Source organism: Zootoca vivipara, chromosome 6 (assembly GCF_965207765.1).
Source record: "Zootoca vivipara chromosome 6, rZooViv2.hap1.1, whole genome shotgun sequence".
Classification (NCBI taxonomy): domain Eukaryota; kingdom Metazoa; phylum Chordata; class Lepidosauria; order Squamata; family Lacertidae; genus Zootoca; species Zootoca vivipara.
Window position 1 is genome coordinate 58,778,985 of NC_142589.1, and position 121,896 is coordinate 58,900,880.

The 121,896-nt window shown below is 44.2% G+C and overlaps 2 protein-coding genes across 2 annotated transcripts; one reads left to right on the top strand and one right to left on the bottom strand.

The window, feature by feature from the left end:
* Window positions 1-16,334: 16,334 nt before the first annotated feature.
* Window positions 16,335-43,371, top strand: PSMB2 (proteasome 20S subunit beta 2). Its single transcript, XM_035120031.3, has 6 exons — window positions 16,335-16,509; window positions 21,286-21,408; window positions 22,802-22,872; window positions 39,077-39,239; window positions 42,032-42,081; window positions 43,152-43,371. Exons 1-6 carry the CDS (start codon window positions 16,419-16,421, stop codon window positions 43,257-43,259), a joined length of 606 nt encoding a protein of 201 aa, XP_034975922.1. The 5' UTR covers window positions 16,335-16,418; the 3' UTR covers window positions 43,260-43,371.
* A 12,664-nt stretch (window positions 43,372-56,035) lies between these two features.
* On the bottom strand, window positions 56,036-121,331 carry TFAP2E (transcription factor AP-2 epsilon). The gene is made up of 7 exons (XM_035118584.3): window positions 121,020-121,331; window positions 119,465-119,920; window positions 115,767-115,818; window positions 67,623-67,851; window positions 66,299-66,417; window positions 59,751-59,892; window positions 56,036-57,573 (listed from the first exon to the last, which is right to left on the bottom strand). The coding sequence occupies exons 1-7, from the start codon at window positions 121,044-121,046 to the stop codon at window positions 57,285-57,287; spliced, it is 1,314 nt and encodes a 437-aa protein (XP_034974475.1). The 5' UTR covers window positions 121,047-121,331; the 3' UTR covers window positions 56,036-57,284.
* Window positions 121,332-121,896: the final 565 nt, after the last annotated feature.

Genomic DNA, 121,896 nt, shown 5'->3' on the forward strand with positions numbered 1-121,896 from the left:
CAAGATCTAGTAATGGATACAGATGAGCATTTATGCCCCACCTTTCCAGTTATTTACTTTTATTATTTTATGAATAGATTTTGTTTATTGTATTTATTATTTATTTATAGCCTTTTCCACCCTGCTCTGTAGACAAAAAGGCTCTCAGAGCAGCTTACAAAAAGTGTTTCTAATGTAATACCTGCCCTTAGGCTAAGGACACAAAAGGAAAAGGGAATGCAAAGGGAAGGGTGGGGGGAGTTCTTAAAGTTGCACGTTCAGAAGCCTAAATTAGCTAACATCAAAAAATGTTAAACCTTCGACTTTAAAGCTAAATGTGGAATAGCAAAAGAAGCAGCAGATAAAACCAGTAACAAATACTGGGAACCATGCATAAAAGCATTCAAACACCAGACAGCTCAAAGGGCTGCTCAGACAAAAAGGCCTTCAGCCAATGTGGAAACACCATGAAGGAGGGAGTCTGAATCATAGATTTATGGGGCAGGGCTGTAATGTTTGTGACAGATCCATTCCTTAGTCCAGGCCAGCATTTCAGAATGCCCTGGGTTAATCACCAAATAGTTCACCCCAAGACTTGCTGGCAGGGCAAGGCCAGTTGTGGAAGAAAGAATAGCAGTCTGCTTGAGGCTGTACATATATAAGAATTCCTGGATACCAAGATACAAGTTTGGAGCAAGTACTCTTTGGTGAGAGAACCCCAGCAGAGTTTTAAAGTCACAGAATATGCCAGCAAAGCATGGATATATAGGCTGTAAGAACTTTAAAATATGTCCTTCCAAGTGAATTCCAAAATTTTCCTCTTCCCCAAGCATGGGAAAAGACCACATGTTTGGCAAGTTAAAATTTGTTTATTTACAAACTCATCAAAGGTCAGGTTCATGTGCTTTCCCATACACCAGTCAGAAAAATTGCACAGGCAGTAAAACTTAGCTTAGTTACAAAGTGGTTACAAAGTAGTTACAAAGTTTCTAAATTATTGGTATTGGAACTCAAGAGTGGCTAGTGAGAGCCATGTGGCTAAGCTGGTGCAGCCAGTCCAACCTCTTCACACACAGAGCATCTCAGGTATACTACCTGTAGGTACAACAATAGGCTTGATTACCTATTTTCTTCTAAGGTGAGGGGATGTGACATAGTTAAGCATAGCAGGACAGCTCACTTTATGGCAGGGTCCCCAAACTACGGCCCCCGGGCCGGATGCGGCCCAATCGGCCTCCCAATCCGGCCCGCGACGACCCCCGCCGCCCGCTGCCGCCGCCTGCCCTTACGGCGCGCGGCGCGGCGACGATCTTAAAAATCGGCAAAAAATCGCCGAAAATCCTTTGTGCGCATGCGTATGGGCCTCTCCCGACCCAGAAGAGGTCATTTCCGATGCACTTCCGGGTCGGAGGAGGCCCATACGCATGCGCACAAGCGATTTTCGGCGATTTTTCCCCGACCGTGTGCGTGTGCGCATGCGCACGGGCGCGCACTCCCCCGCCCTCCGGCCCGCTGCGTGCGCACTCCCCTACCCTCCGGCCCGCCGCGCGGTAAGTCTGGGGACCCCTGCTTTATGGTATTAACACCTTCCTATATGAATTAGACTTAAGCAAATTAAGTTATATGAGGCTGGATATCCCACAGTTTTTTCATCATGTGGTTTATAAATCATTTATTATATAAAGTATATATTTTGGAAGTGTTTGTTTGCTATGCATTGGGACACCTCTTAGGATACCGTAAGTACATGTTGCATGATCGTTGATTTCAAAGAGCAGAGTTTTGTCTATGTTTGGATACAATCAAATGCTATCTTGAATCAAGATGGCAGGCTCAACCTTTCAAAACTGCACTGGTTTTAACCACTGATTTCCAAACAGGGTTTCTTAAAATTCCAAAGCAATGCCAGGTACATGGCTGCTAAGCTGGTCCTTTAAACATATTGGTCCCAAGGTTTGGGGGGATTTAAAGGCAAGAACAAGCAAAGGAAAATGAGAAACTGTCTTATACTGAGTCAGGTTATTGACCCATCTAGCCCAGTTTTGTCTGCACTGACTGGCAGCAGCTCTCAAGGAGTTCAGATGGGGTTCTTCCCCAGCCCTGCCTGGAGATGCCAGGGATTGAACCTGGAACCTTTTGCATGCAAAGCAGGTGTTCTACCACTCATAGTCTGGCTCTGTAACTTATGACCTTCCCCAGTACTTCAAACTGAGGAGTCATGTGCTCCAGAAACAATGTCCTTTCTGGTCAAAGCACATTTTGTACCAGATGAAGCTTTTTTAGACACTTTTTGAAGGCAGTCCCATATAATTCAACCTTGCTGTAAAGGTAATCCAGCTATGTCCCACAGTATATTTAGAGGAGAGAGATGAAGGAATACCTACAAATTGGGTACTTGTTAATCATGCATTTAGCCTGTGTGTCACCACCTGGCATTCAGGTAAAATATTCAGGTGGACACACCCACATGTAGCTTTTTGGATACCAACTATGGTTCATGGGGAAATTCTACCCAATAAAAAGCTTGCCCAGTTGTTGCTGAGTATCAGTATGATAGCAATATGGAGTAACTTTTGCTACAAAAGGCTAGCCTCCCTGGCCCTTCTTAGACATCACTCCAGATTACACTGAGAGTGATATGATCAGTCGTAATAATACTGCTGCTTTGTCCCTAATTAGCTCCTCTCTAGTTACATACCCCGGAGAAATCTTTTAAATAGTGAAGCCTCGTCTGCTATTTAATCTGAGGGATTCATTTGTGCTTCTGAATGTTAGGGAGTTTTTGTTGCCAGATTCTTTCTAGCCACTTACTTTGGAGAAGGAAAAAGAGGGGTGGACTTTTCTCTAAGCAAACATGTCTCTTTGTAGCTAATGTAAGGCAGGAAAAACTAGGAAACTTCGCTGAGAAGCAAAAACGATGTTTCATTTCTTTTCAGTTCTCAGATACTTATCAATGGTGTATAACGTTGCTGCGGTGCTTTTTGGCGATGTGAAGGAAAAATAGATATATATCTGTCAAAGATGCTAGAAAGCTTTCGAAAAGCAATTATATGGCATTACTGTTTTAAAAACTCATTTTCAAGTCAAAACAACAGAAAGAAAGCTATTTAAACTATTCATTTATTTCAACAGTTTATATACGGCTTAATTATGGTACAAAAATCTCTAATAGGTGGGAAAAGAGCCTTTTCTTGTAGGCCACAGAAACATACTCACTTGCTTCTTGACACGCTGCTCAAAAGTAATCCGTTTCAATGCCCTTATGAGAAAAGTCGGTGTGGTGCAGTGGTTAGAGTATTGGACTAGCACTAGGGTAGGGGTGGGCAAAGTTCAAGTCCCAACTCAGCCATGAAATTCACTTGGCCCAGTCATTGTGTCTCAGCCTAAACCTACCTTACAGAGTTGTTGTGAGGCTAAATTGGGGAGCAGGGGAACAATGGAGTTCATTGGAAGAAAGGTGGGGTGTGAATGTAATAAAATAAATAAATAAATAAATGCTCCTAAGAAACCAGCCCAAAACCACAAAACTAAACACTTGCAACCAGATCCAGGAGTTTTAACTTTGCAAAGAATAAGGGAAAAGAGGAGGGATGCCTGGTTCAAAGTGTAAACAGGAGCTGCATAGTTTCCGTATCCTCTTAGAGAATAATGTCTCATCTCCAGGTGCTATAAGATAGTTTTCATCCACGTTAGGATCCCACTGGCTGCAAATGGCCAAACTTGCAAAAATGGCAAGCCTTAAAGAAAGGAGACAGAAAACAGAGGCTTTATAAGTTTTCTCATAAAACGTTCCGTAAAGTAGCATTTTAAGCAAGATTCTCTGGAGGCTGGCTAATTCCCCAATGAGTTCCCAGAGTTACTTCCTAGTCCGGAAGTCTGTTCCTTACATTCCTTACAATTAGGAATGCGGGAGAAATTCAATTCGGTTTGCATTTAAAAGGGAAGCTACTCAATTCAAACTTTCCAAAACAAGAACCGAAACATGGCCCTCCTTCAAAACTCGCACTTCGTTTAATTTTACAATGCAGTTCTCCAGTGTTTACAAACATGTGTGTGTGTGTGTGTGTGTGTGTCAATGAATATATTGCTGAAAATAATGTACAAAAATGTGTTATAGTAAGGGACATTGCTTGCAAAATAGGTACATTCATTACAACTACATACAAAAATAATTTTTAAGGGATATTCACACTAAGACGCTGGTTAATTTTCAAGAGGATTTTTTTTTTAAAAAAATTGCAAATCGCTGCAGAAATGTGGAGAACTGAATTTAAGAATGACAAAGAGAGAACCGGAGAGGTCCATCCATCCCTCCCTACTCACAATGTAGGAATCAGATCTTTAATGTGGAGGCATCTTTCTTTCAAGGATGGGCAACTGTTTTAGGGACTTGGGCCAGGCAGCCCTTCAAACAGAAGACTCCTGCAGAAAGTGAGCCATCCTCTGGCAACCTCCAGCCAACCTGAGATCTCAATAAGGATGGGTGAATCTGCACCAATTGCAGCTTCTCAGCTTCCCAATTTTAAATTCAATTCTCTACATTTCCACATCGGTCTGGGGGTTGTCTTAATGGAAATTCATCAGCATTTTAGTACAACCTTCTTTTAGTATTTATGTAGTCCATAAAACTGATACACAGCTTGATTGTAAAATAAAAACCCCTCAAAGCAGCTTGCAAAAAACTACCGGTATGTACATGTTTATATGCAATTTTGCCTAAAATGCACATTTTTTCCAAACCAGTATCCCCTAATATGGCTCTTCTTTCTTGTTTTCACAAATGTTTGTGTTTTTATGCACAATTTACCCTAAAATATGCGTATTTGTACACAGCTCTTGGTTGGAGAACTGCACCGAAAAATTAAGAGAAGTGCAAATTTCAAAACATGGCTGTGTTATGGTTCATGTATTGTTTTGGAGAGAGCAAATTATATAGATCTGTCTTTAAATGAACAGTGAATTTAATTTCTACCTCATCCCTACAGAGACACACAAGGTAAGAAGTAAGTCCCACGGTATTAAATGGGGCATATTCACTAGAGTTTAGGATTCCAACCTTAAATATGTTATTAGTGCTGATTGCAAAAATGCACTGTGCCCCTGCAAAATGGAGTCTACAGGAAACAACATTCACCACCATTGTAATCATTGGATGGTTGTGGTGGAATATATAACCCATTGATGGAAGAACGGCTAGTATTTGACTTCATATTTTGGATACTTTGAAGTGAGTCTAGATTTCTACCCTCCCTCCCTTGCCCATTAAGCTCACCCATTTTATTTGCTAATACAAAAAAAGGAAAACAAAATGGGGAAACCCACAATGAAACTCAATGCATCAAAAGGTTTGGAAATCCAACACAATTTCCCAACATTGCAGCAAGTTGATTAGCTGAAATAGTTAATGTGAAATTATATCAGCCTCTGCTCCCAGCCCCCTACCCGGACTGCCATCTCAGGGAGGGGTAAAAAAAAAACCCCTAGAATAATAATTAAAAGATGCCTAGAAACGCTCTTCGAAGAGCATAAATTCTAAAGATGAAAGTAAATGATTAAAATAATTAAATACTTCAAGTTGACAAGCAGAAGCAGAATCTTGCCAACGGACATTTGTCGGTAATTAGTTAATTAATCCTAACACAAATTATAAGCCATAACAAACCAGTCAGGCTGAACGCAGCCGGCTGTTCAGAATTAAACTTAGGGGGTGGAGGGGTGGGAGTAAAGGAAGTGTGGAAGAGAGGGAAAAAGAAAGGAGGGGAAAGTTTTCAACTTTGAATGGAAATTGAAATTCGAAAAAGAAAGAAAGAAAGAAAGAAAGAAAGAAAGAAAGAAAGAAAGAAAGAAAGAAAGAAAGGGAAAGTTTAAAGCAGGAGATGGAGAAAAGATCCATGATCAGCAGGATTCCCAGTTAAAACTCCCCTTTGCTTCCAAGGTTACTAGTCCGTAGAGTTTTGTTTCCTTGGGTCTAAACATGTGTGATGGAAGCTCAATGGCCTGTTTAAGCGAGAAGTAGCCTGTTTTGCATGGGAGCAATAGGTAAAACTGAGGACATGCATCTCTCCCCACCCCACAGAAAGGACACAGCTGGAAGACACCCCTGCCTGAGACCCAGGAGAGCTGCTGGCAGACAATGTTGTTTGGCAGACAATGCTAGGCAACACTGGACTTGAACCTAAGAGAACCCTACTCAATCAGATCAAGGTTATCTGGTCCAGCATCAATGTCCAGCATCTAGTCCACCTTCAAAGCATCGTGGCCATGCTTCACTTCCACTGCGAGAGGCAATCGGCTTCTGAACGCCAGTTGCTGGGAATCACACCTGACGGGGACCACTGATACACTCAGGTCCTTCTTGCGGGCTTCTCATGTGATAGACCACTGCGAAAACACGATGGCCTGATCCAGGAGACTCTTTGAACAAGCCATTTCCTAAAATACATAATATGAGATGCACACTTATTGATTTCAGGAACTACCATGCAAAATCTGGTAAAAATCTGTGCAATTTTGAAAGGTTCAGACGGCCCTCTCGATCGAAAAATGTGTCCAGTTGTATCCAAACATAAATGAAAACCTCACCCTTGATCTAAGGAACCATCAAGCAAAACTTGGATAAGATATCTTAAGAAAGGGTTGCCATATTTTGAAGGGCTAAAAAGAGGACATTAGATAGATAGATGATAGATGATAGATAGATAGATAGATAGATAGATAGATAGATAGATAGATAGATAGATAGATGTCCTCAATGGGGATGCAGGGGGAGCACCGAGGCTGGAGTCTTCCTGCTCCCCAGCTGAGCCGCACAAAGGTTCCCGCCGCTCGCCTGCTACCAAATAAAAAAACCAGGACAATTTGCCAAGTTTTAAAAATCCCCCCCAGGACCCAAATTTTACCCCCCCCCCAAAAGAGGACATGTACGGGGAAATCCAGACACAAGGCACCCCTATCTGAAGAGGATAATGCAACATAGTGATCCAGCAACCAAAGAACTGCCTCTCCCCATACGGCCTGGACCCTGAAATCATCATCTAAGGCTCTTCTTCATGTGCCTCCTCTATGAGAAGTGCAGGGGGTGGCAATGTGAGAATAGGCCTTTTCTGTGGTGGCTCCCCCCCTTGTGGAATACCTTCCCCAGGTAAGCTGCCTGGCACCTTCGTTGTATATCTTTAGGCATCAGGCAAAAATATTTCTCTTCTCCCAGGCCTTCCTTTGGCCTTTCAAACTTGGTGGGGGGTATTGTTTTTGTTTGTTGCTACATTATGTATTGTGTTTTTATATTTATATTTTTGTGTTTTTATATTGTAAACGGGGACACAGGTGGCGCTGTGGGTTAAACCACAGAGCCTAGGGCATGCCGATCAGAAGGTCGGCGGTTCGAATCCCCGCGACAGGGTGAGCTCCCGTTGCTCGGTCCCTGCTCCTACCAACCTAGCAGTTCGAAAGCACATCAAAGTGCAAGTAGATAAATAGGTACCGCTACAGCGGGAAGGTAAACGATGTTTCCTTGTGCTGCTCTGGTTCGCCAGAAGTGGCTTTGTCATGCTGGCCACATGACCTGGAAGCTGTACGCCGGCTCCCTCAGCCAATAACGTGAAATGAGCGCTGCAACCCCAGAGTCGGTCACGACTGGACCTAATGGTCAGGGGCCCCTTTACCTTTTTATATTGTAAACAGCCCTGTGGTCCTCAAATGAAGGGCAGTGTAGAATATTTCTTTTGAAGCCTTTCCATAATATATTTTTTCAGGTGCCTTTTCTATTTCAAAACAATACATAACAACAGAACCCAAGGTAGATGTGGTTCAGCTAGGAGAATATCCTCTGCCCCTGGGTCCCAGTGTTGGCCTGAAGGGGACTGATTCAGTGGATGTGTAAGTCACCCCGCTACATTGATTGTATTGCATGTGTCTGTCTGTGAAGGCAGCCCAGATCTCCAGATGTGAGTCGTCCTGCCATCTTGCCAGAATACTGCGAGTTCAAAAAGGGACAGTGTAGTTCCTTAGCCCATTGTTGGATGGAGAGTGTGGACTTCTCTTTTCCAGTGCTGCAGTGATTTGCCATTTCCCCACCATAGTAAAGCCACAGTATGTGGCCAGGTGGGCAATTCCAAAATTGTAAAGGGGGAAATGCCAATGACTCACTATACCAAGAGAGAATGAGGGATATCTGGAAATGGCTTGGGAGACAGCATTCACGAAAAGTGCATGACTCTTTTGTCAACATCTTGAGATTGGTTCTCACGTTTTTGCATTGTGCAAAAAATGTATTTACAGTGGTACCTCCAGTTGCAGACGGGATCCGTTCTGGAGCTCCGGTTGGATCCTGAGGTTTCTGCAACTGGAGGGACTGCTTCTGTGTACGTACACACAACAAAAACCCAAAAATAGGTTTGCCGCTTACATATTCTGAAGTTTACGTGAGTAGAGGTATGACTGTATTAGACAAAATTGTATATGAATATGTATATTAGGAGAAAGACACTAAAATGCTGATTAATTTTCATGAGTATTTTTAAGTGTCCATAAAAATACATATATCTGTGAAAATAACATACAAGCGTGCATTATTTTAGAGGGAATTGCTTTGCAAAAATATGTATATGAGACAAAACTGCCTTCCCCACCCCAAAGAGTGTACTTATATTAAAAGAAATTCACACTAAAATGTGGATGAATTTCTGAGAGCACTTAAAAAACAAACAAATCTGCAAGCTGATATGAAAATGTAGAGACCTGAACTCAAGATTGGGAAAATGAGAAACTGAAATGGACAGATTTGCCCATCCTGAGTTGGAGGGGAAGAGATTGGGTGGATGGATGAGTGAGTGAGTGAGTGTGGGTGAGGTAGATAGATGGACAGAGAAGCCTGAAGTAAGAAGAAAGGACATTATATATTGGGTAGGGGGGGGAACAGCCCCTAAAAATAAATCAGGGAATAGAATCCCATTGATAGAATGATTTGCTAAATATTAAATAAATCCCTTGCTTCTTAAAATAAATAAATAAATCTAAGCCTGTCCGCAGTGAAGAAGTTTTGGCCCTGCATGTATAAGTGCATGCATGAGTGTGCCTGTGCGTGTGTGTTTTTAAGTGTTTTGCATGATGTGAGCTCTGACCTTCAGAGAGGAACAGAAGGAATATTTTCTCGCCTGGGGCTAGCGTTGTCAGTGAAATGTCTGTCTTCCTTAATAATTTCAATCTGGGTGACAGGGGACAGGGCATTTTTGCTCTGAACGAACGTACTGTAAAAACTGTCAGATAGGATTTGTTTCAAGACGTGGCGTTTCCATCCACTCAGGGTCATGATTACAGGCATCCCATGACCTGTGGAGCACAGCATTTCTTTTTTCCGCATGGACTGACGTGTGCCGCCACCAGTTCTAAAAATACCCCATTAACTCCTCCCCCCCCCCCAGTTTATCTCCTTCCCGTCTAAGGCAGGGGTGGAGGACCTGATGTTTAACTCCAACTCCCATTAGCTCCAGCCAGCATGGTCAATGGTCAGGGAAGGTGGGAGTTGAGGGCCACAGGTTCCCCATTTCTGGTCTAGGGATAAGCCACTGGAAGTTGGGAGCAAAGCCAGCCCCCAATGTCCCCCCCCCCCCGGTTAGGGCTGCTTCTACACAGAGCATAGCTGAACTATGGCGCTCACTCCTACAGAAGGCAGTGACAGCTGTCAAATTGGATGACAAGAGTCAAATTGGATGACAAGATTCATGGAGAATAAGGCTATCGGTAGCTACTAGCCATGATGGCTACACTCGGCCTCCATTGTCAAAGGCAGTAATGCTTCTGAATGCCAGTTGCTGGAAACCGCAGGAAGGGGCCGTGCTCTTCTGCTTGGGTCCTGCCTTCAGATTTCCCATTGGTATCTGGTTGGCCACTGTCAGAACAAGACGTTGGACTAGACGGGTCTATGGCCTGATCTGGCAAGCTGTGATATGTTCTTATGCTTCATTCAGTCACTTTCATGGGGGCATCTACATACAATCATCTTCACCCAAGTGTTGTCATCCTATGTTTTCTCTGTGGCTCTTCTATCTTTTCTCAGACCACAGAAAATCCACCTCCTTTTCTTTCTTTCTTTCTTTCAATATACAGAAGCAGCACAATCTTTGGAGGTGTAGAAAGTATTTACGCTACTCTTCCACCTTTTTCAAAGGGCCTGGGGCTCATCCAGACGATCTCCTTATTGGGGATTCATCCTGATTTCTTTTCACACAAAAAACGTATGGAGATTTATTAAGCATACATTCTGATTTGTTTGCATTCAACTTTCCAGTGCATTCTTCTGTCACTTTCTTTCCCCCCAAAAGGTGGGGGGACACGCTTATTGCGCAAGAGCACCAAAATCCACTTTGAACTACGCAACCTAAATTTGTTGGTATATGATTGATTCATTCCTGCAAAGTAGTGGCAGCCTAGAAGCCGTCATGGATTTGACATGTACAGTGAAGTCCTGGGCAGAAGACTCTGTCTGTCACTCAGCCTACTTTCCCTATTATCATTCTGATCGTGCTACTTTGTTGACATTTCCTTTTCAGTTTAATGATCTTTTAATTAGGGCAAATACACTTTTGGGGCAGTATTTTTAAATAAATAGGAAAATGTTCATACAGTAACTGTTCTAGTGAAAAAAGTGTTAGATTGCTAATTTAATAAAGGACTGAAAGCCCCATCCAATTGCACTCTGCAGCTTTCCCAGAAGCTATGTTATCAAAATGTTTATCTCCCCACACCCCAGTTTGCTCTAACACTCCTACTGTTTAAAACTGTTTTTAGTAATAAGGCAATAGAGCCTTGGTGCAAATTAAACTACAGATTATCAACAAGAAAAAGGCCAAAGATGAAGAACATGTGGCCATCCAGATGTTGCTGGATCACAACCCCTATCATCCCTGACCACTGGGCTACAGTTGATGGGAGCTGGAGTCCCAACAATATCTGGAGGGTCACAGGCTCCCCACCTCTGCAGTAGACACACCTCCCTACCAGTATTATGTAGACCACACCTACTTTATCCCAAGGTCAGCAAAGGGTTTTAAACCTTTCTCTCCCAGTGTGGACAGCAGAAGAGGCTTTGGCTGAGCCACATCTATTATCAGGCACTAAAGCAGGGGCATAGGAACTTGGCTCATGAGCTAAGTTTGGCCCACCAGAAGTAAAATTTGCCCCATTAGATTATTTTCCCCAAACCACGCTTGCCTGCCAGTCACCTTACATCACTCCACGTGACTCTAGAGCTCCTATCTCCTGAACACAAGCCAAGACCTGGAGGAACTGTAGTGAGCAGAGGACGTGTCCAAAGCAGGAGGGGGGAATCTGTGGTTCACCAGATGTTGCTGGGACTTCAACTCCCATCTGGCACAGCCAGATCAGGGTTGATGGGGGTTGTAGTCTAGCACTAGGTTCTTTTGTTGATGGAACTGCACTGGCCTTTTTAGCTACACTACTGAACACACGTGGCAATGGTTCCACCACTAGCATGCTGTTCTAGGACTTCTAACCCCGCTGGGCCAATTTCAGGAGCTGTAGGGGGTGCATCGGGGTAGAAGAGAGAGTAAGCCCTATTGTGCTAGAGGTAGATCTTCCATTGGCTTCCAGTAGATGGAATCAGCTGAATCCTACCCTTCATCTACCAAAGCCTCAAGGTTTTTTCATATGTAGTCCAGGAATCTGAAAAGTCTTAACTTCATCTATTCAGAGTTATTTCACAGCTAATTATTTATTAGCTGAAGTACTTTCTTTGGTCTCTCTGAACTGAACTTACTGTGCCCAGACTTCTGACTGTCCCGAGCATCTTTGAATTCAGGCAAAGTGCCTGTCTTCTTCCAACATGTCCTCATCCATATTGACAGCTGACACGGACTCTCCGCCAAGTGAGGGGGCACGATGATGTGGTCCTGGCTGACCTTGCAGTGATTCTCACCTACACTATCAATCAGCTGGAAATGGACACAAGTGCTAATCACCTCCATTGACACTACTGGACAAGTGGGCTGCAATCCATTTTCACCTGTGCACATCAATCGATTCCCCCATCTCAGGTGGAGAGTAAACACCATTTCTGATGATTGGTGAGAGGCAAAAGGCAACCATTCCCAGGAAAGAAGCTGGCTCCATTAACCCGTTGGGTGCCACTGTGGAAGGTGTTAAGACGTAGAAGCCATGGATATGTCTGTCCCCATACTACCTTCCAAAGGAAGGAACTAAAATACTATCTGGTCTAATCCCTGCTTTTTTAGAAGCTCACTGCAATGTTGTTGGGTAAATTTTGCCTAACATACCCATTTTTGAAAGCATTTTTTCCTTATCATTGTGTGTGTTATTTTCAGTGATATATGTATTTATGCACACTTTACCCTAGTATAGAAATTTTGGTACACATTACTTGGCTGGAGAACAGCATTGCAAAATATTGAGAAGTGTGGCACTGGGTCTGAGCTTTGCACAAAGCTGACAAAATAAGGCAACTCCCCATTTCCGTTCCAGGCATTCGTGCATGCCGGTGGAGCACACATAAGCCCATTCTGCCCCATTCCACGCTCTTCCAGGTCCAAAACAACCCGTGCATTGGCAGCTGCACATCAATTGAATGACCACAAAGCAGTTGCTGCCTGTAGTTCAAATTCCCAGGTGCACTAATATCATATCCTAAAGGCACCAGGTCAAATTGGCGCCTCAGAATTTCCCAGTCCTGTTTGGTAATACATAATCAGCTTTGGACTGAGCTTCCTGATATACAGGGCTTAGTACGTATAAATCTTTATTTTTCTTCCTTCCTTTTGAAAATTCAGTCTATATGTTTTCCCTACCTTCTTTCCGATTCTCCTCTCTTTTGAAAATTCAATCTGTCAAGACAATTCAATAACAACCTTAGCATTTAATTGTACCCTAGGGCACAAAAAAAAATCGGCAAAGATGATAGCTGCTGGTTGGTGTGTCCCCCCCCCCTCGGTTTTGGTTAACTTCTTTTGGAAATAAAATAATGCAAATCCCTAAGTTAGGCAGCCTGGGTTTGTGTGCAGAGAGCACTACGCTTCACAATCTACAGGGAAAACCTATTTTAAAAATCCAAATTGGATCCACACACTTAAAAAACTGGCATGGGGCTCTGCCATTGTTCAGTAAAGGAAAACATCCTGTTTTGATTTACACATGCGGTGCTCAATTTAACAAGTGTAGCTGTGGGCGATTGGAAAACAGTCAAAATGGTGAATACGCGCCTTACTCTCATTTATACAGTTTCTTAAAGACAATTTGTTGCTGTTGTGGGCCCCCCACCTCCCACCCCCATCACTCATTCTCCTGGCATGTTTTTAAAGCTACAGGCCTGCCTGCCTCTTGCCTGGTGTATTTTGCAGGCCTAGACATATATGTAATCCAAGTGCAATCCACTAACAAGTAACACAAGGCAGGTAGGTTATATCAGAGGTCACCAGTCTTTTTAGATCTGTGGGCACACTTGGATTTTTGAACGACTGTTGCGGGCGTGCCACCCCCTCTGGTCACTTCCCTCTCCCGGGTGAGCTACCCTTCTCCGAGACATGAAGAGAGTGTGTGTGTACCCATTCACATACATTTTACTTTTTCCAAAGGACCTGGGTAAAAGTTGTATCCCATAGAATTAATTCGACCCTTGAGAAGCTCATTAAGCTGAAATAGGAAGTGGGGGAAAGCGCCATTCTTCCAACTTCCTCCTTCAACTCTAAACCGACTTCATGACAGCTGGAGCAGCACGCAGTGACTTTGCAGACACCAGGGAAAGACCTCAAGCGGGTCCCCATGGGTGCCAGGATTGTCTCCCCTGGGTTATTATAATCCCGGGGGGTGGGGAACAGGTGAGATGAAAACACAATAGAGCAGTGGGTGCTAGAGAAGGGATGAAGAGGGAACAAGAAATTAAGGGGGCCATCAGGGTAGGTCAGAGGACAGCATTTTCAGATTATCTTTATTATATATTTTTATTTATTACATTTATATTCCACCCTTCCCCCAAGAAACTCAGATCTCCTCCACTATTTTATTATTTATTTATATATTGCATATATGCCAAAATGGCTTCTAAGTAGTTTGCAACTATAAAATCAATGGTAAAATCCACATTAAATTAAAATAAACAATAGCAATTCCACTAGGGCATTCAAAGTTGTTAATTAAAATATGCAATAAAACAAGCTAGTGAAGAAGCATAACAACTAAACCAAAAAAAATAATAATAATAAAAATAAATGTCCAGTAGCACCTTATAGACTAACTAAATGTGTTCTGGTATAAGCTTTCGTGTGCATGCACTTCTTCAGATTTGTGTGCATGCACAGGAAAGCTTATACCAGAACAAACTTAGTTGGTCTATAAGGTGCTATTGGACAATTTTTTATTCATTATTATTTTGATTTCAACTGCGTCAGACCAGCACAGCTACCTACCTGAATCTGACAACTAAACCAGTTCAACAACAGCTAAAACCATAAGATCAAAAGTTCAGTTCAGCAACCTTATTCTCACAACAGCCCTGTGAGGTAGGTTAGGCTGGCTTGTCATGCTACCAAAAGAGAATTTCACTCACCATGGTGAGTAGTTGGTGCAATTGCAGACTCCTGCCTACAGATCTGCTTAGGCTACAGGTAGAAACCACTCTCATTTCTGAGAATCCTGAAACTCTCCAGGATAGAGGTGGAGAAAGCAGGAGACTAAGTAAACACACAGGGAAGTGGGAGCCACTGGTCCCTCTTCTGATATCCTTGTGTGGGTTTTTGTGTGGGTTTGCCAAAGGTGAGTCAATTACAGTTCATGAGAGGTGTCCAAGAGACAGTGGCTGTTATGTATTGTAGTTTTCCCTCAGGTCCCAGGATGCTTTAAAGGAGGCAGAAGTACTGGAACATGGGTAGGCAAACTAAGGCCTGGGGGACGAATCGGGCCCAATCATCTTCTAAATCCGGCTCATGGACGGTCTGGGAATCAGCGTGTTTTTACATGAGTAGAATGTGTCCTTTTTTAAAAAAAATGCATCTCTGGGCTATTTGTGGGGTGTAGGAATTCGTTCATTCTCCCCCCCCCCAAAAAATAGTCCGGCCCCCCACAAGGTCTGAGGGATACTGGACCGGCCCCCTGCTGAAAAAGTTTAATGACCCTGTACTAGAATATGGAAGTGGAATGCCCAAAATACATACTGTACAGAGACACTTGAAGATGCAAAAAGGGATCAAAGATGGGCATTGGTTTTTCTTTGGCATCTCTGGAACTAACTAGATACCTGTTGGAATGGTAGCCAGTTTAAGAACCACAGGAAAGGCTTTGCTAGTGATATTCTATTTACATTATTTATAATCCACACCTTCAGCATACATTTGCGTTCCCAGTGTAGCTAACAGCGTAGTAGGAAACAAAAATGAAAAGATGCAATTTAAGAGTATTAGTAACAAAATAATTGAGCCAGGTGGACCCAGGTGGCGCTGTGGTTAAACCACTGAGCCTAGGGCTTGCTGATCAGAAGGTCGGCGGTTCGAATCCCTGTGACAGGGTGAGCTCCCGTTGCTTGGTCCCAGCTCCTGCCAACCTAACAGTTCGAAAGCACGTCAAAATGCAAGTAGATAAATAGGAACCGCTACAGCGGGAAGGTAAACGGTGTTTCCATGTGCTGCTCTGGTTTGCCAGAAGCGGCTTTGTCATGCTGGCCACATGACCTGGAAGCTGTATGCCGGCTCCCTCGGCCAATAATGCGAGATGAGCGCGCAACCCCAGAGTCGGTCACGACTGGACCTAATGGTCAGGGGTCCCTTTACCTTTAGTAACAAAATAATTGAGTACTTGCACCTAGTAGTCTGGGACTCTGTTTCCCACAGAGCAAGATACCTCTAGGAAGCCCACAAAGCACAGAAACGAAGTAACGCCCCTTTACCCACCTACCCGGTTTGTCCTCGGTATCAGGTATACTGTTCCTGCAAGTGGAGGCTCTATTCGGCCCTTAAGACTACTAAACAGCTGCTTATAAAGTGATCTCCCTCCCTTGTGGCTTTCTCCGACATCTACAAAAACCAGCGCGTTTTAATAAACTGGACCGTTTTGAAAGCGCTTTGCAGGACAGGTGTTCCCTGAGCCGCCGCCCACTAGAACGCTAAAGCGGACAGGCGGATCAAGGGAAAGGAGCGCGGCAGACGTCACGTGGGCTCGAAGGGGACTCCGTGGGCGGGGCCCGTCTGCGCGCGTCAGAGAGAGGGAGAAAGATGAGCGAGCAGGAACCATAGAGTCTTAAATGCCTAGAGGCACCCGTTTATCGCGAGAAGCTTAAAAACCACCCCGTGGACGTCATTTCCCTGCGCCGCGGCGTGCCGGCTCTTTTTCCGTCGTCTCGCTGTGTCACTGTTCCGCGCTCTCCCTTCGGCAGCCTAAGTTCAGTTGCCCGCTCCTGCTTTAGTCGCTGCCGGCCAGGCCCGATGGAGTACCTCATTGGCATTCAAGGGCCCGACTTCGTGCTGGTGGCTGCTGACACCATCGCCGCCTCCAGCGTCGTCCAGATGAAGCGCGGTCAGTCCCTGGGCTTCGGCTTGGAAGTGGGGGGCGACTGGGGCGGGCGGTGGGGTGGGAGAAAAGGGAGGGCAGGGGCCCGTCAGAGCGGTCGCACGCGTAGTGTTGGTGAGATCTATCTCTGAATAAAACGAGTTACAAGTAGGTAGCCGTGTTGGTCTGAGTCTGAGTCGAAGCAAAATAAAAAAAAATTCCTTCAGTAGCACCTTAAAGACCAACTAAGTTTATATTTTGGTATGAGCTTTCGTGTGCATGCACACTTCTTCAGATACTTCTACAGATATCTGAAGAAGTGTGCATGCACACGAAAGCTCATACCAAAATATAAACTTAGTTGGTCTTTAAGGTGCTACTGAAGGAATTTTTTTATTTTGAATAAAACGATAAATTGCAAGAACTCAGGCCAAAAGAAGATGGATTTCAAATAAATCTTAACAAGGTTTTATTGATGTAATGCGGAGATTAAATGGGAATCAATCCCAATGTTGAAGGCAAATTCCAGTAAAAATCAGGACAAGGCCCTGTTTCGACTATTCTTCGTCAGCAAAGATTCACAGGTCAAAGTGTACCAGATATGTTTGCCTGGCATCTCCGCTTCTATCACATCTATCCCTGGCATTTCCGCTTCTTCGAAAACGAAACTGAATCTAGGCTAAGTTAGTCTCATTCGTGTTCCCGTTGGTGGAATCGGTGGGATTTGGCCTAGTAGTACAGTAGTTAACTTTCCACGCAGGACCACGCATTCGGTTTCCTTCGCCATAAGGCCCCAAAGCGGGTTACAGCATTGCAAATAGTTTGAAACAGATGATAGTTGCAATAATAGAGTGGGCACCCCAAGGTGAAGAGGTGCGGCTTCTCGAAAGATGTGTAATGAAGATCCCAGGCGCACTTCGGTGTGGAGGTGATTCCACAACTTAGGGCAGCTCAGTACCAGAGCATGTGCTTTCTGTGCAGGGAGTACCAGGTTCGGGTTTTTGCCATCTTCACTTTAAGGAGAAAGATGATGCAAAACCATCTCTGTAGAATATAGATGGGTATGCAGGAGGGGTCTGGGAAATCCCGGAAAGTCACAACTGGCCATACAGTTGTGCTTGTGGGTCTAGGTATAAAGCAGCTCCCTTTCTTCCTGTATTATTTCATGGGAATGGGTATAGCTCAGTGGAAGAGCACATGCTTTGCATGCAGAAGTTCTGAGGTTCAATATTCAGTTAAAAGGTCCATGTAGCGAGTGATGGGAAAGTTCCTTTATCTTGGAGACCTCCTGTCAGACAGTACTGGGTTAGAAAGGCAACTTGGCTGATCTTGCTTCCTATATTCCTAGCAGTTAGATTGGGGTGGACTTCCAGGATCCGCTTTTTTATTCACCAGCCATAAGCTTGTGCAAAACACATGCAAGGCCTTTAGCTCAGTGGCAGAGTATGGGCTCTGCATGTAGACGTTTGCAGGCTCTGTCTCATATCCTGGTGAGTTCCTGGTAGACAGTGCTGGGCCCGATGGCCCAATGGTCAAACTCGGCATAAGGCAGCTTCCTATATTTCCACTTAAAATGAATGGATTTTGAGTTGAATAATATTTGTTGAGCACCAGAGTTGAGCTGTCTTGCTACAGAAAAATCCACTGACACTTGTGCCAAACTTTAACTGTATGGTACAACATGAGATCCATTTCTTATTTAAATGCCCATAGGCTGTCCATGTCCAAAGTGGGGTTAAGTGGGCTCTGTTAACTTGAACTGTTGCATAGAAGTGTTGATGGAACAGTTTGTAATGGTGAGGATGAGCAAACATGCATTTATCAGAATTCCTTCTTCACAACTACCGTATTAAAAGACGTGGGAGCCATGACCTCCTTTGCATTTGGTCATTCTCTTTCTATAAACGAGCCCTGAATAAAATAGAAAACAAGTGATGACATTGCTGTATATCACCTTCAATTAGAGCTAGTTATGTGGAGTAGAAAAAATTCTAATGCCTTATTTTCCTGTATATTTTATTTAGAAATGCATAGTTTCATAAAATGAGAGGGCAGTCCAAATGCCTGGCCTGCAGTGGCAGGGCTTGATGGAGTGGGATGACCACCACTACTACATCCACAGCCCTAGTGTTCATGTTGAAAGGGGAGAGGGCATTAAAAATGCCTCTTTACTGTGCCAGCTCCAAGGCTGGTGCAACAAAGAGGCCCAGCAGCTCAGGATCCAGCTATTTCTATGCTGCCCCCAAAACATGCCACTTTGGGGTTGTCCACTGACTACAGCTGCTTCACAGGTGCACTGTGGTGCTTCTCAGCAGAGCAGCAGAGTGGAGGCCAGGAAGGCTGGGCGGAGGGACACTGTCCGTCCGCAGTGTAATTAATGTGATGCAAGTTAAATTGAGCAACAGGAATGAATACAATACTAACGTATAATCCAAGCTGTAATTAACTTTGTCCAGTGACTCGCTACAAAGCACAAGTATTTGTACGTGCAGCAATTCAAGTGTGGTAAAATAGGTATGTTAATAGCTTGTAGGACTTTCATTTCCCTCACCCCAAAGTTTAAATAATGTAAGGGATGTTGCTGGACTTATCATCTCTAACCATTAGCCATGCTGGCTGGCACGGTTGGGAGTTGACCTAGAGCACTGGTATCCAACTTTAGGGTCGAGACTTACAAGTGATGAGTTTTCCAATAAAGAATAAATTTAAAAAAACACCAATTGCCATAAAGGTATAGTGCTCTGATTGTAAGTAGTATGTTACATGAGAGTCCATGAGAAGAGAAGACTCCCTGGAAAAGACCCTGATGTTGGGAAAGATTGAAGGCACTAGGAGAAGGGGACGACAGAGGATGAGATGGTTGGACAGTGTTCTCGAAGCTACAAACATGAGTTTGACCAAACTGCGGGAGGCAGTGGAAGACAGGAGTGCCTGGCGTGCTATGGTCCATGGGGTGACGAAGAGTCGGACACGACTAAATGACTAAACAACAACATGTTACATTAGTTTTATATGCTATATAGCTCTCAAAAAAGTTTTTCCAATAGCTAAATGTAGCTGGAAGTACTGAAATAATGTGGAAAAAATGAAAAAGTGCACTTACCGTAGTACGGTTTAAAATGGTGCATTAAAACAAATTCAAGACTTTACTGGAAGGGAACTCAGGGTCCCTTCCAGCTCTACAATTCTATGGTTCTATGGAAGTGTGTGCTATTGAGTTGCTGTTCCAAGTAAAGTCTCAACCCAAAAGTTGGATACCAGTGCTCTAGTCAACTCCCAACCACCCCAGCCAGCATGGCCAATGGTTAGAGATGATAAGTCCAGCAACATCTGGAGTTTTGCACTTTCGCACTCTTCTATAGATTACGTTTATTGTTGCAGGTGGAATCTGCCACCAAATGTTGCATTGTGTAGTGCTTCTGTTCAAGATTTCAGCTTCCCATATACAGTACTACATTCCTTTTCAATTATACCCCATCCTTAAAAAAACAAAACCCTGTCAGCCAGCATTCAATAGCCACTGAGCATGCTCAGAAGTCAAAGGTTTTTCCAGGAGGTCCACCCTCCTTGGACCCAGTGAATTTCGAATGCTGGAGTGATTTGTTTGTACCTCAGTAGCCCGATGGGCAACTTTCTTTGTTAGCATTATGCAGAGCAGCCTTCGCCAACCTGGCACTCTTCAGATGTGTTGAACCACAACTCCTATCAGGCCAGCTGTACTGGCTGAGGATGATGGAGCTCATAGCCCAACACATCAGGAGGGCACCACACATTGAGCCTTTGCCACCTTTCACTTTTGAGAACTGGTGACAAAGACTCTCTTGGCATTTTGTTAGCTTTCCTTCCCATCCCATTCAGATCCCAGGGGAAATTCTGCAGTTAGTGTTCCTAAACTCCCATGTGCAGAAGTCAGTCTCTCTCTCTCTCTCTCTCTCTCTCTCTCTCTGTATAAACTACCTATTTTAACAACTGCAAAATACTCTGCTAATCCTGTTAAAGGATGGAACATATCAGAAACTCTTAAACATGTCCTCCAGTGAAGATTATTCAGCAGTAAACAGCAAATGATGGAGAGGTTCTGATACGGAGATTTAGACTGTTCTGTGGAGGGGATCCTAAATACTGTACATAGAATGTTGCTTTTCCCAACGACACAAGGGGCTTCTGGGGAAATGAGTTTAATACATTTATCTATCATCTAGTTAATGCAGGCTGAGGGTAAGATGAGATTGCAGAACCATTAGTGGCATAAGAAAGCATTCTTCCTCTGATTGGTTGTAGTAATAGTAAAGTCTTTTTCTTTTTTTAAAAAAAACCCACTTATTTTTTCAAAATTTTATTTCCAGAGGAAAACGCATCTCAATGATTTTCATGACTTTCTACCCCTCTCCCTCCCCATGACTTTTAGCACTTCCTAAACTCTACCTAGTGCTTTCAGACTTCTTTTCCTTATCATTTTTTTACTGCTGCCAACAAATAAATCATCTGTCTGTCACTGATTGATCTAGTAATTGTAAACATTTATATTATGAAAATGTTGGTATGGATGGCTGTTTAAAGATTAAAAAAAACTTATTTAAGTTCTTCAGATCTGATTCTGTAATTAACCCACAAGTGTGCAAGTCTTGTTTATTCAATAAGTTACTAATGTTTTAACTTTGCCCATGAAGGGGGAAATAGCCCTTTTATTAATCAGAAGACTCTGCTCATTTTTCTCTCACTCTGTCTCTCAAAATGAAACACTTCACTGTAGCTTGCCCTTGTTTCTGACTGGTGTGTTTTTCCTCCATCCTCTTGATTTAGATCATGACAAGATGTTCAAGATGAGTGAGAAAATCTTGCTTCTATGTGTTGGGGAGGCTGGGGATACTGTCCAGTTTGCAGAGTATATCCAGAAAAATGTTCAGCTCTACAAGATGAGGAATGGTGAGTACTGTGTGGTGCTGTGCCACTGCATGTATAGAGTAGAATAAAGAAGTCTAGGATCTGCACTGGTAAGCTGTATGCTTTCTAAACACTGCAGACAAAACCACAAGACATATGATTATGTTAGATCCAGGCTGATAATTCTCTCTCACCCCAGATTTGGCATGCACCTTGATTTGGCTCAGTTGCAGAGAATGAATCTGTGCCCCCCTCCCCTCCATGTCTTAAATCTGTAACTCTAGCAGTCTTCTTTCCCCACTTCTCATGAATGACACTGCTGAGAGTACAGAGCATTTCTGCCAGCTTTGGGGAAAATTTACATGCTTGTAGTTCTTTTGGACTCTTAAGAGTCAGTCTGCACATCCGGAACAACAGCATAACTGGGGTGTATTACTTCAAGGTCAAGGGTTGGGGTGGGATCCCATAGTTAATTCCTCCATCTGTATTCAAAGAGCAAGCAAACTCTCTGTCCTTAGGAGACTAGTACTTCAAGAATAGAAAAGAGTAGGATGAATACACACATTTTCTAAGGGGAGGGAGTTTTTTTGCTTGAAGATTCATTCAAAATATTCATTTCCTATCCACCCACCCACAGTTTGGGGTGGGATTGTCCTAACAGAGTGGTACTAGATAATTCTGAATCCTTGGATTAACTCATAAGTCTTTCATATACCCTTGGTTCCCATGCTCCCTCACTTCTATCTGTGATCACAGACCTCCTAATCAACTACAATTGCACAAAAGTGGAATTTGCTGTTATATAATTGAATTTCACCTGAATCCAGCAACTGTCTATAAGTTGCTGCATGCAAGCTGTGATTCCTGCATTGCAGGGGGTTGGACTCGACGACCCTTTGGGTCCCTTCTATCTACAATTCTAGCTGTTCTCTCCCTTCATAGACCTGGAAAGGAAGTAACATGAGATGCCCAAGTGACAAGGCTGATGACATTCTCCGCCCCAACTCATCTGTTGAGAAAGGCTTCCGGCCTGACTTAAAAGAGGTTGGAGCATCATTGCTCCACTTTAATACTTGTTCAATGATTTTTTTAAAAACAAATATTGTTCTTTTCTTTGCAAACCAGCTGAAGATGTTGCTGCACAAATGTTAGGTATTCTCCTAGAATGAATTTCCGCTCACCTTCTGTTTACTAGCAGCCTTGTACCTGGCACTCAGGAATTCCAAGAAATCAAAATATCAGTGCAGCTTTGAAATCAGTGGTTAAAATCAATGTAGTTTTGAAAAGTTCAGTTTGCCATCTTGATTCAAAATGCCTTCCACTTGTATCCAAACAGCTGAAAGCCTCTGTGATATCTCAAGAGGTGTCCAAATGAACAGCAAACAAATTGCCCAAATACTGTATATAGTAGATGATTATTTCCTTTTCTTAACAGGGTATGAATTGTCTCCGACTGCAGCTGCCAATTTCACACGCCGAAATCTGGCTGACTATCTGCGGAGTAGAGTAAGTAAGGCAGCTTTCAGAAGTTGTGCTATCTCTCTGTTCAGGAGGTCCCTTGACCTTTCAGTGTGCGATGGGGTCATGGGGGCTTATGGAATAGGGGAGAATTGTCCACGGCAAGGTTGGGTAGCACTCCTCTCCACCAGCAGCCCCTGCCCCATGTTCAGAGTGGTGAAGGGGAGAGCAGGAGATTGGGGTTTTTCCTTCTGCAGACATAAGCTCTAGTCTAGTCCATTGATTTCATTAAATAATGATTACAAAGTAGCAAACATAGTTGCCTCAATTCTATTGGCGGTGCCAGATTTTGTTGAATGCTGCTCATGTATTACTTGTAGGGCAGTCACATGTCAGCTATCAGGGTGGATAAAAGTCAATGATTAAAATAAATAAAAAATAAATCAGTTTTTTATTTAAATTGATTTTTTTAAAACGGATTTTTAAAATAAAATGCTTTTGGAGGAAAAATATTTCTAAATATAGTTTTCTATTTAAGTTACATTATAGTCCAATATAGGCTATTCATTAGGTAATAATGATTTGTTTAAAGTTTTTCATGTGAGCTAAAACTCAGTCTAAGGTGTGTGTGTTTTTAATCGTTTAACCATATCAGTTAACAAACATACGCTATAATGTTATTGTTATTGTTAAGGAAATGATAATTTTTCTCCTTCCAATAAAGTACAGCAGAAAAGTTTTCCAAATATAAACAGTTAACTTATTAAACCTCACAACAATTTCACAATTATCTGTCATTGTATTTCTAATAATATAACCAAATCAGTAATTTTTGATATAACTGTAAAAACTACTCTGAAAATTTATTATTCCAAAAATGAAACCTTCATCTAGTTGTAAATATTAAGATGATACCAGCAAGAATGAGTCTTTCTGTAAAAAATGATTTAAATAAAGTCTTACTGACTAGTGATTTAAATCGATTTGATTAAATCAAATCCACCCTGTCAGCTATGCCGTGGGACCACGCTTGCATCTTGACTTTCCCTTACAGACAATGGCACATAGTACATACAGTTGCTCTGGGAAAAGCAGGTGCAAAGTTGGGAGCCAATCTAATAGCACGGCCCTGAACATGCCACTGCCATACAGGCAATGAACCAGGGAATAAGGCGAATATAATCAGGATATTAGAATGTTGTTGTTGTTTTTAATAAAAAAAATCAACTAACTTCTACTGATGTTTTTGTAATGACTATTAATAGGAATTCCTAAGAGGAACTTTTGAGTGCCGCGTTTACCTTTTAGTGAAGGTGGCGGTTGGGAACGGATAGCAGGCATTGCTGAGTCTGTGTTGCTTCACAGGGATGGGAAAGCATGAGCAATTTCAAGTTGTTCTTAAATGGTTACAGTACTGAGTGATATATTTTAATTGAAAATAGCCTTTCTCCTCATTTATGTGCTATGACCCACTTGTTAACCAAATACTGTATGCATTTGAGGATCCCTATCTTAATCCTTTGCCTTTTATATGCATGGTGGTAGTGGTCCTGCTGTGACCCACCTTGGATCAGGCCTCAACCCACTAGTAGGTGCCAGCCTGCCAGCTGAAGACCAGTGTGCTACCTATTTGCAAACACAAGTGCCAAAATGTTTATTTGGTGTCATATGTGAAAGCTTCCCAAAGGGAGGCTGTTTGGACCCCTATCTAAATTTGAAACCCTATGCCAAGGGTAATAGAGGAAGGGCTGTACCCCAGAGACAGCTCACATGAAACTGCATTATACTTAGTATTTATACAATGCTTTTGAATTTTCAAAGCTCTTAACATGCAGTGAGCTACATCCAAATGTATCAACAAGCCATGCTCCAAACAAGGGAAACTTGATTTGTTCCTAACTATGAACAGAAACTTGTACTTTCCTTCCCTTGTGCTCAGTTTGTTGTGACATCTGCTTGGTATCTATATTACATTTGAATTGATTTTACGTGTGTGCTGCTGTACTTTCAAACTGTTTTATATATGCAGTGTTTAAAACTGTTTATATATGCAACCTTCTTACACTGTTGTAATAGTATAGGACACAATTCATAAATGAAATTCATCATCATCACCTTGTACATTTTCACAACAGCCCTGTAAGGTAGGACAGTAGTATACTCATAATGCAGATGATTATCTTATGCCTGCCTAGTGAGATGATAGCAGAGGCATGATTCAGACCTGCATATCCTGACTTGTAGCTACTACTCTACACCTGCTGTGAGCCAATGAGCATTAAGGTTACTCAGGTCTCCTCAGAAAAGCAAAGAAATCATTTCTGTTTTTCCTTTTTCTTCTGTTGCAGCTCTTTATCATTGCAGTATTTATTTTCCAGGTCTTTCTAATATGACATTTGTTCTTTGCTTTAAAAAAAAAGTAAAATTGCAGGCATGTGCCTACTCATGACTGAGTGCTGCAGGGCAGAATGTGCACCACATAAAAATGGAGATTGCATGTGACCAGCCTCTTCTTTAGAAACAGGCAGCTGCTTTTTTCAGCATGGTTGTTGGGGTAGCAGCAAGCAGTTAATAACTGAGTGTTCTGCAAACTGGCTTTGGTATCTTTTTGCTAGGGGGAAAGGCATTTCACAAAAAGGTGTCTTACAAGAGCTGAAACCATATCTGTGACCGTAGTAATGCAGATAACAGAATTACATCTACCTCGAACATTATTTATTCAACAAAAATTATATATCACTTGGGGGAAAACTTTAAAATATATAAAATAAAATATTAAGACTCTTCATAAAATACAGTTATAAACAGGTATTTTAAAACATCTGAAAGAATTTTAGAATCAACAGTAGCTAAAAACCCAGTCAGATAGGTGGGGTACAAATAAAATGGTTGCTGTTGTTAAAAAATAAGGTAGGTGTACTACAACTTGTCAGTATAGACTTGCCTAAACAAAAATGTTTTTAAACAGGTGCCAAAAAGAATGCAGCGAAGGCAGAGAGTTCCAAAGTGTAGGTGCTGTCATGATAAAAGATTTATTTCTTACTGCGGTGTGAGTATTTTCTGGAACTGTAACAGCGCCAGTTCCACAGATCACAGCGGTCTAGTGGGCACAAATGGGGTAAGGCAATCTGCAAGTAAACTGGTTCTAAGCTGTTAAGGGCTTTATATATTAATTGTAACACCTTGAACATCAACTAGTAAGTAGGAACACTGTTGCTGGATCTGACTGTACTCTGTTTATTCTAGCATTTTGTTCTAACTCAGGCATCCCCAAACTGCAGCCCTCCAGGTGTTTTGGCCTACAACTCCCATGATCCCTAGCTAAGAGGACCAGTGGTCAGGGAATATGGGAATTGTAGTCCCAAATATCTGGAGGGCAGAAGTTTGGGGATGCCTGTTCTAACTGCAACCATCCAGATACCACTTGATACCTGGATACTCACAAGTGAGGCAGACACCTTTGCCTGCACTTATTCCAGTTATTGCACCAAATCTGAAAGTACATTTTCACGGAAGTCTGAGCTCAGAGTTGAGAGAGAGCGAGAGCGCCTTTTAGTGACAAAAGATATAAGTAGGAAGGTTGTTGAGACGTCCTGCATTGAATTTTTGGGAAAATGTGTGACTTAGTGCAGTAGACATCTTCAGAAGTAAAATTGGCTTACTGTACTAGAAGTCATGTAGCTTTAGTGGGTTGTGCATTTCCCACTCAGAGTAGACCCATTTCAATTAATGGGCCTGAGTTACCCATGTCCATTAATTTCAATGGATCTACTCCAAGTAGGACTAACATTGGCTACATACAGCCCAATGTGCCTGAGATCCCTTGATTTCATTCCTCAACTAGAGGGTTTGTAGCACCCGGATGCTATTGGTTTAGCTGGGGTGTTCTCAGTGTAAACTATGGAATGGCACGAACCTTTCCTTTCAGAACTTGGGACTCAGATGCTGGATCAAACTAAGTATTATACCATAAGGCTTACCTGGGGGCCACATACCAGTGGTGGGCAGAGCCAGAAGCAAAAGTGGGTGGAGCAATAAATGTTGCTTTTATCTTTGTTCGTTCAGTAGGCGATGTTCAGACATGGCAAAATCAGTTTCTACATCAGGCATCCCCAAACTTCGGCCCTCCAGATGTTTTGGACTACAATTCCCATCTTCCCTGACCACTGGTCCTTTTAGCTAGGGATCATGGGAGTTGTAGGCCGAAACATCTGGAGGGCCGCAGTTTGGGGATGCCTGTTCTACATGTACAAACACCCCATGCAAGGCTCCACCTTCCATCCTGACAAGCAAGAGGCTTGGCCCAGATTGAGTTGAAGAGATTGACAGACTATAACAAAATACTGATTAATAGGCCAGGTCTGCACAATTTGTAATCTAGTGAGCCAAATGTAACACAAACGCATAAATTATGAATTGTCTCCTGCCAAGTGCCTTCCCATCCTCCAGTCCTACTTAAGAAGCAAACTCCAGGAGACTTAGTGCATTTGGCTTTGAGAATTGCAAGTTGGACAGACTTGTGATAGGCAGTTCTTTGCAACGGTCGTGGTGTTAACTTTTTCAGCTTCCAGAGTGAAGAATTGTTTTTCTCTCAAGCAGCCACAGACAGCAGAAAGGAATTAAGCCCTTTAAAAATTAAACAACCTACTGATAAGGACTTCACTTCTCATGCAAATGCACAGATTCTGTTTAAATTGTTTTGAGAGAAAGATTAATGGAGCAAAGCTGTTTGATGTGCTGAGCCAAACAAGTGCTGTTTGTCAAAACTGAACATGAAGCTTTTAGCAAATATCATATGAAGCTGAACTGTGTGTGCACATGTGCACATTCTCTCTCTCTCTCCCTCTAATTCCATTACTGAGCTTTTCATGGTCCTTTTGCAAGAAACTGAAGAAGGTTCTCCTTCCTCAGCTGTCGTTTTCAGCACAGGAACATGAACACAGTTCCCTCCTCCTATCGCTTCTGCTTGTTATCTCCTTCTTCTGTTTCCTGGCCATCAGAGAAAACATGTTGCTATCCTAATGCCATTATACCAATCTATGGTGCGGCTGCAATTGGAATACTGTGTACAATTCTGGTCTGACCTGAAAAATGATATTGTAGAGTTGGAAAGGGTTCAGAAAAAGGACAACCAGAATGATGATTGGGATGGAGGAAAGGTTGCAGCATTGGGGGCTTTTTAGTTTAGATAAAAGGCTACAAAGAGGGGACATGATGGAAAAGACTAGGCATGGTATGGAGAAAGTAGCCAGAGAATTTTTTCATACCACTAGAACAGAACTCATGGACTCCCGATGAAGCTGAACGTTGAAAGGTTCATGAAAGACAGAAGACACGGTTCATAGTTAAGCTATGGAATTCACTCCACAAGAGGTAACGATGGCCACCAACTTGGATGGCTTTAAAGGAGGACTAGAAAATTCATGGAGGAGAAGGCTATCAATAGCTACTAGCCCTGACGGCTATGTTATTCCTCGTTGTACACCTCTAAATACCATTTGCTGGAAACGGCAGGAGGAGAGCGGTGTTCTTGATTTTAGGTTCTGCTCATGGGCTTCACAGGGGCATCTGGTTGGCCATTATGAGAACAGGACACAGGGCTAGATGGACAACTGAAATCATCCAGCAGGCTTTTCTTATGTTCTTAGGGCCCTGGTGGGACACCTTGTGAATTGGTTGTATAATATTGTGACTATGGTGAGATATTTTTAGGAAGGTAAGAATGACATTCTTAGGTGGGAGGCAGCCTTTTCTTGTGTCTCTACTCACAAAGGAAACAGTGGGGCCTTCTTGCTTCCCAGCACTCCAGGCTCCTGGGCACTGCCCTGAACCATCACCTGACTCATACCACCTGGGGAAACCATGGTCTGGCTGTCTGCACTGTGTCAGGGTCATGCACTTTCTCAGGTTTAGGCCATCCAGATTAGAACTCCATTTCTGGTTTTGAGACAGCTCGCTCAAACCTGGGGAGGTGGAGTGCATGTGGTGAGAAGGGAGCATGTGAATGCAAAGACCATTTGTGACTGCCATTCCATGGCTTCACTAGTATGTCAGAACTGGGCCTTGGGATGGGTGCAACTTTCACTGCTGTCTCCCTTCAATTAGATGTGTTGTTTTGGGGGTTCTTAATAAAAGCCCCCAAAGCCACCCAGTCTCTTGAATATTGTTGATGTGTATTTAAATGTACATAGCATTGATGGTTTATAATAGTGTTTTATTTCATTGTTTCATCGCTATTTTTGTCCATTGTATAAATCTTCCTGTGTTACACTACTAGGTAGATCTTTCTGTCTGTGTTACAGTTTTACAGAGTTAATACTTGAATTAATGCATGACCTTTATTTTGACAGTATTTGGCTGGTCAGCTGACTAGACTTTCTCCCATCCTTCCCCACCATCCTGGGCAACCTCCTGGCTCTTGAATGAGCAGTTAACCCTGGTTAATGTGGAGTGATATTGTCTGCACAAGCATGTAGAAAACCAGTTTGCAAAATAATAGCATTATTTGGATATTGAGTATAGGGGGGTGAAATAGGGAATGTTTGTGGGCCAGTTCCCGTGTGTGTGTGTGTGTGTGTACACACACACACACACACACACACACACACAAATAAATATATACACATCACATATACATACCTCGGGTTACAAATCTTTTGGGTTACAAACTCCGCTACCCCGGAAGTAGTACCTCGGGTTGAGAACTTTGCCCCAGGATGAGAACGGAAATCGCATGGTGGCAGCGGGAGACCCCATTAGCGAAAGCGTGCCTCAGGTTAACAACGGGTTCAGGTTAAGAACGGACCACCAGAACGAATTAAGTTCGTAACCCGAGGTACCACTGTATATGGATTTCTAGCTTTCCCGTACCAGCCTGTAGAGGACTCCTTGAGAGAAAGAAACATACACCGCAATTACTGGATTTTCTTTCCCAAACTGTCCTGGTTACTGAGTGTTCCCTTATTGCATTGCTCTGCAAGGTCATGTGACCTTTGGAACAGATGGCCCAGGTGACACTGGCTTGGAGCATCCTCACTAACGAGGGCAATTTAACATGCCACTTGGCGAAGAGGCGGTAGCAGGATGCGACAGGGTGGGACTCTGCCTCCTTCCTCTGCGTGCCAGGTCCCTTGAGGCCTGATCCTGCCTGTTCCTCTCCCTCTGTGCCCACGCTTGCCTCCCAGCTTACCTGCTCCAGATGGGCCACACAGCAGGGAGGACACTGGCAGAAGCAGATGTGTTTATTTACCGGAGATGAAATGTTGCGCTCTTGCAGATGGCAGTGCCTTCCAGCAAACAGTGCACTTTGACACCGCGGTTGTGCCACTTCGGGCAGGGGGGTAAGGGGGGGTGACTCCTTGCTTTCTGAATTATTTCCCTACCCTTCTTTTGCATGAAAGGCAAGCAGTCTTTCAATGGGACTCTGCAGCTCTTGGCATCAGAGCGAGAACTCCTGGTCACTTTGAGGAACATGCTTTCATTTCTGGGCCGCTTTTCTTATTCTGCTCTTTCAGTATGGGGTGGCAAACAGTTTTTCTAGCCATTTCCTCTTGTACTTTAGGAAGTGCTTGCTTGCGTGCTTCAAAATACGTACATCCACCATTCCATCTTATCATTGGTAGTGGCGCCCGCCCAGTGGAACGCCCTCCCATCAGATGTCAAGGAAACAAACAGCTATCTGACTTTTAGAAGACATCTGAAGGCAACCCTGTTTAGGGAAGTTTTTAATGTTTGGTGGTTTGTTGTGTTTTTAATTCTGTTGAGAGCCGCCCAGAGTGGCTGGGGAAACCCAGCCAGATGGGCGGGGTATTAATAATAATAATAATAATAATAATAATAATAAATGTAAGGGTGACTCCCTACAGGGAGCCAGCCCCCATCATCCTAACGTCTACCTCACCAAGCGCAGGGAGCAGCAGTGGGTCTGAAGCAGCCAGGGGGGAGGGGGGAGACTCGGAGGGAGAGAGAAACCAGCATGCAGAAAGATGGGAAAGCTCAGAGGTGGAGAGATGTAGGCAAGAGCTCCAGGATGCTGGAGAGCCATTCCACCGCCTTGAGCAGCAGGAGGCTGAGAGGGCATCGCTCCTTCCGGCGCAAGAGTTAAGGAGAGCACCGCGACGCAGGTCAAGGGGGAGGTGTTTTGGGGTGCCCCGACTACTTTGCTGGCGTAGGAACAGACGTACGTCATTGCCGGATTCTGATTCGGACTGAGAGGCCATATTTTAAGCTATCTCTGCACTGTAAATACTTTGCACAATAAAAGTCTTTAAAGGCAAACTGGACTCAAGCGGAGTTACTCTAGAGTAGCCACGACGACCCTCTGACAATAATAATAATAATATACACCAGTTGCAAATGGATAAAACAAAGTTTTAATCAAACAAATATGGCCCCCAAAGCAGAAAATTGCTGCAAGAAAGGATATTCCGACTAAATATTCCAAAAGTAAGAGCTGTTCGACAGTAGAACAAACTCCCACAAGAGGTGGTGGACTCTCCTTCCTTGGAGGTTTTAAGCAGTGGTTGGATGGCTACCTGTCATGTATGATCTAGTTGTGATTCCTGCATTGCAGGGGATTGGGCTAGATGACCCTCGGGGTCCCTTCCATCTCAACAATTCTTGAGCCAGATAATCATATAGTGACTATGTGTGCCAAAAGCTCTCTGAAACAACAGTGCCTGGGAAAGGTTTGTATAAATGCTGTTATAGTGTGCACACACACGCCGAGTTTGCACACATCTGACTCTCTAGGATGAAAGAGCAGTGGCTAGTGTTCTGGGTGGGCAGGCCTATCCCATCCAGTGGCATTGCTGGCTCTGCTAGCTGCCATGGATCAATGACACCCTGTTCTCCCCTTCCCCCCTTTTTCCTGCTGCTGATCAGACCCCTCTCTAATCGTGTGATTCAAATCAGAAGACATTTTAAAATGGGCTCACAAACGTTTGCCCTCAGGGCTCAGCAGTCAGAAGGGCAATGTCCTATTTTCTTCCTTTGTGCACAAGTCGAAAGAGATGGGCCCCACAAGATATGGGGTCTCTGATGACATGGGGCTGCATAAACCCTAGCAGTGTTTGCCTCTTGGGGAGGGGGAGGCACATGTTACGCTTCAATTCCTGCAGGCATAAAATCGCCAAATTTGGGGGCTGGGTTAGAATTTGTCTCCTAAGTTGGGCTCAGTTGATCGCTCCTTTAAAAAACACGCACTAATATTTTAAAATATGAACACAGCTGCTTTTGTTCTGTGAAACCTGGAGCCATTTTGGCCCTGCAGGGTTGAGTTTGCCAAAGAAGCAAAGCTGCACGCAGAGGTTGGGAAATGGGGAGGGGCCGCAGCTCAGTGGTAAAACAGCTGCTTTGCCGGCAGGCGTCCCAGGATCAGGTACGACTGGAAAGACTCCTGTCTGAAACCCTGAAGAACTGCTGCCTTTCAGTGTAGATGGAGAAGGGTGGGGAAACGTGGAGCCCTCCAGATGTTGGATTCCAATGCCTGTTGGCCCCAGAGAGCATGATGGGAGTTGTAGTCTAGCAACGTCTGGAGGACCACAGATTTCCCACCCTTGATTGTAGACCAGTGGTTCTCACACCTTTTTCTCTGAATAAAAATTTGCTTGTGCCACACCATTTTTTAAAATTGGTAAGAAATACCTTGGGAACAAACAACAACTAGCAGTGCTTGATTTATAACATAGAACTCAACTACTGTGAGGAGGTTTGTCTGGTACCTTCAATATAAATCTCTGGGGGCCAGGTGAAAACGTTTCTCTTCAACCAGACCTTTGGCTGATTAACATTCTACGGCTTTTTAAATGTGTTTGTGAGGGGGGTTATTATTTTGTTGTTTCTGTTTTAACCATTCGTTTGTGCTTTTTACCTTGTATTTTTATCTTGTGAACTTCCCTGATATCTTGTGATGAAGGCTGGTATATAATTCAAATACTTTATAATATGCTCACCGGACATCCAGAAAATATAAAGCAATGCAGTTACATGCAAACATGAATTGTTCCCAAAATATCCATATTCTGCAAATAATATATATATATATATATTGATACTATACTCTACCACACTGAAATGTTTTAATGTTTCTTTGACTGTCCTTGAATCTTCCTGCCACACTTGCCATCCTCTCCTACCACACCATTGTAGTGTGCCACACCCTTTGAGAACCACGGGTGTAGACAATACTGAGCCAGGATTAATGATATGACTCTGTATGTGGCAGCTTCCCATGTTCCTGCTGCTGAATAATATGAAGCTGTTGAATAGAACATTAAGCTTTGGGAGTAGGAGCCTATTTAAAAAAACCACCACCACCTGACCAAGGCTGCACTGCGATGAGCCTGCCATTATAACACAACCCACGGTGCTGCTGGGTCCTGTGGTCCTGTGGCTGTGTTACTGCACTGTGAACATTACATTGGCTGCCCACCAGCAAGCAAGGGGGCACACAGGTGTTTGTGATAACCCATTAGGGAAAAGTTTGAGGTACCCTTAAACCTGGACTTAATTGCCTCCTCTTTAGATCGTAATGTGTATTACTTCAAAATGTGGTAAGCCAGCCCTGCTGCATTTGGGGAACCCTCCTGCTCATTCTACCTAGGGGGGGGGGCTGGACATCTGTCCCAAAGTCCTGCCCTGACGGCACCACTGCGTGCCCCCTTGCAGCACCTTGATTATAAGGTAGTGGCAATGTTTTAGATTAGCAAGTGAAATTGGCTGGGAAAATGAATACTGTGTTAACTATCTGGTATAATAAGGCATCTGTGTCATGTTGCCGCTTAAGTCATTAAATTTGGAAGTGGTTTTAATTACAGCGGGCAACTGCTGCTCTAATGAGAAGAACAGAGAGCAATCTGGAGCTGATGCCAGGGAGTGGGAACGTTCGGCAGATTGGAGCGCATTCCCAACGAGGAAAATCCAAAGTGTTTGTGGCTTTTTTTTTTTTAGCTTGAAAAAAAGAGAGAGAGATGATTAAAAGGAAGGGCATGAGAGAGGCTTACCAGGCAATGTGTGCTATGGACAGAGAATGGTTTCACCCTCTCTCATTCTACAATTTTGGGTCATCCAGTGACATTGGTCAGATGCAGCAAGGGAATGGGACTTCCGGCCTTGGGGCCAAATGCAGCCCTCTAGGCCTCTTTGCCTGCTGCCTGCAACTGTCCCAGGCCCTGCATTGCACCCTTTCTTTCTTCTTGCCTAGCTGGAATGTGTCCTTGAACCCTGATAACACCTGTTGCTTGTCTAAATGGAAGATAGAGAGGGGTGTGTTGGCTACTATACAAAGATAGCATTTACACTTGTTACTCTGCTGACTTTTGCCTCTGGTCCCATCCACCACTGGGTGGCCCTCAGGAGGTTGCCCAGGAGGAAATGTGACCTCAGGCTGTGAAAGGTTCTCCATACCCTGGGCTTAAAGGTTCTGGCATGACAAAAGGAGGTAGTTTTCCACAGCTCTTCCTTACAGTCCAGAATTCACTGCCACAGGATGTGATTGCACATTTAAAAGGGAGTTAAACAAATTTGTGGAGGGTAGGTCTGTCAATGATGAGAAACAAAGAGGTCTAAATCTTCTTATACCAGTCGCTGGGACAGATGATGTAAGATTTGACTTACGAGCTTCCAGGGATATTTCTTTATGATCTCATCCAGCAAGGCATTTCTATAGCTGAAATGTCAGAGCAAGTGGGTTGTCTCTTTCACAAGTTGTGCAAAAGATTAAGAGAATGAAACCTACATCAGCCTTCCCCAACCTGGTGCCCTCCGGATGTTTTGGGCAACTGCTTCATTCCATACAGCCGGTCTAAACATCTGGAGGGTGCTGGGTTGGGGAAGGCTGATCTACACCACATTATGGCTTCCCTCAAAGTGAAACGAAGGCTCACATTTGTGCACGTAGCTTGCTTCATAATCCACAGGTTTAGCATGCCAAATTCTCTCCCCCTGCCCGCCCCCCCCCCCAAAAAAATAATAATTCCAGGGACAAGGAATGAAACTCTATACTTGACATGACAAGGTAAAGGCAAATAGCTTTCTGAGGAAGAGAGAGAGAGATGTGAAGAAATGTAGCTCTCTTTTATAAGCAAAGAAAAATGTGACATTCAAATTAAAGGACTGACACTTCGTATTTTCTGTTGAGCTATCCAAATCAGTTTTCAGATTAGTTGCTAGTTTAAACCCTGTCAGTGTTTATATATGTGAAATTGGGAACTTTTGCTGCAGTGTGCATCATGTTACACTTCATTACCCTACTGTAACTAGCATCTCATGACAAACCATAATCAGTAAGCCAAGAATAAGCCTTGGCTACAAATCAGTTTGTTGGTAGTGAAACAAACCACAGTTGTTTCTTCCCACTACGAGCTCAGAGGAGTGAAGTGCACAATACGCTTGGGCATAGTAAGTGATGGTTTATGGCAGGGGTAAGGAACTGTTTTCAGCCTGCTGTTTACCTTGCCATTGGCGGGGGGGGGGGGGGCAGAGGCAAAAGTGAGTGGAGCAACAAACATAAATTTTATACAGTAGGCTAGTTTCTATACAAGCTCACACAGTCCGCCCTAAACTCCATCCAGGCAAGCAAGAGGCCTCAAAATTTCAAGGACCCATTTCCTGTCAAGCAGGGACTAATGGAGGATGCAAAGCAGAATGGTTGAGGGGTGTGACCCTGAGAGGGTCTCAAGAACCAGACAGAGAAACTAATCTCTACTGGATTTGATCAGTCTCCCGCAGCAGAGGAAACCCATTGACATTAACAGACCTATCTTAGTAATGTCCATTAGCTTCATCAGGTCTACTCTGAGTAAAGCTAGCATAAGATACAACTCCATGAATCCCGAGGGATGCATTTGACCCTGTGCTTGTCCCATGACAGCTTATCTGCAACTCCAGATAGGAGGCTGTGTTGCTCCGAATGCCAGTTGGCTGGAGGGCAGGTCAAAGGGAAAGGTTCTTGCCTCTAGAGGCTCCCAGAACATGGAGGTGCCTGGCTGGCTGCCGTTGGTCACAGGACACTGTTGCCTTCTTCAGCGTGTGCAGTCACTTGATGCTTTTGCATGTACCAGTGGGCCACCACCAAGCGAACACTTCACCTCACCTCATCTCAAAATGCAGGGTTCTTCAACTGAGTCCAGTTCCCGCTTTGAGCATAGGGAAACTAAAGGCCACAGCTTTGTGCACCAGGCTGCTGCGGGGCGTCTGGCCTCAAACCAGAAGGGTGCTTCCAAGGGCCAAGGGAGCTCTAGGACATAATGCTGCCATTTTACATGATAACGGAACAAGGTTTCTTGATCCTTTCTTTGCCACCCCCCTCCCCTTCACCTTCTGGGAATGCAAAGACTGCTTGCTATGTTTGTGCACAGAATGAAAGCCTCTCTCCCTCCACCCGCAGGCAGGCATTTATACACTTCCCCGTTAAAGTGCTGCTCCGTACGATGATACATTTAATTATAGGTGGCACTGCCTGGCCTGGGTCCAAAGAGAGGCTGTCAGTTCCTCTCTCGTTGTCCACGCTTAGTAGGATGCCTTCCTCGCGCCCACTGCGTCTCCCTCCCTTCCACGGTGACTTTGGCTTCCGCCAGATGTCACACCGCCACTCCCGCCCCAACCTCTCATTGCTGATTTTGTGTTGTGTGTGCGTGCGTGTTTTGGTGTGGTTGTCACCACTGTTCCCTTCAGCTGTAAATTCTGAAGGATTTCACGCTCTTCCTAATCACTGCAGTTATTTTAAATCGAGCAGTAGAGAGGCAAAAATCCCACTCCTCCAAGTTGGCATTGTTGTTGCTTTTTTTGCACTCTTGTTTGACTCTTAACCAGCCTTCCTTTAAGCTGAAGTTTCTGAAGTGTACTTTTAAGAAAAGAAGCAAAAAAAGGCAATGTTTTATTGGAGGGGGGAGTCTGCAACGGGGGTAGCTGATGTGATGATGGGAGTTGTCCTCCACAACAGGTTGACTACCTTGAATCTAAAATCCACGTGAGCCTTGGAATGTTTTGTGCGAGGTGCCCATGTTCAAATTCATGCTCTGTCACAACACTTGCTGAAACAGCTGTGGTCTTGCCCATCTCACAGGGCCATTGTGTGTACCAAATGAGTCAAAGATCATACCACAGTTCCTGCTCCACACCCAGGAAAGGGAGGCCTGGCTGTGGTGTCAAATCATACAGAGATGTCGCAGGTTGCCCTGTCTCAATGTCTCAGTACTTTGTGCTTGTTGGATCCTTGATGAAGCTGCTTCTATTTATCTGCACTTTGTTTCTGGGTAAATGCAGTGGTGTGTTTCCTTCCCATTTTATAAAGACAGCATGCTGATTTTGCTCTTTGAAAGCCTTTGGGTTTTAAAAGAGGATGAGGCAAATTCATGGAGGATAAGGCTATCAGTGTCTGCTACCGTAGCCATAATTGCTGTGTATTGTACTCCACCTACTATTTGAGGCAGTCTACCTCTGAACACCAGTTGCTGGGGGACAATGTTGTGCTCAGGTCATGCTTGCAGGCTTCCCACAGGCATCCGGTTAACCCCTGTGAGAACCGGATGCTGGACTAGATGGGCCATGTGCCTCATCCATCAAGGCTGCTCTTGTGTCCATAGCAACTAACTTTACCTAGCAGCAGGCTACGTTTCCTTGCAAGTGTTGTTAGTGTGCCCCAGCACATCATTCAGGAGTGACTCGCACATTTGTGCCTTAACAGTGGGTGCGTGGAAAGGCAGACAGCATAATAGCAGGACCTTGGGTAAATTGAGCTTGTATTTGGAGTGTGATGCCACTACATTCAGTGACTGATCTCTCCCTTGCAGTGTGTAGTTCCCCTGCATACACTCACAGCTCTCCCCCCCCCCCAACAAAAGTAAGGGAAGAGAGAATATGACTTTTTAAGGCAAGGGGCTTGAAATGTCTTCTGCAGTTGCCTGTGTCAAAAAAGCATTCCCCAGAAAAGTGCTGCACAGCTGTCCGGGTCTAATTAGTTTGCACATCATTTATGTATGTATGCTTTGACATCTGACACAGACTCTGGTAGAAGTCGGTGTTTAAAAGCCACGTTTGTGGCCCGGAACCCGACTCTCCAATTATGAGGTAGCTTTGATTTGCCAGCTTCTGCATGTGCAACATGCTTAGGCGTAAATAAAGGGTGTTAACATGGGCTAATTAAATCAATGTTGCTGGAGCTGGGGAGCAACTTGCAATCTCGGAAACCCTTCTGACATTCTTCCATATTCTTCTTTTAAAAAATTCCTTTGCTTATTTGGAGGTTTCTTGCCTGATACTTTTATAAGTGTCCATCTGCTAGTGTGCAGGCTGGGAACGGGAAGTAGAACAGAACAATCAAAAGCTGTGATTTGCCATCTTGGAAGGGAATCCCAGTCATTCTTTTCCTCAACTTTATTTATTTATTTGAATATTTATAAAACATGCTTTCATATATATCGCAAGGTTGAACACACAATAAAAACACAGTTTCAATAGGAAAAGCCTGAATCATTATTACTTGCCTGCTCTGTTCCTGAATTCTAAAGCAATTAAATTGATCCCTTTTATTTTATATATCTCTGTCTACTGTTCCAACTTTGTCTTAAGACAGTATTTAAGAACTGACTTGGACAATTTGTGGTGGGTGGGGCCCACAAACTTTCTCTGTGACAGCTCAACAGCAGTTTGTGGTTGTCGGTGAAGGTCTTGTCCTTGATTTTATATGTTTGATTTAATAGTTTTGTATTACTTAATGCCTTAGTTTCTAAATCGCGTACAACAGAAAATATTATGGTTGCATTCCGGGGGGGGGGGGTAGTGAATAAGACGCTATGGTGTTTGCAGCTCTTTTGCCTGTGATGTTACTCTTGACACAGCCTACTTAGCTAATGTATTCATCCTTATACATTGTTGTTGTTGTCGTTGTTTGTTGTTTTTAAAAAACTAAAACCAATGACTAGTGCACATTCATAAATGTTTGGTCTGATGACTGCAGAGAGTTGAATAACATCATAAACACAGTTTGGTCACAATATAGTTAGCCCTTTGTGGCACTCTCTTTCATGCTTTGAAAAAATGGGGTATATTGGGAAGTCATTCTATGATAACCAGTTACAGGTAGGTAGCTGTGTTGGTCTGACGTAGTCGGGGGGGGGGGGAATAAAATCCTTCCAGTAGCATCTTAGAGACCAACTAAGTTTGTCATAGGTATAAGCTTTTGTGTGCATGCACACTTCTTCAGATGATAACCAGATCTTTGTTCTAACAGCTTCTTTTGCTTCTTTTACAGACTCCTTATCATGTCAACCTCCTGCTGGCAGGCTTTGATGAGCAAGATGGGCCTGCCCTATACTACATGGATTACCTTGCCTCTTTGGCTAAAGCTCCCTTTGCAGCCCACGGTTATGGGGCCTTCTTGACACTCAGCATTCTTGATCGCTACTATAGACCAGGTAAGCACATCAAAATCGTAAATTATTGGGGTTGGTAGTATACCCACCCATGGTTGTATTTCTAGGCTGCCTTTTAGGGTGTAGCTTTCACAAAACTGTGTACCCAATATAAGATGCAGCAAGTTACGTACCATATAATCAAACACGGATTGACCATATCATGAAATACCATTGTAGACAATGCCTTTATAATCAATACAGTCAATATGAAAAACTAGCTATGACAAACCTAAGTCCCTTCAGATACCAATGGGAGTAAGGAACAACCCCCGAACACTATACAGTAATAGGAACCTCATCACTCGCAGTGTGGCCATCCTTGGTGGTACAAGCAAATGAGGCAGCCTGCCTTAGCTAGGGAAGCACCATGAGGAAAGAGAGATTTATTTGCTTTTTCAGCTCATAGCTCAAATGAAGATTGTAACCCAAGTTCAGATTTCTGGTGTCCAAGAATCTGGGGAATGATGTGTTGTTGTTGCTGCTGCTGCTGCTGCTGTTGCTGAAATATTACCCTTCATATGGGTGTCACAGAGCAGTTTACAGTATTAAAATAATAATAATATGGCCACAATATGATAGGAACAGCTGGTGCAGTAGAGTGGTAGTGCAGAGCTGTCCTCCTAGCACCAGCATTGCTCCCAATAACAGTGAAGATGCAGGGCAGTAGCAAGGTCAGCCCAGTGCTGGAGCTTTGGAGGAGCCAATCTAGTGCTCCTGCCAGTGTGCCCACACAGTCCTGACTTTGCCACCCCCCCAGTGCCATCCCAGTAAGTTGTGGCAGCACTGGTGTTGCAAGGGCACCTTTGCAGCATCACCCCAGCAACAACGTACAGAAATTTTACAAATCTTCTGTTGACTCTTGATTATCAGGCATGCAATGAGATTTGTTTGGGTAGGTAGTGGCAAAATTTGAATTTGCCTGGAACACCAAAAATCTTTGGATCAGTCTTTATAAGGAGGCAGGAAGAGATGCAATGGTCAGATCTTCCTAACAGCCAAAACCCTTTCCTAGCTCCCTCCCTGGCTTTTCAGTCTTCTACGGACTCTACCAGTGTTTATTTCCAAACTGCATGAGGGCTAGAAGCTCAGATTTTCTAATATCCAGATATCAGGTACTTCTGTGATGAGTGTGCAGATGCACAAACACATACAATCTTTTGATGAGGGTTTCAGTATCTCCTCCTTGGCAGTTAATAGAATTTGAGTAGTTCTGATAATAATCTGCTCCCCCAATTTAACACCACTTTACTACAACTTTTGATGTTGAATATTTGTTATTTCCACTTGATATCTTAAGATGTTTGCTTTTAGTATTTGATAGTGTTTGATTGTTGACATGCAGTGGTATTTAGTATCTGACTTTATTTATTTATTTATTTATTTCATTTAAAGCATTTGTACTCTTGAGCCTTTCCTCCCAAAAAGCTCAAGGCAACCTAACAAAATCAAGCTCTCATTTCAAACGAACAAAAAAACCCAATTGCACAGCGCTGAAGACCAACAGATTGCCCTGGAGATCATTGTCACTGATCTCTGCAACATCTGAAATGGGAAAGAGAATGGCCATTTAACTAGTGGTTTACCTGCAGTAGCGCGGAATGTGTGTGAGAGTTGACACATAGCTGATGCCTGTAAAGGCAGCAAGTTTAATGCACTCTTAATTCCAAAGTTTTGAGTTAGAATTTTGCATTCATGCTATAGTTTGAAGATAAGAAGAGTCCTGCGGGATCAAGCCCAAAGGCCTATCTGCTCCAGCATCCGATCCTTACAACGGCCAGCCAGATGCCTTTATGGGAAGTTTGCAAGCGGGATGTGATTGCAGCAGCAACTCTCCCCTCTGCAGTTCCCAGCAACTGACAATTACTTACTTCCTCTGACAGCAGAGGCAGCTTTGTCTTCAAACTTTAGAGGGCAAAATAGAAATTCTGACAAACTTTTAAAATGTTTGCTAATATTTTTATATTTTATATATTTTTAAATATGTTTTTTATTGTATTTTAAATTGCCTTGGCTTAATATGTTGATGTTTGCCACCTTGGGCTCCTTTGGGAAGAAGGGTGGGATACAAATTTAATAAATAATATTTGTTGATTGGAGACCAACCTTGAAGAAGCAGGTAGTGTGCAAATTCTGCCTTTTGATTCTCTGCTTCCTTAAAATTTCATTTTAAACGGGTCTCCTCCCACTTACCCCCCCATGATTGGTGGCAGCAGAATTATGTCCCCCAGCCTAATATTTTGACAATTTGCTGCCTGCACACCCCACCCAAAAGCATGGGTAAACCTTTTCTTCTAATGTGTGAGTAGAGCTGGGGCACTTCTCACACGCGCCATTTCCATTGTTAAAAATCAGTACCCAACAGGGAACGTAGTACTTAAAGCCCAGCCCTCCCGACCACCACCCCCCCCTTACACATACACACACACTCCTTTGAGTGATTTGCAACCGGCTGTGGACAGATGGAGCTGATTTAATGTGGTAATAAGCTCAAGAAGGCTGAGGTGGCCCAGCTCTTCCAGCGCCTGAGCCCCTGGCCGTGGGAGGCAGGATTCTGCCCGGCTTCCCGTTAGGGTGGAACAAATTGATTTTTGACGGCTCGTTGGGCAAGGGAGCTGGGCCACAGGTGATCCTTCATACATGTGGAACGAGTTTTCTCAGAGCTGGGAAAGAGCCTTTCGTTCCTTTGTGCACAACTGAAAAGCTGTTCGGACTTCATCAGAGAGATTTTTAGGAGGCCAGGAGTCTTGGTGGCTAATTAAAGCTGTCTGTGGTGCTCTCTTTTCCTCCCGCAGGTATCACCCGTGAAGAAGCATTGGAGATTCTCAAGAAATGTCTTGAGGAGGTGAGTGACCTGCCTTGCCCAGGAGACTAATGTTTGGTTGCCTTTGTTTGGCCAGTGATTTCCCCCCTTACTTCTCCTGCTACATCTCCCCCGCTAAAAAAAAATTATTCTTGCCACAAGGGGAAATAAATACAGAGCAGCCAGATGTGAAATTGGTTACTGGAGAATAAGCATTCCTTGCTCTCCCCACCCCAACCATCTTAGTTTACTTCATGTTTAGGTAGTAAAGTTTAGAATTGTTGACATTTTAAATTTCTGGTTCTTCCACAATTAATATTGATAACCCATCCTTCTGCCCCCCCTTTTTTGGGGGGGTTAGCTCTTTGTCCAATTCATACATTTAATGGTATCATCATTAGAGGAAGGAAACTTTTATTAGCCTGAGGGCCACATTTCCTTCTGAACAACCTTCCAGGGGCGACAGATCTGCATTAGAGTTACTATATAGATCATTGATTCTAACATGCAACTCTTGATGTAAAAGATGCACAAAGGCAGGCAACTAGTACCCATATTTTACAGGTGAGGAACACTGAAGATAAGTGATTAGTGTAAGGTGAACAATGTCACGGATCCCTCCCTCCCCCTCCCCCAGCAAAATAAAATTCGTTTGGGTGACATTCATGTAAGGGTTGGGAATGGACAATTTTGATACCTGTTGTTTGCCTGAGTGGCTGAGGGAGAAGAGAGAAGATGGGGACAGGAGCCAATGTTAATGGCTCTAAATACAAATTTGTTGTAATAAAATTTCTATTTATTTACTTGTTAATGCTTTAACTCTTGTAAGTCAGAAACCCTTGCAGTCTACTGCAAATCACATGGTGATCTAACAGTAGATCTCTGCCTGCCTTCTGCCTCTCCCCGCAATAGATGATAGCTCCCTGAGAATAGGGGTAAACTTTCACAGGGAACATTTTGCTCAAACCTCTTGGATTTCGTAGTTGGGTGCTTGGTTATTGCCAGCTGCTCACAGAGGAAATGAGACAGTGCCGGGCTGCTGAGAGTTCTTGCAAACATTCAGGTGACTTTCTAAAAACATTTAACGTAAACATGACTCTTGTTTCCCACAGCTTCAGAAACGCTTCATCCTGAACTTGCCTTCATTCAATGCTCGATTCATCGATAAAGATGGCATCCACGATGTAACTAATATACCACTCTTGACAGCAGAGGCCTAAATGCCCAAACTTTCCTCTTCCTGCCTCCATTTGGCTTTTTTTTTTACTTGTTTGAAATCCAGAGTTCATTTACTGCACTTTTGCAAATACAAATAAAGATCTTCTGTTATAATTCTCTCTTCATTCTCCGAAACCAACAAATTGAGGGGCAAGATACCTCTTCAGTGAATACTACCTTTTTATCTCCTCCTCCCATCACCGGTCTTGGCTGTGCTGTCTGCCCACGGCTTGAGCCACAGGTTGCGGATTTTACCTGGCAGCAGATGAGTTTCATTCAGGCATGCCATTCAAATGGCTCTTTTGCAAGGTTCCATGGTACAGTTTCCCTTCTCCACCCACTATAGAAGGTTGTATCTGGAGTGAGTGAGTGAGAGAGAGAGAGAGAGTTCACAGGCTTGGCTTGCTTGCTTGCTTTTTGGAAAAAAATATTTTCCAAAACTTTATTTTATTCAGTGCAAACCGAAGTGTTGATGGTGCTCCATGTTACGCAAAAGGCAGATACATGTTCATACACACAAAATGGGCAGCATCAGGTGAAAAATACAAAACGAGGGGGACGGACCAATCTCAAGATGCCAAAGAAAGGAATATTGTGACTTTTTATTAATTCCCAACTTGTTTTGGCCAGAACAGACATTCCTTTTAGGTTTCCTAAAACATCATTTTTTAAAACACTGTAGGCAAAAATGCTCCTCAGTTGCTCCCTTACATCAGCCTTCCCCAACCTAGTGCCCTCCATAGTTTTTTGACTACAACTCCCATCAGGCCCAGCCAGCATGCTGAGGTCCCAAACCTCTGGAGGATGCCAGTTTGGGGAAGGCTGGCTTGCAGTGTTTTCAAAATGGATATTATTGAGAGCTTGGTTCTCCCTTTTCCCGTCTTCGGAGAATAGGAACAAGAAGAATCTGCCTTGCGCCACATCAGACCATTGATCCATCTAAGTCAGTATTGGACTCAAGTAGTCATGAACTGGCAGGAAAACGGGGAGGGGGAAGAGGATCGTGGTGAGGGGTGTAGCCAGCACTTGGACACACTGGGACAAGTTGGGGATGGGGAAGGAGAGGTTGGTGTAGGAAGTACTCATGGAGGGATGGAGGATGATGAGAAGATGGGGGTCAGTGCGCAGGACCCAGAGCCAGAGGCCCCTGTATCCATGAACTGAACACGGTGGGCTATGAGGTGTAGAGAACAGTGCTCTAGGAGGCTGAGGCAGGCAAGGGCCCACAGCCCAACTCCCTAGCTGGCCAGGTGGGGCTCTCTAGCTCTGGGAGAAGGGCTGTTATTTCTCAGCTGGAGTAGGAACAGGTGAGGGTCAGCTGCCTCATCAAGCCCAGGTGCTACAATCAGCAGGCAAAGTACAAAAGGGAAACAGAGCTGAGGTGCTGTTTCTGCTCAACTGTCCATGTTGATGGACCTCTGTGGGACAGTGCTTCAGGTTTGACTCTGGACTGTATCATGACTGCGGGACTTTGGGCTACTTGGATTGACCCTAAACCTCGTTTCCAGACCTTTGGGCTTGGTGGACTGACTTGCTGCCAGGTAGGCCAGGGGTTCAGGAAACAAACTCTCCTTATCCCGGATGAACTGGCCTGGTTGGGCTGTAGGGCCACAAGTTTCCCACCCCTCCTATATGTAGTATGTACCAGCAGCTTCAGGGAAAAGTCTTTGTTCTAGATTTTCTGCATGCAGAGATAACTTCATTAGTTTTCTAAGAGGGAGCATTCAAACATACAGCTCCCCAACCTGAGGTGGTGCTCCTGGAAGACTTTATCACAATGAAGGGTAAAATCTAGGAAGGTGGATGGCAAAGGGTCCCATTCAGTGTTGTTTAAGCCCAAGAATAATAGAAGCCACCACACCAGGTGGATGGTGTGTTGCAAGATTTCAGCAGTTACTGGTTTGTTTTTTTAGATCCACCCCAGTGCTGGTTCAAATTAGTGTTGGAAAACTGGGGAAATGTGAAATCTCGAGGTAGGGCAGGGTAAGAGCAACATCCAGACATTGGAAGCAATACTAGAGTAGGTGGGCTCAGTGGTCTTAACTAAAAGGCAGCTTCCTATGATACTGCTTGGGCTCAAGTTCATTTTAAAAAACTTTATTTCCCACTTTTAAAAATCATTTTATTGCAGTTTGTTGGGGTTTTTGTTTGTTTGCTTAAATCAGTACAACAAATACAACCTTAGCAACACATAAAACCAGGATGGAGAGGGAAGGGAGAGAGTGGACTGGGTTGGTTGGGTGTCTTGGCAATTTTATGGAGTGCTGCCCCCTGAAGGCTGGCCAAAGCATGTTACCAGATCAGCCGCTGGGAGTATTTGAAGTGTTTATTGGGGCAAGCAGGTAGGCAGAAAAGACATCGGTCTGAAAGTGTGGGAAGCTGCTTCCAATCTGAGTGGGCAAATACAGGGCTGAAAGGGGCAGTGACCTGGTTCCTTATGAATCTGGGGCATATGTTCAATTAGTTCCTTAGGACTAGCTGTGATGGGCTCTTTTGTGGTGCTTGGGTTGCATTGAGTGCAGCCAAAGTCATCTCACCTCTTGATTGAGAGATGTACCAGTGGCTTCAGCGTTAATGAGAACTCTCTGCCCATAGAGCAGAAGACCAGCATGGCTGATAGAATGTGACAGGAGCCAAGGACACTTGGCCAAAGACAGGGTGGAGCCAACCTGAGAGCTAAGAGCCACATGGGAATTTGAGATGTGTAAACAGAACCTTTTCATTGGCGAAAGGCAAGCAGAAAGTCACAGGCATCTCTAGGTAAGAGCTAGTGATGTCTGATATCCTGGTGAGCTGCTGTCAGTCACTACTGACAATCCTGGGCTAGATGGATCAATGATCTGATTTAGTATAAGGTTTGATGTGCTTATGAGTAGACAGCAGGACGCCTGTCTGATCAGAACTGCCTTTCCTTTGTGAAATCTGTAGGATATCTACAGATGGAGACCCTGAACTGTGAAGATGCTGGCTGACGTTGGAACCCTAAGGTATCCTTAACTTCCCTAGGCCACCTACTCACCTGTACATCTCCCCCATGTCGGGTACCAAGTGAGCGAGATACTTTAGTACTGCATATGCATTTTGTATTTTTAGTGTCTTGCATAAGAAAGTGCAAACCTGAACAAACCAAAGTCCAACCTGGTCCAATTTCTCAGAACTTGAGAGTCTCTCTCCATGAATTTGTCTAGTTCTGTTTTAAAGACATCTGAGCTAGTGGTAGCCAGCTCTACATCCATAGGTTAGCTATGAACTGTGCGAAGAGAGATGTCTTTCGCCTTTCTTGAATTTACTGCCTATCATTGTAAAGTGCTGTGTCCTGCCTGAAAGTTGCATCAGACAAGGAAACAGTCCAAACAGGACAGGGCAGAAAGTGGACACTGGTGGTCCATAACACATGGGACAGGTCTGGCCCTGATTTGGCAACTGCCCATCTCTGGTTTCTGGTCAGGACTCGATTCCCAGAGGAGCCTATGTGCTCAAATGGAGCCCTCGTCTTAGGGGAGGACCCACAGTGTGCTTGAGGTCCCTGGCTCTGTTCCTGCCACCTGCAGCTTGGGGGAGCTGGGCCTTGACCCCAAATTTGATTCCGTTTGCATTTAGAGGTGAACCTCCCTAATTCGCACTTTCTGAGACAACACGTGCATCAAATCACAGCCACCCTTTGAAATTCACACTTCTCTGAATGTTGCGATGCAGTTCTCTAGCCTAGAAATGTGAACAAAATTGTATATACCAGGATTAAGTGTGCATAAAACTGCATGTTATGTAAAAACACAATTCAAAAATGTATTATGTAAGGGGAAATTGCATTGCAAAAATGTGCATAGACAAAATTGCATACCGGTACCTGTACTAAGAAATCTGCACTAAAATGCTGCTTGATTATTACGAGGACTTCCTTTTTAAAAAATTGCAAACATGGATAACTTAAGAGTTTAAAAAGGAGAAACTGAAATTGACAGATTCAGTCATCCCTACCACATACTGTACATATAAATGAAAACCCTAGGATGGTTTTTACACTGGAAACTATCACCAGCAGAATGGATGTGCGTGGAATACATATATGTTTTTGATGCTTAGCCCTCCTCCACAGGCAGGTGATAGTTGTATGTTTATTAATGATTCCGCCCCCAAACAGACTGGTTGGAGTTGGGTTAGAAGGGAGCATATGTTGTGCCTCGGGGCACAGGAACAAGCACTGAATCCCCCACTGGCAGGGGAGATAGGAGAGGCTGTGTTGGAAGAGGGCAGAGTGGCAGCCTCTCGGAATAAAATGAAAAGGGGTCCCACTTTAAGCCTCAGAACAAAAGAGTTTGCTGAGGGGGTGGGGCTCTCAAAACAGAGTCAGTGGGACACTTCATTTTTTCTAGGAGCTTATTCATTTGTTGTTTTATATTTGTATTTTTAGGAAGAATTCAAATGAAGTACAGTACCTGGGTTTTCTCATCCATTCCGCCCCACCCCAGACTGATTAGCTTTCAGTGGTGGTGGTGTTTTTATAAACAACTAGCTGACCCGGCCATGCGTTGCTGTGGTTCTTTCCTGTGATTCCCCCCACTCTGTCCGGACAGATGACTTCTCCTGTCCTCTCCCCCCCACCCCCGGCACATCCATGTGACTGGCCCCACCCTGTCCTGACCCATGAGCTATCGAGCCCCCTCCTCGCCCCACCCCCCATCTGAGTCCTCTGTTGTCCCAGGGGAGTGTTGTCCCCTCCCCCCTGTATCTCCATACCTTGGCCCCCGTGCACTCATCGTGTACATTTTTATATATTTGGATTGAAATATGTTGAAATATGATCATGAAAAGGAGAAGTTATTATTGTTTAATTTTAATTTTGGGGTTGTCATTTATTTTGGTGGGTAGTGTATGATTTGGGCGTTGTGTGTTTTGTGTTTTTTTTTGTTATCTGGATTATCTAATTTTGGTGGTGGTGTTTGGAATGTTGGATTTTATTTTTTATTGTGGTGGTTGTGAGTTTTTTTTTACTGGCAGGGTTAGTATGATGGTGGTGGGGTCTGTTTTGTTTTGACGTTGGCGGCGGAGGCAGAGATTGGCGTGTCCTGTGGTGTTTCTGGTTTCATGTCACTGGAGAAATGCAGAGTTTTAAACAAACTTTTTTAAAATAATTGAGTAAGGGATATTATTGTTTGTTTAAGGCAGGGGACAAATTGGTTGGGGGGGTTGGTGAAGGAATGAATTCCTGTATGCTTTTTGTATTTTTGGGGTGTGTGTTTTGGGTGTTATTGTGGTGGTGCCTTTGGGGTTTCGCCTGCCTCGTGGGGCTGTTGGTGAGGCAACAAGGTTCGGCTTTTGGCGGCAGCGGGGGCAGCACTGGGAGCGTGTCCTGGCCTGCCGCGGGGTTGGTGGCTTGGCGGGGAGGTCCAGCTTATGGCAGCGGCGGGTGCGGGTCATGGCCTGCCTTGGGATTGCTGCTTTGGAGGCGAGGTCCTGCTTCAAGCAGCGGTGGGGGTGGCGGTAGCGGCGGTAGCGGCGGTAGCGGGTCCTGCCCCTGACTGACATTCTTTTTTAGGCGGTGGCGAGGTAGTTTTTTTGGTGGTGTCGGCAAGCGGCGCTGGGTTGGTTTGTAGGGGGTGGGGTCTGAGCCGTGTTGGCAGCGACAGCGGGGGCCGTGGGGTCTGGCCTGCCTTGAGGAATTTTTGTTTGGACGGCGAGGTGCAGGTTGTGGGGTTGGCTAGGGGGGTTGTTTAGTGGGGTGTGGGGTGGAGGTCAGGTTTGTGGGGTTGGCGGCAGGGGTGTGGGTTGGCTAGTGTGTTTGTGGCATTTGTTGTACTCGGCGTATCTACCGACGTCTGGCTTTGAGGGGTAACGACCATTTTGGCGGTTATAGCATTCCCTTCGGCTTGGTCGCTGATCCCTTATTTTCAAATCCGAAAGTTGACAGCTATGATGCCTACATTTATATATATATAGATAAGTTTATAAACCCCCTCAATAAACAATAAGTTTATAAAAGGGGGAAGAAAATGAAAAATAAAGACCATAGGTTGATTTTATTGATAAAATAAATGACATGTAAAATAGTCCTGTCCCTGTCCCTCCCATTCTTGGAAAAGACCTTGATGTTGGGAAAGATGGAGGGCACTAGGAGAAGGGGACGACAGAGGACGAGATGGTTGGACAGTGTTCTCGAAGCTAGGGAACATGAGTTTGACCAAACTGCGGGAGGCAGTGCAAGACAGGAGTGCCTGGCATGCTCTGGTCCATGGGGTCACGAAGAGTCGGACACGACTAAACGACTAAACAACAACAAAATAGTCCTGTGGAACCTGTGCCCCCCCCTCAATATTGTTGGACTCCCAACTCCCATCAGCTCCAGCTAGCGGGGCCTTGAGGCCTTTTCTAGCAGCCCTTGGCACCATTTTACATCCCTCCCAGCCCTTATAAAAGCCTGGGGTAAGTGAGGTGCTGGACTTTGGGAAGGAGGCATGAGGACTCTGACAGGGTGACAGAGACTTCCTACCTGCTTCTCAAAGCCTAGTTAGCACTTTCCCAGCTTTGGGATGGAGATGGAAGGGCTCTAGGACCCTGTCAGGGCCCTCACGCCTCCTTCCCATAGCCTGATGCGCCTCTTAGCTGGCTTTGGGAAGGCAGTAGGAGGGCTGGGAGGGGCATCAAAGTTTGGCCTCGCTTCCCTCCTTGACAAGGCAGTTTGCGGCCTGCAGGCTCCATGTCCAAGTACTCTAGCAACCCACTTTGGATGAAAAGTTGGGTTACCCTGATCTAGAGGACCACAGCTTCCCCTGGTGTATAATTTCAATATGTAGCTTGGCAGCAGTGGAGTCCTAGGACTGAGGGGTGGGTGCAGCCCTATAAGCCCCAAAACTATAGCTCAACTCCTTCCTGTTCCCCCTTGCCCAGATCCTTCTACTTCCACTTGTTGAGAAGCCTGAGCATGAGATTTAGTGTTGGGTTCAGCATTCAGCATCTGAAAACCAGCTGTTTTTGTTTTCTAAAAATAGTTTCTAGTCCTTATGGCCATAGGCACGAGCTTGAAAGTGTGTGATGAAAGCTCAGAAGTCAGAGGGACTGTATATCCCCTCCTCTGGCAAGGCGGGGGCTGTGCTTTGTGCCCCAAACATAATTCAAACAACCACAATATATGGGGCTAGGTGACGGGGGCTGCATACCTTAGTGCAAATGGTGGCTCCGTGGCCTGCAGCTGTGCTGGCTGAAGCGTATGGGAGTTGTAGTTCAAACCATATGGAGGTCACCAGACCAATGGAGGCTGGAGTAGAACATTTGCATGCTTTCCCTTAAGTTTCCACAAGTAAAAGGCTTAGAAGGATCTTTATTAATGAAACCAGATCTTTCCAGGAGGGGGTCTGATTTCCCCTGGGGGCTTCAAGCCCCCATCAGCCCCCTGTGGCTGCAGCCTTCCTGCCTGGATTTGCATGGGTCAAAAAGGTTTTTGATTTGCATCATGAACAACGGTCCTGTCTTGTCCAGATTTCTGTTAAGAAAAGTGGTTGCTTGGGAAGTAGCAAATACCCGTAATTTCAGTATAGGTTTCTGCTTTGTTTTTGTGTTGTTTTTACTTTTTAAAACGAGCAAGGAAAAAATAAATAAATAAAGCTAGCACGTTCAAGAGTTTCCTCTGCTCCACAGACAGCTGGCTCGAGTTAAGCGACATGAATGCACTTATTGGATAACTACCTAATGGCACATTAGCACCGAACCAAATGCCTTAAAATGTCAGTTCCCATTTTGGAAGACGGCTACATTTGTTTTAATGGTTAACAGTGGTCCAATTGTGTGGGCAGCACTCAGAACCAGGAGCTAGATCTCAACAAATTAAAATAATGGACTGCTCCACTTCATGTTTTAAACAGAGTATAGGGATGTGAATGAAGTTTGTGTCTTTCAAAGTTGCTTACAAAATATCACGTAATTTGCTATTTCATGCCCTCGTTGAGGTGAGTGCACATGGATTGAGATTCCATGAGTGGTCTCAGGATTATGATGCTCTGGGCCATATTAATTATGAAATAATAATTTTTTGGGGGGAATTGTAATAAATCCTATGTTAGCTTCAGTTATGCAAGTAATCCGCTTTCCACATACACAAATATTTTTGCAGTAAAATTCTGTAAACCAAAATGTGTCATCACTTACATGGCTGGAACTCGTGTTGCAAATTTTGGCATTGCATGGTGTGCTGCCAAATTTGAGACCCTAAAGTCACCACTGAGAAGGCTTAGGTCCCAGGTCCAATCCTTGGCATCTCCAGGCAGAGCTGAAATCCTGGAGAGCCACTTCTGGTCAGTGCAGACAATACTGAGCTAGATGGACCAAAGTTATGACTCTCTATACGGCAGCTTCTGATGTCTCTGTGTCCTGCCCATTGATTTTAGTAGGTTTACTCTTAGTAAGTTGCAAGAGTCTTGGATGGATGCACCCATCCTTCCCAGAGATATTGAAATGGAACCAGGATTAGCTTTGCTCTCACTATTCAAAGGGTGCAGCAAGCATCTCTTGTAATAATCTGATAAATCAAATTCTTGTGGCAGCTGCGAAAGACCCAGGCAGATACACTATCTGCAAATGGAATGATATGGCTTTGACTAACAAGACTTACAAAAATATACTTGCAGTGCTGATTCGTTTGTATTTATTTCCTTTATTAACACTTGCTTGAAGAAACTTGGACCTCCTGTAACTCAGACACATTTTTGGCTTGGTTATTTAATTTAAGATGCTGTTGTGGAGATGGGGAGTGGCCTGGGGGGGGAGAGTTTTGAGGGCCAGATACTGAGGACTGGGGAGCTGCTATCTTTTATGCTGTGGAGGAGGGAATCTCGGCCCTGTGTCATCTCGCATTGCGGCTGGGAAAGCAAACCCCTCTTCTGCATCAGTAATAAAAACTTCGTAGCAGGGGTGAGAAGTTGGGGCCTGGTGCAGTCTGTGCAACTGAGGCTGCTTGGATTCCTCTCCCTCCTGTTGTGTAAAAGATCCCTTAATAAGGCTCAGTCTGTTTTCCAGACAGGTGCCTCATACCAGGGGAGAAGCAGGTAAATAAGCCAAGCTAATTGCTAAATAGCTACTTGCCGGCTCTGACAGGAGCGCAGCAGCAGGAGCAGCTGAGGTAAGGAACTTACAGGAAGGGGAGGGAAGCCCTCAGATTCTGGCAAACTTAATATAGGCAGACATCTGTAGGTCTTCCCTCCCCACCGATACGCGCACACATTTAAATCGGCGCTCCTGCCACACTGGGGCAACGCTCAGGGTGCCCAATTGTGAACGTAAACACATAAAAGCAAACACGATGGTGCTGAACACGTGGCTCCCAATAGCACAAGACTGCTTCTTTTAGGCCCCATCTGCTCTACACATTTTAAGCAGTATCACACCACTTTAAACAGTCCTGGCTTCTCCCGAAGAATCCTGGAACTGCAGGTTGACAGAATCCAACAACGTCTGCAGGACCACAGGCAAGCCACCACTGCTTTAAAAGGGTATGCCCTGCATTGTGAAGCAATGGTAGTCAAAGCAAATGGGTAGTCGACGCAAATGTTTCAAAGCAGGTGTTGGATGGGAAAATCCACTTGAGCTGCTGAGATAATGTCTAGCTCAGCCCTTAATCATTCTTTATATGCCTCTGAAATAATGTCCCCCTCCCCCCCAAAAAAAGTATGACATTTCTGTTTTGACTAAAATATCTCTACCCTTTTCTCACATGATTTTAGACATGCTTTTGCCACCACCACTATTTGAGAGGAGGTGGTACAACTCTCTGAAAGGAAAATGGGCAAACCAATTTAGGTTTGGGGTAGCTATTACCAAATTAAGGAGGGGAAAATGCATGGTGGAAACAAAAATATTTCTAGTTTATATGGCCATGCGTTTGAAATTTTTAGTGGTTACAAATGCTGCAAATTTCTAACAAGGTGTTTAATGTTGCTTTCCAATTAATGAGAGGATTCAATGGTATTAGGGGGGGGCTCCCTTAAAGGCCAATTAGACCTGTTTTCTTTACAAAGTACAAAACCTGTTTTTACAGGTAAAAGAAAAATGTAGGCCCCCACCTACCCCAGCTTAGTTTCTTTGTATTTGAGTATATATGATATTCCTGCATTTGAGCATTCATATTTACCTCAGTGTTTCCTTTCCTTTGAGGGAACAGCAGGCAAATTGGCTGTGAAAATGTGACTGGGATGAATCACTGAATGGATAAATGCCCTAAATATTTGCTTCAGCTGGCTAAAGATTTGAGGTTAACCACTGCCAATGGTTTTAGTAAGGCAGCTGCGCCCCTAGTCGCCTTCCATATCTCATTTGCTTCCAAAAAATATTAAGACAATTAAACCAAGAGGTATTTTATGTGGTGTGTGTGTGTGTGTGTGTGTGTGTGAACAAAACAAAAGGCTGCCAATTTTATGCTCATGACCTGGGAAGACAATAAGTTGTTCTTTCAAGTGTGTTCAACTGATGTCTTCAAATTCAATCTTGTGGACACCATAATGAACTAGTCTTGCAAGGTGTGATTACCTCAACACAAGAGCTGTGGTGGTTGTACACATAGATGTCATGCATGAGAAGATAGCACTCAATGACAGCTGATACAGTTCCCCTTCCCTTAAGTGGTTCCCTCCAGACATATCTAAACTATTGTGAGACCACTTGAGAGCCCACAGTAATGGCAGACATAAGGCTCCTCTAGGCGAGAGCCTGCTATACCCCTGGTGGAGTTCTTTGATGTTAACTGTCAGAGGGTTGTTGCGGCTACTCCTGAGTAAGACGCTCCAGCCCGTTCTGTCTTTAAAGGTTTTATTGTGCATGCTATTTACAGTGCAGAGATAGCAGAAAACATGACCTCCTAGTCACTCTCAGAACCCGGCAATGGTGTCCGCCGGCTTTGGGGCCAACATAATAACCTGGGCACCCTGAAATGCCGTCCCTTTGCCCTGCTTTTGGGCGCGTGCCTCAATTTGGGCACCGGAAGGAGCTGTGCCCCTTCTTCCCCTGGCCAGCTGGGGGGGGCAGTGCCTGGGCTCAGACTACTCCCTGAGCCGTCCCTCCTCCACTTGTTGGTCAGAGTGGTGCAGGGGCTCTGATGCCTCGCTGAGCCTTCCCTCCTCCATTCCGCTTCCCCCTGACCCGCTGCTAGCGCTGTCGCTGGGCGAAGTGCTGGTAAGGATGAATGGGGGGAGGCTCCCTGTAGGGAAGTCCCCCTGACATTAACAATTGAGCCTCAGAAGCAAACCACTGGTTCGTCTTTTGGAGCAGAGTGATGTTCTGTACTTGATTATTCCATTTTTGAAGTGGTATCTTACCACCTGTTTAGTCTCAGTTACCTAATGATGTTGGCTTATTTGTCTTGCTTTATACATTTAGTTTGAGCTGTTAAATTAGGTTAGCTTATTTGTATTGGGAGGGATTCCACGGTGCTTTCTTCCAATTGTTTCATCAGTGCAAGCATTTACATTTGCCTGGTGGAACAATTTCCCCTCTTCCCCACCCCCCATGCTCTGTTGTGGGGGGATTATCCAACCCTCACAAGGAACTGGGGGATGGGGGCACAGGGAAAAGAGAAGGGAGGAAGTCCCATTGCACTAGCAGGACTGGTTGCACTGGTCCCTGCTGGTATGGCAACTTGGTTGAATCTGGCCCATAGTTTGCAACAATGTTGTGTGGATTGATATTTTTTTTTACTGGTACAGTATTATGATTATAACTGTTTCAATATGTTTTGAATTGTTATGCTTACTGTTTATTTCATATGTTGTGAGCCATTTTGGGCGTAATTTTCTGGGGAAATGACATACAGTTAGATTGAAGATGGTATCTGTGAAAATGGAAAGGAATAGATTATTTCACAATAAAGGGCTGAAGTTGTTAACTTACCACTCCACGTTGCTTCTCTATGGTTTTGTAACCATAGCAGTATTAATGCCCATGTACTGGCTGTGTTGCTAGTGGGAGATCCACTAAATGGTAGAAATTTTGAATTCAGAAGCAAGATATTGCAGCGTTTTAGACCATGCAAACCAGGCAAGGACAGAGTGAGAGGATTCCTGATGTCAATTGTGGCTTCTCTGTATCCTATTATTCCAGTCTTAAAGTCACTTCTTCACATTTCCACAGCAATTTGTAACTATATATATTAAAAAATCCTCATGAAAATTTACCAGCATTTTAGTGCAAATTTCTCCTAATAAAACATTTGTTTGCAGTTCTGACTAATTCACACAAGTAATTCCCCCTCAAAATAATGGATTTTTTTATGTTTTGCCCAAAATTGTATGCACAATTTCCCTATTATATGCATCTTTGTACATGCAAGTTGATTAGAGAACTGCATCACAAAATTTGGATAAATATGAATTTCGGTTTGCGAAGTGTGAATTAGGTAGTTTCTCATTTAATTGCAGTCGAAATCACATTTCTTCCCCATCACTGCTGATGTGACAGCAGCTCCTTAACACACTGCATTGAGAAAGCCTTTTCTTTACTGCTGTTTGTAACAGGATTGGGCTATCCCTCTTTTCCTCCCTTTCCTGTGGGCTCCAATGGAACTGTTCAGCAGAAGGATGAGGTGGATGGATAACTCGGGTATCACCATAGAGATTTGGGCCCAGAGAATATATATATATAATCTTTTACAATGATGATGAAATCAATACAGTAAACATTTTCCCCAAATATGTCAACTCATCCCAGTGTGCTTGCTTTTGGGCTTTTCATTTTTGTTCTCATAGATCCAACTCTGACTATTCCATTGTCAACAGTACAAACACAGGGATGGAGGGGCTTGTTTCCAAATAAAAAGAGGTTTTATTAAGATAATGACTGACATTTTTTTGTTTGTTGTGGTGGTGGCATTGTACATCTATTGCAGCTTTTTAAGAGAAACAACAGCAAGTACAAAAGAAAAAGAAAAAACCAAACCGGGCTAAATGTCTCTAATCATTAGCGTCACAGGCTATTGTCCATGCTACCAGGTTCTGTATCCAAAACTTCATTCCAGAAAATTCCAAAGACTGACTTAGTTTTCAAAAAGTTTTTTTTAAAATAAGTCCCAACTTAATTGGATATAAATAACGTGCACTGGACATTTTAAAACTTTGATTTAATTACACATAAATAAATATATACAGATTTCAAAACAGTTCGGTTTGGCCTCCTTCAAGTTCTTTCTTGTGCTTTAATCGTTTATTAATTTATTATAAGTATCATTTATTCATTATTTAATATTACTAAAAAATTTGAAAACTCGAGTGGAGGCTGGTGGTGTAATCTTGCTCATCCTGGGTCCAGGTCAGCTGAATGACAACTCGACAGAACAGAGCGTTTGCAGGGGACTCTGTTCCTTTTACGGGGGAAACTGCTGAAATGAGTATATTGGTGCGTCTGGTCTAAATCAGACAAACCCCACTGTGATTTCCAATTGGTCGAAATGTGCAAATGAAGTCGCAGAGCTGCTCAGTGGCAGTGGAACAGGTGAGGTTCCTTCTTCCTTGACCCATAAGTCTGCATCAGAGGTGAACATCAGCAGTCACCTCGCTTGCTCTTTCTGCCTCATCTCTCTGGGCCTGTCCCACGAGGCAAATTAAAAACATCCCCCTGCCCTTCTTGATCCCACTAAGACCTCTTCATTTTACATTGCTCACTTCTCTCTTGGAACAGCTCAACATTTCATGATTATGGCCTTTTCAAAGTCAATGTTTGTTTGTTTTTTAAGAAAAAGTAATTGCACATGTAACCTGGCTTTTGGTATCCACTACTGAATACCAAAAGTGTCAACAGCAACCACCCACTGCTCTTGATTTACTTCCATCTCTGTGAGGCCCATGTGGATGTTCCTCCTCCAGTCACTTTTTGTTGAATTGGTTTCAGAGATGCATCTGTCACAGTTCAGAAAACATGGAAGAGAAAAGGAGGGGGGGGGTATCTTCGCTGTTGCTGCCTTTCTTTTCCCAACATTGATAAGACCCAAGCCTCTTATCTCATGAACTGGGAAAGGGGAAGAACCCTCTTACTGGGCAGGCTGGGGAACTGTGGCGTCATTTCCGATGTTTCACTTCCTTTTCTGATGTTTTGGAGTCGCCGACCGGGTGGCCGTTGCCTGTGCTGTTCATGAACATTTTATCGAGCCCTTTGAGCGACTCTACCAAGTAGTTTTGGAACGCTGTAAGTGCCGCGCAGATTGCCGGCCCCCCAAAACCATGAGTTATTAAACTGAAGTGGGTCAAGCAACTCTGAACTCCAGGTTCCAGAATGAGGGATGGGCGGCTGTTTCCAAGTGGAGAGCGATCTTGGGCCATCAAATCAGCAAACTCTTTGCAGATTTGCCTAGAATGAGAGAAGGGGAGACATAGCCTTAAACAAAACAAGACAAAAAATGACACAAGCAGACGTAGCTTGGCAGCTCCGTTGCCATGGGCTGGGGATTGCTTCCCCTCTGTAGCAGGAGGAGGCGCCATGCCCCAGGCTCACACGGCAGCATCACATCTACACATTGCAACATGTTTACATTTTAGCTCAATTGTGCCTTAAGAACAGAGGTGAGTAGAAGGCTCTACAGATAGAAACTGCAGGAGCAGAAATTGCTCGGGTCCTGCTTACCGGTTTCCCACAGCTATCTGGTCGGCCACTGTGAAAACAGGAAACTGGACCAGATGGGCCATTGGCCTGACCCAGCAATATTCTTCCTATGTTTTTAGGGATTGTAGCAAATTAACAAGTGTTTCTGATTCCCAGTGGTTCATTGATAGCAATTCCAAAAAGCCCCACTGAAATGAGGCTGCTGAAATCAATAAACCTTAGGGCAGGGGTGGGGTACCAAAGGCTGAATGTGGCCCTCCAGACCTCTCTGTTTGGCCCCTCAAAACACTCTCCTGGCCCTGCTTCACAGCCAATAACTTTTGCCTAGCTGGAATTTGCCCAGCTCTGATAACTCCTCTGCCTTCAGTTGGCGGATGTTGGGGTACCAGTGAAAAACAAATTAGATCCCACAAGGCTAAAGTCTGCCCCCCCTGCCTTTGAGAACCAACAGCTTGGACTCTTCACAGAGTATTTTTGTGTGTGTGTACTGGCCACATGACCTGGAAGCTGTACGCCAGCTCCCTCGGCCAATAACACGAGATGAGCGCCGCAACCCCAGAGTTGGTCACGACTGGACCTAATGGTCAGGGGTCCCTTTACCTTTTACTTGTAACCAATATAATTCATAGCTGGTAATCTGACCTCTCCAATAGGAGATTCTGCAAATTTATAATTTGCAGCCTACAATTCATTTGGTGATTTTATGAAACAACAATTTTCTGATTGGTTTTGAGAGTTTGGTGGGCAGAGAAATTGCCTGGCAACTGTCTTGTGGTGGGCTCTGTCTTACAGAATTTGGACCACCAAGCAAAACACTGAAATATAGGCATGCCCAGAAAATTGTTCAGCACATTTGGGGATCTTTCCACCTGGGAAGCTGTATACAATGAAGGCCAGATAAAGAGTTATGGTATGTTTGGTATGTCTGTGTGTGAGAACTACAAAGCTTCTTCCCCAGGAGACTCCACCAGATTCTGTCTCAAATGCTTTTTAACGCATTGTAAAATTTTCTTTGGACCAGGCTTGAGCAGTGATCCAACATTTTATTTTATACTTTTACTGGATGTTGGCTTTAGCTGATTGCTAACTTGGTACATCAGGATAATACAAGTTACATCAACTACTGCAGGGCAGGGGAACCTTTGGAGTTGTAGGACTCCAGTCCCATCAGCCCCAGCCAGCGTAAGCAATGGTGAGGGATGATGGGAGTTGCGGTAGAGCAACATCTGGAGAGTCAAAGGTTCCCCAGCCCTCAGCTACTAACTAGTTAACAGTACAAACCTATATATAAATGTCTATTCAGAAGTATGTCCCACTAAGTTCAATAGGGCCTACTCTCAGATAACTGTTTGTAGCTGCAGCCTAAACAGTTCACAACCATCATAACAGAACTGCAAACAAAAATAGACACCAGGGAATTGTAAATAATTTTTAAATAAATAAACATAAGAGCTGCAAAAGATTCCAGGGAGAATTTGGAAGCCAATACTGCTACATTTGAATAATTTCCTGACATTTTCAGTTAGGGATGCTGTTTCAAGTATTAAATGTTCAAAGCTAATGTTTAAAATTATTACCTTAAAATCTCTCTGCATGGCTTTAGATTAACATTATCCTTCACAGAGTTGAATTCCACATTTAAAAATTCTATTTCCATAAGAACGTCACATTTGAATTCTGACATTGTGCCAGGGAAATGTTTGTTTAAGCCAGACTTCACCAACCTTCCAAGTGTCCTAAACTAGAGTTCCCAACAGCCCCAGCTGTAGTCCAAAATTAATTTTCACAATTGTGCTGGTGCAAGTTGTCATGCAAAACATCTGGTGGATGCCAGGTTGGCAAAAGTTGGTTTAAGTGTACTTTTTTGGAGACTCTCCCTTTTAAGGCAAAAGGGGGAAGGGTAATTGTATGGACTCTATACTCACTTGGTCGCTAATAGCATGTTCTTCCGGGCATGAAGCTCACCAGGGTCGGAGTGCTGGCGGCAGAGGTACTCTGCTGCAGCCTTAGCTGGAAACTCTGTTTCGCACACATAACCGAAATCTCGGGCGAGGTGAACAGCCTCACCTGCAAAAGGAATATATTCGTGAGCATGTATGGTCTTGTCTGCTACTGAGCATAATCAACTCTGCATGGGGTGGAGCTCATAGGGATGTCAATTTCAGTTTCTCTCAGTTTCTGATTTTTCTAAGCCAAACTCCCAACTTATCACTATCTCATGGTTGATAAAGTCAAAGTTGCTTGACAGTATCTATATTTGTATATTTTACTTGTGATTAGGAGAGTTTTGTATAAAGCAGAGTAACCTTTGGAGAGGCAGGCTCTTAAAGCATGGGTGAAATATGTTAATTTCAGTTTCTCTCGGTTTCTTGTTTTTCCACTCTGAAGCTCAGTTCTCCAAATTTTCACATCACTTGGTTGTTGTTTTAAAGAAAGTCCTCTTGAAAATACACCAGCAGTTTAGTGCGTTTTTATCCTAATATACACGCCTGGATACAGTTTTGCCCATTGTACACATTTTTCGAAAAGCAATTCTTCCCTACATAAATTCATTTTTTATGTTATGTTCACTAAAACATGCATTTTTATGCACACTTAACAAGAAGATGCATTTTTGCACACATTACTTGGATGGAAAACTGCATTGCAAAATCTGGAGAAGCGTGAACTTCGAAGGATGCCTGTGTTTCAGTTCACATCTTGTTTTGGAAAGTGCAGATTAGGTAAGTTTGCCTTAAAATGTGAACCGAATTTAATTTCTGCCCATCCCTATGTGTGGGTCTCTGGTCTTTTCAACAGCATGAATAAGCAGGGCTATCAACCAAGTATAAATCTCCTGCCCTTTGATTGATCTGACTGAACAAAGCAATTGATGTATTACGAAAAGCCTCAATATAGGTGCCAAAATTTAGTAAATAAGGTCACCATTTAGAAAACAAAAACTGCTGCTTATTGTTAGTTATTTTTTAATGTTTTTATGTTTTAAAACAATGTTTTAATGTTTAAAAGCAGATATACTAATAGTATATATATATTGCTGGTTCTTGTGTTGTCAAAACAGCAGTATACTGTATACACACACACAAAGTATAGGTCAAAGTGGTGGCTTTGACCTATAAAGCCTTAAACGGCTCAGGACTGCCTCTCCCCATATGAACCGGCCCAAATCCTGTGCTCGTCATCTGAGGCCCTTTGTGTGCCTCATCAATGAAAAGTCTGGAAGGTGGCAACACAAAAATGGTCCTTTTCTGCAGTGGCTTCCTGTTTTGGGAATGCTCTCCTCAGGAAACTTGCCTGATGCCTTCATTACATATCTTTAAGTTGCCAGGCAAAAACATTTCTCTTTAACCAGGTCTTTGGCTGATTAACATTCTATGTCCTTTTAAATGTGTTTGTGGGAAGGGGGTTATTGGTTTGGTGTGGTTTTTTTCTTGTTCATGTTATGTTTTTGTGTTTCTCATTTTGTATTTTTATGTTGTGAACCGCCCTGTGATCTTCAGATGAAGGGCAGTATACAAATTTAATTAATTAATAATGGCGCGCACACACATGGGAAGCATCAGCACAGGGAGAGAATCATAGAATTGTAGAGTTGGAAGGGACTCAGAGGGTCATCTAGTCCAACCCCCTGCAATGCAGGGATGTCAACTAGATCATACGTAACAGATGGCCATCCAACTTCTGCTTAACAACCTCTGAGGAAGGAGAATCCACCACCTCTCGTGGGAGCCCGGGGTAATTGTTTTCCTTGTTATTATATTATGTACGTTGTGGTGTTATGCTATAGAAACACCCTATGATCCTTAGATGAAGGGCAGTTAATAATAAATAAATAAATGAACGAACGAACGAACTCCAAGGTTTGCAGAAGTACAGAAAATCTACAGGGGCATGACTGTAAGAGGGCCCACTGACAACTGAGTATGCTCACTAAGCATAGGGGAAACCAGGGGGTGTAGAAAAGAAAGGAGTGTCTGGAACCCTGACCACAGCCCCATGCCCACTGCCCCACTGCAGAGGAGCACTTAGGTCCCAGAACTGATACAGATGGTTCCCTATTGTGTCGCTTGGGCACTTCTCTCTGTACAGTGGAGTACATTTTATTTTTTTGAACATTTATAACCCACTTCTAATCCATAAGAATATCAGAGCAGGGTACAAGGCATAAAACTGAATGATGAAACAATGCAAAATTCCTAAAGTATAGGACAGAACTGCCAGGCGTCCTCTTTTGGTTCAAATGTGCACACAGCCATGAGGACTAGAAACTTGAGAAAGTTTTTAAGCAACTTAAAAAAGCTGGTTCTGCTTGGGTATCCAAGAGCAGATTCTGCTTAGAACAGCTAAAGAGCAGCCTGACTTCCCACCACAAGCAGGGTGAAAGCAATGCTCTGGCAACTAGGTTAATGCACTTGGGATGGGTGGCCTAATCCAGCAATCAGCAGGGGAGCGGAGATGAATTAACTCACTCTGTCTAACCAGGGTTTCAGAAGCCGAGCATGATCAATTGCCATCAGCTCTGATTACTTCCGCAGGGATGCCTGAAGATGGATCAATTTCACCGATGAGAGGGCATTTCCATGGAATGATGGAATACCCCAGCCTGAGCGCCATGCCCTAAGGAAGTCTCAGTGCTCATCACAGACAACACAAACAGGGCCATCTCTTTCTCTTACTCCTCTTGCCTTCCATGTGAAAAGCCATCAGATGTGGACCCTCCTACCCAACCCCAGCAAAAAGAAAAACACATTACTCTATGGTTGATCTGGGGTTGCTACACAGCTGGAAAAGGGGGTGGAGTAGATGCCAACCCAAACAGAGGAAATGCATAACCCAAAGAGAGGATTTGCAGAACCTTTGCATATTATTATTATTATTTATTGAATTTGTTAGTTGCTTTGTCTTGCCCAGGGCAACCCAAAGCAACTTATAACCAACCAAACAGACAAAATCTCCACATTAAAACCAAGAGAAAAATGATATAGATTACAAACATACATGCAGGGCTTTTTTAAAGCCAGAACTCAGTTCCAGCACCTCTCAGGTGGGCACCATTGTCATGATAAGAGAACAAGGGAGGTGTTCACAGTGAGTTCCAGCACCTCTTTTTCTAGAAAAATAGCACTGCATATTTATGCACATGCTAATTTGCATGTATAGCTGCAAACAGAGAAATAATGGCTATACTTTAAACAGAGGTTTATCTGTTCCCCAACCCTATCCTGCTGTCTCACAGGTCATCGCCAGGATGTTTTATAGGGGGTTTACAAATTTATTCCTCTTTTAATATAGAAATTCCTAAATTCTGCCTAAGGACCCCCCTAATTCTTAATATGTCGAAAGCTCTTCGTTATTGTTGAGTGGCCCAGCTTTGCTCCCAAACAGCTTTGCTATTATTGTATCTGTAATAATGGTTGGGGAACAGCTTCTTTTTTGGCTGAGGATGAGATTCCTATATGAGGGTGACCTTTGGGGTCTGGTGTGCATGCCAGCAGTAGGAGAGGCCAAAGCCAAGTGGGTGGAATCAGACAAACATACACCTGCTACTCTTATTTAAATCTCACCTCCTCTTCACTTGCCCCCACTTCTTTCTCTCCCTCTTTGGCCTTATCCTCCCCTGTCACAAGTAAGCTTAAAGAAAGGACCCATTTGTGTGAAGGTGGCCTTTTTAGAATGTCAAATTGCCACATAGGGACTGCAATGGAGAGGGTGGCAGCATGTGAGAGGTTTGTGCCTTTCTTCCCCAGCTGCCCCCTTTGAAAACCTATCCTCTGTACATGTCAGACAGGCCTAGGAGAAATGTCTTATATGCATGAATGGGACCTTTTCCTGCTAAGGATGGATGTTGGGTGGGATAGGGGGCAAGGAGGGGAGACCATGGACCAGACCCAAAAGCTCTGTAAGATACAACTGGCCTGTGAGTCCCACGGTCACCCATACATTAGTATTATTTAGAACAGCAATATATCAAAGGAGAAATTGAGATATAGTTAGATTTCTTAAATTTTTATTCTGCTTGTTTTCTCTCATTTAAAACGGGGGGGGGAGGGGTATCCTTGGCTTTCACAGCGAAAATAGGATTTATTTTTAGAGTGTGTCGTGGTGAGAATGAGGCACCCTTAGTGGAACCCACCTCAACTGGAAGGAGAGGAGCCAAAACCAGAAATTCACAAAAAAAAAAATCAAAGGACAGACTCTGCACTTTGTAAGTCGCTTTGGGTAAGTTTTCGTGGGGAGGAAAGTGAGTAACAAATGTGAAGAAGAAGAACAGCCAGGACCCAGGGGCTGTCAAGGCTTGGTTGAAACGTAAACCATTTCTATATGTACGGCTACCCTTGTTCCTTGGTCAAACATGCCATCATCTGTAATTTACTCCGACCCCCTGAACTGCAGCCAGTGACAGCTCCCAGCTGTCTGGGCTGAGTCAAAAATGTGTCTTTCCCTGTCCTCCTTTTCTTCTGATGGTAATCAACCATTCAAAGGAGCCAGGCCCAACTGCCTGGGGAACAACCACTGCCTCACAGACCTGTTCGTTTCATTTGCTGCCAACAAAAGAGATGGGCTATTCCTCCTTGGCAGCTGCCTTTTGGGCCACAATGGATTTCAGAGCAAAGCAAATGCGCCATCCAAAAACTCCTGTCACCGTGTGCGTGTGTGTGTGTGTGTGTGTGTGTGTGTGTGGAGGTTGCTGGGATGACAACCTCTTTCGTTTACCATGAAGGCCAGAGAATAACCCTATCCTGCCTCCTCAGTCCCCTTCAGGTGCCTGATAGTTAATCTTTTGTCCATATTAATCACAAATGGGCTTGGCCTCAGGGCCCATTTCTGTGCAGGGTGATGATGTCAAAGGCTTCTCCCCCACCCTACCTCTACTTATATCTGGTAAGGTGTGTGAAGCAGGGGAGGACACGTATTTGCATTAACACTGACATAAGCTAATGTATAGGTGCAGATTTAGGGGGAAATGTCTTTAACTCAAATAGGAATCCAATACATCTCACTGTAATGAGAAAGACTGTGACCAGGTGATCTCTGTGCCTGTTCAGTTTGCTGTTGAGGCACATCATACACCTAACACACATTTAAAGCACATGGCTTTCCCCAAGGAATCCTGGGAACTGCTGTTTGTTAAGCTTGCTTAGAATTGTAGCTCTGTGAGGTGTAAATTACAGTTCCCAGAATTCATTGGGTGAAGTCATCTGCCTTAAAGGTCCTTTACATGTACGGTGTTGATGTGGCCTTTGTCTTTAAACAGGACTTCGGCCTGACAAGTAGAGAACCGTCCTCTGGTGTCTCTTCTTCTAGAGAACTGCCCTCTGTAAAGAAAAGATGTGTGGCATCCTCCTTGCAGCCAGGATTCTGCCCATGTTTGGAGAGACAGTGGATGTACAGAGTAGCATTTGCCAATAGCATTTGCCAAGCCTTACAGATGTTTTGAACTACAGCTCCCATCAGTCCCAAATCCTAGAATAGACAGCTCTAGGCCTCAACATTATTCCAATGATGTCGCTGGGGTCACACCAGGGCCCAAAAGCCTTCAAAGCTGCTGCAGCCTCCCTGGGATACATCAGGTCCTCCCCCACTGCCTAGCGGCCCATCCCCATCCCAGGAAATCTTCCTAGGGAAAATGATGCTGGGGAGAAGCTGATCTTCACTGGGAGAGAGATGCAGTCAGCTCACAGGCCTCTGGATCTTGGTACCACCCCCTAACTTGGGTGGAGGAGATGTGCAGGAGCCAAGAGGCCTCAAATAAGGTCCTGGGTCTTTTATGACCTTTTCAGGCCCATTTCAGAATCGAGCTACTGTATTTCAGGTGGACTTTGAAACTCGCTTCCAGGCTCAATTCAGACTTCTGACAGGATATCCGAGGGACCACAAGAACAGCTACCAATTGCATATTCATCTTCCAAGGCCTTGCTCGTAAGAGCACAGCTGCACAGACATGTGTGACATGGCTTTTTGAGCTGTGGCACCCAGAATATGGAATTCCCTCTCTAGAGAGACTCACTTGACTCCCTTTTTGCTGGCCTTTGGGCCAGCAAATTTAAATTTTTATTTTGCCAGGTCTTTGACCTCAACTGAGTTTCTCTCCTGCTGTTTGAGGCTTTATCCTCTGTATTTGTTACTTTTGTGCTTTCATTTTTAGAGTTGTCTCCAATGCTATTCTTACTCAGGACAGACCCATTGAGTAGAACTTAGGTAGCTACAGCCAATAATATTTACTGCTGGTTTTTTATTAGATTTTAAATCTTGTTATAAGCCACCTTGGGGGAGTTTTAACGGCTAAGGCACAACATGTGTTTTAAAGAAGCATATAAATGCAGCACCCTGCAAATCCCATAGACAGGGTATCGAAGGCAAATAATATGAAGCCCTCTACGGTAGTTTCTAACAGGAGAGGATATTTTGAGCACTAAACACTCCATGCATCCTCCAAAAAATCCACCGTGCTCCCCAACTGAAGGAACCTTACCTTCCACCAATGATGTTAGCAAGGTAACATTAGCTGCTTTACGCCTCCCAGCAGGTAGATTTAATCCTATCTTCTCCAACCTTTCCCTTAAACACCTTCCACCATTTTTAGATTTTGCCCTAGAAGAGGAAAGCAGAGAGATAAGACAACTTGAGTGGATGGGAAATAAAAATAGTGGTGTGGGCATATGGGGAGAAACCATTTATTATTATTAATTAATGTTCGACAACCACAATTCAGAAGTCTATTTTGAGAGCCAAAGACACTTAAAGGCCACACCATACATTTAAAGCACATGGCCTCTCCCAAAGAATTCTGGGAACTGTAGTTTTTAAGGGTGCTGGGAACTGTAGTTCTGTGAGAAATAAAATGGCAGCTCCCATGATTCTTTGGGGGAAGCCATGGCTTTAAACATGCCTTAAATGTACAGCGTGGATGTAAGTTCTGCAGCTGTTCTCACATGCCGAAACCACCACTCACCCTATCCCTACCTCCCCCGGCTTGTTGCCCTCCAGATGTTTTGGGTTGCAACTCTTGCCCTGAGAGGGGAGGGGAGAATAAGCAATTCCTTGAATTGCCACCATCCACCTCCCACAGTGGTCCTTCCCTCCTCCAACTGCCACCACAGGGGAGCCTGAAGACCCTCTTGCCCTGAGGGGAGTGAGAAGAAGCAAGCCGTAGTAGCCTTTTAAAGCCAACATTTCCATTGTAACTTTAAAAAAGAAATAAAAGTAATGCTGATCCTTGTACTAATAATTATGTAAACCACTGTTATAAGTCTTGTGGAGATGCTGTGGAGGGGATGTTCAGATCCTGAGGACTGGGAAGAGATCAGGCCGTTGGAGCTTAGATGACACCTAGCAGGATTGGAGCCCCAATAAATGTCTGAGCCAGAGGAGGGGGGCCATGATCAAGGGAGTCAGGAGCTGGATCCTGTGAAGAGTCCAAGCCCCACTTGGGACTGACAGTGAGATGGGTTGTTGTTTTCCTTCTTATTTTGTTAAAATATTTCTCCCCAGGCTTTCCTCACATAGTTCAAGGGGCAGAGACTTACGAAAAGTATTCAAATGCCATCAGAGAGCTGGTTTTCCCACTAACAGCATTGGGAAGCTTATGGGATATAGATCTTTCTTAAACTGCCCATAAAAAGGTGATCTGAAAAAAATCCATACTGGTAGGTTGCGACATACTGATATTACAGGCAGCAAGATATGGGTGGGGTCTGCTATGGCAATCAACAATAAACAAAAATGAATGGAGTTACAGAATGAGTGAACTCGTTCCAGATCCATAATGAACTGGATCAGTTTTCTTGGTTTCTCACCTCCGGAGGACTCCGCCAAGAAGAGAAGCGTTGAGGCATTCAGGGGGCGAGAGCCGCCTCTGGACCTCACCAACCGTCACTTTGTACTTTGAGGTGGAGCTGAGGAGAGACAGGCGGCCAGGCACAGAGCAGAAGACTTCATTGGGGTTTGTCACCCCTCCAATCAGGGTGTCTTTGTTCATAGAAAGGGCGGAGATGGTGGTGCCATTGGCTTTCGAAGGGATGGGCACTAGAAGGAAGGAAGAAAAGCACACTCATGAGAGAGTGAAGAGGCGTGAAACCACAAAACAATATTGTATCTCAAGAGTAGGGATGAAAGTATCTGTGAATTTCTGTTTTCTGCAGTTTCCCAATCTTCAAATCGTTTCTCCAAATTTATGAAGCATTTTTATTTAAAAAAGAAAAGAAAAATCCATTTTGATTAATGTACAGTGGTGCCTCACTTAACGAATGCCCTCTTAACTAAATTTCTGCTTAACGAAAGGTTTTTTCTAGCGGAGGTTGCCTTGCTAGACGAATCCGTTTTACGAAAAATTCATCTAGCGAATCGCAGTTTCCCATAGGAATGCATTGAAATTCAATTAATGTGTTCCTATGGGGGGGAATTGAAATTTTTTTTCAATGCATTCCTATGGGATTCACTAGACGAAATTTTCGTTATAAGAAAAGACCCGTGGAACGAATTAAATTCGTCTAGCGAGGCACCACTGTACACATTTTTGAAAACAGTTTCCCCCCCAAATGGATTCTATATGTTATTTTTCAATAAATAAATAAAAAAGAAAAAAAATATTACTTATGCCCCGCCCACTCTGGGTAGCTTCCAACAAAATATTAAAATACAATAAAACATCAGACATTAAAAACTTCCCTAAACAGGGCTGCCTTCAGATGTCTTCTAAAAGTCAGATAGTTGTTTATTTCCTTGACATCTGATGGGAGGGTGTTCCACATGGAGGGCTTTTATTCACTTTCTGCCTAACCAGGCAGAGGGCCTTCTCGGTAGTGGCACCCGCCCTGTGGAACACCCTCCCATCAGATGTCAAGGAAATAAACAACTATCTCATGTATATATATATATATGTGACCAGTTCCAGAGGAGCAGCCATCAGGGCCAGTATTAACACCCGGGCATCAAGTCTTCCATTTTAATTATCCACAATGCACTGGAGCCACACTAAGCTGAGGGCATTGTGGGAAGGGGAAATGGTGGGCAACTCACAGCTGCTCATCACATATCACAATGCTGTTGTTTGCTGCTGCTAGCAGCAGTTAAGCCCACCCAGGGGAATTGTGGGAAGGACATTTTGCCAGGTTGGGAGGGATGCTAAAACCCGGAGTCAACCCTGGTTTGTGCTGAAGCAAAAACAAGAAGTCACAAAGACTAACAAATTTATTGCGAAGGAAACTTTTGTGAGCTAGAGTCTACTTGGTCAGATGCATCATGAAGCCTTGTTTTTGGTTAGCAGATGGGCATAAAGAATTCTAAACCATGGGACCAAAACATCATGAAATGCAAAGGTATATCTGCCAACTGAGAATGAGACTTCATGCATCTGACACAGTGGGCTCTAGTCCAAAGAAAAGGTTCTGCCAGAAAAATGGTTAGTCTTTAAGATGCCACAAGAAATCTGGCTCTTACAGATGTGGTGACGCTGAAAAATAATCAAGGAGTGTTGGGGGAAGGTGTTTACGATTATCAAAACAAGACATAACATTGACTGAACTTCTAATTAAGCCTACCGAGAGGTGATGGTGGGGGAAGGGGGACTTAAGAGAGGTTTTATAGGGAAACGTGAGGAGAAACTGTTGGTGGATAAATAGCCTCTAGCGTAGCATCATTTCTAATAGCGAACTCAGGTGGTGCATTCCAGCCAATGGGACTGGAGACAACACTTGGCTATTCACAAACATGAGGGAGGTATATCCAAAAGTTTACTCAAGTACTTGTTTATTAATTTAAAACACACACACACACACAACCACCATCCAAACACAGACACACAAACAGCCTGATGATGACTGAGCTTGATCAGTAACCACATAATGCTGCACATTCATTAGAAACAGAAAACGGGTAGAATGACGAGCTTGCACTGAATGGCTGAACGCAGTAGAGGTTGATCCATTAGGATGAATGGGGCACTGCCCCACCGTCACTCTGTCCTTAGCCAACCCCCCTATGCCTGCCTTCTTTCTTACGATCCCTTAGCAGGTGGACCTGCCTGTCTTTGGCTTCGCCTCCTCTCCTGTTGGGTCTTCTTCCCTCCCAGTTCCACTGGGCACCAGTCACCAATGTTTGGATGTGACAAGGGACTGCAACATTTTATTGTGGTATGACACACTAATATGCAAAATCACAATGCCTAAACAATTGCGGATGGGCAGAATCAGAATTGCTACTATACAATTCAAAACACAGCAACCACGTCCGTATCACAATCAAACAGGCACTGAAAGTCATGAGTTTTTGCCATCGGTTAGTTAAAGACTTTGAGATTTTTCTGCAGGCTTTCCTGGAGAGAGAAGTCTATTCACTAACAGTATTTGTTGATACTGTTTTATGAGAACTGTATTTTATGCATTTTGTTGTACTGTATTTTCTTTTAATTTTGTACCTGGCTATGGCATTGTTAAATGCTTACGGTAGCAGTCTATAAATGTAAATTAATACTAGAATAGAACCAAGTTGAATTACATGATACAAACAAAAGTATTCCCAAGTATTCTAACAGCAGCAGGAGCAGGTGGGTTTCATCACTTTCCTGTGCATTCAAAGAGCACGTGAAGGGGGTTATTATGATGTTTTGTGCAGCACCCATTTGGCCAGTATGTGGAGGGCTTCAACATGCTTATATCAGTACTCTTCTTTTTATCTTATTTTATTATTACGCTTACACCCCCACTTCCCTCCAAAACACATAATTTTTAGTACTAACAACAATTACATAGCTCTTTTCATTTTAGCTTTACCATCTTATCTCACATTCATCCTAACAAGAACCTTATAAGGTAGGTTGGTTTAATTCCCAATTTACAAATGGGGAAAGGGAGAATGAAATGAAAATCCAGCCCTCCCAGGTGGGCCAAACACTGGATCGCTTTTCTTCAACCACCGTTTTAACTTTCTCACACTTCTGTCTTTGACCCTTGTGGTTTTCACTTTTGAGAAACTCCTAAAATCACAAGACTTGCAATTAAATCGAAAGATTTGGCAGCTGAATGTTGCATGTGTAGTGACACCAGCTCATTTCTTTCTCCCCTTTTGTGTTTTGTTTTGGGTTTTTTAAGCCTTTTCAGGCACTACCCAGAAAAGTTAGTTAAAGCCAGAATGGAAAATTGATGCCAGGATCTGTTTGGAAATCAGGCCTAATTTCAGTGCAGGTTTCCAAAAGCATCCTTGCTAGCTGTAAACGTAGCTGCCAGTGGCACACCAACCGGGTCAGGCCTGACCTGGCAGCGGAGGAGGGCTGCTCTCTGCCTGGGTTCAGATGTGACCCAGGGTGGCAGAGCTGCACCAGGGACAGAGCCTGCTGTGGGGGTGCCTGTTTGCACCCTCTCTGAAAGTTGCGGCCACAGCCATAGCCCTCACAGCACCCCAAACGCTATGCCTCTGGTAGCTGCTCCTGATCATCGAAGTCTTGGCATTCATTCCAGTTTGTTAAGCTCCAGAACATTGCCAAGCTTAATGGGCAGATCAACCACAATCACCACATTTAATAAGGGAAATGCAAATGCTCAAATTGGAAAGAGTAGCCTCAAAACTCAACTGGAAAAGGCAAAGCAGCGGGAACCCATTAAGGGGGCCATGACAATCGGTACATTGTGAACCAGCAGCTCCCCAACTTGTTAGCAGAACTATAAAAAGCCAGCACATGTTACATAAAAACGGGCAAATGCTTTCAGGGCAAAGAGATGAATGCAAGTCAGCTGAGGGGCAGGCAGAAGTGATGTAACTGGTGATGTCGTCCCACTTCATTCATTTTTTTGTGCATTGTTGAGCCGACCCCATTTTGCAGCTTCTTCACTCTTGGTATTTTGATGCTGTTTCTTAAGATTTCATGATTGTTTTCAAAAACTTTGCTATGTGGCATGGATTCCAGCCACATAACCAATAACAGGTTTTGGTTCATGTAATTTTTCCACAGACCTGTAATAGATGTGTATGTGGAAAGGAGATTGTGGTACTTGTGTAAAGTGAAGCTAATGTTAGCAGGGTTTGTTATTGCAAAAAAGTTTATCAATATATTTTTTAAATACAGTCCAGGCCATTGTAATCCCGCCAACAGTCACAGAATTGTGCTCAATGTGCACTCACTTCGATGAGGGCACAACATAGCTAATTATGTGGTACTTCGTACTAAATTTTTTAAAATGCAAACTTTGTTCAGATCCCTAAGTACGGAGCTCTTACTCAGCTTGAGATCTCACCAAAGGGTAGAGCTGGCAGAGTGGTTCAAAAGCAGCTGGTGGCCACAGGTCACACTTCCAGATTCAAGGACTATGAGGCATACTTTTCTACTTCATCTGGCCAATGGGTGCAGAAGAGGGGGAAGGGGCCCATAGCTATGCCCAAAGAATTGGTGCAGTGTAGCGAGCATGAAACTTGGAAAATGCAATATGCCAAAGGGTTATGAACCTCTAGAAGCCCATTGGGAAATTACATTTCCCAGGTCTACTTTCCAAAGGAGAGAGCAAATGAAGTCCCCTTCCTTCTTTCCTCTCTCACACTTACTTTCTATGGAGTAGCAGAAGGTAACTGGGTGGGAAGGGAGGGAGGTTTGGGGGGCTGGCTGCTTACCGGCTGGAAAGGCAGTATGAATCACACCAAATCAGGGGTGTAGCAAGGGGGTGTAGGGGGTGGGTTGCCCCGGGTTCCACCCTGGAGGGGGGTGACACTCGCCCACTCCCCGCGAGCAAGCCGCCGCCTGGTAAAAAGCCTTGCTCGGCGGCTGGCTGCTCACTTACTTTCTCGGTTGGCACGCGCTTTGCTTCTCCCTGCTCGGGCGGAGACAAGGGGTGGGCCAGAGAGGGGCGGCAGCGGCAGCTACTGACGCCCCTCCCTGGCCCGCCTCTCACCTCCGCCCGAGCTGGAAGAAGAAAAGCGCATGCCGAGCAGGTGAGCGAGCAAGCTGCGGAGTGAGGCTTTTTACCAGGCGGCAGGGCAACGGCGCCTCCCAAGCCGCCCGGTAACAAACCTCGCTCCGCGGATTGCTTGCGGATTGCCAGCAGCGGCACATGGGGAAATACTGCACTTGCGAGCGGAGGATCCCGGTCCCATCCCTGTGCGGCGCTGGGGCGGTTTGCCGCTGCCATTGCATAGCGTGCATGTGGGGTGCCGCTGTGTATGACACATGCATGCTGCATGGCAACGTCCCGCCCCCAGGTGCACACCCCTGGTGCCGCTCCAGGTGCCAGAGCGACTTCCTCTGCCCCTGAACCAGATTGCATGGATCAGAGGAGCAATGGGGTTTGAATTGATTCAGATTAGCTCTGGTTAAGCACCCAAACTGTTTTCTGATGCTAATGATAACTTAATCCAAGATAATCTGATTCGAGCCACCAAATTGTTATAACAGGTACGGTATGTGAGCCCATCCAGAAATCACATCCACAGATACCGGTAGTTGAGCTGGAAAGGTCAGGCATCGCTATGAAGAAGAGTCCAGGGTTGCTGTTATGACTCATTCACTACTACTAATGTAATCAATCTTAATAAAAAAGAAATGGAAAATGGCATTGTGCAGGCGGGGTCCTCCCTGAATTCTTAATTCATAAATCACTATTCATTAGGTGCTCATGAATTCACAATTGACTACTTTGGTAGCTGCAAATGGGCAATTCTGGTTAGTCACGAACTCATCAGTTGCTAGTTGCTATCTATGAACATCTGAGTTGTGTAAGTTGTTTTTGTCATGGGTGATTGGATGCCTGCACATCACGTGTTGCCAGAGAGCATTGGGAACTTCTTTTGTTTCTGCCTTAAGTTGTCTAAGCAAATTAAACGAAGTCCAGGGTCAGGAATCACCCTCCTTTTCTATATCAAAAGAAAGAAGATGCTAAGTTGGATGGGCCCTCTTTCATAATGACATAGAAATGAGATGCAAAAAATGAATGGGCATATAGGGTCTCAAAGAACTGAAACGGAAAATATTCCTAATGCAAAGAAGCAAGCTGGTGCAAAAGATTCCTGCATTGCAGGAGGTTGGACTTGGTGAGCCTTGTGGTTCCTTCCAACTCTATGCTGGGGACTGAACCTGAGACCATCTGCATGCAAATCACTGGTGCACTACCACTGAGCTGTCATCCTTCCCTGACTTTTTACTGGAAAAGGGAAGAGACTAAAATCTTACTAATGCTCAGTAGATTAGGTTGCCATTCTAAGGTTGGACTGAACTGAAACAGCTTTTTAAATGGTTGCATATGCCTCTGGGATAGCAACTGTTAGCAATGGATAAACTTGAATGTCCACAATTAATTAATATCCCACCCTTCGTTAAAAATCACAGAACGCAAAACAAAATATACAACAAGACTGACAACATGCAATATACTGAAATACATTTAAAACAAAAGAGACCATAATAGCAAAACCATTGAGAGATGACTTCTTTATATTGAACTATTGAAACTTCAAGGGGACCATGGCGGTCTCTTTCATTAAGTAACATCAAAAGTAAGTTTTAGACTCTGCTTAGTCAGAGAGCATTTGGGAACAATATCTGATAACCAATCATCCCTGTGTCCTGTTTGGCTCTGCAGTGCTGTTTATTCCTGTACAGTACTTCTTATGACGATTTTGCCTTGTCATGATTTTAATTATATCATTTTGTGCTTCTGTTAAGCCACTTTGTAGATGGTAACAAATGGAATGGTAGAGTATGTATGTATGTATGTATGTATGTATGTATGTATGTATGTATGTATAAATAAATAAATAAATAAATAAATAATAAATATTTATTATAATATACTATTATCATATAAATAGATAATGGAGGGACTACTGAATACAGGAGTAATTTGCCTAAGGCCACCTAGTAAACTTATGACAGACATAATATTTCCTTATTTGTTACTCATTCTCTTAGCCCTTATGAAACAAAATAAAAAAATTGCTTCCAGTAGCACCTTAGAGACCAACTAAGTTTGTCATTGGTATGAGCTTTCGTGTGCATGCACACTTCTTCAATCTTAGCCCTTACGTTAGCCCAAAGATGACTGCTACCACAGGTACGTGGGATCAGGGACGTCTTACCCATAGAGGCTAGTGGCGCAGGGCGCCAGGTTCTGGAGGGCGCCAGAGAAGAGGCGCCTCCCGGCACCAGCTCGCTGCCCTTGCCTGCCTCCACCATGCCGCGCCGAAGCAGCGCTGCACCTGGAGCCTCCGCCTGCCGTGGCCAACACGGCATGAAGCGGCCAGCTGAGCCGGGAGCCGCCGCGTCCAGCCTCCACCTCTTCCCCGCCAAAGGAGCTGCCCTCCAGCCGCTGCCCACCTCCTCCAGTCCTGCAAAGCTGGGCGCATTGCCAGCAGTGCCGTCCTCCCTAAAAAAGGTCTGCAACTTTGGGAAACGGCGGGGGGCGCCGGAGGGATCTTTGCACCACAGCATTGGATATGCTGAAGATGGGCCTGCGTGGGGTGGCCATCTTTTTCTGCTTGCAGAGTCCCCCCAAAAGACACAGCAAGTTAACATGTTCAGTCACTTCCCGGAAGCAGTTTTGAAAGGGTAGCATTTGGGGAACCATCACAGAACAACTAATAAAGCCGAATGATGCATGGATGGTCCACTTTAAATCCACCACTAATGGCACTTTTATCGCGTCAATGACATGTTGCAGAACACACCCACCAAAAAACCACCAGTTTGGAGGACCCCAAGGTCCCAGGCAGTTGTGGTGGGAGCCAAAGGGAGTTGCTGTTTTTTTTTACTATTTTAAATGCAGGAAAGAGAGGCTTGAGAAAGGCAGTCTAGAGCAGGGGGAGATAACCTAAGGCCCGTGGGCCAGATGCGGCCCAATCGCCTTCTAAATCCAGCCCACGGATGGGCTGGGAATCAACGTGTTTTCACATGAGTAGAACGTGTGCTTTTATTTAAAATGCATCTCTGGGTTATTTGTGGGGCATAGGAATTTGTCCCACCCCCCAAATATAGTCCAGCCCCCCCACATGGTCTGAGGGACGGTGGACTGGCCCACGGCTGGAAAAGGTTGCTGACCCCTGGTCTAGAGTGTTCGGAGGTTGTGGGACTTCAGAATCTGCACTGATTCAGTCCTGACACTAGGAAGCACTGCCTGCATTGGCTTGCATTTTCCTATACTTAGTGTTATTAAAAATGAACTTTACTAATCTAATCTAATCTAATCTAATCTAAACAAGTTTCATGCCCTTACCCAGCTTACTTAACATGCATATGATACAGGTCATCCCTGTGTCCTAGCCTTTTCCTGCATGAGCTAAAGCAGTCCAGAGCATCAAACACATTTCACTCAGTGGACTTCTGAAGCTGTTTATTCCTGAATCAGACCACTGGTCCATCTGGTATAGACCAAGGTCTGAAGGAGGGGTCTTTTGCAGTACAGCTAGCTGGAAAGGTGGGCAATTAACATGGAGCCTCTGACATGCAAAGCTATGCTTCCTTCTCTGTCACTGGGGCCCCAGGCTGCAATGGCCATAGTGGTGGCTTCATTTGAAGGATACAATAGGGAGCTGATCTGCCTCTCTGGTTTTACAGTTGTCAGCTTTAAACTCCACCGCATCAGTTCTTTATATAATAAAGATAGGGAAACTTTGGCTTTCCAGATCCTTGACCCTAACCATTGGTGATGCTGCCTAGACTTGATGGGAGTCCAAAAACATCTGGAGGGGCATAGTCTTCCCACCACTGTTATTTATTTTATTTATTACCAGCAGCCTCATACTTGGCATTGCTTGGGAAGTCCAAGGAACCCCCAAATCGCTGCAGTTTCAAAACTGGTTTCAAAAGGTTCAGTCCACCAGCTTGATTCAAAATGGCATCCAATTGTATACAGACAGAGACAAAAAAAAACCTGCTCCTTGATGTCACAAACCAACATGCTATACTGTAGTTGTTTATGCTATCTTAAGAGGTGAACAGACAGCTTTCTGAAACAGAGTATATTTAACTTGATCCAATTGTACCCTAATCCTGTATTTATGGAATGGGCTTTTATGTCACATGAAAGCTCAAATACAACGCAGAAATTAACAGTTAGGCAAATGTCACAGAAAAAGAATAAACTGCTGTGTGAATGCAGTCTTGGTCTGTCTTCCTCTTTCCCAAATCCCAATCTTTCTCCAACTTAATTTTTAAGACCAATTGAAAATAATGATTAAATAATGGTGGCGAGTGGGATTGCTAATGGTGCAATACTTCTGATGTCAGGACCTACCCTATTTGTGGGGCCTTGACTCTCCAGCCATAGGAGAGTCAATAAGATGGGACTGCAGGGTCTTTCCATCAGCTCTGCTAAAAGACCAGCAATTTTTGGCTCCATCTCTCCTTGAAATATTTCCATTCCTGCTGACCATGATAAGAAAATGCATAACTAAGAAATAGTGTCTGGGGTTTTCTTTTTTCCTCCTCCCTCCCTATTACTTTTCCTTTTGTATTGTGACTTTTATATTGTAAGCCTGAGGGCAGGGACTGTCTTCCCATTGCTATTTGCAAGCTGCTCTGGGGGATACAAATTTGTTTGTTTATTCAGCAATTTTTTTAAGCTACTTGGTTGTAAAAACAACAACACCTCTAAGCAGAGATACAAGAAATATTAACAATAAACAACAACAGTAGTTTAGCTCAACAGTTTTCTGTATTGAAAATTCCATCAGTTAACCCCAATTCTCTGCAAAATTACTGGTTTTGGACTGAATTTTCTTTCAAAAAAACAAAAACAAAAGAACCTAACCAACTAAACAAGCATACATACATACATACATACATACATACATACATACATACATACATGTATGTATGTACAAGAGCCTTACACTCTTCAGTTTCAATTGTAGAAAACTTCAGTTTCTTGGAATGTCAGTACAATCCCCATAAACCCCTTTTTAAAAGTAAATATATATTATTTCTTTTCTGTCTGCCTTCCTTACCAGTACATAACTGACAGAATTTTGCCACTATGACATCATTCCTTCACTTGCATGACTGTTCTTGGTGCTAGACATCTTTGTTCACATCCAATTTGCAAATAAGCCCTTGTTTCTTTTAACAAAGACGTCCTAAGGGGACTAGTGACATGTCACATGCCAAAACGTCAGAGAGCCTCAGTGCCATTTTACAAAATGAGAAAGTGCTTTGGGAGAGGAGAATGTGGAACACAGAGATTCTGCATGGATGGCAGCAAGTCACCTTTCCTCTGCCCACACCACTTCTCCACTCCAAATCTCCCTCTGGAGCGGCTGTGGCTGTAGCTCAGTGGTAGAGCATCTGCTTTACCACCCAGAAGGTCCCAGGTTCAATCCCTGACGTCTCCAGAACCCCTGCCTGAAACCCAGAGAGCCACAGCCAGTAATTGTAGACAATACTAGGTGAACCAATAGCCTGACTCAATCTAAGGCACATTCCTATGTTCCTGTATAATAGTCCCTTGGTGGGCAACATGGAGTAGGCCAGTGGGTGAGTGTCTCTTTCACTAAGTCGGGGTGGCTGGAGCTTGGAACTGGGATAAGAACTGCTAACTCAGCTGATCAGACTGGGTACTAACATAGGCTCTGGAGGGTCTAACCCTGCCTGGCTGTCAGCCATACATTCTCCCCTCCTTCCCATCTAGCATCATGTGTCACCAGCCAGATACTTTTACCAGCTATGGCTGGTATGCCGATTACATTCTTGGGCAGTGACAGTCTGGCTGCAATGATTCATGCATCGGTAACCTCAAGGCTCCATAGTTTCAACATGCTCTCTGTGGGGCTAACTCTGGACCTGGTCCCGCTCCTCTGAGGGGGAGCTCAGTTTTAAGGGCCAGGCAGGGCCAGCACCAGCAGTGGTTCCAAGTTTGAGATGGTCATTGGCAAAATGGGGGCTATCTGGTGGGCCCCCTCCTTCCTTGGGTGGGTCCCGCTGGGTTTATCTGAGCAAAGAACCACAATGCTCCAGGCAATGTCAGGCAGTTGGGCCTAACTGTGGTTTTTTATTTCCCACAATGCTTCAGGTGGGCATTGTGTAGGGGCATTGTGGGAAATTAAAAATGCTGTTAGATCCAGCTGCTTGGCACCACTCAGAGCTCTTAAGTTGGAACAAAATATGTAAAAATTATGTAAAAATTCCTGGCCCTGCCAGGAAGTTGGCACTCTGGCAGCTGGCCAAAGCTGCCAGGGGCCGATTCTGGCCATAAGTGACAGGAAAGTTATAAGTATTACCTCTCTCACACACAGCCTGGTGCTGCTTCTCAGTTCAAAATTTCCTTCTCCCGAAAGAGTTTCTCATTTAAAACCAAAACCCACAGAGTGACTTTCTTTCATGCCATATTTATGTATAGTTAGCCCCTCAGTTGCTAATATTCTGCCCTTAAAGAAAACGCCCCCTGCACAAAGCCACTCCATAGACAACTGAGGCAAAAGGGCAGGTTGGGGGACTAGCCAGAACTATTACAGAAGTGTTGTAGGAAGGTGCCAAGGGTTTCCCCGCAGGCATATACTCCTCTCAATAACTCCAGTAGCTTCTTTTTTTCAATCCAAAGGTGCTTCAAAGTTCAAATTGTGATCCAGGTTAGAAGGTATTTATGGCAGCACCCGCAGAGGAGGTCAGAACCCTCAGCTATATTTCAAAGGTGTCCTCTGTCATTAGCTTTGTTCCCTGAGGGGATTTCTCAGGTATTCTGTCTTATCTTGAATGTGCAACCTGAGCAAGGCCTTTGTGTCAAAGAGATCTCTCAGGTACCACAAGCCTTTGAAATGGAAGGGGCTGCTTAGATTCTTCCAGAATCTTTAAAATCACCCCAGATTCTGCTCTGTCATTCAGGTGCACGGAGGAGGGAAAACAAAATATAAGACAAATGTCACCAGGTGAAGGAGGAAGTGTGTGACGCAGCTTGCTTCATGACACGTTACAAAATTCCTCCATAACAATTGCTCCTGAGTAACGAATTAAGTTGTAGCACGCATTCAGGTAATGAAAAGCGGTGACTCCACAGGTGTGCAAATTGTGAGTGTACAAAATGCAGAGAAACTGCAGTTGGTGCAGCCTGGACTGTTTTCAAAATTCTGTTCCTAAATATCGTGGCTGGCCCAAGGCATTTTGCTGCCTGAGAAGGGCAAGATGAGACACCCCCATCCCCCACCTTCAGATTCCATGTATAGAGGATGACTGGACCAGCCATTGAATCTTATTTCAATACGGGTGACTGGGGATTTGCAAATCTGTCACTTTTGGTTCCTCTCAGCTTCTCATTTTTCCATCTTAAGTACAGTCCTCCACATTAATTTTCAGATTTATTCATTTTACTTCATGAACATTCACCAGCATTTTAGTGGGATTTTTGCCTAGTGTGTTATTTTCACTAATACATGCATATGCACCGTATCCTAGTATGTCCATTTTTGTATGCCTTGCCTGGCTAGAGAACTGTACTGCAAAATCTGAAGAAGTGTGAATTTCAAAGGATTGTCTGTGTTTCACTTCACATAATGTTTTGTAAAGTGCAAATTACAGAGGCTCCATCCATGTTGGTGAAAGGACAGTGTTTGCCACTACACTTGGTATTGTTTTATGTTAAACCACTTGTTGATTAAGGTAAAGGGACCCCTGACCATTAGGTCCAGTCGTGACCGACTCTGGGGTTGCGCGCTCATCTCGCATTATTGGCCGAGGGAGCCGGCGTACAGCTTCCAGGTCATGTGGCCAGCATGACAAAGCCGCTTCTGGCAAACCAGAGCAGCACATGGAAACGCCGTTTACCTTCCCGCTGTAGCGGTTCCTATTTATCTACTTGCATTTTGACGTGCTTTCGAACTGCTAGGTTGGCAGGAGCTGGGACCAAGCAACGGGAGCTCACCCCGTCACAGGGATTCAAACCGCCGACCTTCTGATCAGCAAGCCCTAGGCTCAGTGGTTTAACCACAGCGCCACCTGGGTCCCTACTTGGTATTGTTTTATGCTAAACCACTTGTTGATTAAGTGGTATATAAATATTGACAAATAAAAATAAAAAAATAAAAAATCCTGCTAGCTCAGGCAGTTCAGGTCAGGCCATGTGACAAACATAAAGCTCCATCCGACATTTCACTGCTGCTTCCTGCCCCACAACATCTGCCACCTGAGGCAGCTGCCTCATTCTGCCTACTAGCAGGACCAGCCCAGGAAATACTGTATATATTATAGGCAGGTAGATTTAGCATCCTCACCAGAACAAACATCCTCAGAGCAGCTTCCCAAATCAACAACAAGAGAGTTAAAACGATTAATAAATTAGGATTGCAATCCTATACACATTTGCCTGGTAGTCCCATTGAAATCAGTGGGACTTACTTTTAAGTAGACAGGTATAGGAGTTTGGTTCTTTTATTTGACACCAGGAATAATCACAGCTGGTCTGATCACAAGGTTATCAGATGAAGAAGACTTGGGTAAAAGATCAGGGGGAATTTTCCTTTGCAGAGGGGAGAACCTTGTCAAACAAGTTTTGCTACAATGTTTAGGGCTAACTGATTACTCTGTTTGGGGTTGAGGAGGAATTTCCCCTGAGGTCAAGCTGTCCATTTATTTACTGAACTACCGTATGTTTCCATCTTGTCTTTCTCCAATGACCTGAGCTCAAGATGGCCAGCAAGTGTGCTATGAAGCTGCTTTTTCCTGCCTCTGTAGCACATTTCCCCCGCTGGAGTGTTTAATCTATCTTCTTTTTACTATATAAAAATTCAGGTAAATACAATATATAAAAATCATTTCCTGCTGGATTCTCATGAAAGGGTTACCCTTTTAGCTGTTGCAGGATTCGCCTTTGCAGCACTTTAAAATTCTCAGTCATGAGATAAAAAAAATAAAAAAAATTCCTTCCAGTAGCACCTTAGAGACCAACTAAGTTTGTCATTGGTATGAGCTTTCGTGTGCATGCGCACTGCACACTTCTTCAGATAAAGTTAGACTATATTGCTATTGTGAATATTTCCTTCTGTTGCAATTATTACTACTTTTGTTCTTTGTTGTGACGTGTGGCTGAAACAAAAAAGATAAATTGACTGACTGACAATTTGGTTGTAATGTTTTTGTAACTCTTTGCTGACTGGGGCTGACAGGAGTTGTCATCCAAACTATCTGGAGGGCACCAGGTTGGGGAAGGTTGACATAGACCTTAGCTGCTGAAGTGATGCACTGGGATCTTTTGAAGGGCCCAGCTGCCACACAAGACCCCTCCTCCCTTCCCTTGTGCCAATTGTAATGCAAGGGAAAATACAGCTTTTTCTTCCAATTCCCCCTATTATACAGTGGTACCTTGGTTTACGAACTTAATCCATTCTGGAAGTCTGTTCTTAAACCAAAGCGTTCTTAAACCAAGGCGTGCTTTCCCTTGGCAGCGGGGGACTCAATTTACAAATGGAACACACTCATCAGGAAGCAGAACATGTTCTTATTCCAAGGCAAAGTTCACAAACCAAAACACCTACATCCGGGTGTGCAGCATTCTTAATCCAAGTTGTTCATAAACTAAGCTGTTCTTAAACCAAGGTACCACTGTACATTGATTTTTTCTAAAAGTTGCATTCATAAACAGAACCAAATGAAAACAAACCCAAATATATACCCAGAAGATGAGCATAAACTACCCAGACCATAACATTGTATGTATAAAGGAAACGTCAACCCCCCTCCCACAACTGCTAACCCCCACTAATCCCATTTCCCAAATGTGTAATATCGAACACAAGTTATAAGAGCTACTTTACAATTCTTTCCACATTATTCACCTCCCCTGCCTCTCTTTGTCGTTCCGTTTTGTGAGTATGTGTAGAAAGCATGCCTATAGACATTTTTCTTAATTAAGTAGTTATTTAAGTAAAATGTTTTTGCTGTTGCTTATTCGTTTATTTAATTATTAATCATTTAAACATTTATTTACTGTCTTACTTAATTATTCCCTTTACAAACATACATATCTTTTTGTTTCATTTTTAGATCAGGGCTAAATGTGTGTTTTCATTTTGTATAACATTTTTTTTTATAAAAACCTACAACCGCAAAGAAAAGGAATATCTATTTCCCATGATCCTCCCTCACTATACACTCCTGAGGTGACAGGAAAGTGCTACGCAGCCTCAAGGGTGGCTGCCCCATAGCTCTTTTGGAGCCAGTCAGGGCACTTCCAGCCAACCTGTGAACTGAGCATTCACCCCGACTATGGGGAGATGATATGACTGCATCAAAGCAATGTATGCACAGACCATACATTTAAAGCACATTTACAGTGTGCGGCTTCCCCCAAACAATCATGGAAACTGTAGTTGACTCCTCACAAAGCTACAGTTACCAGTCATCATAACAAATGGCACTTCACAAGATTCCTGTTACTTCCCTTCTTGCTAGAAGTATGATCTTGAGGGAAAGTGGGCTTGCTACGCAAGACCTCCCAATCAACTATAACAGCAGCATCCGAATTTGCCAGTATGTGGTAGAATGAATCCCACTCAAAAACAGACTGGAAGCCCCCTTAGCCACTCAATTTTCGTTGTTTCAACCCTGAGTCATCCAACACAGAACAAAGCTTAAAACTCTCAAGCAAAGCCTGTTTCAGTTGTGGTTTTTTGCTTTCAAAACAAAGACCTAGCGCTATTCATTGAAAGGCAGGCTAGAGGCACAAGTAATCAATAAAGCCTGCAGATTATCAGTTTCAGGGTGGCCCTGCGTCCTACTTTAGACTGGGCAGGATTATAATGATTCAGGTGGTCCTTGAGGTATCCTGGACCCAAATTGTTAAGTGCCTTGGAAATTAAGGCAAGTACCTTGAACCTGGCCCCGTAGGCTATGGGAGGGCTGTGCAAGCTTTCAAGCGCCAGGGCTATATGCTAGCAACCCCATCAATGGTTTAGCTGCAGCATTTTGTACCAGCTGGAGGCCCAAGGGTAGCCCCACACAGAGCATTAAACCTGGCTATAATTTCTTACCCTGGTGTGCTAATTGCTGGGGAATGTGAGCAGGGACTGCTTGTGGGTTTTACGAAGGCACCCATCTTTGGCCACTGGGGGAACAAGATGCAGGACTAGATGGGCTTCCGGTCTGATCCAGCAGCCAAGCTCTTCCTACATTTCTCTCCAAGAGCTTCCAGTTTGCCTAGCTGAGTCATTCAGTCTTGCAAAAGCACCAGGTGCCTCTTGGCAAGGTATATAGGAGGACTCTTTATGTGGCTGTTCAACAGTATAATCCATTTTACAAATCGTGTGCTTGAGACATTCTGTTTTCTTTGCAGAAAGGCCTAGATTTGTTCGGCTTTGGGTGTACATGAACCGCGACAGCAGGGAACAAAGTCCCGCTGTTCTTTGGGGGAGGCTCTGTATTCTGCACAAGCCATGCTAGTGTCACTCTCCATTTGTTCAAACATATTTTGATTTGTTGGGGCCAAGAGGCCCTACAGCAGAGATTATGCTTGGCGAATAATAATGGCAGCAATCATAACAATACTTTTCTGCGGGCAGAATGCAAAATGCGAATTTCCACCTGCCATTTTGGAAATTCTTGGCTGAAATTAACTCCAGGCAAAAGACCTTGGGTAGAAGTTGCAAAACCATCTGAACTGCAATCCATAACTTTCTTTTTCCAGGACTGCGCCCTAGTTATCCCTAATGACTTCAGTGCGATTACTCTGGAGGAAGCAGTTTGGGAGGAGTGTAATCCAGAGCCTTGTTTACATCAAAGTTTGTTTTCAAACCATGGATCAGTTCTGATTTGTAGATCATATGCTGGAGTAAATGTAAATTGAAAGGAGAATGCATACTAATGCAAGGTCAACTGTGCACAGTCATCGGATATCATAGTTAATGCATAAAACAGTAATATATTATTATTATTATTATTATTATTATTTATTATTATTATAGCTCAATGAAAATATTGATCCAATGTGTTTAGCTGTGAAAAAGCCAATCCCATGTTAGATATCTTTAGGAAAGGGGTTGAAAATAAAAGAGCCATTATCATAATTTCTTTGCACAAATCTATGGTGTGACCACACCAGGAAATCTGTGTACGGTTTTGGTTGCCAAAAAGGCTCCTGTAGAGCTGGGAAAGTTTCAGAAAAGGGCAACCAAAACAAACATGGAGCTGGAACAACTCCCATATGAAAAGCATGGACAAACATGCACCAAGCTAGGAAATGCCAGAAATTGCTTTAACAGCAATTTTTCAGAGTCCTGATATTTAAGCCAAAACACCAGCAAAAATGTGCTAACTCTGATAAATAGCAACAAGCAATAAATACTATAAATAGGTGCAGTTTCACAACTCTCAGCCTAGCTTACCTCAAAGGGTTGTCGTGAAGATAAAGTGGGGGGGAGGGAAAGGCAATGTACACAGCCTTGGAAGGAAAAGCAAGATACAAATGTACAAGAAATATGTACAAGAAATGTACTACCACAAAACGTAATTGTGGTCATCAGCCTGGATGCTTTTCAAAGAGGATTGGATAAATTCACAGAGGATAGCACCATCAGTGGATGCTAGTATGGTGGCTGTTACTATCTCCAGTGTCGGTATGTTTCTAGATACAAGTTGTTGGGGAGCCTGAGTGGGGAGAATTGCCTTCGCATTCAGGTCCTGCTTGCAGGCTTCCCAGAGTCATTTGGTTGGCCTCTCTGAGAACAGGATGCTGGACTAGATAGGCCCCTTTTGGCCTGATTCCCGCAGGGCTCTTCTTACCCTCCTACAGAACAACACTCAGCTTTGCTACTAGGACTCACAGTCTGGCCCTAGACAAGAGTCTTGCAGCTTCCAGGTCTGTGCCTGTGAAATGGGAGCCACAGAGGTGAGGCAGATGCACGGAGACTTGCAAACACTTGGCAAATTAAAAATGGTAAGCAGTGGCAGGGAGGGCTAGTTCAGACAGTCTGACACCAAAGGCAAACAGGTATGTCAAAGGGCATGCAAGGTGGCTTTGAGTAGCTGAAGGGAGTTTCCTGGGATGAAGTGTATTTCTGGACGAATCTCATTCCCCAGAGGCTGGGAGCCAGCCATGCCTCCTGCGGCTACAATGAGGGTTTAGAATTAGATACTTTGTGGGATATCTGGCTTTAATAGGGAATTCGCCCAATCTGTGAAAAGATGGGTCTGTACATGGCTAGTAGGCGTGATAGATAAACGGAGCCTCCATTTTCAGAAGCAGGATATCACCAAATGCCAGGTGCTGGGCAGCAACAGTGGGAGAGGGCTTTTGCCTTTACTGTATATATTTTGCCTTTTCTTGGTGGAAACAAGATGCAGAGACAGATGGGACATATATCCTTATGGCAGGAGTTCCTTGGCCCTAAGGCTGCCATGACAACAACAACAACAACAGGGAAGTTTGGGAATTCTGCTATTCAAAAGAAGTTGGTGTGCTGTGCCCAATGTCGGAAGATAATGGCTCGACAATTTTTGTGTCCGGATTTTCACTTTTTGAAATATGGCAACCCTGGGTGAATTTTTAACATTCATAAAATATTAATTAATTGATTTCCTACTCTCCCTTCCTTCCAAAGGAACCCAGGGTGATAAACACATCAAAAAAACAAATTAAAACTTCTTTTAAAAAACCCAATCATAGCTAATAATGCTGGGTATGTGCAAAGAAACCTACCCATGCAGAGTCCTGAATTCTCAGTGTCATGTCTAAACCAGGTTTTTGGATACTGCCTGAGACACAGGTTTGTGTTGTGAGCAGATTTAAGCAATGAGGCGAAAATTTAATTCAGTTCACATTTAAAGGCAAACCTACGGTACCTAATTTGCAGTTTCTAAAACACACAGCCATCTTTTGAAATTCACACTCCTCCAAATTTTGCAATCTGTTCTCCACCCAAGTAACGTGTAAAAGATGCAGATTATTAAGACAGAGTGTGCATAAAAAGATACACATTACTAGGATAATGTGCATAAAAATGGGTTATATTAGGGGAAATTGCTTTGCAAAAATGTGTATATTAGATGGAATTGTACACAGACGTGTAAAAGAAATTTGCACTGAAATGCTGATGAATTTCCATGAAGATAAATCACAAAGTGACGTGGAAATGTGAAGAACTAAGGGTAAGATTGGAAGAATGAGAAACTGAAACAGAGAGATTTGCCCATCCCTAGGCAGGTGTACTACTAGTGTGCCAACTTTGTACACGATTGCAGCAGCCAGCAACTTGGTTTAGATGTGATGCCAGGCACATGTTGCTCTGCACGGATACCTTTTTCTACTCACGCCGCAGGGTCACATTTAAATCAGGGCTCACATTTAAACCAAGACCTCAGGCTGTTCTTATCTGCAAAATGGCAACAACAGTCATCTAAATCGTAGGGTTGTTTTGAGGGCAAACGCAATAAAGATAATAACAGTTTGCAAAAGAAAAGCATTGCATTAATGGCAAATGAGTACAGTAGAATCAGAAGTGAAACCAGAGGAGGATCAGGATTAGGCCCCTAATAATCCTAAACTGCTATTTTTCTAGAAAAATGGATGCCGGGGGCAGGATTGGGACAGCACTAACAGTTAACTCAAACTTTCTGCCACAATTCTGGCAAAATTATCTGCTCCCCAGCATTGCTATTAGTCATTAAAACAGCCAAAGGCCCATCTAGTCTGATATTCTTTTTCACAGTGTCCAACCAGATTCCCGATGGGAAGCCCACAAGCAAGATGTGGCTGCAACAGCACAACTCCCATAACAGCTGCAATTTCCGCCATCCAGGAAGAACAACTTCCAAAGGCTTGACCCTAACTTTTGAGTTCTAAGTAAAATCATGTAGGTTAGAAATCCTTATAAGTCTGACTTTCAAGTAGGGATGGGGGAGAAATTCGATTCAGTTCACATCTGAAGCCAAATCGATCAAATATGCACTTTCCCAAACAGTATGCATAACGCAGATGTTTTTCAAAATATGCTTTTATCCGCATTCTGCAATGCAGTTCTCCAACCAAGGTTTATAAAAATGCACACATTAGGAGAACATGTGCATAAAAATGAAAGTATTAGTGAAGCTAACACTCGGAAAATGCATTATGTTACGGGGAATTGGTTATAAAAATGTGTTTATTAGGAGAAATTCTAACCAAAATGCTGATGGATTTTCATGGGGATTTAAAACACACACACCCTTTTTGTGCAAATTGCTGCAGAATGTGGAGAACTGTATTTAAGATTGCAAAAATGAGAAACAGAGAACCAAAACATATCCTTTCATTAGGATACAATGCACACACACACTTGGAGGGGTGTGAGGGTGTTGCAGCGTGCTTTGCCCTCAACCTTTGCACTGGAAAATTTGTACGGAGCTCCTCTGTGACCGCTTGCTGGCTCCCCCACAACCACCAACACTCACAGTAACGAACCTGAGAAGGGATTCTGATGCTCTAACGAATTTGGCCCAAAGTTGTCATGCACACACACAAGTTCACTGGAGAAATGCAGACGCACGCAAGAGGCGAGAACCGACCTGTCGGGATTTTTGCCCCTCACAAAGAAAACATGTTCTGCTCCCCCTGAAGCACCACAACACCAGAGACCCCATTTTGCCAAACAGATGAGAATCGCCTGCATTGCACAAAGGAAAGCAAATGAGAGTCTGCGCCCCAAAAGCAGAACTGTTTAAAAAAAATCTGCTGTAACTGCAGCAAAAACACAAAAACAAAAAACCAACAACCCAGATTCATTGACACACACACACCTCTAATTAGGCAAGTCGTAACAAAGTATGTGGAACTTTGCGATAACTGGTGCCTTGCAGGCGTGGCGAGGGCAGAGGAAAAGCTCACAGCCTTCCACATGGCCCAGAGTGCTTTATCACACACACTCACACACCTTAATTCTACACTCTCCTTAATTAAGCATTATAAATATCATTTTAAAGAAAGGGACTGCTGTTGGGGCTTAGCCCTGGGGCAGTAAACTCTCTTTTAAGTTTTTCCTTTGTTTTGCTGATTAGGTAATTTTATACAGAGTTACTGCAGCGAAATATACACGAGAGGGAGATGAAGAGAGTTGCGTTACATATGGAACAGTGCTCAGTTTTGAATGGAAACAGGACAACTCGCAATAAAGCCCTTTAACACCCCTCACCCACATCCCTTCAAGTTGTAGGTGGCTAAATCTTGAGACAGAGCCCCATCTGCACCATGCATTTAAAGCAGTATCATACCACTTTAAAGAGCCATGGCTTCCACCAAAGAATCATGGGGACTGTGGTTGGTTTGTTAAGAGTGCTGAGAGTAGGTAGGAGGCCCTGTTCCCCTCACAGAACAATTCTCAGAGTAGTGTAACAATCTTCCCAGGGAACTCTGAGAATTGTAGCTCTGTGGAGGACGAATAATTCGGTGGCAAGTTGGTGTGGTGTGGTGTGGTGTGGCGTGTGGTGTGTGGTGTGGTACAGTGGAGTGGAGTGGAGTGGTTTGCACATGGTTTGGGTGAGAAGACATAGCTTCTGTTTTCTATTTGCTGCCTTGATCATTGTTCTTACATTTCAGTCTCCTTAACTGTAAAATGAGGGGGAAATTGTAACAAATTCATTTGTTGTTTTGAATAAGTAGGGTCGCCATATATATTGGAAAATTCCAGTAATGTCGGGGGGGGGAGGCTAAATTAGTCCCCGGCGGGAATTTTCAATTTAATAGAAAATGTCCAGGATTTCGTCTGTTCCCTGGCAGAAGCGGAAGCGCTGTACAGTGGTCGCTTCCGTGTTGCATCCATAAAGTGCAATATGCAAATGTGACACTAGATGGTGATGGTGAGCTATGGCAAATTCAATATATTTTTTTTCGAAACGTTTTTAAAAAAAGCATTTTCACAGTGTTTTTAATGTGTGTGTAGATTCCACCTTGGTGTCAGATCCTGCAAAAGAGTATAGCTAAAGTACAATAGTTTATTATATTATAACTGCAAACTTTTTGGATCTCTAAGAAGCCACATTTTCTCATGTTTCAGCAGTAAATAACAAACCACTATATTTTGTGGTGTGGGGAATGTTAAAGGAACCCAGTATAAGGCACAAGATGGTCATAGTCTCTATTTTGTCTTGGGAAACCCTCAGAGAATTAAACAACCCAAGAGTGCGAGATACCCTCCAATACCTGACAAATTTAAAGAAGTAGCATTTTCTTTTAGACAAAGGCTGAATTTTAAGCACAAAGAGGGCAAAGGGTTTCCCATTTTGTGGCTTACTTCCTGACAGTCTGATGCTCAAATTCCTTAATTCTGAACCAAGGGTGGGTGGGATCTGATGATTTTGGTTTCTCATTTTTCAGTCTTAAATTCAAGGGAAAATACAGACTGCAAGAAGGAAGTTGTGGGGTGTGATAGTTCTAGCCTTGAAATGAGACCGCCACCTTCCCTCCACTACCAAGAAGTCCTTGCTTTACCCACAACTATGCCTCGTCTTGTTTGAGCCTGCATGGAAGAATTAACTCACAAGGGGGTAGCAAGCAAGCTGCACACAGGAACCAGCCTTATACAGAGCCAGAGCACTGATCCATCTACCTTGGTGTTGCTGACTGGCAGCAGCTGTCCAGGGCTTCAGGCAGGGTTCCCTCCCAACCGTAACTGGAGATGCCAGAGATTGAACCTGGGATGTTCTGCATGTTAAGCAGATGCCTTGCCACTGAGCTACACCTCTTCCGCTCTATTGCTTCACCAAACTCCTGCCAAGGGCGTCTTGTTACAAACCACAGAACCCATGAAAGAAAGCTTCAAAAGGCACCGTTTCCTTACCTCCCATTTAACTCAGGTTTTTTGGTAGCAAAGATCTGTGAAATTTTTCAGAAGGTGAGGAGTTTTGTAATGGCCACGGGCTAAACGATTAAAGCTAACTGAACAAAACATGGAAGATTATGAAATCCCATGTCTGAGGTGGGGATGGGATTACAAAATTACAGATTGCTGTGAAAATGCATTTCAGTTTGGAAAGTCTAGCAGGGTCCAAGTAGGTATTGCTGTAGGTTAGAAGATGCTCCAGTATTAGGCACAAGGTCAAGAATGCGCAGGCCAGCAGCCTGTATGAAAAGCTGAGAGAACAGGCACCATAACTAGGAACCTGGGGGAAGTTGTGACAGTGATCTACAATAGACTGCCGGGCTTACTGCAAGGCCTGGAACTGACTTTTCTGTTACAAGGTCTTTAAGCAAGTTGCTGGCAGCTCCACCTCTCCAGCCTTCCATGGCTGCCTCGCAGTTCAATTACTCCATTGCTAAACAGATTGTGTTAAATACTCACTGACTCAGTGTAAGTATCAATTTGTGCAATGGGAATATGGATCCGCTCCAACCAGATCTATAATTACAGCGCTGTACTAAAGAGATGGGGAATAATATACCCCGGGGACTCGCAGCCAGGCAGGTCTTCTTGTTTACAAGCTTGCTCAGAGGTCAGTAAATGAGAGTTCCCATTCTTCCTAGCTATGGTCTGCTGTTGCTGCAATAAATGCCTCTCTGGCTTGAAAGGCAGCCATCTTTCAGGTACCTCAGTTACTAGGGAGGTGACAGTCATAACCTTTTCTTTAAAATAATAATAAAAAAGCCTCTGGAGTCCAGAGTCAGCAATTCTAATTTGCAAGGCTGGCTCAAAAGAGTGCAAGATTGTGACTAAACCGATACAGACCCCCCTTCTCCCTTGGTTCCTCTCTCATTTTGGAGACCTGCTCAGAGTGCAGTGCTCTCATGACATCGCCTGCCTCCTCCTCCTTCTTATGCAGAAACAGAATTAATTAATTATACATAATTCAGCCCTGGCAGATATTTATCCACCCTTTAAAATAAAAGTCCTCAGCTAGGCTTGCTTGACAAAGGGAGGAACAGGGATGGGCAGGAAGGGAGATTTCAACCATCAGCAATCGGCAACAGAGAAGATGGAGCTGTAGTGAGGGAGGAAAGACGAACACTTTTCAAACGTGACTCCAACTCGTTTTGTACATTCTCCACATCTGTAATTGGAATGTCGGGGCTATAAATTGGCTGGGACAGCAAGTTCCGAGCCTCTCTCTCCTTGCCATGCACACACTGCAACCTCTTCTGCAGCCATTTATGTATTTATTTTATTGAATTTGTATAGTGTCCTTTGTCAAAAGACCACAGGGCATAGAACTTAAATGCCAATACATAACACAATATCTATACAACATAAAAATCAAAAGTTATAAAAATGCAATTGTAATAATTCACCTGCTGAAATGCTCCTGTGTGGGGACTGCAGAACCCTCCTACTTTGCAAACCCTCCAACATTTTATAGAGCTAGGAAGAGGATTGCACCATGTCTCAATTCCCATCATTGTCAAGGATCAGCTGCCTGCCCTGATGTCGCTGTCAAAATTGGAGAAGACTAAGGATGAGCAAGGCGGGGGAACCTCCAGGTGTCGCTGAACTCCCAATGGCCAAGGAGTAAATTTGCAAACACTTCAGTTTTGCTTTCTGGCTTCGAATGTGAGCCAGCCAAGCACAAAAGTCAGTCCACCATCAAGCTTTTCCTCACCTGCGGACACAACCAGCCGCTCGACCCACCAGCACAAAGTGGCTGGTTTACTAGAGTCTGACGGGCAGCAGCCCCACTGGGCTGTAGTCATCCTCAGTTAATTTCCCATGTGCCTGCTTCTGACCCCATTCCCACCCCAAATCCCTTCCAGAATTGGATTCCATCTCCTTAGGGAAAGTGTAGCAGCAGCTCTTTTGGACAACGCTTCTAATGTGTAGGTGGAGATGAGCAAGGGAGGGAAGAATGATGCAATATCCTACACCCAAATAAACGTGACTGCAAGGGAATTAATTCTGCACACTGCCAATTAAGGCTCCGTCTCTCTGTTCACGTTTTCTGGAGGGCTTGGCTGGAAGTACAGCATAAATAGGAATCTCGGCCCTTTTACAGCAGCCTAGACAAAAGGCACCCCAGATTTGGTCAGAAGTGAGAACTGTGTTTTCTCTTGATATAAATGTAACTCGACTGGGACAGATCTCTTTCTACTGCCATGGAATGCGGGGTGGAGAGAGACTTGACAAAAACATAGGAGGATTCCACCATTTCCATCCACCAAAATCTCATAGAGGGGTCATGGGGGTGTAATTATATAATACATTTGTTGATCAATACAATATATAAAGCAGTATATATTATATCAGTATAAATTTAATACCCTCTTTTCAGGTTTTCTTTTTACAACCAAGCAGCATATAAATTTTCTGAAATAAATATAAGATTTATAAACTGCTTGATCAAACTGCTCTCTAAATGACACGCAACAGAAAGTGTGGAAAGAACGCAGCTAAAATCCCATTGGGGAAAATTGTACATAAAACTGTTGATGAAAATATATAAAATACATTATATTCATAAAATTTTTAGTACTATGCACTAAAATTAGGATAAATTTTCATGAGAATTAAAAGAATAATAATCCCCAAACTGATTCTGAAAGTTGAAGAATTGAACTTAAGGCTGGAAAAATGAGAAACGGAGAGAAAAAGAAATTGACAGAATCCCTCCTGTTGAGAACTTACTTAGTCTAAAAATAGTGAATGTTTAAAAACACGCAGAAATGGCAGAGAAGCCAAACAGGCACTTATCCCTGGGCTCGCTAAACATACAGTTCTTTAAACAAAGACTGTGCCAAAAAATAAATAAATCCTCGAGACATGTGATAATGGATCATAGCCTCATCTGATGGAATAATGGGCGTGTTGATTTTCTACAAAATTGCAAATTTTGACAAGGATTTGAACCAAAAGACAAACCCCAACATTGTGATTACAGCCAAATTTTCCAGCCTCGTAATAAAAAATAAATATATTGCTGGAGCACATTTTCTACATATTATCTCTTGCTCGCTTGGCACACATGCAGAAACAAGCAAACGGTGGCATGTAATGAATGCACAAAAACCCACATTGTGTACCCGGCTGGTAAAGCATTTCTTATTCAGCGGTATTTAATAAAAAGCCTGTTATGTTCTAATTAAAGCAAAAATCATTACGGTTGTTAGCACTCAGCTTGCTTTTTTCCTTTTCTGGTCTTTTTTTTAATGTAACATAATGGTTTGTTTTTTTAATCTGCAAGAAAAACAATTTCCCTGTGTAACCAGAAAAGGCTAAGCAAAATGACAACAGCAATTTCATCTTATTTCTCTGTGCCTCCAACATCCACTGTCATATTTCTACCTTGTTTTTTAAGTTTTTTAGGGGTTTTCCCTTCCTAGTGTGAAAATGTCTAAGGTTGGAGGGTGAAGGTGCTGGCTTAAGCAGACTGGAGATCTTAGAATCATAGCCTTATCCTCCATGAATTTGTCTGGTCCTCTTTTGAAGCCATCCAGGTTGTTGAGTACCACTTCATAGAGAGAAGCAGTGCACTGGGGACAAACAAGGAGGACATCATCTTCATGTCTTACTAGTGAGCCTCTAGAAAGTGTTTTCTGGGCTAAATGGATTTCAGCCTGATCTTTCACAGCTGTTCTCTGGAGTTATGGAAGGTTTGCCTCACTCCAGTTCCTTGTGGAGAACTGGAGAAGCAGGGGATACCCACTTTTCCTGCAAACATCTGAAGCAGTACAGGGGCAGATCAAGATCTACTGGATGATATGCAGCAGAACAGCAGAAGTTTCTGACACACACACACACACACACACACAAATACGCAGCATCTGCTGAAATGAAGGGTGCTTCCAGATGAGTTATTCATCCTGATGTGTTTGCACAAAAATTGCACTGAGGCTATTGCATGTTGCTGTTTCTTGAGCATCCATTCTGATTTGTTCATAAGAAGGATATATTATGCTGTCATTATCCCACACTTTCCAGGACATTTTCCCATCAATTTTCTTACCACAAAAATGTTGTCTGTTTGTTTGTTTGTTTGTTTTGGAAGTGGGCTTGTTGTATCAGAACGCTAAAATCAGCATTAAATTTACTGGCATATGAATTAATCATGCTGTCATACTTGACTGTTTTCAAATAGTGACAGTCTTGAAGTGGCCAAAGAAAGATGATCAGCTCAGCTCTGGGACTAGGAATGGGCAGAGGCCAATTTCGATTTCTCATTTTTTCCAGTCTGACTTTCTCTTCCACATTTCTACATCAGTTTGCAAATTTCTTCTAGTATTTTTGTAAAGCAATTTCCATCTCGTATGTTATTTTCACCAATACTCGGAGATACCCTGTCCCTTAATTCTGAGTTTTCATCACTTGCCTTTCACTCAAGTCGCTGTTTTCAGATGGGATTTAATCACATATCCGGCCAATTCAGGTGGCGCAAATAAAATGGGGATTTGGCAGTCTTGCACAACAAAAACACTTCTCTTTGAAAAACGGAAATTTTTGCAATAAGGAAAGTGACAGGGAAATGCACTGGCAAGGTAACACTAGATTGATGCAATGTCATATAACCTCCCTGCAAATAATAAATAGCAGACATCATCTAACTTCTCCAAAAACTTTTTGTGCAAAAAAAATCAGGACGATAACACACAATAAGCAGGTTACAGCAACCTCATTCCTTGGGCAGCTTGACTGGCTAGTTTTAGAGTGTCTCATTTGAATCCCTGACCTCTAGGAACTCACACATAGATGTATATATGCTGGTCACCCCAAGTGCACATCCCTCATGCGGTGCAGTATCTAACTGGCTCTTTCCCATTGAGTCACCATTTTTTTGTCTGCCTCCAGTCAGTGGGTTCTAATAAATACAACAATGGTGAATCAGAACCTGCTAGCCAGGTCCTCATCTAAATATCTGAAGGGTTGTTACACACAAATGATGGAGCAGATTTCTTTTCTGTTGCTCCAGAGGGCAGGAGGACCAGGAAGCAATGGGTTCCTATTACAAGAAAGGGGATTTTGACTAAATGTTAGGAGGAAGAACTTCCTGGTGGCATGACATGTTTGAGAGTGGAGCAGGCTGCCTGGGAAGGTGGCGGACTCTCCTACCTTCCTTGGAGGTTTTTAAGCACAGGCTGGATGGCCACCTAGCAGGGATGCAACAGCAGCAAGTTTCCTGCATCATCGGCGGGTGTTGGTCTGGAATGATGTTGACACATGAAAAACGATTATAGCATTAAAGAAACAGAGTGAGAGTATGAACTGGCAAGTCTGTGGGTTTTTCTTTTCTTTAATAAGGCCAAAGGGAAAGAGGTTAAGAGTCGCTCCGCTGCCAGTGAAGAAACCAATGACATCAGCTAGAATGCGAGGATAGTGGACACCACAAACAAACGGTCAATAGGAGCCAATGGTGACCACAGGGAAACAACTATGTACTAAGGTGCAGCCATCTGTGTGATAACCAGCTAGAGAGGGGTTTACTAACTCAGTGGATGGGAAGATATTTCCTAACCCAGAAACCCGACCCACAGAAAATCCCAGAATAAAGATTGCTAAGAACTTTGGGTCTAGAGAACAACAAGACCCATTTGAGGCCGTGAAGAATATCAAAAGATTTCCACACATCCCAACGCAATACTAAGAAGCTACACTTGGTGCTGCTCCCCACCCCCCCAAAAAAGCGTGCTTGTGTAAGTATGAATGCACTACAGTTAGAAATATGCACAAAATTAGCACTGAAAATTTGCCATCCTGTTCTCAATAAACTTGGGACTTTCTCGAACACTCCCTTTACTGCAAGGTTCCCCCTCGCAGGTCAGCATTGCTAACAAAGTTTGAGGTAGGTAACGAGAAATCCCCAGGTGAGACAGCCCTGCTCCACATATCCCCTGGAGGGCTCGTGAATTTACTCCAGGTGAGGAACAAGTTTGCACACTGCAGTGCAAACTAGGGAAAAGGAGTCGGCATGAAGCAGGAAGGGCGCCTTCTTGTGTCACAAAACCCAGACATCAAACTTCTGCACTAAAGTCATGTGGATTAGGCTGATGTCTGCATCCTGTCTAAATTATGCAAATTAATCTTATTTGAATGTTGTTATATTCCCTTCCTGAATCAACCAGAACACTGTGGTTTTCAAGCTGTGCTCCATGGAAAATGCAGCTCCTTAGAAACTTATATGGGGGTTCCTCAGGGAGGGACATCAGTTATGGTAAGCCAGCCTGCCCACTATCAGACCAATGCTACTTTTTTCTTCTCATTCTGAACACTTTTATTTCTAGATACAGCATGCAAAACTCTAGTACAGTGGTACCTCGCAAGACGAATGCCCTGCAAGACAAATTTTTCGCAAGACGAATGCATCTTGCGATCTGATGGTGACTCGCAAGACGAATTCGTTTTGCAAAAAATTCGTCTTGCGAATCGCGGTTTCCCATTGGAATGCATTGGAAGTTAATTAATGCTTTCCTATGGGCAAAAAAAAAGAAATTTCAATGCATTCCTATGGGAAACCGCAATTCGCAAGACGATTTTTTTGCAAAATGAATTGACTTGCGGAACGAATTAAATTCGTCTTGCGAGGCACCACTGTAGTCACATCGGATTTACAGTAGATTCTAATCTATGTTCAGTCCAGTACTTTGATTACTGTGTGGTATCCGTAGAGGCTTACTGCCTCCAACAACCAGGTGCAACATAGCCATCCAAGCTAGTAGCCATGGACAGCCTTTTCCTCCACGAAATCCAGTGCATTGCTTGATACTGCACAGACAGGAGGAGCTGTCGACACCCTGCTCCCAAGGGCCTTGTTCTAACATCCCCCACCACGTTGTTTTGAGGTCGGCCAGAGGGCAACTCCAGGCACTGGTGGGGCTGAAAAGGGAATCGGGGAGGAGGAGAATCCCCTCCTCTCCAAGTACCCCCCTCCCGGCATACAGAGTGTTGCGCTGCTGCCAATCTCTCCTCAGGTTCCTGAAGAAACCCTCCCAAATTGTCACTCTTGCATGTGCGCTTGTGACGTATGACCCCCTCCAGTTCTATTGGAACATCCACGGTATTAAACTCATCTTTCTCTCCCTCCGCAAGGATCACAGAACCTGAGCAGCCTCCACAATGACTCCCCCTCATTCACCACTCTTAGCTTGAGGTCCTTCTGCTATAAAATTCCCCAACCTTCTCTAGGGCGCCTTCCCCACCCCACCTGCCCTGTGGAGTAGGCTGAAGGCCTGGGACTCTGGAATCTGAATCAGGATGCAGAATATGCTTGGAAGATGCAACTGGTATTCCAAAGCGTACATACTGCCTCCAACAGCAGAGGTACAACATAGTCACCATGCCTAATAGTCATCAATAGCCGCCATGATTTTGTCTAATCTCCTTATAAAGCCATCTATGGTTGAATGGGCAATACTTCTGCTGATTAGCATGAATCTAATCATAACCAACCAACCACTGGCCATTTCTGTTGTTCATTAAAAACCCACCTGTTTGATCAGCTTTCCCCTGATCATTAGAGCTAACATGATTGCCCTGTATAGGGTTCCTTTAAGAAGAAGAGTACAGTATAAGTTTAATAAATGCAATAAAAAATATTGCTAATATGAGGAGTTTGCCCCCTTTCCCCCTATGAATCAGTTTTGCCATTTTTAATCTTGTAAACCTCTATGAGATGATTCATTAATGCTAAGCAGTATATGAATATTATTACAGGAAAATTTTAAAAATAAAGCCAACCTCTTGGTATGATAAACAGCCATTTCACTCAGCTTCGACAAGACTCCCTCTGAGAGATCTTGTGTGTCCACTTTGAGATTGCTAAGCCTTAAGACAAATTGGAAAACGCTCAGAGGAGGATGATTAAAAGGGCTGGAAGATATTGTCCTAGGAGGAAACGTGGAAGAAATCAGTCTGTTCAGCCCAGGGAGGGGGTGGAATTTGGGAAGGGGGCATGTTGATAGCTATGAAATATTTAAAAGAATGTCAGAAAGAAGAAAGAGGGCTATCTTTTACGGTATCCACTGGGGATCGCAGGACACAGAGCCCGGGGTTTAAATGACAAGATGATGTGTTGGGGAGGTTAAGTGTTGGGGAAGTGGAAGCTTCCAAGCTGCAGAGCAGTTCAAGAATGGAGCTGGTTGTTGTGGTGAGCCACAGAATTGCTTCTATCATAGACAGGGCCTCATAGCGGTAGAAGGCCTGTCACTACCTTGCAGGAGAAGGGCAGGAAAAGGTGTCCAGGTTTCACCCTTCTGAGAACCTCAGCAATTTTCTCTCTTTCAAAAAGCACAAGATTCTAGGCTTTAGGGCTGCAAGGGTATACCTGAAACCTCCAAGGTCAAAGGGGGCCTCTGACCATGATAACCAGTAGTCTAAAGAGTGGCCTGCAGAGCTCCTTGCTCACCTACTCCCCACTCAACTAGCCAAGCTGGAATAAATTGTTCAAAATATGATAAATGACGCAAATAAAATCAATTTTCAAAATCTGTACAACTGATGAGATTCAGGATTTCTTGGCATGGCATTGTAATTACTGGGGGGGGGGGTTAAGGTGTAGGCACAACCCTTATAGCAGACAATTGCCTGAGATAGCAGACAATGACCACTCCACACATCAAACGGGGGGGGGGACTTTTGCATGGTCGCGCACAGCCCCTGATCCCATAGGGCGACTCCCTGGTAGTTCGGGGCTGACACCGCCTTCCCAGATAGGATGTCAGGGGTCTCCGCCTACCCCTGCCCAGCGTCCAATCCTGCCTGGGGAGGTGTTGCCAGGGGATGGCCAGGTAAGGGGAGGGACTTTCCAGCTCACACAACAGAATTTGAATCTTACCTCCAAGCACCAGTTGGTTCCAGAGCTTATAGCAGACAACTGCCTGAGATAGCAGACAAATCTACAATTTAGGGGGCAAATATTTTTGCTGCATATGCACCAGTATTTCAACACAATAAACTGCGGGGGGGGGGGGGGAGATGCATATCTGTAACAATACCATGCCAGGCAGCCGTGACCAAGGGTGGCTCCCTGAGCACACTCTGTACCTGTTCTCTTGAGTTACCACTGCACACACTTCTGCCCTTCACACATTATGCCTTTCACTAGGAGACATGTCACTTACACGCAACAGACACATCTAATGTACAAAGTGTGAACTGGTAGCCTGTGGGGGCATGAAGTGATCTGCAGGACATTGTTCCCAGTTCTGTGATTTATGCCGGCCTGTGGCTATATATATATTAATACCCACATGTATTTATTACAGTGACTAACATAAGAGAGAGACATAGAGCAAAACATTTTGTTTTGCTTGAAGACTTTAATATTTCTGTTATGTTAGTCATTGGCATAAATATATGGTTATGGTGATTAATTGCATCCTTCTGGGATCTCGCATAAACTTGTCTGAAGTGTTGTTTGAAGCTTTAAGAGTATAGTGTGTGGGTGTGTATCCCACATTTATATCCCATCTTTCCCTCAATGAACTCACAAGTGGTATACATGGTTCTCCCTCTCTCCATCTCGTCCTCACAAGAACCCTAACAAAGTAGAATGGACTAGAAACAGTGACTGGCCCAAGGTCACCCAGGGGGCTTCATGGTCAAGAGTGGATTTGAACCCTGGTCTCCCAGGCTGTAGTCCAGCACTCTAACCACTACACCACACTGGCTCCCTGCACATATTTGTGTATTTGCCCTCTTTAAAACCACTGATGGGAAACCCAAGGCAGGGCTCGAATATTTCAGGCCTGCTATTCTCCTCGTGCTGCAGCATAAACCAATCCTCCACCTTAACTCCCTCCCCAATGATGGTTCAATAAAAGTATTTTTATTTTTTAGAAATTGGGTAAATATTTTACAGAGAGCTGGGCTGCTCCAACGATGGGGCTTGGCACCGCTTTAAGCAGATTGCTGCAAAACAAGTAGCCGCCAGAGAGCAGAGAGTAAATAGGAGCATGCAGCCATGCCCCAGATGTTCATCCTGCTTGCTCTGCCTATGTAGCATGTCATCTCTCAGAATTCTTGCACAGCAGCAAACATTTATAACCTGCCCTTAACTGGAAAATGGACATCGCTGTCAGTTTTCCTGAGCTTCTCAGGAAGCAAATTAGCGAAACGAGAGAAGCAATGCATGCTGGGTGTACTTGAGGTTGTACAGCTGCATGTTCAACATTCCCAGTTTTCATTTTTGAGAGATGAAACTAGCAGTTCTTGTGGACAGTGCATTTTCTGAGATTGTGTGAAATACTCAACTTTTCTCCCACTCCACTTTGGTCCTGGGCTGCTGTTGTGGTGTCGGTGTCATTTTATCCCAGGTGCTGCTCATTTTCGTCACATCCTGGCTGATCCCACCCCAACAGGGACCACGTAGTGAACAGGATGACATCACAGTGCTAAGTAGCCAATCTGAATGAAGATATCATTGAGGGCAAGTGAGGGCGATGTGAATGAATAAGAGAACAAAGGAACATAGAAACTTGCCTCATACCGAGTCAAAGCATCTAGTTCAGCACTGTCTACACTGACTGTTGGTGGCTACCCCAGGGGTTTTCAGACAGGGGGCTTCCTTTCCCAGCCCTACTTGGTGATGCTGTGAATTGAACCTGGAACCTTCTACATGCCAAGCAGGTGCTGTAGCGCTGAGCTTTTTTGCTTGGAATGGCAAAACAGTGCTCAAAAGCGGCAGCTGGCTTCTAGCACATTTGAAAGTATTAGTGGAAAAGGAGTGGTAGGTTTGCAAGGAGACAATTCCTGCATTAATTCACTGAGAAATTCCATGAAATTGAACACAAACATGTGTATATTAGGAGAAAATTGTGCTAAAAGGCTAGTGGATTTTCATGGACTTTTTTTTTAAAGAAAGATGCAAACCGATGTAGAAATTAGGAGAACCAAATTTAAGGCTGGAAAAAGGAGAAGCCATAGGAAACCAAAATTGGCATATTCACCTTGCAGGATTTTCGTCATATCCCCACAAGTTAGAGATTTGCTTTCTTAAAACGGAAGCAGAAAAACTAGGCAAGGAGGCTGAAATATCCCTCGAGAGGGGGTCAGTTTCCCCCACCTATGGATTTTTTAAAAATAATAATAATATTGGTTTTACTCATAGCAGACCCATTGCCATTATGGAACGTGGCTAAGTTAGGCCCGTTAAAGTTCAGTATGCCTTCCCTGAGTAATGCTTCATTGAATATCACCCTGAATTCTTTCATCACTTTTTACAAAACTCCTCAACTTGCAAAACTTGGGAACACCGAACGACTCATCAAACATGTAAAATCCAAAACACAAAATGAAACATAAAAAATAACAAATGTGTTCATCCATGAATAAAAGGACAAATCCTTCTTCACTGACATGTGAATACCACAGCAGGCCTCCTTTTGTCCGAGGATGAGCTGGAAAAAACCTCTAAAACAAAGGGGAGGTTCCCTCATGCACATAACCTGATATGGTCATGTGGCTGCGTGGGCTAGCTCCTCCCACAACACTAATGTGTCCCACAGCCATGCCTCAAGCTACATGGGCACATGGAAGCAACCCTTCATTATCCATGTGTTTGAATGATGTAGGAAACAGCTTTCCCTTGCTACAGATATATGTGAATAGAAGTAGGGAGGGACCCATGAAGGAACTCTCCCCACAGATTTCAGTACTCTGAGAGTGCCTTTCCCCCACAACATCCAAACCTTTGGATGGCGGGAAAGTGTTTCTGCCATGTGTGTCGGCAATGAGAGGCATGGCTGTGGCGCCCGTCCATGGTGGGGTGTGCGCTTAGCCCATGTGCCTTCCCACCCCCCTTCACCTGCTCTTTGGTCATCAGGGGCCATATCAAGTGTAACTCCTTAAAGACACTAGTGGTGCTCCCCAAATATTTGGGGTTACAGTTCCTGTAACCTGGCAGCCTGGCCAATGTTTGGAGGCTGATGAGTGTTGCAGCACAAAATCTCTGGAGGACACCAGGTTGGGGAAGGCTGTACCAGAAAAGCAAGGTAAGACATGGGAAAATACAAGAGACAGATTCAAAAATCCATAAAATCATAGCTAAAGTTATACAACTAAAGTGACACCACTAACAAGGGGAAGATCCCTAGGTCTTCCCCAGCCCTCCTTGGAGATGCTAGCAGGGACCGTCTGCATGTAGAGTAGGTGATATATACACCTGACCTTTCCTAAAAGAAAACCCTTTTCTCATGCCAAGGACGAATAAGCTAGATGCCCACCCCCCTCTGAAGTGATCAGGCTCTGTGCTTTCATCTCATTGCTCCTCTGTTTCAGTTAGTGGGCTTTATTTATGTGGGGTTTATTGATGCCTATTTTGTTTGTTTGTTTGTTGCGTTTGTGTTTTCATTGCAATGTGATGCTGCCCAGAGGACCTTGGTGCTGGGATGCATATACATAACCAAACACACTATCTTTCGATTTCATTTAAGTGAACATTAAGCAGCACTTTTTACACCATTAGATACACTCTATTTTAATGTTGCTTGATCCGCGTACACACCATACATTTAAGCCACCCACCCACCCAAAATCCTGGTTTGTCCCTTGCAGAGCTGCAATTCCAGCACCCTTAACTACAATTTCCACAATTTGGCAGAGGAGTGCTTTGTGTTTTAAAATGTCTGGTGTGCATGCAGCCTTGGAAATCCACCTCAATTAGATGCTCATGGCTCCCACCCACACACCCACCCACCCGTTTCCTGATGCTGGTCCAAATGGCCAGAAATACGGTGGGCAGAATCCAACAATGCATGAGCAGAACTTCCAGTCGTGCAACTGAACTGTAGCTTCCTCTTCTCTTGGTGCAGTTTGTGTGCATCCCAAAAATACGCTCTGGAGGGTCCCCCAGCCTCCTAGAGCAGAGTTTGAGGGTGTGCAGGTGACTGGAGAGGGCAAGAAAGGAAGGTGATTGCTCAATGCATGAGTGGAAATCTCTTCTGCTCATGCAGGACACACCATAGGATGCACGCAAACCTGTATATGTAATGGTTTATGTCCCTGTGCATTCTGTCTTCTGATACACACATTTGATGTGCACACCTGTATGAGAGGGGTGCTTTATTCTTATGGTCCTCCCACACTTTTGTTGGGCGGTGGGGCGGAGCTGGAATGACTGTGGGAATCTGGCATGCACAGGTACGGATATTGCACATACATCCAACATGCAAGTTGCATTGTTATATACAATGGGAGATGTTTCACTAGCAGCCTTTGTACATCTTCCAATTGTGTGATGTGAAACAGTTGTCGTTTCATCTGCCTGAAGTAACAGTAGTAAAAAGGATTGTGCAAGTGATTGCAGCCAGGGAGGAGGTGGCCCTGCATAATCAAATGCTATCAACTGCAAATGCACCTGGATTCTCTAGTCTGGAGCACTGGCCACCTTAACAGATTACCTTAACTGGGAGAGAAGAGGAGTGGTACCCTACTAATTCTGCTCAACCTCTCAGTAGTGCTCAGTGCTGCCACCCCTAGCGGCTCTCTCTCTGGGTTTGAAGGTGCGAGCACAGTGCCCTGTGCATTTGGAGTACAGAGTCTTCAATATATGTAGATGGCTCCCACTTCACTCGCTCTCCATTCCACCTGAATCAGGAGAGGATATGTGTTTGTGGACCAGTGCCTAGAAGCAGGCATTGTCCAGATGAGGGCCCATATACTGATAACATGAAGGTGCTGTCTAGAGGCAGTTCCCAGGTCTGGGAATTGGGGAGACAAGATAAAGGCTTACAAGTTCAAAAGTGCAGTTGAGATAGTGAAGCCACACATTCCCTCTTTTTAATGTACAGCTGAACTGGACAGGTAGCAGGTTTAACTTCAATACAGTGCTGTATACCTGAAGGAGCGTCTCCACCCCCATCGTTCAGATCCAGCACCGATGGCCTTCTGGTGGTTCTCTCACTGCGAGAAGCAAAGCTACAGGGAACCAGGCAGAGGGCCTTCCCGGTAGTGGCACCCGCCCTGTGGAACACCCTCCCATCAGAGGTCAGAGAGATAAACAACTACCTGACATTTAGAAAATACCTAAAGGCAGCCCTGTTTAGGGAAGTTTTTAGTCTGTGATATTTTAATGTATTTTGATGTGTGTTGGAAGCCTCCCAGAGTGGTGGGGGAGACCCGGCCAGATGGGCAGGGCATAAATTATTATTATTATTATTATTATTATTATTATTACAGACACAATGCATAGATTAACGAGCTGTGCAATTAAGCTGGTTAAGGTGGGACTGAAAGTTCACGTTTTTACAGAAATTACTGTGCAATGATTCTTGACAACCCAAACTGCAATTCACTTTGCAAGCAGCAGAAAGCCAAATTCTTCCTGTGTTGCAGGATGTAGGACCCAAACCAATGGATTCAAATTACAAGAAAGGAGATTGTTCTGACTAAACAGAGGGGAGAACTGTCAGATGGTAAGAGCTGTTCAACATGGAACAGACCACCTCAGAAAGTGGTGGACTCTCCTTCACTGGAGGGTTTTAAAACAAAGGTCGGATGGTCATCTGTTGGGGATTTGTTAGCTGTGATTCCTGTGTTGAAAGGGGTTAGGCTAGATGACCCTTGGGAACTCTTCGCATTCTACAATTCTGATCCCATGCAGTGCCCCAGTATACAAGGCACTTTGCAGAATATCATGAGCAAGAAGAGAGAGCAGCCCAGGCTCTGATGTGCAACAGATGAAATAGTATGAACTTTCTCTTTCCCCTCCTCCCCCCCCCCCGCTTTTTGCAAGTTTTATAATCTGGCCGTCCTACAGCATGACTAATTTTTACTGCCCACGTGCAAGTTATTTTTAAAACATAGCACAAATAGACAAATATTGCTTGTGTCCATTTTTTTTTAAAAAAAGATAGTACCACTTATGCCTGTCGTATTGCAAATATAGGCACCCTCCGCCTTGGAGATACACACCCCTGAGTTGCTTCTTTCCAAGAGTCAAGCAACCAGCCGCTCTGAAAAAGCTATTAAACATGAACCTCTTGTGGTTAACCACTGCAGGGTTGTGTCGCTTTTAGTTGTCCAGACCATTTTCAATTAATATTTCCCCATGATGGGTTTCTTGGTTATATGGATGCAGGAAGACAGCATCAAACAAGCTAAGAAGACAAACTTTCTCTTCTCTCACACACCTAAATATATATATATTTAAAATATATTTATGTTACATCTTTCAGCCAAAATTTTCATCTTCCCACGCATTCCATCCCATCTCACTGTTTATTCACTACCATTTACTGGGGGGGGGGGCAGGAAGATAGATACTTTATGCTGCACCCAGTCTGGGTAGGGCTGTTTTAGGGTGTTTGGAATCTATTTTTTTTCTTTTGGAAAAAGCAAAGATATCGAGACTTCTTTCAAGCACCCTGTAGAAGAGAGGCCAGGGTAAGAAATGATGAAAGGAAGATTGCAACACAGTTGTCTCTCAATACATCCAGGGATTACTTCTGCAAAATACTGCTTATTCAAGAAGGGAGGTGGGGCCTGGCTTTGACTGGAGGGTGAGGAAACTAAAGCACAGCTAACAGTCGTTAACAGTCATCAACAGGTTTACCACTCCTATCAGCCCATCACCACCACCCCACACACCCTCTGAATATACATAAGGGTCTGGTTACTTCTGTTTCAGTGTATCTGAAGAAGTGTGCCTGCACACGAAAGCTCATTCCAAAATAAAAACTTAGTTGGTCTTTAAGGTGCTACTGAAGGAATTTTTTAATTTTGTTTCGACTCAGACCAACACGGCTACCTACCTGTAACCAGAATCCAGGAACAGTTACCTGAGCTGTACAGCCCAATTCAAAGTTTGTATACTCGCATGCAAGCCTCATTTTCTTCAGCTGAGTTTACCCCCAAACTAATGCACATGGGTACTGGAGTCTGAGTTTAACCACATTTACAGTAAAATCCTATCCACAGATTAGGGTTGAAGACTTGGATATATGTGTGTATAGAACTGTAAACTTGCTTGGTTTCACTGGGACTTAAATTCCAAGTTAATGTGTCTAGACTTGTAGGCTGTGCAATCATAAAATGGGAACGATCCCTCACTTAAGTCAATGGGACAACTTGCTTTAGAGTAGAACTGCAGAGAATCAGGATCCATATGGGGTTGGTTCCAAGGAGAATTAATCCTGATTTTCCCCCACCCCAAATCGGGTATACCGATTGGAAAAGTGAGAGACCTTGAAAGCATTTGCTGCAAAGAAAGAAATACTTCTAAGGCTGGGATTCTGTATCCAATGAAAAACTTAATGAGACTTACTCCTGAGTACACATGTATAGGGGTTACACACTGTACGGGTTGCAGCCAATGCAGAGCAGATCCATTGCAATTAACAGACACGTTTGACTTTGTTCCATTAATTTCGGTGGGCTTACTCTGAGTAAAACTTAGATACAACCCATTGAAATGAATGGACCTAAGATATTCATTTATTTCAGTGGTATGACCAGTGCTGGAAACAACCCCTAGGCACGCTTTGAGCCCAATCCTAGTCACGGCTATGAAGAAGTCCCACTGTATTCCATGGGGCTGAATCCCAGATAAACGAGACTAAAATCTCAGACTTCCTTGGGAGTAAACCCCGTGGAACTTTGCTCTGGCTGAGTAAAAGTGACTGTTGAGGTGGGGAAATGGCCCTGATCCGACAGAGAAACGGTCTCCCTCGCGGGGACTCTCCTTCCTTGGAGGTTTTTAAAAAGAAGTTGGATGGCCATCTGCCAGGGATTCTTCGGCTGTGATTCCTGCATTGTAAGGGGTTGTAATAGATGACCTTTGGGGGTCCCTTCATGGGCGTAGCTAGGATCTATTTTAGCGGGGCAGGCTTTATGTTTGGGGGGGGGGGGAACAGAAGCGAGTGATCTGTGATGCAGTTGGTCAGTTAGTTAAGTATTTTTATTTATTTACTTGATTTAGGGGGGCAGTTGCTCCCACCACACCCCTGGCTACGCACATGAGTCCCTTCCAGCTCTACAATTCGGCGATTCTTTCTATTACATCTCCGATCCGGTGTTCAGCTTCTCCTCGAGCTTCTCCTGGCAGAGAAGAGGCCGAAAAGAGTCTCAGCCACCGGGCGCTCAAAGACGCAGAGCAGCTTCGCTCCGGATGCAAGGAGGAGAAACCCGAGGTTGCCCGCTCTGCGCGTCTCGCCGCTACGATTATGAACACTGCTGGTAAATTTCACCGTGTATTTAAATCCGTTCCACTTCTACCATTTTCTCTGGTTTGTTTGATTCACTTCTAACACATCCAACAACCCACAGCAGAGAGAGACAGGGAGATTCAGAGGCTGCCTGCCACTCCCTCGACATTCCCCATGGCGAATTCTCCACTGAAATCACTTGGACACTTGTAAGTCGCTAGGCAAGTTGCCCTAGGCGAGATAAGGCGACTGACAAATTTAATAAATAAACCAATACTTCAAGAGCAAATGGGCGCAGCATCGGGCTGTCAACCTAGGGGGCAACCGAAAGGCTCAGTTTCTCTATGGAAAATATGTGTGCGTTTTCTTTTTCTTTGGAGAGAATTTAATAGTTACCTAGGAACTTTTTATGAATTTTCTATTTTGGCGATCGCATTTCGCAATTTATGCCTTTCCTTCCTTGCCTTAAGGGTGTCAGCCACCATTAAAGCCCTACTCCGAGTAGACTCGTTGAGATGAGTAAACTAAGAGACACTCATTTGATTGCAGGGCGTCTCCTACTAACCGGTGACTCTTCACTAAGTCTCCGAATACTTCTCTAAAGATGTAAATTCTCTATGACACTTTTAACTGTCATCTTTTCAACCATCCTGTGTAAAAAGAAAAGAAGAGAAAACACCCCTCCAACTATTTCCCCCAGCAAAAAAAAAAAAAGCAAAACCACCACCACCCCAAACGGGGTGCGAGTTTTCAGCTTAATTCCGCAACGTTTTCGAAAGTCAAATAGTTTTGGACTTCCTGAAAATGCAAGCAAACCGATACAATATAGTATTGAGCTTTTCTCTTCGGACACTCGCGACTCACACACGTGTCAAATTCAATAGAATCGCAGCCTCACCGCACAATTCCTACACATATCTACTCTAAAGCAAGTCCTGACAAGTGCAACAAGTCTTACTCTCAGGTAAGCGTGCCTACGGTTGAAACCTTAAAACTCTCATCCATTAAAATATTTTAATACAAACATTTTTTTTTAAAAAAAAAACCTCACGATCCTGGGCACATTTACTCGGGAGTAAGCTTGGGCAGAAGCGGAGGAAAAGAGACCGTTTTGGAGTGTAACTTTTATTTATAGAAGCGAGGGGATCTCCCCCCCCCCCGCCTTTCCCCGTGCGGTGAAGACGTTTAAAAAGCACTGCCTGTCATCTTTGATTATTATTTTTGAAACCCATCTCCCCTTGGGCTACAAATGCTTGGCGAACACCTGGACGTGCCAAGGAAATTGCTTCACAGATTTTGGGGAGGGGGCAGATGCGTATTTTTTTCTGGGGCATTTTAGGACTTTGAAAAGTGTGGGGGAGGAGAGCCATAGCAAAAATCTGGGCGGGGGGGAAAGAGGGAGTCCCATGAGTCGACTCCATCCAAGGAGGCCCTCGCCTGCGATCGAGCAGTTTGCCTGCCTGCCTAGCACAAGGCAATGTGAAAGGTGTCCTAGGCCGGGGGACAAAGTCTCCTCCTCCCTCTTCTCCCTCGCTGACTGTTGTACAAGATGCAGCGCGATCCAGCCAAACGGAGGCGGCAGCATTTGAACCCCATACCTGTCAAATCTTTGGAAATAGGGACCTGAAGCAGGCTTGTGGTGTTAATTAGCACGCGCTGTAAGGCATCGTGTTCCAGAGATGGTAATCAATATAATCTCAGCTTGATGAGGTCCATCACTCATCGTACCCATTTTACAGAAAGGGAGCTGAACCAAGGCCTACCAGGGAAAGCCAGAGCAGAGCAAGGAACCTGAAGGCAGATGTCCCAACTCCAAGCTGGGTTTCGAGCTGGAGCTAAGTCGCCTCAGGAACCTTTCCATATGAGGATTCTGCCTCAAGTAATGTCATGGTGGTGAGGTGGTGTTTAGCATGTGCCAACTAAATATTCCGGACTACAGCTGTACTGGCTGGGACTGATGGGAGTTGTAGTGGAAGCCATCTCAAGGGCGCCAGGTTGGGGGAGGCTGGCACAGGCAAAGAGTGCATTTGTCTTTCACCAGCACAACCAATTGACAGAAGGCAAAGGAGGGGAAGAGCTTCTAGCTCCACCTCAGAGACACGGGTTCGAATCCCCACTCAGAGATGAAGGTCACTGGGCGGTCTGGGTCTCAGCCTAACCAGGGTTAATGTGAGGATGAAATGGGGAGGGAGAGAACCATGTGAGGCACCTTGAAGTCATGAAAGAAAGGTGGGGTGTGAATGTGATGGATAAATACTGCAATATTTGGGTGGACTGCACCACTCTGTGCAACCTAGGTTGTATCTGAAGTAAGTGGCAAAAACACAGTTTAGGCCAGGTTTGTTTTTTTTAATCAGTGACAAACTTCTTTGCCTTGGCTTGCTCCAGTTCCTGCCACTCAAGAACCTGCCTGGCTTATGATGGCCCATAGCCCCAGATGGGGAAACTTGTTTCATCCCAAGGGCCACACTCTTTTCTGGACAACCATGTGTTGGTGATAGGAGGGGCCGGAGGCAGGAGCGGACAGAGCAAGGAATGCCCATTTTAACCTTTCTACAAGAAGCTAGTAGTATCTACACACACACACACACACACAGGCCTCACCTACCCATGCTCCAACTAGGCAAGCAAGCAGCATTTTAGGAGCGCAAGGACACCTTTCACTAGACCAAAACACCCCAGGAGGTTGCAAGGCAGGACTGGTCAGGGGTGTGGCTCATCTGTGTAGTGTCCTGAGGGCCAGAGAAGCCTGCATTTGGCCCCCAGACCTGAGGTTCCCCCTTCTCTGCCACAGGTTCTCCTTATTCAGGCCTGAAACATATTTTCTCTCCAAAGGGGCGGGGAAACAGTTTCTCCCATGGTTGGGAAAAGGGTGTTGGTTTTGAGCCTGCCTGCCAAAAGCCAAGCTTACTGGAGTTTTCCCAAACCACCATTTTAAAGCCAAGCTCATTCCATTTCTTGGACTTCTGATCTCTGGTGAGCAATATTCTTCGTCTGCCCCCCCCCCCCACCCCACAAAATATATAATTTGCTTCTTGACAACGGATTGCATTTCTCCTTCATTCGGACTGGACTGCATGTCATTCTTTTGGGAGATGCCTGGCCTCTACTCTTGAATAGCAGAATCGGATTTGGCAGCAAATAGGTTTAATTAGGGCTGCAGCACTGAATCAATTAGATGAACTGATGCAAGGGAAACACTTTCAACCCACTAAAAAGTACCTTGGTTAACTGAGCTGCAGTTTAATTATTATTTTAAAATACAACTGCTTCTAAAAGCTGTACATGGCCATTGCAGCCTACACCTTCCCCCAAGAGGAAATACCTTGTGCATTATCCAAAACAGAAGTAGTATGGTTTTATTCTCCAGGCTTATTGTATTGACTAGTGTGCAACTTTAGCAAATTGATTAATCAATCAGCAAATATTGGCTTATTTGGGAAACAGACCTAGTTCCAGTTCCCTGCTATTTAATTGTGGGTAGCAGGATGAATGTCTGTGTTTTGCCATCATTCTGGCTTAGGCTGAAAGTTCAGTTTAGGAGTTTAGAAACTAGGTACATTTGGGAGAAAGAAAGACATTGGACTGAAGTACTTGTACATTCTCATGTATAGGACTAGTTTTCTGCATGGCTTGTGTACATTTCTCTCCTATCTCAACAAGATCTGTTAGATCAGCCTAGGGCCTTTTGGGGGGCAGTGGGGAACATTTCACCACTTACAACATTTTTAGTCGCTTAGTCATCTACCTTTAAACCAGTTGATTAAATGTAAACAAATTTCCCTATCACTAAACATGTGAGAAAGTTAACAAAAACCGCTACACATTGTTGGACAGAAAGTCCATTTCTTTTCTTCTCCTCACCCCCATTTCCTTGTACAGTGGTACCTCTGGTTACGAACTTAATTTGTTCCGGAGGTCCATTCTTAACCTGAAACCGTTCTTAAACCGAGGTACAACTTTAGCTAATGGGGGCTCCCGCTGCTGCCGCGCCACCGCCACACAATTTCTGTTCTCATCCTGAGGTAAAGTTCTTAACCCAAGGTATTACTTCCGGGTTAGCAGAGTCTGTAACCTGAAGTGTTTGTAACCCGAGGTACCACTGTACAATGCTACAGTAACGCAAAAACAAGTATCTTCAAAGGATGCCTCTCAGCCCCACTTATTCAAATAGGTTCTAACCAATCAATCAACTGTAACTCTACCAGTTGATTAACGCCCTGACTTAAATTGTTAAATCTTACGCCATTACTAAAAGTCATGGGCTGCTGAAATTCACATGAAATCACAACATCAGCTGGAGTGGGGAATTCAGCTTTTAAAATGTCTCCCTTCTGCTATCTACACATGTACACACAAGAGACTCGTGCTACTGGTATTTTGTCCTCAGACACAGATAAGAATACATCTATGTATCATAAACCACATTATGAAGGTCATACCTTTCCGCTTTAAAGTACACAGACCTGATTCACAGAGAAAGCTATTAAACTATGGTTTACATTATGTACGAACCCAGCACCCTTCCTTAACCATGGTTTCCCTAACCACTCCACCTGACATACTCGCAATACCACAAAGGCACAAGGCTAGAGGAACTGGAAAACAAACAGTCCATGGTTTCTTTGATTGTCTGTGGGACAACTCGTGGTTTGTTCAACAAACCATGGCTTAGCCTTAAACAAACCACTGTTTAGTGTTACATGTGAACCAAACCTATACAAAATAGGAAATGTATACCAGTAAGTCCACTTCTTCCATGTATTTTAAAAGGGAAATCCAGCCTGGAAACACCTCTGCCCTTCAAAATTTATGTCACATGCAGGAATTTTATACTAGGGTCTTCCTATCAAAATGTGATAATTGTAAATAATTATAGTGTTCTTTCCCCCCATATCAATGTACATTGAACAAACTGTCTCCTCTTTTCCCTGTCCTTCTGCCAATGTATTCAATGCATCATATGTTGACTTATCCTCATGTTGTCCTCACAACAACCCTATGAGGTAGGTTAGTATGGACAAATGCATCCTCAGAATTTCACAGGTGAGTCGGGATTTGTACCCAAATCCAGTCCTCTGTACACCACACCACTCTGGTGTCTGTTGGCTGGTATTATTATTCCAATATTACCAAAGGACAGTTGCCTGCGATTTGTGGCAGACATACAGTATGAACAAGGGATTTCCAGTTAGCTCTCTTAGCCATGATACTGTACCACCAACTGTGCCATCATTTAGATTCTAGAACATTTCCCCCAACCTGGTATTTTCAAATGTTTTCGATTACAGCTAACAGCTGCCTGGGGCTGATGAGTTACAGTCCAACACATCTGGTAAGGACCAACCTAGCAAACCCTGACCTAGGAAGTTTAGAGTGACACCTGCCAGAAGCAAGACTTTTTTTGGGGGGGGTTGCTTCTTGACTGTTTGGATCCTTTCAGAGTGTTCAAAAGATTGCAATGACTTTGGTTGTAAAGCCAGCTTTAACACCATGTCTCCTTTTGTGATTTGCAACACCGCTGTAGTCTGCCGGTTTAATTTTACGCTATTTGTTTTAATGCAAAGCTGTGCATTGCTGGCCTTCTTAGCAGCCTGAATTCATAGGATCATAGAGTTGTGGGGTCAAATGATTAATAAAAAAGCAAGCTAAGAATCAGTGTTATTTAAAAAAAAGTAATACACAAAGACACATACACTGTTTGGAAGATGTTTGTGAAATAACATTACAACTGTTCACTAACAGAGACAAATAGCTGGGTGAGTATATGGACCCAGATTCTACCTCCTGAAAACTCTATTCTGATCTTACAGGTGTTCTTTCTCACACCCACTCACTTTTACTGAAGAGCTGGGCAGAGTTTTTGCCGACTCCAGGTCTGCTTTGATGAGATTTCAATTGGAGAATTAACTGATCCCTCTACTGTTGCTCCCACCACCCCACTCAAACCACACCATTCCAGGAGGTTGAGCACCTTAAGAAACTGCATAGATCACTATGCTTACTAATCATGCTTTCCTAGAACATAAAACTTTCCAGCCTATGAGACACACAATGCCGTGTTCCGCCCCTGCCATGTGCTAGGAGTTTATAGGTAGGGAACAGCAGATCCTTATCTTAGGCCTTCAGAGAAGCACCAGGGCACATTAATCAATGGCTTGATTTAATAATGAGTTTTCTAGTCAAGAAAAGCAAGCATTCAAATTCCCCTCACCACCCCAGGGAAAAACAAACAAACAACACAAATTTACTGATGAAAATGTCGAGCCTATCACTCTCTTTCCTCTTTCATTTTGTTGTTTGTGCAGCCTGACTTCAGACATGTTTACTCAAAAGGTCCCACTATTGTCCAGTGGGCTTCATCCCAAGGCAGGTGTGACTGAAATAAATACAAAAGGGCCCATCCTGGGCTCTGTACACACCATAGATTTAAAACACACCCCACACTTCAAGAATCCTGGAAACTGTAGTTTGTTAAGGGTAGACTATAATTCCCAGAATTCTGGAGGTAGATGTATGCTTTTAATGTGCTATAAACATATGGTGTGGACTTATCCCTGTCTCAAGTCACCAAATTTTATCCTCTTGATATTTGGTTTTCACTAGTGCATTGCTGCTGCAGCAGCAGCATCAACATCATACAAATGTGTGGTAGGATAAATAAAAATAAATTTAGGAAGTGGGTCTCCAAATGCATGTTTGGGCTAATGGGGGTCCCATGGTCTGAAAAACATTGAAGACTATTGCATGAGATATTAAGTGGCATCTGTTCCGATGATCATTTTGACAGTGTACAGGGTGTGCTGTACAAAATGCACTAGCTTTACTTACACACACACACACACACACACACACACACACACACACACACACAAAATACTGCCCACTGGCCTTACAAGTCCTTTCCTCACTTCTCCAAAACTATTTCAGGTCTACAGCTATTTCTACAATTTGGAGATGAGCAAGCCTTTGCATAAATAAACAAAATCAATAATTTGCCCAGGGAATAATATACTGTATTTAATATATCTGAGAGGAGAATTCAGGAAGAGCCAAGGAAACAGTCACAGACTAGACTGGAAAGCTCTGCTTCCTTCCTTGCTTGCTTTCTACTCCAAAATCCAAATGTCTTTGCCTCAGTAACTGTGGTGCATTTAGCTCTAGCGGTGGTGGGTACACTCAGACAGAGGCCAGCCAAAAATGCCTTGGGGGTGTGCGTGTAAAGAAGCAGGGAGACCCAAGCCTTAAAAGCCACTACCATCACCACGAAGCCCTTATCTCCCACACAGCAGCAGAGATAAGGGTGAATCAATAGCTCTCAGGGTCTGTTCTCTTCTGGAGTGCCCCCAAATCTGAAGACTGGCATTCCCATTAGGAGTGCCTAAACTGGCATCGATATGGCACACATGGGCAGAGAGAAGAGAAAGAGGGGGGGATTTTGTACACTTCCTCTCACACCCCCATTTTCTCTTCCACTACAAGTCCACACGTTACTGTTATTTCATATACATCTAGAAGCATGAGATAATGTATTGGGCCACAGGGTCAAGGCTCCCTGAACTAATTACTTATGTTCAGGGGGGGAAGGCAGGGGTCCCCCAGGGCCAGGCTGCCCATGAGGCAAGGTGAGGCGACTGCCTCGGGTGGCAGGGTCCACCAGGGCAGCAGATCCCAATGCCAATCTTTCTTTCTCCCCCTTGACCCCTTTCTTCCTTGGGCACCATTGTGAAGTTTGCCTCAGGTGCCAAAAAGTATTGAGCAGTACTAGGGTCCCCGTGTATCCCTCAACAAAAGCAGAGCTTCCGTCAAATCCCAGATCTGAAAACAGCAGTAAGCCGGATGGGCTTACGTTGAAGAGCAAAGATGGGGAATCTGAAGAGAGGCCAAAGTCTTAGGGATCGTCTCAATAGCCTGGATTCTACTACATCCAAATGCAAACAAACACCAATTGGCTATGCCAAAGCACCCCCCCCCTCCTGTTCGTGAAACCATGAAACCATCCCCGAATGAGACAAGTTTCCTTACCTTTCTTGATCACAGACTGGTCCAAGAGATTCATGCCAGTTTCATCCACAGCCTGAAAGAACAACGGGCAAAGATTATTTACGTGGCCTTAGCATGCAGAGTTGTTGTGCAAGGATTACTGCAAGTATCCACATGAAGCGTTTTTAACATTCGAGACACTAGATGGGAATATAAAGTTTAAGCTGTGTGGGGCTTGGTGGGTGGGATAGGGGGAGATGAAGAAGCCAACCCACATCTCCATCAAATATAGGGGTTTCCTAGAGAAATTAAACATGGTTTAATATATATATATATCTGTAAGAGGAAATGAAACTATCTCCTTACAACATCTTACATTTCTCTCAAACAGGAGTTTTAAAGAGGCGTTGGAATCGTTAAATAACTTTTTCATATTTTGAGAAACTTTGTTTCATAATTCAGAGGGAGAGAGAAGGAAAGGGGGGGGAAACCTGGCAGGCCCTCCCCCTTTTATTACTCAAAAGCAACCAGAAACAAACACACACACACCACGAAGGCCTTGTTTCTAGGGGGAAATAAACCTCAAGAGAATCCAGAACATACATATATGCTATGTATCCAGATACATAGCATAATTCAGCTAAATGAAGTGTGCATGAACATGAAAGCTCATACCTATGACAAACTTAGTTGGTCTCTAAGGTGCTACTGGAAGGATTTTTTATTTATTTTTTGTTTCGACTATATCAGACCAACACAGCTACCTACATGTAACTTCTAAACCCCATTGAGCCCCCATTAAGCCCATAAAGGGAGAGATTTATTCATCTGTTTAGCTCCCGTGGAAACAACTGGGACCCAACCCTGCGATTCAAGCTTTGGAGCAAGCCCTTATTTGAATAAACTTGAACTCAGGAGAGCATATGAATTGTATTTGCTTATTTACTTTTTTGCTGGCACCAGGAGCTAAATTATTGCTGTGTTCAGGAGGAAAACAAACATCCAAGTAGGGGCTCCCTCCCGGCATCTTACTTCTACTTAACTATTACTGGGAGTTCCCTTCCTTGCACTTTGAGTATTTTTCAAAACTCAGAAAGTGATTGCTGCGAAACATCAATAGGGCAATTATGGCTTTCGTTTGTTTGGTTTTTAAACCTAAAAGGTTTTTTGTTTTGGTTTACTAAGAAGCCACCCCACAATGTCATTTTCCTATTTTTGGTTCTGGACAAGTTGTTCAAACTGGTTCCTAGCAGAGAAAGTCCTCGACTAAGCCAACAACTCCACCCCCGCCTGTAGATATGTACCCAAAACGGCCCAATAATTGCTCGGGACCTTGATTGTCATCTCTCCTTGTAAACAGTTTTGAGAGACTCAGTTGGTAGTAGCCAACAAAAAGATGGCAAAATGCCCCGGGGAGGAAAGATTGTTGAAAATAAGAATGACAAAAACGACCAGATGATTGGGGAAAGGTCCATTATTATTATTTTTAAGTGTTTCACTTATTAAAATAATAAAAATAAATCAGGGAGCTATGGGTTGTGTACTGCTTTAGAGCCATTGAAATGAATGGGCATGACTAACTTCGGTCCATTGATTTAAATGCGTCTACTCTAGGTATAAGTTAGTCGGAGGCAACCAAATTTACCGGCAGCAGCAGCAAAAGACCTCAAGTCCACATACACGAATACACAGAAGTAGCGCGATCCTGCGCAAGATTACTCAGAAGTAGGTGCCACCGAGTTCAATGAGATTCCTTCTCATTGTATCTGAAGGTATCTGAAGTGTGCATGCACACGAAAGCTCATACCTATGACAAACTTAGTTGGTCTCTAAGGTGCTACTGGAAGGATTTTTATTCATTTTTTATTCCTTAGTAACTTCTCAGCCTTAAGCGTATTTTTAAAATACAGGGACATATTCTTATTGTTGGGGGGGGGGTTGTTGAGCCATCCGGAATTAAGCGTTTCAAAATCCAGTTGAATTCAACTGGAGAGAGTAAAAAACAAAAGCCAGTTTTTATTTAAACCTCCCACGGAAATCCACGGGATGCAAAACTCCTCCGGCTAGAGATCGAGCCCTTTGTTAGGTCTGAAGGAGCAGCAATGCAAAGTATTGTGCAGTAAGGAAAAACCCTGAGCCTGCAATCCTAACCCCACTTATCTACGAGTGAGCCCCACTGAATTCAGCATGACTTACTTCTGAGTAGACATGGTTAGGATCGCAGCCAAAGTCCCTTACTTGGGAGCAAACATGGCCAGGTAGGTGGTTGGGGATGGGCAAAAAGTAGGTGGAAAGGATTAAAATAATTCAAGACACTTCTTGAAGCAGGGATCCTGCGTAATCCAAAACGGGATTCCCCTTTTCTACGCTTCCCTCAGTCTAACTCTAATGTGTCCTGTCCAGCCTAATCCGAAACGGTATTTTTTGTATTGTGTTGTGTTGTTTTTGCAGCGGTGTGTTCTGCTTGAAACCGGATCAAGACCCTTTTTTCTTTTTTGTTAGCCGTTTCAACGATTCTTGGCCGTTTTAAATCCGATGGTGCGACGGGCGGAAAGAAAGAAAGAAAGAAAGAGAAAGAAAGAATCAGAAAAGGCGAGCGGAGGATTCGCAATGGCCAACAACAGACTTCTGGGTTTGACTCTAGAAACCATTTTTTCCAGGGAAGAAGGGTCGAATATTCTGAAAAACCGTCCACTTGCGGAAAGCTAACGAATCCTGACCATTATCTCATCGGAAATAAGTCCCACCGATTTCAATAGAACTTACTCTCCGGTAGGTATAGATAGGACTTCAGCATTGAGGGAGGCATTTTTTTCTCTGTGTCCCCCCTCCTCCCGCGTTTAGTTTTCATCTTCGTCAACTACAGTTATTATCGCCGTTTTCTTACTTGAAAGTGTTGGAAATATACGTCCCATCACTTCATTTTAAAATAAATAAAACGCATCTGATCAGATTTTGGGTAATGACAGGAGTGAAGCTTGCGTCTTTTAAAAATAATAACGCTTTGGGGTATTTAGTAAAATGACTTTTAAAGAAAGGAATTGTGAAAGACGCATCGGCCTCTCTTGAAGCAGGCAGTGATTTGGGGAGGAAGAAAGGGGCAATGTATTACGATTTTTTTTAGATGGGGTGGAGAGAAGAGGGGGATCACCTAAGGAGGCATTTAAAGTTTAAAGCTGACATCAAACCCTCGTTTGATATATTCGCCACTGTTTTACAATTCCCGGCGGTGAAGAGGGACGGCTCGGGAAAGTCTCGGCAGAGGAGCGGCGTTTGTTTCTTTTTAATCGGAAAAGGTTTAATCGAAATTCGACTTCGATAGGCGCGGGGACGGGATGGCGGGCCTGAACTGTGGGACGAGGAGTGGGAGGCTCCGCTGCTTGTAGTACCCCATCCCTTTCTCCTGCCTTACTTTCTCCCGGGGGGCTTCCCAAGTCAGTGACAGGCCAACCACCGACGTAAGCAGACACACACGCTAGATTCCCATGGGGAGGATGGAGGGCTTTGAACTCGGTGGGACTTCTTTCTGCATCAACAGACAGGCTCCGGCTGCAGTTCCGAGCAGCCCGCAATATTTGCTGGAGAAGGGGCTTGAAAGCACCCCTCCCCCCAGGTGGTTGCCACTTTCACTTTTACTGCGCGTCCCTCGACAACAGCGCTCGCCACCAGGACCCGAATTTTCTTCCCCTTCCCGGAGATCCCCCCCTTTGGGGAGCCGCCCGAGCCAACTGCGTGCTTACCTGAATGTCCTCGATGCTGTGGTGGCCCAGGGCGTGTAGTCCCAGCGGCCCGTCGCTCAGGGCGTGCGCCCCGTCGGCCAGGCCGTGGAGCAAGCGCGGCATGCCGGGGTAGTCCCTGCGCGGGTCCAGGCCGAGCGCGCGGTGCGTCTGCGAGAGGAGGCCGGCGGCCGCTTCCTCTTGGCGCGCCCGCTGGGAGTGCCAGCTGCTCTGCTGATGCTGGTGGATGGGGTTGATGGCGGTGTAGGGGTCGCCTAGGTGCGGGTAGCCGGTCTCCTGGCTCTGTGAGTAGGGCAGCGGCGGCTGCGGGTAAGGCGGCGGGAAGTAAGGCGGCTGGAAGTCCGAGGCCGGTGTGTGGCACAGAGGGGGAGCCGACGAGTACGCCGCCGCCTGGTTGAGCGACGACAGCTGTGAGAGGCGGCCTCCGGTAGAGCTCCCGTTCAGTCCATCGGAGCGGTCCTAGACACGCAAGCAGAGGAAGGAAGAAGGGAAGAAAGAAAGAAAAATGGTCACCGGAGAGAGCCACGCTGCCAGGGACTCTGTTGCTCCTGCCCTCCCTCTTTGCATGGCTCCTCCGGGGACGCAGCGTCGCCGGGGAAGGGCGCGTTACCGGGCCTAAGATCGCAGTTCCCCAAGGGCGTCCTGCCTCAGAAACACCTGAGCCGCAGGCAAGGCGCATCTCCCGCCAGTCGAGCCCTCCTCCTCCTCGCCTTCTCCCCCCACCCCACCCCAGGGCAAGCCGAGCAGCCTCTGCGCCAAAACGCAGCTCCTGCCTTCGACAAAAAGCGCACCGCTTTGGGCATTCGACGGCGAGCGGGGGAAACCACCCTCTAACAATCTCCTCTTTGCAGCTGCTCTGACTTTTTCGCTTAGAAACAAACTTAACTTTTTTAACTGTGAGGGGGAAAGCACCCTAGACGCAACAAAAGCACGAGAGTTTGTTGAGGGTGTCCGGCAAAGGCATCCCCGGCCGTTTTCGCTCCCGATTGGGGAGACAGTCCTTGCTTTGTTTACTGTAATCTCCCCCCCCCCAATAGCAACTGAACCCCTTCCCTCCGGCATCTCGTTTTGCTTTCAGCAAGGAGAAAAATAGTGAAATCCGAACGGGGAGGGGGAAGAGAACCAACAATGCGCAGCCGTTGCATAAACAATACTAATTTTTAAAAAGCCTTCTCTCCATAGACATTGCGCCTTTTATTTGCTAGTTGCAAACTACCAGAAGCAGCACGTCGGAAAGGTCTCCTTGGCTTCTCCTCCTCTCTCCCCCTGCTTTTGTAATCGACTCCGCCGCCTCGGTGTGTCCCCCTCCTCCCAATCCTCCAAAGGAAAGAATTAAACCATCAACTGGGGACGCTGCGGAGCCCTGACATCTGGCCGACATTAAAGGGTGAAATCTCTCTTAATTTGGAGGTATAGGGTTCCTTCAATTAACTTTCTCTTCGAATGAGCTTGATAGAGAAAGCGGAAAGCGTATTTTCTTCTCTTTTTCCTCCTTCCCACCGTCCCCGTCCGCCCCCCCCCCCCGCAAATGCGCGCAGACACACAAAGTCCAACTCACCATGGCGGAATATGTGTGAACCAACATCTGGACAGCAGCCAAAAAAGCAACAACGAAAATCTTCTAGGAAAATGTCCCCAAACACGGTGGGCGAGCGGTGTTTGTTGTTGGAGGTGGATGAGAATAACAACGACGAAAGCAGCCCCCAACCCTGGCGAAAGAATCCGTCAAAATCTGGTGGTTATCTGCGCTGCCATGGATGGCCTCCCCCGCCGGTAGCCCAGCGAGCGGCGCGGTGGGATGGTGGCTTCTTCTTTCCCCGCGAGCCTTTCCCTTTAACAGCCTATGCTCCCGAGTTCTTGCTCCCTCTGAGCCCAATGCAACTCCATGGACTCCAGTTATAGAGGCGGGAGCGCGCCCAGAGCGCCGGGAGCGCGCGTTAAAGAGACAGAGCGCACGGCCGTCGCCTTGGGTGTTTCGAGGATGAATTCGGCTTCCGCAGACTTCAAAACGGCGTCTGAACGCGCGGGGTCGCGGAGGAAGAGAGACCCAGCGCATGGCAGCCCAAGTGGAAATAAGTAGCGGGGAGCTTGAGGAGGAATAAGCCTCGCTGAACAGAGTGGAGATTTATCTCCGAGGAATCATTTCAAGATCGGCTGCGATCCTACGCGCACATAGATCCATACTGAATATAGTGGAATTTAATTCAGAGTGTAACAGACATAGGATCTGTATTCCTAGTCTAGGTATAATTACTTAAAAGTAAATCTCACTAAACACTTTGATTGGGACGCATCTTTCGGGCGAGTAGCGTTAGGGTTGCAGCGTATCCCTTAGCAGTAAAGCTAAGTTAATTATCACCTAAGGCTGCAATCCTATGCACAATCTTCCTTGAGAGCATGGCCCATGGAGCTCAGTAGGGCTTGCTTCCGAGTAG

Excerpts from the sequence above, each read along its gene's own strand:
- PSMB2 (XM_035120031.3), top strand. The coding sequence starts at position 16,419 with ATGGAGTACCTCATTGGCATTCAAGGGCCCGACTTCGTGCTGGTGGCT. Across the intron at positions 22,873-39,076 it reads CTGACTATCTGCGGAGTAGA|ACTCCTTATCATGTCAACCT; the intron begins GTAAGTAAGGCA and ends CTTCTTTTACAG. Across the intron at positions 42,082-43,151 it reads TCAAGAAATGTCTTGAGGAG|CTTCAGAAACGCTTCATCCT; the intron begins GTGAGTGACCTG and ends TGTTTCCCACAG.
- TFAP2E (XM_035118584.3), bottom strand. The coding sequence starts at position 121,046 with ATGTTGGTTCACACATATTCCGCCATG. Across the intron at positions 119,921-121,019 it reads TTCACACATATTCCGCCATG|GACCGCTCCGATGGACTGAA; the intron begins GTGAGTTGGACT and ends TTGCGTGTCTAG. Across the intron at positions 67,852-115,766 it reads CCAGTCTGTGATCAAGAAAG|TGCCCATCCCTTCGAAAGCC; the intron begins GTAAGGAAACTT and ends CCTTCCTTCTAG.